This window comes from Eptesicus fuscus, chromosome 10 (genome assembly GCF_027574615.1).
Source record: "Eptesicus fuscus isolate TK198812 chromosome 10, DD_ASM_mEF_20220401, whole genome shotgun sequence".
Classification (NCBI taxonomy): Eukaryota; Metazoa; Chordata; class Mammalia; order Chiroptera; family Vespertilionidae; genus Eptesicus; species Eptesicus fuscus.
In genome coordinates, this window is record NC_072482.1 from 88,401,783 (window position 1) to 88,544,052 (window position 142,270).

The window sequence follows — 142,270 nt, forward strand, 5'->3', positions numbered from 1 at the left end:
TTATATTTTGGGTATTCTGTTTTGTTGAGCAATTGTTCCAACTTCGGCTAATGGGAACTTTTCCAGTTGGTTTCTGTGTCCCTTTGACCTATTCCCATTATTTTTTGTTATTTTAGAATTTCCTTACTTTCTGGCACTACAAGATGCTGCGAACTAACTTGTATTATTTCCAAACCCTCCAAGTAGCCCTAGTTCCTTTTATTGGAAAATGGTATTAGAAACCAAATCTGGGGTCTGAGTGTGCTCATTGCTACTCGGGTATCATTGCTTGTATGACCTCTCTGGCAGAGAATTTTAAATTTAAGTTCATTCCATACTATGTGTAGGGGTAAAAACTGTTTGGGTTTGTTATCGCTATTATTTTAGAGTCTAGTATCAAGTACAGTTTAGCTTCATGCATCTATGGCCTGCACAAAAATTGTTTTGACAGTGAATTCATTTCTGGTGGCTTTGTTAAGCTAGACAGCTACTGTCCCCCTAAGTTGTCATGACACTTTGGAATTGAACATTAGTTTATTTTTAATTAATTAAAAAATTTTATGTGATCAGCTAGATTCTAGTCTTTCTCCTTTTTCACCATGCCCATCTCTCCATGGCTTCTTCCCTCTATGTAGAAAAAACCTTCAGACTTTACAGCAGCAGGTAATACAGGTAAAAGCACCTCTATTTTAGTGAAATGTTGAAAATTATTTTGATGCTAAGATGACTGCAGTCCTGGATGTAGCTGCTAGTTGTTCTACATTGCCACTAAATTATTAGTCATGGTTTAGAATGATGCCAATGAAATAGTTTAAACAGTTGCATGTCATAGTTTGGAGCTCCCTAGGGTTCAGATCTATAAAATAAGAACACTGCTATTGCTTCAGACCATCTAATTTATTGAGCGAGATAGCACACCGAAACCATAAGCTTAAATGATACAAACTATGTTAACAGTGAACTTATACACTTCTTGGACAAGATTCTAGAATGGATAATCCATTCTTGTATTTCCACAGTACTATGAAACAGAAGTATAATTCACCAAGGACAAGGAGTGTTTCAATTATGCCAATTTTTGATAGGATAGCTATAGCAGAGATGTTTTCTCAAAATAGTCTTGTGAACAAGAGAAATGGGGCAGAATGTCAACAAATTAGGTTGGTTTATAAATATTTCAATGACTGTAACCAAATACCAGTGATTCATGTGTCACCGATGATTGAGAGGACTCTAGGAGTGGGCTGAAGCACTTCAGTCCATTTAACCTATTTCCTAACTAATGGGATGAGAGTACAGAAAGCATGCTGGATAATTCTGAAAATAATTTGTTTCTCAAGAAAAGATTCCGATGGGATTGTTAATTCTTTCCTATATTGAAATAAAATTTTTCTTCTTAGGACACAAAGAATGGACCCATAGCAAGAATCAAAACCACCTGCATTAACTCAATATGGGAAGTATGGCTTAAGCATATCACATGTAAAAACTTAAGGGTTTAAGTTCGATAGTCAGCAGTCTAATTGAACCAATGTCAGAATTATTCAAATAAACTCACACAGCATTACAAAAGAGTACTGTGCCCAAAATCAGGATAAGATTTCTATCATATTCTCAAATGAGGCCGACACTCCCTGGACAAGTATTCATTTTAGAAGTCTCACTTTAAAGCTGGCCTTTGGAAAATGGGAGTATTTTTTTAAAAAGGAAAACAAGATTAGGATTTAGTTCAGTTTGCACTGAGGCACTGCTTACTATGGGCCAGACATGGTATTAAATATTGTCACTATAACACCCAAACATGGGCTCTGCTCGTAAGCTTGTGGTCCGGTAGAGGGAGAAAGCTGCTTAGCACACTGCTCTAAGCACAATGGGCTTTAGAAATAGAGTACAATTCAGCCCACATTGTCAGAGGTCAGCGAAGGCTTTCTTGAGAAAATGACACCTAAATGGAGTCCAGAAGAGTACGCAGGGTCTAGCCAACTAGGGCAAGAAAGGCTGGGAAGGGAACCTTGCCCTCAAGAAACCAATGAAGGGATAGATTAAGAAGTTTCACCCTAAAGTAGCTATAATATGTAGCTACTTGAATATGAGAATTAAAATTTTTTTGTGGCTCCTGAGGAAAGATGACAAATGGAAGCCTATTTCAATTCAGTATATGAAAAAATCATTTATTTAATGAAACCTTATGGTAAAGTACCCCAACATAATGCAAATTCAATAAATGGATTGTTGATGGGCTTTGTCTCATAGCAGGTTCACACGATCATTTTATTAACCCACAATAACATTATTCTACCGTTTTTTTATAGGACCGTTTTGAGTCCCACTCACATGCTAAAACCCTGCCATCATGGCTGGATCAAATAGAGCTGTCCAAATGGTGAGAGGCTGCACAGAGTATTTTCAGATATATGGATGAGAATTTGTTGGGAATGCTGTGGAAGGGATGATTAGATGTAGACTGGAGATGCCCTAAAGGGCCTCCCACCTCTGAGACCCTGCAGTCCTCAAAAAACCATTTCATAGTTTCATACTAGTAAAAGGCAGTAAATGACAAAGAGGAAATTCATATATTAGTGTTTAATTTATACTACATAAAACTTGTTTCTTATTAATGTAACACTATTCAAATGTGCTTTCTTTTCATATGGTTATAAATACCCTTAAATCAAAGCAAAGCTTGAAACTTAAAAATGTTTCCAGTCCAAGCAAAGCAAAGCTTGAAACTTAAAACTGTTTCCAGTTCCAGCTAATATTTTAAGCCTAGACGTCTGGCTCCTTCCCTCTACCATCATTCACCACAATGACCCAGGGAAATTGTATACATTGCTGCTGGAAACTGGAGAGTGCTAACATGTATGAAACCTTCAGACTTTACAGCAGCAGGTAATACAGGTAAAAGCAGAGGCACAACAAGTGTACCATTTACTGTGCATGGAAAATGTGCCACCAGAGAACTAGCTAGGGTCTTCGACTCAGAGCAAGGTTAGCCTGCTGCCCTAGCTGGTTTGGCTCAGTGGGTATAGTGTCGGCCTGCGGACTGAAGGATCCCGGGTTCAATTCTGGTCAAGGGCACATACTCAGGTTGCAAGCTTGATCTCCAGTAGGGGGCGTGCAGGAAGCAGCCGATCGATGATTCTCTCTTATCATTGATATTTCTATCTTTTTCTCCCTCTCCCTCTCTGAAATCAATAAAATATATATATGTGTATATATATATATATATATATATATATACACTATATATATATATATATATATACACTATATATATATATATATATATATACACTATATATATATATATATACACACACACATATATATATATTTTTTAAGAGGTTAGCCTACTAACGGTAAAGGGAGGGTGCTTGTACTGGATAAAGAGGGACACTGTAGCTTAGGCTGCAGCACAACATTCATACAAATGGAAATAAAAAGTCAAAGGAAAATTCATAGCTATGTTTATATGATTGAACCCATGTGTTTACTGGTAGGGAATGTGCATCTATAAATATGTATTTCATTTTCACAAAACAAATTATATACATTGATGAATAAAAGGAATATAAAAGACTATTAATTGAGGTTATAAGTAGTTAAAATTTGTTTTTCTGTAATGAATTACTTTTGTAATAACAAATTTTTAAAAATTAATCCCAGCAATAACATTATAAACAGATTAAAAATTCTTATCAGCAACATTTTCTTTCCTAATTCTTTAGAATTCAGTCACTAATTACTTTAATGAAACATTTTTGAGCCAAATATATATAAAAAAGCAGATTCATATACATATTCCATTTTTAAATACTGACAAAGAAACAAAAACAAAAAACCCTGAGATAAGGTAGCATAAAATTTTTTGAAAATATTAAGGGAAAGCAAAACTTTACCATAATTACTATTATTGGAATTATAAAGTACATGAACACACTTCATTAATGCATTTAATCTAACACATTATGGAAAGACAATGTCATACTACTGTCTTAAAATACTACGAAGGTCATCATTAACATTTCAAATAAGGATAAAGACAGCAAAATTCTTTACTCTTACCATACAATCACACTAATCTCATACATGCTACCTACCAAATTTTAGTTTCAAAGTCGGCTCACTTATCAATGTCAAATTCTATTTTAATGCATAATGTCCAGTTTGGCAAATTTCAACTACACTGTAAAACTAAACAAAAGCAAAAATCCTTAGGGAAAATGCATTTTCTTTTTTTTTCAAGAAAAATAAAGTTGGGTATAAGCAGTTGATAGAGTTCTGTTCAAACATACTCTATTAAAGGAACCTGTCCAAACATTTTCCCCTTTAAAAAAAATTTGTCAGTTTTTTGTTCTACTCAATTGTTTCTGGAAAAGTTTATTAAAATTATTAAAGACATAAAATGTGAAAGGATTGAAGAAAATATCTGCAATAAAAAGAATTGTTAACACTGGCAAATGCCACATACTGTTGGTAAAAAGGATAGGAACCCGCTGGTGATTTGACAGCTCTCATCAGAAATGAAGAGCAGCTTCCATGAGCTGTCCAGAGGGGGTTTGAAGGCAGTGTATCCATCAACACGAGGATCCCTCTGACATTCTTCCACAAGTTCCCGTTCTGGTGCCATCAGTCACCTAACAGATTCTGCAACTGTTAGAAGAATAGCCAACTAACAAAATCCAAACCTGGGCATTGCCATTAATGACAGTTTACTACAAATTTCACATATTTCAATAATACAAGTTTGCATAGAAGTTGGAATTTGAAAGGTTATTTGTATGTTTTTACCTGATATCTTATAATTATAGTATTTTCATGAAAAAAGTTGTCTAGTAACATAAATTGCTTCTGAATCAGTTCCACAAACAAGACAAGGACCTAAAACATCCAAACTGTTCACAGACAAAGTCCTGTTGGGAAGCAAGCTTGTGATCTCAATCCGGTCTCTCGCAGTTTCAGTGCTGAGCCAGGAGCTTATAAGAGACTGGTGAACATTAGCCTGGTTACTAATGCTATGAGACAAAAACGTACTATTTCTTCCTCCTGGGAGAAAAAAAAAAAAGGGGGAGGGGGGTTAGGGAAATCTTTCAAGACTAATTTTACTAGTATATTAGTGAACATCCAAAATGCTAGTGATATTTTTTAAAGGCGATGACTTAAACTTGTTTAATTCTCAGAATAACAGGTTGATTATTCATGATTACACATCACCATTTTTTACCAAAGGCCTATTCCATGACATTAAAACTCAAATTTCCATGGGATAATATGGACATCAAACTTTAGGCAAAGCAGATTTATGTGGACCCTGTCTTTCTGTTCATTCTTTAATGGAAAGTGTCAGAAATGTAGCAAAATGGCCAGAAGAAACGTAGAATAAGGAAAAAAATAAAATATAGTCAACTTGCTTGAGTTTTTTATTACCCTTTATTTTAAAAGCAGAATTTTAGAACACTACCAGATTATTAACTTTTATCTCTAACAGTGCTCTGTATTTAATATAGAAGTGAAGCAGTATATTTCAGTTTAATCCATTATTTGAAATTTTCTTTCCTCTCAACTTTTTGCCAAATCAAATAAAGACAGATTTCATTTATTCAAAATGTGGCCAAGTAACTATTATGTGCCAGGCTCTATGCTTAAGTGTGGAGAATACAAGGCGAAGTCCCTGATGTCTTCAAGCTTAATGACTAGTAAGGTTTAAATATTGCTGATTCTTTTTAAAAATTATTTTAAAAAAATATTTTTATTGATTTCAGAGGATGGGAGAGGGAGAAAGGGATAGAAACATCAATGAGAGAGAATCATTGATCGGCTGCCTCCTGCACACACCAACCTGGGGATAAAGCCTGCAGCCTGGGCATGTGCCCTGACCAGGAATCAAACCTGTGGCTTCCTGACACACAACCACTAACCACCGGCCAGCAAAATCTTGCTGATTCTTGAAAGCCCAGTCAACTTCCTTCTCTAAGCTTTTGAAGGCAACACTAGTTCATGCTTCTCTCTTCCTTCCAGGAACCCTCAGCACTGTATGTACACCACCAATTAACTGGTTACAATATTTCTTATGATTTAACTTTCCATGCTTCTTTCTCTATAACTATTTTTAATAGGTTGCACAGATTATATTTGTTTTACCCTTTCGCAGTGTCTAATACTGTGCCCTGCAATACTAGACACAGAATATAGTAAATTATTTTATTTCTAGCCTAACAAAGGTTCTTCAAACAGTGAAATTTCAAATGTTAGATAGTGGGGGCAGAGGAGGAAGTAAGTAAAAACCAAATGCTTAGTTAATCCTTAAAGTTACCTTTCTCCATAAATAAAGTTGCACAAACATGCTACATGTTGGGAGGAGGGCAGAGGGGTTGATGTGGGGGAGAGGGGACATCTGTAATACTTTCAATAATAAAGATAAATTTAAAACAAACAAACAAAAAACCAACACTACATGATCTTCAGTCCATACTTCTCCACATTTTTTTCTGGAGAAGTTTTAGATTTCCCCTTGGTTTTTTGTCTTTTACTGCTCCTATATTTTACATCACACTCGAATACTGTGAAATTAACATTATTAGAATCACTGTGATAAATCTCCTACCTGATCTCCCTGCCTCCACTTTTACCATCCCTCTCCCCATAGTCCATTTTCCATACAATAGCCACAGTGACCCTGGCTGGTGTGGCTCAATTGTTTGGAGCATCTTCCCATACACCGAGAGGTCACAGGTTCCATCCCAGGACTAGGTGGAGGCAACCAATACATATTTCTCTTTCACATCAATGTTTCTTTCTCCCCGCCCCCCCCCCCCCCCCCCCCCGCCGCCCTCTTTCTCCTTCCCTCCCTTCCTCCTTCCCTCCCTCTAGACCTGTCTCCCTAAAACCAATAAAACACGCCCTGGCTTGTGTTACTCATTGATTAGAGCATTGCCCCCCTCCCCCCGCGGCCCCCCCCCCCCGCCCCGCTCCCCTTCCCCTCATTCCTGGTCAAGGGCACGCACCTGGGTTTCAGGGTTCGATCCCTGGTCCCAGTCAGGGTGAGTGTGGGAGGCAACCAATTGATATGTCTCTTTCACAGTGATGTTTCTCTCCCCTCCCCTCTGCCCCCTACTTCTACTCTCTCTAAAAATCAATGGAAAAAAATATCCTTGAGGATAAACAAACAAACAAAAACAACAAAAACGTTTTACCCTGGTGAAAGAGTGATGATTTTTCAGGTACATCTGTGGAGGCATCCCAATGCCACAGGGATCCATCTTCAGAACAGGTAAATAGATGATCTGGGTTGGATGGGTGAAAGTGAACTTCCCACACTAAAAGATAAGAACCAAGAAGCTTATGTTGTGCAGATTAAACATTAAAGCCCTATCTATAGGCATCATCTTCCATTAATCTCCATCACACATCTTCGAACCCCAAGTCTGTGAAAAAAATCAAAGGCTTCAGAATTAAGCCATACTATAACTCTTCATACTATAGATAGGATAAAGAAGCCAAGTAAACCTACATGTGTATTGGGCCAGCAAAATAATAAAAATATGTGCTAATCATTTGACTTATTACCTTTTGTTTAAATGTTAAAGTATGGCAATGGAATAATTCTGAAAAAATGTTTCTAAAAATTAGTTTAGTTTAGGTTCTCTTATTTTCAGTTCCTGTGTCATTAACGTATGCAGGTTATATTACTAGAAAGACTGAGAGAGAAGACCATAAAAGTAATATACAAATGAAATTCAAAGAGGCAGAGTCCAATCTGGTGCATGCCAGGACTCTGAACACTTTTCTTCTGTATCACAGAAATAGCTACTAGCTCCCAGCAAACCAAACCTGGGAATGCTTTAGGAATCTGGGGTCCAGTTTCAGATGCAAGGCTTTTAAGAAGCCAATTTGGGACTGAGGACTCCTCAAGCTCTAAACTTTATGAGAACATTGTGTGCCCACAGACATCTGGGACCCAATGTCTGGCCAGGGTGCCTTATGAAGGTCTCTGCAGCATGCAGATACAACAGGTAGTCTGTGGACAACGGTTTTGTGATTCTGGGTCAGGAGACCTTAAAAAGGCAGCATATAAACAAAATTTTAAAAAGACGAAAAGAAAAAAGGGGGGGGGGGGGGGTAGCATAGAAAGTGCCTGAGGTGTGACATAAAAAGTGCAAGGCACATGTTTGCAAGCTGGTAATTTTCATTCCGACATTACCACAATTAAACATCATGTCACAAACCATAAAAAGGTCACCTTCCTTAGCAGGAAAGGAATGTGTTCTGGGTGACTCCCTGTATAAAGTGCATTACTACTGCTTAACTAAAACAAAGTGAAACAAAACAACCCACAGAGCCACAAACAAATGCCCAAATACAGATTCTTTAGTTTTAAAAAAATATGGAACGCTTCACAAATTTTCGTGTCCTCCTCGCGCAGGGGCCATGCTAATCTTCTCTGTATCGTTCCAATTTTAGTATATGTGCTGCTGAAGTGAGCACCAAATATAGATTATTTATTTATTTTCAAATTAGAAAACAAAGCTCCACAAAACATCTACTTCATTTCTAGCCAAGAGTCAGGATAAATTTGAGGTAATACATTACAATACACTACACTTGCATGTTTACTGCCTAACAATATAGTTAAAAAGGGGCTAAGTTATAAGGGCTTGGTAAGTTAAATAACAGTTAAAACGGGACTGGAAAGAAGAGATCTGAAAATTTGTAATTCTACTACTACTGTGTTAGCCAACATCAGACTCTATGAGAGCATACCCTATTCCTTTTTATTCATTTATTTTCCTGGGCACAACTATAAATGGAAGAGACAAAAACTTTTCTATCCTTTTATTTGCTTTATCTTAAATATAATCTTAAAAGCCATTTATCTTTCCAAGGTAATAAGGTGAAACTTATTAAACAGAAATTGCAATACTAGTATAACGTTTGTCCTTTTGTACTTTTATTCGAGTTGAATACAGTTGACTGGAGCACAGTCCATACACCAAAAAGGTTGGCAGGTTTGATTCCCAGTCAGGGTGCACAAGGGAGGCAACTGATTGATGGTTCCCTCTCATATTGAGGTTTCTCTCTCTCCCTCCCTCCCTTCCTCTCTCTAAAATCAAAAAACATATCCTTGGGTAAGGATTAAAAACAAGATTTCTGTTCAGCCTAAAAAATCCCCCATCAATTTTCATTCTGACAGTTACCACAATTAAACATTATGTCTCTCCTCCTCCCTTTCACTCTGTCTAAAAGTCAATGGGAAAAATATCCTTGCGTGAGGATTAACAAAAAATTAAAATCAATAAAAACATACTTTTAAAAAATTACCATAAAAAAATAAGTACATAAAGATGAACAAAAGCAGGCTAATTACTGTGGTTTTGGATACAATGAAACATATTAAAGAACTAAATGTCAAATAAAAAGAGATAAGTTCATTATTACATATTTATACAATTCAGCAAAAGCTATGATGCAAGACAATCCATATGTACCATTACGGAGAGCTGTTTACAGTGTATCATATAACTCACCCAACAAAAACGTACGTATCTCCGTAACACTTACTTTCAGCTTCGTGAGCCTTCAGCAGAGACACAGGCATAGTACCTTGTCTAACATCCCAAATACTCAACATTCCATCCTGGCCACCAGTAGCTACAACATGCTGCTGGTTGGGATGCCTATCAACACAGTGGAGTGGCACTCGGTCACCAGTCCTTTTATGGGAGATACAATAAAATCAAATGTTGTAAAGGATACTTACTTTGTATAACCCAAGAAACATGTTTCATTCTAGTAACTAAATGATAATTTGTGGCTAGAGCTGCTGGCTGAATTTAAACCATGTCCAAAAACCGACTACATTAAAATATACTTCTGCCCTAGCTGGTGTGGCTCAGTAGATAGAGGGTCGGCCTGCCAACCAAAGGATTCTGGGTTCGATTCCAGTCAAGGGCACGTACCTTGGTTGCAGGCTTTTCCCTGGCCCAGACCCTGGTCGGGACATGTGCAGGAGGCAACCAATTGATGTTTCTCTGTCTTTCCCCCTCTCTTCCACTCTCTAAAAAAATCAATGGAAAAATATCCTCGGGTGAGGATTAACCAAAAAAATAAATGAATGAATAATACACACACACACACACACACACACACACACACACTATTAGAAATTGGGGGAGGGGATGTTTAAAGGCCAAAGTTATTCATTCTCTCTTCAATTTGAAAGGCATAGGGAGCAAGATAATCTGATGGAATGATGTGCAAAACACATTTCCATTTCTTGGCTTTTAAAAACATTAGAGCATAAGCCTGTGTGGTGCAGTTGGTTGAAGTCATCTTGTACACCAAACAGTCTCAGGTTTGATTCCCAGTCAGGGCACAATTGTGGGCTCAATCCCTGGGTCAGGGTGAGTATGGGAGGCAACTGATCAATGTTTTTCTCTCACATTGATGTTCATTTCTCTCTCTCTTCTCTCTTCCCCTCTCTCCAAAATCAATAAAATACATATCCTCAGGTGAAGATTAAAAGAAAAAAACAAAAACCTGGGATTTTATTTTTCTCCCAATCATAGCTAGAGTATTATACTCACTATTTAAAAAAAATATTTTATTGATTTTTTTTTTTTTTTTACAGAGAGGAAGGGAGAAGGATAGTTAGAAACAGATGAGAGAGAAACATCTATCAGCTGCCTCCTGCACACTTCCTAGTGGGGAAGTGCCCGCAACCAAGGTACATGCCCTTGACAGGAATCGAACCTGGGACCCTTCAGTCCGCAGGCCGATGCTCTATCCACTGAGCCAAACCGGTTAGGGCAGTGGTCGGCAAACTCATTAGTCAACAGAGCCAAATATCAACAGTACAATGATTGAAATTTCTTTTGAGAGCCAAATTTTTTAAACTTAAACTTCTTCTAACGCCACTTCTTCAAAATAGACTCGCCCAGGCCGTGGTATTTTGTGGAAAAGCCACACTCAAGGGGCCAAAGAGCCGCAGTTTGCCGACCATGGGGTTAGGGCTATACTCACTATTAATAGAATTATTTGATGAGCAAAAATAAATTCCCCATTAAATAATATAAACTTCAAGGAGATAAAGACTCTGAATCATATACCAAATACTTACTAAATGCAGCATGGCAGTATCAAACCCATCAAATTATACTTGTTTTATCAAATTTAAATAGGGGTTATTCTCTTAAAATGCAATATGGTTTAAAGTCAATTACTATAAATGATTGAACAAATTAATTTTGCATTACACTACTGAAATTACAAATCAAAACTTACAGTGATAATATTTGAGAGGGCTCATTTCCTTGTTGTCTGAAATCCCATATTTTTAATTGTCCAATTGAATTTACTGTAAGAATCTCAGGAGTTCGAAGGAAGGTTACAGCATGCAGTGTACTGCTATCTGCATTTTCTACAAATTAAGAAAACAGCAGTGTAGGTTAATGGGTCCCCCTGTGCCATGAAAATCTTAAATCATGTTCTTTTTTAAAATTATTATTTTTCTATTTTTTAAATGGCATTCTTTTTATGGAAATATTACATAGGTCTAGTGAAATTTTAAATAGGTCAGTTTAATTTCTATAAAAATGTACAGTCTTATTCTGCTGACTCAAATTCATCTTTCCTCACCAACTAATTCTCATCTCTGTGAAGTCCTTCCTGATGGTTATATGGTCCTTTCCTTCCTCCTACAGTACTTAAGCTTAAGCCATATAATACAGCAAACTTTGTCACACTCCTCCAAACTGCCACCAGGCAATGGTTCTTAAACAAGTGGTGCTTCTCAGAACTAAAATTGATCATAAACCAGGTCAAACGCTGATTCATGAGCACAATCCATAGAGGTTCTGATTCAGGTCTAGGTTGGTGGGCTATTAAAAATCTCCTCAGGCAAGTCTTTGTGAAACATAGAGAACTACTACACTAGAATAATCCTTCTAAATGACAATAGGGAGTATATTACCAGCTTACTCAAACATTTTCACCAGCTCCTTAGTTGTCCACCCAACAGAATGTAATCTCAATGGCTATGCATTAGACTCTTCACAACCTGGCCACAATTTCCCTTCCTTGCTTTCTCTCACCTCTCCTATATAAATATATAGTCAAAACACTCTTTCTGTCATTCTCTAATTGGCCCTATCAAGCCTCCACACTATTCCCCTTGTCTGGTATGCCATCTTTTAGTTATTTATGTCTAGAACCTTGATTAAATTAACTGCCACTTGCCCCTCAATTCTTTATCCAATAACCCACTCCAGCCAAATATCCTCATAAAGGGATTCTGCTTTGTACATTTCTATATCCCTGAGACGCCTAGCACTGTACCTATTTAGCACAAGATGGGTGCTCAATTTTTCTTACCTATAGTTCTCACGGCTTCCTTATGATCAACTCTGAAGAGATTTATTCGACCATCTTCTCCAACTGTGACAATCTCTGGGCTGTTGCACACAACACCTGTGCATGGTGCACTGCTACAGGAAGGACTGCCTGGACCCGTGTGGTAGTGAGCTGTTGTCCATTGCTGGCTGACTGACAGAGTCTAGGAGTCAGAAATGAAGATATAATCCATCAAAGCAAAATTCTAAAAAACTAGCACTTTTCCCCAACTAAAAAAGTGTTTTAAAAGTTTCTAACACTCTTCTAGGAAATAATTCTCTCCTTTTTCCTTTGTATTTCCAAATACGAAAGTTTAGAACCTACTTCCATCAAAGCTCAATATACAATGGATTAGATTCTAAAGGAACACTGTCCAAAAATATCCCAAACTTATTTCAAACTAAAGAAATGGTTTTTAGGTATCTGGTAGTAGTGTGTTCAAAAGCAACTTTAAATTCTTTTTTAAATTATTTTTATTGATTTCAGAGAGGAAGTGAGAAATAGAAACATCAATTATGAGAATCACTGATCAGCTGCATCCTGCATGCCCCCTGCTAGGGATGAGCCCACAACCTGGGCAGGTGACCTGACCAGGAATGGAACTGTGACCTTCTGGTTCAAAAGTCAAAGCTCAACCACTGAGCCACACCTGCTAAGCAAAGCAACTTTAAATTCTTTAGGGCATTGGCCTAAGTAATAAATCTCTATAGAGCTTTCTAAATTGTTCCATCAGGAAAAACAGTAAGAGCTTGGTCTTATACTTACTAGGCATGCTTATAAGGAAGGTGACCTTTATTAATTCCAAAATCTAAATAAGCACTCTCTTCCAGGAACTTAAAACTGTTACTACAAGTGAGGCCATTGTGAAGGATGGCCCTCACCACTATGCAGTGAAGATCAGCATTCTTGGGCTTTAGTACACAAGACAGACATCAATAAAATGTCAGTGGTGATGGAAGGAGACTTGGCTTGGGGTGATGAACACACAATACAATGTACAAATGATGTACTGTAGAACTATACAACTGAAACCCGTACAAATTTTTTAACCAATGTCACCCCAATGAATTCAATTTTTAAAAAGGGGAAAAAAATAAAAAAATGTTAAGTCTTCATACAGTGTATCCCCTCTTCTAATTAAAATCGAGATTCTAGCCACAGAAGCAAAGTAGCTGTTCCTATTCTAATTCATGATATCTGAGCTAGAAGGTTCTCTTTCTTCCAAGTCCAGAGTAAGAACTTAAAAAGAGAATTACAGAAAAGTGACTTGCCAGATACTATATTGTTAGATCCAAATGAACAGAATTTAAGACTATCCAATTTCAATAAAAGTTCACGCAAACATAGCTCTAGAGTTAATCTACTAAAAGATGGGTAAGGTGACAATTTTTCTCCTGCATGTTTTGAGATTATAAAATCTTATTATTTGTGTCATTATTAAGTACAGTCTTCTTTAAGCATTCCTAAACATAATTAAAATACAAATTCAGTTTCAAACAGCATTTCTTTACCTGGTTGTTGGGATGGTGAAGGAAAACTGTTACACATCCTGTTGATGAAGCAGCTACGATTCTTTCCTGGTCGAAAAACTAAGTAGAAAATTCCTGATTGTTAACAGACTCGGAAATATCAATAGGGAGAAAGCTCATTTGCTTATCTTAATTAGCAGTGATAACAACTTTAAAATGCAAAGAGCCTATAAATGCTAAGCAAATAAAATGTGATGATAAATCTGAAAGTCAAAACTCCTATTCAAATAAAAGTATTTTTGTGAAGAAAAAGTAAACTATTTCCTCCCCCTAAACTAATTAATCTATAATTGATTTAATTAATTTTGGACCACTACCATAAAGCTTTAGAAAAGGACCATTCCCACGGTTAGGCAACCTTCTATAGAAGAAAATGCAGGGACTTAAAGTCAGGCAGACCTAGGATTTGAACACTTAATTCCATCCCACCGATTAATAATTGCCTCGAGACCTTGGCCAAGTTAAACTTTCTAAGCTCAGGTACACCTTTACAAGGGGAGAACTAATCCCTACTAAGGAGGTTGTGAAAATTCAAAGAGCAAAATCAAGTAAATTCCCTTTCAGAGCATTCCTCATATAGTATGTGTTCAAAAGATCTTCGCGTCAGTTTTCTCATTGATAAAACAGATAACAATACTTGATTCACAAGCAAGCAATGAGAATTAACTTATGTGAAATTCCCAAAACAGAGCTTGGCACACAGAAGATAGTCAATTTTTTAAAGCTAAGATTAAATCCACATCCCTTGCCCTGGTCCTGATTCTGTCATCGATTAGGCTATATGGTCGCACATCATAACCTACAGAGAATTCAGTTTCCTGTGAACCCGGGTGAGGCTAGGCACACGTTAAGGCCCTTTGCATCTCTAAATGTATTCCTCTCCTTATTTTTTTAATATATTTTTTATTGACTTTTTTACAGAGAGGAAGAGAGAGGGATAGAGAGTTAGAAACATCGATCAGCTGCCTCCTGCACCACCACCCGCCCCCCCCACCCCCGCACTGGGGATGTGCCCGCAACCAAGGTACATGCCCTTGACTGGAATCGAACCTGGGACCCTTGAGTCCGCAGGCCGACGCTCTATCCACTGAGCCAAACCGGTTTCGGCTCCTCTCCGTTTTTAAACACTTAGCTTTTGGATACCACACAGACTTACTTGCAAATCCATAACGTCACCGTAGTGCCTGGTACCGCACAATAACTGATGGTCTCCTTCAAAGCCTCCATCAGAGCCCAAGTTCCCCAAGTCTCCAACAGACCACAACAAAACACGATTTTCCTGTAAAGCAGAAAAGTTTTATCTGGAGAGGTCTACGTTAGACTCCCGAAAATTAAAACCTGCATTGCCTTCCAGCAATCTTGCTTTCAAAGCAGCTCAGATTAACGAGGGGAGTTTTGAGCACACCGTCGATGGTTCGGAGGCACGGGGCAACCGAGCCCGAGACGGGGACGCGGGGGACGGAGAAAGGCGACGGGATCCAGGAGGCGAGAGAATTCGCGGCGGGGGCCAGCAGCTAGGGAGGGAGACGGCAGGGGCTCCAGGGCCCGGGGTGGGTGGTGGTGGGGATGCGCTACCTCGTTGTCCCAAGAGCCCGTAGCGAAGGTCTCCGCGGTCTGCAAACTCCCCGAAGGTACCGGTCGCCAGCGGGTTTTGCTGATTTTCTGAGACACAAACTTAGCATAAATTCCCTCCATGCCGAAATGCCCCGCAATACAGCAAGCTGCACGGCGCGCGCCACTCAATTCCGCCTCTTCCCGCGGAGCCCTGATTGGGCGGGCCTTACGGTGGCCGCGGAGGGCCAATTCTCTCCCGCCGCAGGGCGGACACCACCAGCCCTCCCTCTCCTAAGAGTTTAGGAGCAGGTCCTCGTACTGTACGATCTGCTCCTAAATCTGCAAAATCGGGTAGGAACACTGACTCAACGCATTTGTGCAAAAACTGTGCAATGTAAAACAAATTTAAGAGCAAAAACAAAGCAAAATCAAGTAAGAGAAACCACCTGGTAGCTACGTCTGAGCATTGTTTTACATTTCACCGTGCATAGACTTAAATTCTCACGGAAGTACATCCCATCAACATACCAACTTCCTATTCTAAACTACTCCCTCTTTGTTTCCCAAATAAATCCTTTGCTTTAAAGTTAACACACACTGTCAGTGTCTACAGTTGGAATTCTGAAGACTCCAGTTCTAATTTTGAGGACCATTGCCTAGTTATGTAACCTTCTTCAATTCATTTATGTGTATAATTAAGAATGAGTTTTGATACGTAGCGTTGATGACCAGAAATCCGTGCTGTAGGTTCCTTCTATACTTTTGATTACACCTTTAATACCCTTTTATTCCTCTCTTCTTAGAATCCTACCCATCTTTCCAGGACCTGTTCCTTCCCATATCTTTTCCTGATTAGCCCATGATCTATCTAAATAAAAGAGAACTTTATATTTAGGCCACTAATAGCACTTAAATTTTTCCCTCTGTTGCTAGTTTTCTTTTGATGCAGATCCCCAATTGGAATGTAAATCCTATTGCATACAAGAGGTATGACTTACTCAACTTTAAAAAAAATCTCCTTTATACAATATTCATAATGGTGTGTTGGTTGTCAGCTTTAGAGAGATACCAGGACTTACTGAAGATTGCTTTTGTTTTGTTTTAAATGGAAGACCATCAGGAAATAACAGAAATGAAATGGATAACTATTAGTCCCAAACTGACGATTTTATTCCTATTTTGAAGTAAAGAACACCGTTTTGAGTGTGGTTTCATTTATGGTAATAGAATCCCAGAAAACAGGTAATGTATATTTCGGATTGGAAGTAGGCTGAGTATCACCTATGACAAAACCTCGTGAGAATTAGAATTTGAAAATTGTTGACACAATAGCATAAATGTCTTGACATAGCTTTTTCTTCCTTAAAAATTTGTTGGGCTAAACGATGATTGGATTCTGTCACCTTCAGTTCTGATTAGGAGTCAGCAAGTTCCCTTTAGGGTTCTCGCTCATTGTCTTGCACAGCTGACAGCTATAAAGCTGGTGTCTAGTCTAACGGCATAATTTGTGAGGCTTTATTTGCTGAAAACGCACACTTGTGTTGGGAGAAGAACACATTCCACAGAGGATACTGTGGTATTTTTAACCATTTACATTGCTCTAACAAGTAAAGCATTCCCCACGCGCCCCCCTATCCCACCCCCTCACCCCCCACACACCCATATGTCACGGTATTCTTCCACTTTCTCTGAATCTGTGCTTTAGGATCTCAAAAGTCTCTGCTAACCAAACACTGATGCACTTGTCACAAAGCCAGAGGCCGGAGAACTCGGGTTAAAGGGAGCCTTTGCTCTCCGGTGCTTCTATGAAGATTATTCAGGCTCCACCGCAGGGAACTCGGACTCGAATCAACCTAAATATCAGTCCACAGGGTTGGGTGAGGCAGGATGGAGAAAGCCCACCATCCAACAATCTGAACAGCTATAGGAGCAGCCCCGCGGCTCGCAACAGCTGACCCATCGGCGACCGCAGAGCCACCAGCAGCGGAGGAACCAGACCGGCCCCGCCATCCCGCCACCGCGCGCGGGGTGAGCGGAGCCGCAGCCAGGCACGCGCCGGGGCCCACCCTGCCTGGCCGCGGGGCACACCCCGCAGGGAGGCGGCCTGCAGCCCGAGGCCCCATCCAGGGACGCACCGCAGCGGCGGCCGCGCTGACACTGCCTCGCCCAGCCTCGGCTCCCCGGGAGCCGCCGCAGCCCGACCGGCGCGGGCCGCGCAGCTCCAGGCCACCCCCGCCCGCGGCCCCACCCAGCCGCACCCTAGACCGCGCTGCATCACAGAGCGCATGCGTGTCGCGGGGCATGCCGGGAGCGCGCAGTGGCGGCAGCGGCGGCGACGGCACTCACAGCGGCGGCAACAGCGGGGACGCGAGCGGGGCGGTGACCGTGTGGGAGGTGGTCTCACTCTTGGGGAAGCTGCTGGGCACCGTCGCCGCGCTGAAGGTGGTCCTGTACCTGCTCCGGGTGTGCCTAGCGATGGCCTGGAAATCCGGCGGCGCCAGCCACTCGGAGCTAATCCACAACCTTCGCAGTAAGTGCCACCCCCGCCGGGTGTGGGGCCGCTGGGGCAGGCCAGGCCTCGACCCGGTTCCCCGGGGCCGTCGGGAAGGTGTCCCCCGCCTTGCCCGCTGGAGGGCTTCCGCGCAGGGTGGCACCAGTCGTCCCCGAACGGCGTGCGCTTGCGATCGCGTCCCCCGGGACCTGTCACTCATCGGCGACGTGGACGGGAAGGAGAGGGAGAGAGAGAGAGAGAGAGCTCCCAGCCGCTGCCGGCGGGGCCAGGGCCGGCGTCTCCCCGGAAGCCTGGGGGAGGGGGCGCGGTGCAGGTGGTGGGGCTGTCACTCGAGTCCACCCGCTGCTTGTTGGGGTTTGGCGGGCGAGGGGCGTGCACTTAGGGTGGGGGGGTGTTAGCTGGGCCTCCCAGAGACGGAGGGAACCCCACCCTGGCCCCTCGCGTCTTCTCGTCTTCCTCCTCCATGACCGACCTCGCTGCGAGCTCTCTCCTACCCTTCCTCCCCCGCCCTCCGTTTTTTCCTCTGGAGGGAGATGCCGCGGTCTGATACCGGCCCGGGGAGGGAGGGGAGGAGGAGAGAGGACTGTCATTGCGGGTGCTGGGAGAAATTCCCGGGGCGGCTGTCCAGTGGACAGCTTCGTGGGGGGCCGAGGAGGAACGAATCAGGGGATGATGTTCCCGAGAGACCGGTATTTCAGGAGCCTTTAGAGATCCTGAGGTTTCTGGAGACCATTGTGTGGGGGGGATGTTCTAACTTCTTTCAGGACTGCCATATGCTTTGAAAGCCTTGTGTGGAAGTTTTCTTTATGTCATTCTCTTTAGTTACTGTATTCCTTCCTCTGATGGTAATTTTAAGGTGGGACGGGCGCTGTGTCACTTTCTTTTTTTAAATATAGCGTTGCCTTGGCTCAGTGGTTGAGCGTGGACCTATGAACCTGGAGGTCAGGGATCGATTCCGTTCGCAGCACCTGCCGGGGTTGTGGGCTTGATCCCCAGTCTGGGGCGTGCAGGAAGCAGCCCATCATGATTCTCTCTCTTCCTCTTTCTTCCTCTCTGAAATAAATAAAAGTATTTTTTTTAAAGAGAGAAGTAAAAAGTTAATGTTAAACAACAACAACAACAAATACAGTGTCGCCGTCTGGTGGGGAGATCTGGATGGAGGACTCTCACTCTAGTTAGAATTTATTTCACTCTCTTTGCCACTAACTTTGCAAGTAATCATATCCTGATTTGTGGTATTTTTAATTGCCATAGGTTATTTAGCTTATTATGTATTTGTCACGTTTCCCAATTCAATTTGTAACCTCTGGGACTTTTAATAATATATATCTGAATCCACTCAAAGAACTTAAAAATATATATCTGAATCTACTCAAAGAACTTAATACTCATTTCTTTTTTTCAAAAATTCCAATTAAATGTACATTATATGCTTGGTTTTGTGCTGGGAATACCGGGATGAGTGAGAGAAATAACACTATCTGGCACACGGTTAGTACTTAATATTAGCCATTTGACGTTTAAAAAAAATGTTTTTATTGATTCCTAGAGAGAGAGGGAGGGAGAGGGAGAGATAGAAACATCAGTGGGAGAGAAACGTGGATTGGCTGCCTCCTGCACATCTCCTACTGGGGATGGAGCCTGCAACCCTGACATGTGCCCTGACGGGGAATTGAAACAGTGACCTCCTGGTTTATGGGTGAGCCCTCAACCACCGGGCCACACCGGCTGGTTAGTCATTTGACTTTTAAAAAAAGAGTATTTAAAACTTGGAAATTGTGGCCTTCGTGTTTAGTAATGGAGAATGTTTAGATTTTAAAACTCTGCCAAGCATTGTCAGTATTCACTTTATGGAAGAATATTTGATAGAAAGTGGACATTTACATGCTGAGGCAGTATTAAGTGGGATTTAAGTTCCCCATGCACATAAGTTCAATATATTGTAAATGTTTTTGTAAAATTTCTTAAAATGATCTGCTTGCTCTTGCAATGTATACACCTGAAATCTTCTATATACAAATTGTGTTTAAGTAATTTTCCACTGGTTAGTTATCTTAGTAGACACTTGGCTGTGGCAGAAATTTGTAATCAATCAGGCTTTTAATGTCTCTCTTTTTTGGGCCACATTTGCAGTAAGCCAAGACTAGATCTTTTCCCAGTGGTTTTATAATCACTTTAATGTATTGCCTTGCTATTCTTAGTTGAAATTTCTGAAGATGTTTTTCTATCAGCAAATTTGGTAAGAAATATTTAATATACAAATTAAATGTTGCAAAGATTTAGTTTTATATTAGGTCTATGGTAAGAGAAAATTAGAGTACTGTAATAGCTTAGACTTTTTGTAACACTTGTGTAACTTTAGTTTCAGCTTTTTGCTGAAGTAATTCTAGCTAATGGATTTTCTTTTTTCATATTAGTTTGTTATAAAAGTAATAGTTGCTCATGCAAAAATTTCAAATCGCATAAAATTTGAAAATGTCTCCCTTTTTCCTGGTTATTCCACTGTTGTGTATTCTAATTAAATTTTTAGAAAAAGACTAAAATGTGATTATATTAATAGGAAGTGAAAAGGGATCGGCAAACTGGAAGAGGAAGCAAAGTACAGTGTTGATTTTTTTAAAGAAATGAAGTTCATGATTGGTTTTGTCTTAATATGATAATTGAAAATGCTGAGTTTTTCTTTCATAAGATGTACCAGAAACATGATTGTGTATGAGTTCATAGTTGACATACCACTTATAGGTTTAGACTGTAATGGCATATCTCATCATTACTGTTGTAATGGCAGCTGCTCTGAAGTAACTTAGAACAGGGGTCTAGAACCTAAGCATGCTTCTCAGTCTCCTGGGTCACCGGAGAGCTCATTCAAAACCAATGAAGGCACATTGCTGAGGCTCCCAAGAATTTGTACAGTTGACCCTTGAACAACACGGGTTAGAACTGAATTGGGTCGACTTATAAATGGATTTTTTCCCCCAGCAAATATACAAGCAGTCCTTCGTATCCCTGATTGAAAGCAGTATCTCCCATCCGTGGTTGTGAATCCGAGGATGCGGAGGGCTGACTGTGTGCATTATTTTCCGTCATTTTATATAAGGCACTCAATTAAGCAAAACATCCGCGGATTTGGGTATCTGAAGGGGTTTCTGGAATTAATACCCTGACGATACTGAGGGACAATTGTACTTTCGTTTTGGGGGGATCAAAAGTTATATCCAGATTTTCAGCCAGGGGTGGGGGTGGGGTAGGGGGCGGTATCAGTGCGCCTAACCGCCGCGCTGCTGTAGGGTCAACTGTATTTGTAACGAGTTCCTAAGCAATGCTGCTGCTGGTCGGGGACTGACCACATTTTGAGACTCTCTGGCGTGGAGAATTTGTGTGTAGAGAACTGAAAGTTACAAGGTTAAACTCGGCCAGTGTTTCAGTTGAATCAAAGTTGTATACATGAATAAAATAAAATTTTAAAAAACGTCTATAGCAGTCCTGCCCAATTGTTCTCTGTCATGACAGTTTCTCTTCTGTTTAGTACTGTAGCCACTAGCTACATGTGGCATTGAGTGTTTGAAATGCGGTCAGTACAACTGAAGAACTGGATTTTTGTGTTATTTCAATTAACAAGTAGTCACATGTTAATGGTTACCATACTAGACAGTGCAAGTCTGTAGAAATGAAAAATATAGTTATTTTATAATTATGGGCTAAAAATGTGCTCATGAAACAAATCGATGTAAAACAGCTGTAAGCGTGTTTAATCTAGAGAATGTGACAATTTAATGTTGGTTTGTTTTCTATTTTTATGGGGATAATTTCAAGCTTTGGTAAAAATGAGGAAAAGAGAAGGGGCAGGACTGGATGAGGTTGAGAGAGAGGGGTGGTCTCCTAAAGCAGGTCTCCAAGCCAGAATGGTTGTGGGAGGTTAACTCTTTTTTGCCCCCCTGGGCTGACATGTAGAGCAGTGAATCACTGGGGCAGAGACTTTTCAGCGTCCCCACTGAAGACCCAGGGTATCCTCTGTTAGGGATTATATTAATGAAGGTATATGTGGGGAGTAGGATAACCCAAGAGAAAGTGCTGGAACCGCAGCTAGGCACAGGTGACTCCAGCCAGGTGTTACTAAGCCCTTACAGCTGAGCGATTGTGCCTGCAGAGGACCCAGGGGAATAACCCCCTGCCCTCTCCTTTGAACCCTGGCAACTGCCTGCCAATCATGTTGTTTGTAGACATACTTACGATTTTTATCACACTCATCATCTCCATCTCACCCCAAGCTTCTTAAGCCCCCAACATCTAACTTCCATAGAGCCTAGCATTCTCCAAGGGTTTGGGAACATTTTACCCAAGTTTGCTTTAGTGTCTCATTTTGAACAGTGTTAAGTCCAACACACCTGCATAACGGTTACCAGCTTGCAAGAGCTAGAGGTTGGTGCTTTAGTTTTACATCCAAATTAGTATGTCCGACAAATAAATGCTCTAGAGCGGTGGTCGGCAAACTGTGGCTCGAGAGCCACATGCAGCTCTTTGGCCCCTTGAGTGTGGCTCTTCCACAAAATACCATGTGTGGGCGCGCACGTACAGTGCGATTGAAACTTCGTGGCCCATGTGCAGAAGTCGGTTTTCGGCTCTCAAAAGAAATTTCAATCGTTGTACTGTTGATATTTGGCTCTGTTGACTAATGAGTTTGCCGACCACTGCTCTAGGGGTGAACTTGAAGTTGTCACACCCGCTCTTAACCACAGTCCCATTAAGGTCTGATTATTAAACCCAGGCTTCTCAGAACAGTCACAGCCCCACTTGTTTTGCATTTCTGTTTTGTAAACCACATCACTTTGTACAAAGACAACATTTCTAGGGTCCTTTTTATTTCCCATAACTCCCTTCACATCATTGCTTCTTGATAGATTGCATTTGCGTTGCTGAGTCATCCATTGGAGCATCTACCATGTGCCAGGAATACACTCCAGACAAAAATCAGGGGAGTATCAGAAGTGTTTGCAAGGGCTAGAAGGTTGCAATTTAAAATAAGGTAGTCAGGGTAGGTGATGTTTGTCAAGAAATTGTTGACACTTGAGCACTTCAGTAGTTTTGGACACATATTCCAGGTAGAGAACCGTTGTCATAGAGGCCCTGGGGCAGGAACAACTAGGGTAGAATTTCCTGGAGCACCAAGGTAACCTTGCAGGAGAAAAGCAAGTAGAGAGGGTACAGCTGAGGGTAGAGGGAAAGTATAGATGGAGTCTGAGAATCCCTGAGACTTATCAAAGGCCCAGGTAGGCCATTTCAGGAACTTTAAGCTTTTACTTTGAGTCTTGGGAGTTCCTGTAGGTTTTAAGCTGAGAACAGTGAGAGCTGATTTTCAACCTAAAAACACATACTCTGGCTGCAATCTGGAAAACAGACTAAAATGCAGGTGGTGGTCAGGGGCCAGGAGTACAAGCCAAGAGATCAAATTGGACACACCTGCAATCCATAACCCAGAACTTGCTTCTGTAGAAGTAATAGCCAAGGAGAGACAAAGAATGATTAACTTGGATACGTGTTGAAAAATAGAGCCAACTGAATTTCCCGTTAGATTAGAAAGTCAAGGGTCACTCAGACGTTTTAAGCCCAAACTAGAAAACAGTTAAGTACTTTACATATTCTCATTTACCCTTTCTCCCAACTCTGAGTGAAAGACAGTAACACTCCCCCCCGACACACACACACACACACACACACACACACACACACACACACACATACACCCAAAGGTGAGGCTCATAGTAGCACACCTCAGAGTCCTTGTTTTTCCCCTGTAAGCCCCCAAAGCTTCAGCAAAGACCAGCCTGGAGCAGTCTACCCTTCCTTCTCCCTGCAGCTCTGCAGCCCTTGCCTTCCAGCTCCCAGAAAAATTCGGATGGGAAGGTTAACTCGTAACTAACAGACTTCAAATGCTGTACTAGCCACTGAAAACAATGCTAACAATTGTTCTTTTACGTAAAAAAATTTCAATCCACTGCTCTAACACATCAGTTATTTCTACTTTATTTCATTTACACCCTGATTGTGTCACTTTGTGCATATACTGTAATGTATTAGATTCTGTCATTCAGCCAACTGTTTGACTGTCTTACTGTATGTCAGGCACTAGGGATGCAACAATTAACAAATCAAACATCAATTCTCTCTCGTAGCTTACTTCTAATGGAGCAGACAAGTAAAATATATGTCACATGGTAAGTGATAAAGGGAAGGAGAATAGGGAGTGTGGCATATTAGGCTTGCAGTTGTAGGGGAGGAGGCCTCACTACAGTGTCATTTGAGCAAAGATTTGGTGGAGGGGAAGAAATTCAAGCCATGCACATAGAGCTGGGAACTGGGCATTCCAGGCAGAGAAAATAGCAAGTGCTAGATTTGGATTTGGGGTGTGGGAGAAATATTGGAGTCAAGGATATGACACCAGGGTTTCAGGCCTGGGCAACTTAGAGTGATTAGCCATTTTCTGAGTTGGAAATAATAAATAAGTGGGCAGCAGGGAGAGAGAGAGTGTGTGTGTGTGTCTGTCTATGTGGGGGGGCGGGGTGGTGCAAGAAAGTGTGGGAAAGCAGTTTATTTTGGGGAATGTTCCATTTGAGATACTTGTAAGACATTTAAGTGGATACCTTTAGTAGGTATTTGAATATGTAAGAATTATGATAATTTGTGTCTATTTCTGAAAATAAAATAAATTGTAATTTAAAATTCTAGTTAGAGTATCATGTACTAGCTACTAGTAGCATAACTATGGAAAAGAGAATATTCTGTTAGTTTTATCATGTGCATCCAAGGGCCAACTGTAGCCAGCTAATAAAATTCTAAGGGACTGTTTTCAGAAATTGGGGCCTCATTTAGACCTCATTTTAACTTAAAAAAAATATCCTCGCCTGAGGATATGTTTCATTGATTTTTAGAGAGAGGGTAAAGGAGAGAGAGGGAAACAATGATCGGTTGACTCCCGTACATGCCCCAACTGAGCATCAAAACCACAACCTAGGTGTGTGCCCTGATTGAGAATCGAACTGGTGACCCTTTGGTACATGGGATGATGCCCAACCAACTGAGCCACATCAGCCAGGGCTGAACTATACATATATTTAAGAAAGATTAATAAAAACAAGATCTCCCTGGCTGAGTAGCTCAGTTGGTTAGAGCATCATCTCAATATGCCAAGGTTATGAGTTCAATCCCCACCAGGGCACTTACAAGAGTCAACCAATGAATGCATAAATAAGTGGAACAACAAATCGATGTTTCATTTTTTTCTCCCCCCCCCACCCCACACACTGCCTCTCTCTCTCTCTCTCTCTCTCTCCTCTCTCTAAAAATCAATAAAAACTTTATAACAGTAGCTTGAACAAAATTAATTTCTGTCTCCTGTAACAATCCAAGTGTAAGCAGTTCAGGGCTAATCTGGTGGTTCCATGGTGTTGAGGACCTGGGCGCCTTCTGTCTTGTTGCACTTCCTAAAGTCTTTCCCTCAACTGCAAGGTTGAAGATGGTTTACCTCTATCATTTCCATGTTCCAGCTGGTGGGGAGAAAAATGAGAAAATTCCCCATTTCTTTGAAGGGCATGATATGGAAGTCGTATACATAACTTCTGCATATGGTCCCTTGGCAAGAACTTAATTAATTATAAGGCAACACATAAGTAGATAATGCACCCAATTAAAGTTCTACTGTGAAAGAAAAGTCCCTGCCACACCTACATTTTGCTAAATGGAGAACACACACACACATGCGCATACGCACCCTGTAATACATTTATATAACTACATACTATCTGTGATAAGATTAGGAGAATTTAAAAGACCTTTAGTTAAGTAATATGGTTAAAAGACAATACAGAAGGGCTTATGATGAATAATAATGGTTACATGCTGTGTTCGTTTCCACCCCCCTGACTCATTGTCTAGAGTGAACCATTTTTAACTGTGTTTTTGGTTCTTATAATTATCTTCATGTCTCAAAATCATATGCTTAATCTGCTGTCTTTGTTTTATCAACTTTAGACATCATTTTACTGACCTCCTGCTAAGATGATGAGTTGTTTTTTTTTTTTTTAATTTTTTTACAGAGTGGAAGAGAGAGGGATAGAGAGCCAGAAACATCGATGAGAGAGAAACATCGATCAGCTGCCTCTTGCACTCCCCCTACTGGGGATGTGCCCGCAACCAAGGTACATGCCTTGACCGGAATCGAACCCGGGACCCTTGAGTCCGCAGGCCGACGCTCTATCCACTGAGCCAAACCGGTTTTGGCGATGATGGGTATTTTTACCGTATCAGCCTATTCCTTCCTCATATAGTTAACATCATAATTTTTTTGTCCTCTTTTTGTGGTTACCTTTGTAACTTTGAGTAATATACTTTAACCTCGGTTTCTTGTTGCGTAATTTATAAACTGACACTGCTTCTTAACCCTTCCACTTTGTAGAAAGGATATTAGGGATCGCTCATCTCATTTTCCAACTAATTAGCAGCTTTAACATGGTCAAAGTTAACATGTACATTTTGTTCTGAGCAGTAAATCTTTTGTACTTTGTTGATTTTTAAATGTTGAAAATCAATAACCATAATTTTTTATATGACTATGTTAACACTTTGTTGAGCTATATAATGTGCTATGCGTTTATTCCCTGCTATTGTCCAATATCACAGATTCATTTACTGTTGAAGAGGAATAGTCAAATTTTTCCCCCTTTTTTACACTTCTTCAGTTGCTTGAAATTGTGCCATTTTTAATTTTCTTCATATCTAAATTATGACTCTTGTGTAGTGTTTTTGTTTTTTCTTGGAATTAATCTTCTTCTGTACCCTTCCTCGCCCCTCAAGTAAGAGAAACAGATACCTTCTTAATGTGGCTCTAATTTTTTTAGGATTTTTACTAGAGGCCCTGTGTATGAAATTAGTTGCACTGGGGTGGGGGGAGTTGTCCCCTCAGCCTGGCCTGCACCCTCTCGCAGTCTGAGACCCCTCACTCCTTACCGCCCGCACACTTGCTGCTCCTTACTGCTCGGCTTGCTGCTCCTTAGCGCTGCTGCACTCACCACCAGCCATGAACCTGACTTCTGGCTGAGTGGTGCTCCTGTGTTAAGCGTCTGCCCCTTGGTGGTCAGTGCACATAGCAACCAGTTGTTCTGCTGTTTGGTTGATTTGCATATTAAGATTTTATTATATAGGATTATATGGCTTATAGCTTGCATTCAATTGCATTCTCCTTTTGAATCTTACTAACTTCTCATCTGGATCAATCACATATTTGGGCCAACAGTAGCCGTTGTTACAATTATTTAATTAGAGTCCTTGGTCTCTGGGTGCAGGAAGATTGGGTATGTATGGTTCTAAAGCTGTTCACTGTTTCAGAAAGCCTAATAGTAATTGCACGTTTCCTCATAATTAAGGCTATACATGCAGAGTGAAACATTAAATTACTTTGCTGTTTGCCAGAAATATTTCAGGGTATTGGCAGTTGTATATGTCAGATTACCAAAAATGGGAAAATTATTTAATAACTTAGTAAATATAGCTTGGTGTAGGCATCTTTCAAAATATGGAATTGTGGGCAAAAATAAATAATAAGAACACTGTGGTGAAATTTTTGGAAAACACCTGATAATGGCCTACTGAAGCTTATTCTGAGCCATAATGTGTTCAAACTTTTTCATAAATGACTTGTGACATGCGTTTAAAAACCATTTAGGGTTTTTAGTAAATTCTATATTCCTCTATAGATTAAGGAAGCAGCCAAAGAAACTCACATGAGTTTGGTAGAAATATATTAACTAGCTTAAGGGAATTAATATATTTAATTTACTTTTATTTTTAGAATATGTGTGGAGCAATATGTTTGATTTTAGATGTCACACTTCAAGTACCCATCTAGAGAAGATTGAATAAGTGAATATAATGATAGTTTTAAAAACTGATGGATAATTGGAATTATTGAGTGAGGCTGCTTAACATGAAAAAGACAAGGCTTAAAGTGATCCTGCTATGTCTTTAGATGTGTAAAAAACATTGGCTGGATAGAAAATTCAATATATTCTTTGTGACTTCAGAAAGAGAGAGTAGCACTAGGTTCATGAAAGTGAGTTATAAAGAGGGAGATTTCATCTTAATGCAGGAAAGTGTTCTGATAATTAGAGTGGTCTGAAGGGCTGTATCACATCAGTGGAACTCTTCAAGTAGAGATCCTGGTATTGATTTATGAAGTTAGACTTGATGGCTTCTAAAGGCCTCTATGACCTGGAAAGTCTATGAATCACCTCTCTGGAATTTGAATTGCATTCAGGGCTAATGAGCCACTCAAGAATTATTTTGGGAAATGAATTAGTAGAAGTCACTAAGCTATTTGAATATGTCAGTAGCAGAACAGTGAAGTGGTCAGTAAGAACCTAATATCTCATTTTGAATGGCCATGCCCCTTATTTGCTCTGTTATTTTGAACAACTTAGTTTCTTTTTTGTGTGTGTCATATTTGTATTGTTTTCAGAGAGGGAGAGAGAGATAGAAACATCAGTGATGAGAGAGAACCATTGATTGGCTGCCTTCTGCATGCCCCTCACTGGGGGTCAAGCCTGCAACCTGGGCATGTGCCCTTGACAGGAATCAAACCCGGTACCTTTCAGTCCACAGGCTGACGCTCTATTCACAGAGCCAAACCGGTTAGGGCTCACTGTTTTTGTTTGTTTGTTTGTTTTAAATATATTTCGTTTTATAACTCAATCAGTGTAGTACTCTTTTAAAAATATATATATTTTTTTATTGATTTCAGAGAGGGAGGGAGAGAGAGATAGAAACATCAATGATAAGAGAGAATCATTGATCGGCTACCTCCTACAGGCCCCCTACTGGGGACTGAGCCTGCAACCCGGGCATGTGCCCTTGACTGGAATCGAACCTAGGACCGTTCAGTCTGCAGGCTGATGCTCTATCCACCCAGCCAAACCAGCTAGGGCTCACTGTTTTGTTTTGTTTTATTTTATTTTATTATTTAATATATATTTTTATTGATTTCAGAGAGGAAGGGAGAGGAAGAGAGAGATTGAAACATCAATGATGAGAGGGAATCATTGATTGGCTGCCTCCTGCACGTTGGACCGAGCCCGCAACCCAGGCATGTGCCCTTGATCAGAATCGAACCTGGGACCCTGCAGTCCGCAGACCAACGCTCTTATCCACTGAGCCAAACCAGTCAGGGCTCACTGTTTTATTTTAGTAACCTTTCAGGTAGCTTGCTCATTAGTGTAGAAATATTTTCTATTTGAATTACTTTATCCAAAACTTATAGTATTTTAAAATGAAGAGATGATATGTTTGTCTGTTTACAATGTTTCTCTATTTGGTGTGCCTACATTATTTATAAATTTTTAAAAATCTCTTATTTGGAGGCCTTGTATTTATACCTTTTATAGTATCTCTTTAACCTCCTTTTTCTTGTTTACCATCTGGTCAATCAATAGTAAATGGCAACCTTTGATTCCTTCCATTACCTATATGACAGTGATCTAATTCTACTTTTGCCCTTTTTTCTCCTTCCATTGTTGATTGTTTTTTTAATCCTTACCTGAGGATGTTTTTTCCATTGATTTCTAGAGAGAGAACAAAACATTAACGGGAGAGAGACACATCGATTGGTTGCCTCCCACACCCATCCCCACTAGGCCTGGGGAACCTGCAATCCAAACCTGAAAGTGAACCCACCACTCTGTGGTCTGCGGGCCGACACTCTAACCACTGAGAAAACTGGCCAGGGCCTCCCATTGTTTTTCATTGCATTCTTTCTACTTCATCTGAACATGTAACTTTTAAGTATTATTATTTTACCCAGGTCTCCCCCTTATTTTAGTTTTTACTGTACAGTTGCATATGTGTCCTTTGCTCCTCTATCTCTGGTTATCTATTGATTAGATGGCACACATCTTCTAGAATATTCCCTAGAAAAGGCTTGTGTGTATAGCATTCCCTGAGTTCTTGCACATGCAAAATGTTTTTCTTTGTATAACCTTGATATTTGAAGGACAGCTTGGCTGGGTATGAAATCCTTGGCTTACATTATTTAAAAATCAGCTTTATTGAGGTAGAATTTATATGAAAATTCGCCACATTTTAAGGTTACAATATTAAAAATTTGACGAATAAATATAGTCTTAACTACCACCCTAATGGTTATAGGACAAAGGGTCAGCAAACTACAACCCACAAGCCAAATTGCCTGCTGTCTCTTTTTGGAATTAAAGATTATTTTAACACAGCCATGTCCTTTCATTAGTCTGTGCTGTTCTTACAGTACTGTGGCAGAGTTGAGTAATTGCAGTGAAGACTATCTGGCCTGCAAAGCCTAAAATATTTACCATTTGGACCTTTACAGACATTTGCTGATATTTAATATAGAAGATTTCTTTCACTCACCAAGTTCCCTCATGCCCCTTTGCAGATAATCTCTTTTCGCCCCCGATACCTAGCAACCACAGGTTGGCCTTCTGCCCCTCGAGTTTTGACTTTTATAGAATTTGATATAATTGGAATCAAATAATGTATAGTCTTATCTGGCTTCTTTCACTGAGATTAGTGCTCTTGAGTTTCATCCATGTTGTTGGATGTATCAGTCATTTGCTCCTTTTTATTGTGGACTTGCACTTTCCTTAAATTTCTTGAAAATGCAGCTTCATTCTTGTTTTTCTTTGTATGTTGGTGGTTGAAACCTTAAGAAACCTGACTGCCTAAATTTTTTCTTTTACCCCTATTAGGTATTTAATCTTTTGCTTTGAAGTTCTGAAGATATTTTTTTCTTGCCTTTAAAGTCTGATAGTTTTATTGGTGGATGTCTTGGTGTTGTTTCTGGTAATACTTTTACTCTCTGCTAAGTTTTCTTAGAACATAGTTTTAAATATTAGATTCTGTTAAATCAGCTGAAATGTTTTTATTTGCCTTTTGTTTCCCATAGATTTGAATGGAGTTTTTTCTTTTTCCTATTTTTACAATTCAAGAGCAACTTTTGTTAGTATGGTGACTTGCAGTTTCTTTAATGACTGATGGATGATATTGAAAGTAGTAGTGGGAAAAGGGAAGGAGTTGGTGGATCTTGCTCTTTTGTTTCTGCGGGATCCTTAATTTTCTTGTTTCTTTCATTTCATTACCACTTCAAGTGGCACCATCCTTTCCCTGCTTACCAGATTGTCCCCCAGAAATAATGTTTCTCCTGGTTGCCACCTTTAGTCCCACTAATTTTTTTTAAACAACTTTTCTAAAGTATAATTTCATAACCATATCATTCACCCATTAAAATTTTTTAATTTAGTGGTTTTCAGCAAAACCTGTTTTGGTTAAAAAAATTATTTCTGGATTATTAAAATCAAGATTACAGATTTTAGATCTGTGAGTACAGGAATGATGCTATGTTATTTATTCTTACTAGAGGCCCAGTGCACAAAATTCGTGCACGGGGAGGGGGTTCCTCAGCCTCACCTGCACCCTCTGGCAATCTGGGACCTCTGGCTCCTAACCGCTTGCCTGCCTGATTGCCCCTAACTGCTCTCCCCTGCCGGCCTGATCGCCCCTAACCACCTCTGCCTTGGCCCCTACCACCATAGCTTTGTCCAGAAGGATGTCCAGAAGACATCCGGTCTAATTAGCATATTACCATTTTATTAGTATAGATAATCCTAAGCATGTCTGTGTCTGGTGTGTACCAGATAGTCAATAAACATATTGAGCTAATAAGGGCTTTATTGAAAAGTTAACTATGTGCATGCTACCATGAGGGTTATTGAAGTTTAACATACTATATATTTAACCTTAAAGAATTGATAAGTGGGGAGACAAATATATATTATTAACCTTGCTTTACTTTCTGAAAATTTTGTTTCTCTTGGATTCTGTAGTTTATCTGCTTGATTTTCATCCACCTCTGTGGTTGCTCCTTGTCATAATTTTTGAAGGCTCCACTTCTTTGCATTTCTCTTAAATGTTTACATTCGTTTTTCTTCTCTGTGTGATCTCTTCTGGCCACTTTAGTTCACTTCCATTGCTTCAGTTGCCGTCTATATAATTAGAAATCTATATGTCTCCTAGATCTCCTTCCTGAGCCACAGATATCCATGTGTTCAGCTGACTATTGAATATCTCCATTTGTGTGGTCCATGGCCCCTAACTGTATAAATCAGTTATCCTTTTCTTCCTTAACTCTGGTCCTTCTCCCAGATTTCTCAAATCAATATATGACAGCATCTAAACCATTTCCCCCTCCCCCTTTTCCAAATCTAGTCAGTCAGTTGTGTGTGTGTGTGTGTGTGTGTGTGTGTGTGTGTGTGTGTGTATGGTGGGGTAAAAGAAGGTTTACAGTTGTGAGTACAGGAAACAGTTTATTCTTATATTATTATTTCTTGATTATTTTCCATATAACAATTGGAAACCTACCTTTGCCCACCCTATTACCTTCCAAATATGATTCAAATCCTTCTACAATTTTACTGTTGTCATTGAAGACCAGGTTGTGATTACTGGACCATTGCAATAACTTCCAATCTTGTTCTCTTCCAATTCAGCCTCTTCAGTACAGCCAAAATAATTATTCTAAAATACATCTGATCAGCCGAGACCGGTTTGGCTCAGTGGATAGAGCGTCAGCCTTTGGACCGAAGGGTCCCAGGTTCGATTCCGGTCGGAGGCATGTACCTTGGTTGCGGGCACATCCCCAGTGTGGGGTGTGCAGGAGGCGGCTGATCGATGTTTCTCTCTCATCGATGTTTCTGACTCTCTATCCCTCTCCCTTCCTCTCTGTAAAAAAATCAATAAAATATATTAAAAAAATAAAATAAAATAAAATACATCTGATCATCTTTTTTTTAAAATATATTTTTATTGATTTCAGAGAGGAAGGGAGAGGGAGAGAGCAATAGAAACATCAATGATGAGAGAGAATCATTGGTAACCTTTCTCCTGCACACTCAGTGCAACCTGGGCATATGCCTTGACCTAGAATTGAACCGTGACTTCCTGTTCATAGGTCGACGCTCAACCACTGATCCACACCAGCTGGGCACATCTGATTATCTTATTTCCAGCTTTAAATATTTGCCTCATTCATTTCAGAAAATGGAATCATCAAGACAGATAAAGTATTTGAAGTAATGCTGGCTACGGACCGTGCCCACTATGCAAAATGTAACCCTTATATGGATTCTCCACAATCAATAGGTAAGCTTTGAATTTCTGAAAATGTCAGTTTTTACTCATTTACTCTTTAATTTTTCTAAGTAAAAATAGACTAGGACACAGGTATTTATTATTGCCTTGCTGGTTTGAATTTTATGCCTTTATAATAAAGTATTATATGTTTATGAAGCATCTCTTCTATTTTCTCAAATACTATATAATATATGTAGAGAATTTTAAAAACAATTTTTCTGAAAATATACTTTTAATTAAAATTTATGCAATTAAGCTGAGTGCTGAGTTGTCTTTAGGGACCTTAATGTTGACTAAGGTTGTTTTTCCCATTAGCATCAATTTTAAAAATTAATACTAAAGATAAGTGTACTTAAGTTATCATTGACTTCTCTGCTTCACTTTCCCTGCATTTTTTGACTTGTGCTTGATTTTAGAAAGTTCCATATTTAATTCCTTCTCCTGAAGCAGGTTTTTTGCTGAACTGCTGAGCCTTGGCAGTGGGCGCCTTTGAGGCTTAGAAGTGCCTCAGGATTCTGTCGGCCAGCTGCCATGCTTTCTTCTTTTGAAGCACTATGACAGTCAGCAGCAGAGAAGATCCTGGGGGCTTCTGAACCCGAAGGCACCTGCTACCACCGCTCAGTGAAAATTGCTTCAGAGGCAGAAGCAGGTAAATACATTTTGAGAACGCAGTCCCGGAAGAAACAAATTGAAAGCTGAAAACTAAGAAAAGATTGTGTGAATTTACATCAGGTGATGGTATAAGAGTAAATTGAAATAGTTTCTTAGTCTCTTAAGCCACTTTGCTGGTGGCTCTAGTTTATTTTTAAGTTGCCAGAAATATGAAGCAGTTTAATTTTGCAAAGATTTTGCGTACCTATTATATATAGAAGCTTATTTTATTTTTATAAGTCTGAAGAGAAAACAAGTTATAAACTTACCGACTCAACTTACTGCAATTCTTCCTTTCTTAGCCAGGAGAAGAAATCTTTAAAAATAGTGGGCCTGTTGTACTAGCATTTGGCATGATTGGATTTCCTAATTTTAACTGCTGCGTGACAAAGTACAAAATAAAAGTTTTGTTTTCTTGTGATCATAAAAATGAAAATTATTCTGAAAAGTAACTTATGGATGTTAGAAAAGGAATTACATGGAGTATTTGGTATGATTGTACAGCCGAACGTATCAGTAGTTCTCTTTTTTTGCAGGTTTCCAAGCAACAATCAGTGCTCCACACATGGTAAGTTAACTTGGTTCCTTTTGACTAACCAAGTCATTTCATTCTCTAATCAAGCAAAAGAGCAGAGTGAAGCCACTGGTTGACAGTTATATACCAGATTTCCTAAGAGTTTACCAAATAACACTAAATAGAAGTAAAAGATCAATTAATTGTTACTTTTATCTTTATAAATGACTATGAAGTACCTTAAATATTAACAGCAACAAGTCATTGTGCTATAATGGTTGACTTTTTCTTAATGTAAACAGTATACATTTCATTTGTAAATCCTTTAGAATTTATAAAGTACTTTTTTAATGCATCATGACTTTTTTTTTTTTTTTTTTAATGCATCATGACTTTTATTCACAATGATACTTCTGTGGAGAAGGAAGGATAGGAACAACTGTTTTTCTCTCCATATTAATGATATGAAAACTGAGGAACAATGAGCTAAAAATAATTTACAATGTCATGGGGCTAATAAATTCAGAACCAGTAGAATCCAGTACTTATGGCATTTAATCTAGAACTCTTTCATAGTACTGGTTGTTTTCACTCTTTTTTTAAAATATATTTTTATTGATTTTAGAGAGGAAGGAAGAGGGGGAGAGAGAGATAGAAACATCAATGATGAGAATCATTGATCAGTTGTCTCCTGCACACCCCCCACTGGGGATCGAGCCTGCAACCCGAGCATGTGCCCTTGACTGGAATCGAACCTGGGACCGCAGGCCAATGTTCTATCCACCGAGCTAAACTGGCTAGAGCTGTTTTCACTCTTTAGACAAGAATCTTTGCAAAAGAATCTATATGATTTCTTTTTGCTGAGCCATTTTAAACATAATATTTCACCCCTAGATACTTTAGTGTGAATATGAAAAACTTTAAAAGCACAGCTACAATTCCACATCATACCCAACAATATTTCTTTATATTATCTTAACTGGTAATATTGGTTGTCTTTAGGGAGTGAAACTGGTTGGGGATGGGGATGGTTGGAACAGGGCTGTGATAGAGATTTCACTATCAGTCATTTTGTAACTTTTGACTTTGAAGTAATTACATTTTAAAATTCACACACTGGAGATAAAAAGTTACTGAAACATTTTAAATAAATGGAAGAATTTAATCAAACAGTGAGAATTTTCTTAAGTAATTCCTGTGTAGATATAAGTACTATATGTTTTCGTTGTCTTGATAGATGACATAGTAGTAACATTGGTATGAAGTTGGCAACTTTATTCATATGCCATGGTATATATACTTTATATTCTTCTTTATATTCAAATTAGATATATATACATATATCTAAATTGGCATCACCAGTGGGATGTAAGGAACTATTTTTTTTAAAGCTTAGAAATATTTAATGAGATATTTTCTATATTTGGCGTATTTATGGTTTCAGAGGAAAGCTTATTTTTTTAAATCATTAAATTTTTGTGTTTCCTTTTTAACAATGATAGTAATTTAAGTTAATGATTTTTGCACATTTAGGACGTGCTAATATATATATATATTATTGATCTCAGAGAGGAAGGGAGAGAGAGAGAGAGAGAGAGAGAGAGAGAGAGAGAGAGAGAGAGAGAGAAACATCAGTGATGAGAGAGAATTATTGATCAGCTGTCTCCTGCATGCCCCCAGTGGGGATCAAGCCCACAACCTGGGCATGTGTCCTTGACTGGAATCAATACTGAGACCCTTCAATCCCAGCCTACGATCTATCCACTGAGCCAAACCAGCTAGGGCATATGCTTTATATTCTTGAAAAAAGGTGAATATTGCTTTGTTTTCTTTTGGCAGCATGCATATGCACTAGAACTTTTATTTGATCAACTGCATGAAGGAGCTAAAGCTCTTGATGTAGGATCTGGAAGTGGAATCCTTTCTGCATGTTTTGCACGTATGGTAAGACCTTTTTATTTTTCCTTCTGGCCCCAACAGAAGCATAGTTCTACATGTCCTACTTATGATTTTACTGTATATTTTTTTCATTACCAGTTTCTGAAGGTTTTTTTAAAAGAAATTCTACCAAGAAAGCAGTTGGACTATATATCACTAGGATTGTTTTATTGTTGCAAGAGACAGAACAGTATCTAAATTGGCAGAGCTAAAAGGGAATTTATTTGGTTTATATCATGGCTTCTTGTGTGGCTGGATTCAGATCAGATATTGTTGTTGACAGTGATTTTCTCTGTGGTTCTTGGTTTGGCTTTCCTTTTCTCCACATGTTGGCTTCATTATCAGACCAGCTCTTCTCTTGTGGTCAAAATGGTATGGTAACCAGTAGTTCCCAGACTACATTCTTCCAAGTTTTCATCTGGCAGAAAATAAACACTCCTACAGGTTTATTAGGAATGAGGGTAGAGATTCCTTTATAGTAAGAAAAGTCCTCTTAGAAAAATGCCTTGTTTATTAGACTTCATTATTCACCAGAGGCTTATCTGGTAAATGACCACCAGAGTGTAAGTCTGGAGCACACACCTTGAGGAAGGGTTCATCTGCACTCAGATAATCAAATCAAGTTAATTATGGAAATCTTGTCCCTAGAGGCCAGATTGGAAGTTTCTGGTTTAGTTAAGTTGGGATTTATGGATCCATCTTGGACTAGAATCCATTTAACTTCCTGTAAATGTATAATCAGCAGCCCACTAGCATGTAAGTTCCAGGGAGCTGGGAGTTGTGTCTGATTTTTCTCCTTGGCATATCTTAAGCATCCAGAACAGTGTCTTGTACATAATAAGGATTCAGATAGTTCAGTATTTTTAAATTATTTTGTAGAAGTTAAGCATCACCAGTGGGATGTAAGGGACTATTTTTTTTTAAAGCTTAGAAATATTTAATGAGATATTTTCTATATTTGGCATATTTATGGTTTCAGAGGAAAATTTATTTTTTTAAATCATTAAATTTTTGTGTTTCCTTTTTAACAATGATAGTAATTTAAGTTAATGATTTTTGCACATTTAGGACATGCTAGTCAGTGTTCTAAATGCTTTTCTTGTATTCTCTTATTCAATCCTCACATCATTTATGAGGTATGTATCTTTTACTTCTCATTTTACAAAGTTGAGGAACCTGATTCATAGAATCACTTGTCAAGGTTATACACTTGTAAATAATGAAACTTAGATGTGAACCCAGGTAGTCCAACATCAGTCTTTATTATGTTAAAAATTTTTTATAATGTTTATATTGGGGCCTTTTTATAATTTTTTATGTATTTTATACTTTCCACAAAATGGCAGTAGAATCAGGTATAAAAATCCCTATTAAAATTACTTAAATCCCTATAAAATGTCATGTAACATTTATATATATTTTAATATGTATATACTTTAATCTTCACAGGAGGATATGTTTATTGATTTTAGAGAAAGGAAGAGAGAGAGAAACATCAATCAGTTGCCTCCCATACTCACCCTGACAGGGGATCGAACCCACTAACCTTTTCGGTATATGGGACGACTCTCCAACCAACTGAGCCACCTGGCCAGAGCTGTAATTTTAATATTTAAAGTCACACTTCTAGATTTATTACAAGTAAAAATGATTGCATTAACTACTATTTAATGCTGGCAGTTAAGTCCTCCATCATGGTGTAGGATTTAAAGATTACAAATTGAAGAATGATAGCATTTTTCTTAGTATTATAATTAAAATTTATTCTAGCTTTTTAATTACTGAAATATAATTATTCATTTGTGAGTTATAGTTGAGAAGGTTGTAATAGCTAAATAATTTATAATAAAGCGAATTATCTTCATTTCTCATTGCACAATATAACTTTACATTAGGAAGCAATTTAATGACATTTAGAACGACAAATTTAGACCAGTGAGCTATTGAATTATTCTCATTTCCAGGTTGGAGCTAGTGGAAAAGTCGTAGGAATTGACCACATTAAAGAGTTAGTAGACGACTCAATAAATAATGTCAGAAAGGACGATCCAACACTTTTGTCTTCAGGGAGAGTGCAACTGGTTGGTGAGTATCAGAAAACTTAAAAAATTTCCTCTCTGCAGAATGTTTATTTTCAGATGTTCCCAATGCAAACTAAATAACAGAGCTAATTAATGCATTTTTAAAACATTTACTTCAAAGTACTAAGTAAGAAAAACAGTTACTTGAAAATGTTATGCTAGTTCTACCTTGACCATGGGTCACATGACTGTTAACTGTTTCAGAAAGTGCCATGTTGAGTTCTTTCTTCATTGCTTTTTAAGAAGTAATGCCAAAGTAACAAATGCTCATTATAAAAAAATGTAAACAGTGCAGAGATGTGTAAGATAAAAAAGAAAACCCCTCCTTTTCCCTTTTAAGTTTTCTAGACATATAAATATATGTATGAGTAAATTGCATTGACCTATAGTTTGCTTTTTTCCATTCAGCAATATACAATGGACATATTTACATAGGAGCACATTTTGTATTGTGAAAAATAAAAAAACATTTAAAATGTATAAAGCATAAATGTGAAACTTAATAAATATTTGTTTAATCGCCACACTAATCAAGAAATGGAACATTATTCGTACCTTGGATATCCTCAACTTCCTTTTTTCCTCACTTATAACTCCCTTTCTTCTCCCTAGTGGTAACCAATATTATTATTTCCATGCATTTGCTACCTAATTGTATATCCAAAAAAAAGAAATGTTTCCTTTAATTTTGAACTTTATACAAATGGAATCATGCAGTATACATTCTATGATGAATGACTTCTTTCATTCAGTATTATGTATGTAAGATTCACCTATCTTTTTGCATACAGTTCATTTTTATTACTGTCCAGCATTACATTTTAACAACATCACCAAAATTTGTTAATTCTACTGTAGATGTGTATTTTAGTTATTTCTAACTTGGGGATATTCACAATGCTGCTGTGACCACATTTATACCTAAGTCCAGATTTTATATATATATATATATATATATACATATATGTATATATATGTATATATGTATATATATATGTATATATGTATATATATATACATATATACATATATACATACACACACACACACACACACACACACACGCACACTCATTATACAGCACTCATTTCTGTAGGAGTTTTATGGTATGTTTACAGGGTTCCCATAGATATTGCAAAACTGTATTTTAAAGTGATTGAACCAATTTACATTCCCACTAGCAATGTATCAGGTTTTCTATTGCTCTACCAACATTTGCCATTACTAGATTTTTTTTTTTTTTGCCTACTTAGTGAGTGTATAGCAGTATCTCTGTGATTTTAATTTTGTATTGTCCTATTAACCAGTGAGGTTGAACACTTTTTCATATGTTTGGCCATTTAGATTTTTGTTTTTGGGAACTGCCTATTCAGATATTGAGTTGTTTATATTTTTCTTTGAGTTGTAGGACCTCTAGAGACCAGCTCTTTGTCTATTTATGCATATTAGAAATCTCTTCTCCCACTATGTGGCATGCCTTTTCACTCTCGTATTGGTACTTTTTAGATAAATAGAAATCTTAATTTTAATGTAGCCAGACTTAACAATTTTTTCCAGTGCTTCTTGTGTCCTGCTTAAGGCTACTCTGAAATCATGAAGACATTCTTCTATATCATTTTTCAAAAGCTTTGTTATTTTAGCTTTTCACACTTAGGTATTGGATCTTCCTGACATTGATTTTTGTGTATGTATGAGGTGTAGGGGTACAAGTATATAGTTTTTCCATATGCATATTCATTTGTCCAGCATCATTTATTTAAAGAAACAAAAACCCAAAAACAAACAAAACTATCCTTTCCTGCTGTAAAATCTTCACACTAAGTTGTTCTATCTGAACAGGTATTGAAAGCATAATGTTTTTCTTTCAGTGGGGGATGGAAGAATGGGATATGCTGAAGAAGCCCCTTATGATGCTATTCACGTAGGCGCTGCAGCCCCCGTTGTGCCCCAGGCAGTAAGTTGTTTCTGTTTGTGTGCTTTATTCAACTAAAACTCTCAAAGATTTATAGATAAATGACTTGTAGACAGTGTTAAAAACATAGACTTTTATGTCATGCATTTTAGTTACAGTTAGTAGATAATACTTTTTCCATATGCAAATCCTATATAATAAAGAGGTAATATGCAAATTGACCATCATTCCAACACACAAGGTGGTTGCCCCCATGTGGTCAAAGATGGCCACCCCCATGTGGACACAAGATTGCTGCCACAAGATGGCCAGCAGGATAGGGCAGTTGTGGGCTATCAGGCCAGCAGGGAGGGCAGTTAGGGGTGACCGGGCCAGCAGGGGAGGTCAGTTGGGGCCACCAGGCCTGCAGGGGAGGACAGTTAGGGGCAACCAGGCCGGCAGGGGAGGGCAGTTATGGGTGACCAGGCCAGTAGGGGAGGGCAGTTAGGGGCAATTGGGCTGGCAGGGGAGCAATTAATTATCGATCAGGCTGGCAGGGGAGTGGTTAGGGGGTGATCAGGCTGGCAGGCAGAAGCAGTTAGGGGCAATCAGGCAGGCAGGCAGGCAAGTCCTGGATTGTAAGAGGGATGTCCGACTGTCCGTTTAGGCCCGATCCTAGTAGGATCGGGCCTAAACGGACAGTCGGACATCCCCCGAGGGGTCCCAGATTGGAGAAGGTGCAGGCTGGGCTGAGGGACAACGCCCCCACCCCCTGTGCACGAATTTTGTGCACTGGGCCTCTAGTAGTTGTATAAATGACATCAAGGCTACTAAACCCCAGCTCATGGCTGTCTTTTGAAGCAGTATTTGATCCAGCAAAGAATGAGTCTACCAGTGGAATTAGGAAAATATCTTTGGAGTTCATGACCTGATAATCACTTGGCATTTATTAAAAACCAGAATATGAAAGATTATTAGGTGCCTGGGAGAAACCAGGACTATTTGTCATACATTTTACCCTCAAAGAGCTTATACCCTAGAAGAGATGTGTCATACATGTAACAGGGAGATTCATGATATGATAGCATATCATTAGCATATGACATATATTGAATGAAAAATAAAATCCTACTGTAGGAGTTCAAGGTAGCAAAAAGAGTTTGCATAGAGTGGTCAAGGAGACTTCATACAGGAATGGAACTTAAACAGATCTTCAGAATGGGAGAATTTGCATTGCTGCAATGAGAGGGAAGGATATTGCAGTATTGTATATTACAGTATAGTCAAGGAAATATTTAAGTATAAAACTGACTTTTCATTTTCTAAGACTCTGATAAGCTTGTATCAGCCCTTAATAATCCTTGGTTAAGCTCACTGAAATCTTAGGTTTCTATTACATAGGAGTTTTATGTAGTTCTTTACTAGATGACTAGTTACATTGTTTTTTCTGCCCGGTCTCATCCACTCTCCAGCCGGGAAAGGGTTCTTTTTGTATGTTTAGATCAGTTATGAGAAGCTGAAAACTGGAGAATTTATTCTAATCATTGACCTCTACTTACTGGCTAAATGACTTGAGAAAAATCACTTATTCTCTCTGGCTCTGTCATCTGTTTTGTGTGTGTGTGTGTGTGTGTTTTTAAGACAAAACCAGTGGATTTTAAACACATTTTAATTGAAATAGTAACATGGTGTAGAAAAGTATACAAGTAAAAAAAAAACACTATACGTCATCAATGAATAGGTCAAAGAATTTTTATATATGAACACACATGATCAGTAGTTTTTTTAACTTAAAAAAGAATATCAGCTGCCTGGTAAAAACAATTAAAATCTCAAATAGAAATGTGTTTAAATGAAGGGGCTTGGGTACAGGACTCATGTTCTCTACTAAGACCCTGAGATGATCTCAGGACATTTCTAGCTTTATCGCAATATGATTTTAAACACAGTAGCACTTGTAAGTATTATAGGGATCTTTTATACATGCTGAAGGGGCTTTCCAGTTTTAAGATAATAGAGTAAAGATGTTTATGTTCCTTTTGGATGTCACCCCAAAACAACTAGAAAAACAAAAACAGGAACATAAATTCTATGTTCAACTATCTAGGAGAGTATAGTTGCAGTCCTGAACTCTGAAATGTGTGAAGATAGAAAAGAAATGGAGTAATAATTGACCCAGGAAGGCGGAGGAAGTGAAACCAAAGAGGCAGCAGAGGGCTGTCAATGCCAAAGTGGTTTGCTCTGAAGACCTCTGAAGAAACTTAGAAATTGGAGGCAGTGGTACCGGGGAAATCAGAGAGGAGGCCTGGGTCTGAAAAGAGGGGCTTGAATTTCTTATCAGAAACAATTAGCCCTAAGTCTTAAGTAAGAAAATTTCCAGGAACTAAAGGACATGATTCTATAGTTTAAAAAGAACTGAGGCCCTAGCCGGTTTGGCTCAGTGGATAGAGTGTCGGCCTGGGGACTGAAGGGTCCCAGATTCGATTCCGGTCAAGGGCATGTACCTTGGTTGCGGGCACATCCCCAGTGGGGGTTGTGTAGGAGGCAGCTGATCGATGCTTCTCTCTCATCGATGTTTCTGACTCTCTCTCCCTCTCCCTTCCTCTCTGTATATTAAAAAAAAAAAAAAAAAAAAAAAAAGAACTGAGTGTCCAGTACAATTAATTTTTTAAAAAAGAAAAAGGAAAAAAGAACCACAGTATCACTATGAAATTTCAGAATACTAAGTACAAAGAAAAGATTCTAAAAGTTTTCAAAAAAACAAAAAGGATAAATCTGTTAAGGATTGATAATCAGAAAGGCATCCGACTACAGAATAGCAGCATTAGAATCAACAGGACAAGGGAACAGACCATCACAGTTCTAAACAGAAAATTATTTCTAACCTTGATTTCTGTACGCACACATATTGCCAAATATGTAGACTAAAGATAGTTTTAGACTCGCAAATCTCAACCACTCTCTCTTAAATATTCCATGCACTATTTCACTGAATACTTCTGGAGGAGTTGCTTGAATTATATCAGAAAAAAGTGAGGAAGGAGAGAAATAGTAGCAGAAACCAAAACTAGGAAGCCAGAGGATCTAGGAAGCTGGGACATCGTTTTCAGGAAAGAGGTGATGAGTAAATGAGTAAGTGGGAATTGAGTGATAAGTTTAACAATCAAAGTATGTATGTATCCCATAAAGTACATTTGTACTTTCTGCCCAAGGACAGTGAAGGCTGTTTATAGAGATGAAAAAAATCTATAACTGCGTGTGTATGTGTTTTTTCTTTTTTTTTCTTTTAGCTAATAGACCAGTTAAAGCCTGGTGGAAGATTGATATTGCCGGTCGGTCCTGCGGGTGGAAATCAGATGTTGGAGCAGTACGACAAGCTGCAAGATGGCAGTGTCAAAATGAAACCTCTGATGGGAGTGATATACGTGCCTTTAACAGATAAAGAAAAGCAGTGGTCCAGGTGGAAGTGATTTTACCTTCTGCTCTTTCTTCTTCCACACATGCAAGGTGAAAGGGTGTGGATTTTCAGACATTAGCCTGCAAGAGCTGCTTTTTTGGTCATTACTTTTACGCTGCTCCATTTTAACATCAGAAATTCACTACATTAAAAATGTAGAAAAGTTTTGCATGGTCTGCCCTTTTTGTGGTTAAACTCACATCTTTGGGGAAGGGAGGGTGAGACTTGGTTGGCACACAGGTGTTTTAAACTGCAGTTTAGTGCTGTCTAAGGAGATTTCATCATCCGCCACTCGGTTTCTGTATTTTCACATCATTTGTATAGATGCTGTGTGGTCATGGAAGCAAAAGCTTCGCTTTAAAGGGAGGGGGCCATCATTTCCTGCCCCGTCCACTCTGCGGTGGCATCGTTGTAAAGAGAGAGAAGGGAAGAGACATTCTTGTCCCAGTTTTCCAGGGTGTCCGTTTCCCAGAGAGGACATTCATCCTCTCAGCTGGACTTCTCTTCGGTCAGGTTCCTAGCTGTCGGGCAGCCTGTGCCTGTTCCATATTCAGCTGTTGTTTCAGAGCCACTGTAACAAGTAAACTTACTGCCGTTCTAAGAACGGGCCAGCCAGTTTTTAACCTAATTTAAGTTCCTGGGGGAGGGAAGGGATTCTGCCAACTCCAAGTGAGTGCCCAGGTCTCACAACCCCCCCCAAAGGGCCAGCAGCATGCAGCAGTCTCCAGCACAGCATGGCTCATTACGACGCACATTTGGTTGTACCTCTCAGCGTAATTGGAATATTGTGTTTGAAGCCCAGATTTCTTCTTCTCCCCACTCCCTCCCATGGGGAGGAGTGCGGTCAGAAAGTAAAAGTGACATTAGCTAAGACCACTTGGAATTGAATGCCAAAATAAGAAAGGCTTTACAGTTTCCTCGTTTCAGAATCCATTTTTATTTGACAGAGATATTTATTTTAAGACCATTATTTTCTTAATAAGTAGCGTGGTGATTTAAGTATAATAGATATCTCAATTTTGTTTTTGAATGAATGTTTAATTGCAAAAATGGTAATGAATGTAAAAAGCTATCAGTCTTGTCAGTTATAATCAGATATAGTTTAACAATGAATTACAACCTTCCTTCACTTTTCCTTTAACATAATTATACCATTATATATTTGTAGGATTGTTGTTGTATAAAGGGGGCAAACGTACCATTGAAATTCGATATTAAATAAGAGTTCAGATTTTTATTTATGTTTAAAATTTTATAAACAATAAATATTAGTATTGAGCATTCTATCTATAATTTAATGAAGGAAAAGGGTATTTTGTTTTTATAATCAGAGGTGGTTTTTTTTATTTTATTGATTTCATAGAGGAAGGGAGAAAGAGAGAGAAACATCAATGATGAGAGAGAATCATTGATCGCCTGCCTCTTACCCGCCCCCACTGGGGATCAAGCCTGGAACCCGGGCATGTGCCCTGACCGGGAATTGAACAGTGATCTCCTGGATCTATGAGCCATACTTGGCAGGCCAGAGGTGGAATTTTTTTTTTTGTTAATCCTCACCTGAGGATATTTTTCCATTGGTTTTTAGAGAGAGTTGAAGGGAGGAGGAGAGACAAAGACTAACACCAAGAGTAATTTGTTGTGTTGTGAAACACATTTCAGTTTGAGGACCTTCTTAATATATTTATTCAATAAGTATATGTATGCCCACTATGCCAGGCACCGGACTAGTTCAGGAATATACAGCTGTGACTTTGAAACTGACCATTCATAGTCATATGGGAGATAAAAAAAAGACAAGACAAACAGGCAATTACTGGCATACCTTGTTTTATTGTGATTTGCTCTATTGCACTTTGCAGATACTGTTATTTTACAAATTAAAAGTTTGTTGGCAACCTTGGGTTGAGCAAGTCTGTCGGTGCCATTTTTCCAACAGCATTTACTCATTTGTGTCTCTGTGTTCCATTTCAGTAATTCTTAAAATATTTCAGACTTTTTTTTATTATTGCTATATTTGTGATGATCTGTGATTTTTTTTTTAATCTGTGGTTTTTGATGTTGCTATTGTAATTGTTTGGGTTGCCACAAGCCACACCCATATAAGAGCAGCAGTCCAGGGACCCAAGATTCCTGGGTTCAATTACCCATCAAGGGCACGTACCTTGGTTGCAGGCTCAATGCCCAGCCCAGGTCAGGGCATGTGTGGGAGGCAGCCAGTCAATGTGTCTCACATGGATGTTTCTCTCTCTCTCTCTCTCTCTCTCTCTCTCTCTCTCTCTCTCTCTCTTTTCTCTCTTTCTCTCTCTCTCTCACTCTCTCATTCTCCCCCCTCCCCCTCCCCTTCCCTCCCTCCCTCCCTCCCTCTCTTACACTCTCTCTAAACACACACACACACACACACACACAGTAGATTTTCAATGTATACTAAACAACTTTCCTTAGATTGAAAGAAGGTACCATCTAAGACTTTCATAGCTGGAGAGGAGAAATCAATGCCTGGCTTCAAAGCTTCAAAGGACAGGCTGATTCTCTTGTTAGGGGCTAAAGCAGCTGGTGACTAAGCTGAAGCCAATGCTCATTTACTATCCAGACAATCCTAGGGTCCTTAAGAATTATATAAAACGTGGATGACAGCACACCTGTTTGCAACATGGTTTACTGACTATTTTAAGCCCACTGTTGACCTGCTGCTCAGAAATAAAGATTCCTTTCAAAATATCACTGTTCATTGGCAATGCCTCCGGTCACTCAAGAGCTCTGATGAACAAGATTAATATAGTTTTCATGCCTATTAACCTGACATCCATTCTGCAGCAGCCCCTGGATTAAGTAGTAATTTTGACTTCCAAGTCTTATTATTTAAAAAATACATTGTGTAAGGCTATAGTTGACACAGATAGTGATTCCTCTGTTGGATCTGGGCAAAGTTAATTAAAAACCTGAAAAGGATTTATCATTCTAGATGCCATTAAGAACATTCATGATTCATGGGAAGAGCTCAAAATGTCCACATAAACAGGAATTTGGAAGAAGTTGATTCCAGCTCTTTTGAATGACTGGAGGGGTTCAAGGCTTCTGTAGAGGAAGTCGCTCCAGATGTGGTGGGAATAGCAAGAGCACTAGAACTAGAAGTGGAGCCTGAAGATGTGACTAAATTACTGCAATCTCGTAAAACTTTAAAGGGCTAGGAGTTACTGCTTGTGGATGAGCAAAGAAAGTAGTTTCTTGAGATGGAATCTCCTCCTGGTAAAGAGGCTGGGAAGGTTGATGTAATTACAACCAAAAGATTTAGAATATTACATAAACTTACTTGATGAAGTAGTACAGGGTAAAGAGGATTGACTCCAATTTTGAAAGAAGTTCTGTGGGTAAAATTCTATCAAATGGCATCACATGCTACAGAGAAATTGTTGGTGAAAGGAAGCACCAGTTGATTTGGCAAACTTCATTGTTCTTATTCTGAGAATTTGCCACAGACACCCCAGCCTTCAACAACCCACCACCATGACCAGTCAGCAGCCATCAACATTGAGGCAAGATGCTACCTGCAGAAAGGTCATGACTCACTGATGGCTCAGTGATGGTTACCATTTATAAACAATAAGATATTTTTTTCCGGGGGCGGGGGGGGGTGGGGGTGGGGGAGGAGAAGCAGAGCGGGGAAGGAAAGGCACTGGCGCGCTCCCTAGAGGGAGAGCACCAAGACATTTTAAATTAATTATGTACAGAGTGTTTTAGACATAATGCTATTATTGTACACCTAATAGACTACAATATAAACATAACTGTTATATGCACTGGGAAAACAAAAAATTTGTGTAACTCACTTTATTGTGATGTTCGCTTTATTGCAGTTGTCTGAACCTGAACCTGCCTTATCTCTGAGGTAGGTTCACACCTATAGAGCAGTGATTTTTAACCTTTTTTATCTTATGGCACACAGAAACTAATTACTGAAATTGTGCAGCACACCAAAATATATATGTTTTTGCCAATGTGACCAAAAAATAGGTATCATTTTGATTCATTCACACTGGATGGCTATTGTATGTTGGCTGTTGTCATTTTTTAATTTGACAATCTAAGGGAAAGGAGGCCAGTGCCCCTTGACTAGTCAAGTATTCCATGTTTTAAAATTTTGTGTGGCACCCTGGTTGAAAATCCTTGCTCTATAGTGGGTTTAGACTTTGCCATGAGGACAGTAGAGAGCAATTGAAGTACTGAAGCCAGGCTGGAGTCAGAATTACATTTCAGAAAGATAACTAACTGGCTGTGGTAGAGTAGGTTGGAAAAGGGCAAGACTAGAATCTGTAACGAGGTGGCTGTAGCAAGTTATGGTAAAATGATGGTGGCCTGAATTAAGGCATTAGTAGTAAGGATAGAATGTGATTAAAAGGTCCCTTACAATTTTCTAAGTGCCCATTCCGCATTTTTAAATCATTGTCTAAAAAGCTCCTTAGTTTTTTTTTCAAGGCTAGATGATGTTTGTTCCTTCAGATTTTCTTTAGGATTAATTTAGCAACTCATCCTAGCACTTTCTTATGAACCTTTTCTTGTTCCTCACCAGCTTTCATCCTTCTTTTATGGAGGAATCCAGAGCTGGTTGCAGTGCTCTGAGAGCATGAGATCTAGTATTTACTGAGGAGATGTGATAGAAATATTTAGAAAAAAAGGGAATTAGTGGGCACGTCAAATTCTACTGTCAGATATGCCCTGGCTGATGTGGCTCAGTTGGTTGGGCATGGTCCCATGCCCTGGAAGGTTGCCAGTTCAATTTCTGGTTGGGCACATGCCTGGGATGCAAGTTCGATCCCCAGCAGGGGGCATGCAAAAGGTAGCTGATCTATGTTCCGCTCTCACATTGATGTTTCTCTCTCTCTCTCTCTCTCTAAAAGGAAAAAATTAATAAAACATATTTTTAAAAAGGATAATATTAAATGTTAGGATATATAATACTAAATGTTAGTAGCTTGGAGTTAACCTAATAAATTATGTATAATTATATATCTTAAAACAAAGTAACAAATATATATAATTATTAACCTGATGAAATATTTAGCACATAGATAGCCATTTTTTAAGAGAGTCTCTAGAAATTTAGGACATGCTACTTTTTATTATAAATGAGCTATCTATGTAAGACAAAGAAAGATACGATGATGTAGAATTTTGAACATTAGAAAAAATTAATAACTTGAAAGTTATACAGATTTTGTAGTATTAGTTGTGACAAGGTTATACAATGATGGGCAAAAAATTTTTTGGTTTTTCTTGGTGCAAAAATGTTAAAAGTCAGGTCTATAAACTTAATTTATTTTTTTCACTTTAGTGCTATACATTTCCTTCTATTTGTTTTTAACAATACTGTTACTGACACCAAAGTAATGCATGGGCATCATAAAAAGAGAAAAAAGTACAAAGAATAAAGTAAAATCACCCATAATCCCAGAACCCAGAGATAACCACTATAAATATTTTGGTAATTTTTTTAACTCTATTATCCATAACTCTGTGTACATCTCTTTTGTATTCCTGAGTTCACCCAGCAGCATTATTTTGTAATCTTTTCATTTCATAAAATATCAACATTGTTGCCATCATTACAAATTGCTTTATGGTATTTTTCTGGTTTTATTGAGATATACTTGACCTATGGTGTGGTGTGAGTTTTAAGTGTACAAAATAATACTGTGATATATGTTTTATTCTAAAGTAATACCACAATATGGTTAGTTTTGTAGTTTCAGGTCCTATATCCAAGTCTTTAATCCATTTTGAGTTTAATTTTGTGTGTGCATGGTGTGAGATAGGGGTCCAGTTTCATTATTTTTTATGTGGCTGTCCAGTTTTCCCAGCATCATTTATTGAAGATACTATTGTTTTTCCACTGTGTATTTTTGGCTTTTTAATTAATTGACCATATATGTGTGGGTTTATTTCTGAGCTTTCTATTCTCTTCCATTGATCTATGTGTTTTTATGCTAATACCCTATTGTGATAACTATTGCTTTGTAATATAGTTTAAAGTCAGGATGTGTTATGTCTTCACCATGTTCTTCTTTCTAATATTATTGCTTTGGGGTTTTGGGGGTTTTATACAAAGTTTAGGAGTGTTTGTTTTATTTCTGTGAAAAATGCTGTTGGAATTATGATGGGGACTGCATTGAATCAGTAGATTGCTTTGGATAGTGTGGACATTTTAACCCAATTAATTCTTCCAATCTGTGAGCATAGAATATCTTTCCATTTATTTGTGTCTTCAGTGTCTTATTAATATCTTATAGTTTTTAGTGTATAGATCTTTTACCGCATTAGTTAAATTTATTCCTGGATATTTTATTCTTTTTGATGCAATTGTAAATGGGATTGTTTTCTTAATTTCTCTTTCTGATAGTTCATTATTAGTGTATAGAAATACAACTGATTTTTGTATATTGATTTTGTGCCTTGCAATTTATTGCATTAGAATATTCAAACACTTTTTTGGTGGAGGCTTTAGGGTTTTCTATATATAATATGTCATCTGTAAAAAGAGACAGTTTTATTTCTTCTTTTCCGATTTTGATGCCTTTTATTTCTTTTTCTTGCCTAATTGCTCTGGCTAGGATTTCCAGTACTATGTTGAATAAAAGTGGCAAGAGTGGGCATCCTTGTCTTGTTCCTGATCTTACAGGAAAAGCTTTCAGCTTTTCACCGTTGAGTATGATGTTAGCTGTGGGCTTGTCATATGTGGCCTTTATTATGTTGAGGTACGTTCCCTCTATACCCAGTTTGTTGAGAGTTTTTATCCTTTTTCTTTAAAAAAAATTTTTTTTCTAAATGGAGAGGATATTTGGAAATGTACTATGTTATTGGGCAATAAAGGTATTTATTTACAATATCCTTAATGCCTTGTAACAGGTGAATAAAATGTGGTTAATTATTTAAAAAACAACAGTGGAATCTTCAATTCATATATAAAAAGATCAAGTTAATTTAATTTATGAATTGAGCACTTTGCAAGTACTCATAATTTAATGCTTGCATAATATTAAGTAAAAGCTTTTCTATGAGAAATAAAGTACTTAAGTTATTTAGAAGAATATATTAAGTGGAACCAGAACTGATGATTTATTGTTTAAAAGATAACCCAATACTGTATGACAAAGGTAGCTTATGGGAGAAGTAATTTTTAAAGTATTTTCTTGTACAATTTACCAAATTCAAAAAATATTATCTGATAATTCCTTAATTCACCACTTATCTGGGAAATTTTAGCTCTTTTTTTACCTTCCTTTTAAATTTATTTTAATACTTAAAAAAAACCACAAAACCTTTCTATTACAGAACAGTTGTACAAATGGTGCAGAGAACTCCTTAATCTCTTCATCCAGAGTTACCAATTATTAACATTTTTCCACGTTTGCTTTCTCACTCCTTCCCTCCCTATATACCCATATATGTAATATTTTTTTTCTGAATCATTTGAGAGTATTGCAAACATCACATTTCTTTACTCCTGAAGTACTGTTTTGGTCACTTAGAATATCCTGAGAGATGAAGCTTTTAGACTTTTCAGGTAGCTTTATTTTTTCACTTTTAACAGCTTTATTGAGGTATAATTTACATACCGTACCATTTATTTTAGATTGCATTTTTGTTCCTTCCTTCCTCTCACTGGCAGTTGCTGGTACAGTGCTACACCTGGCTGAGCGAATGCTTTCTTTTGGAGCTGATAAAGCTGCCTTATGAAATCAGCTGACAGGTATATTATACCTACAGATGATGCTTCCCCCAAAAAAAGTTTGGGTTGATATTGACCCACTCAACAATTCCTAATAGATATTTTAAGAAAAAGCTAAATTTTTGTCCAATTCTGTGACTGTAACTAAAAATTTACTTGAACTCAAATACTCATCATCATTTTACAATCAACAGTATTAGCAAGATCCTAGACCTAAAACTAACTTCTCTGAATTTTTGGTCTTGAAAGAAGAAGGTTATCTTTAGAATTAAAAAGAAAAGAAATCAGGTACTTTAGGTTTCATACTTCATTCTTAATTTGCATGAGAGATGTTTGAAATGGCTGATTTCCATTTTTGCTTTGATGGGACCGTTTGCTCTTTTTATTTTAAATAATATATTGCTTGGGGATCAGTGTATTTTTACTGATTTAATTGTTGTATCTGAACTATTATGAAGCCAAGTTTTGCAGTATGTAACTCCTACTTACACATTTCTCTCTTTTTCCCCCCCAGGGACGAACTGTAAAAGCAACATCAGCTTGACCAGTATATAATATTAGAGTGGATTGCTCATCTCAGTCCTCAAAGCTTTTGAAAACCACAGTATCACAGCTTGTTTTGGACTTTGTTACACTCTTTTTTTCAGCATGAAAATGTGTGGTTTTGTAGGGTTTCTAATTCTTCAAAGAGGCACAAAAGCCAAATTGGTAGCGAAAGGATGCAAAGTATACATTTTACTTTTAAAATATTAAGCGAAGGCATTCTGCAAAATGGGAAAGTTAGTTTTTTAATTGATTTGGAAGAGTGGTTTTTCTTTTCTTAGACACTTAATTCTGTTCCAATATTTTTCAGATTGAGTTTGTGTATCAGATAACACCACCATTCATAAGTTAAAATTCTTTATTTTATTTTATTTTTTTGATGTCTGTGAGATGCTACTAAAAAAATAGAGATGAGCTTCCTTTTTAAAGCTTTTGATGTGGTGTCATAGAATAGCATGTTGTAGATACAATCAGCTGCTTTGGTACCTTAAAACTAAGCAATTGTAAATATTAAAATTTAAGAAGGTGGAAGGTGATATTCCTTAACACTCAGATTGGACATAACTGATATAGTTCATTTCCCTTTAAAATTATATTAGACTTGTAGCTTAGTATTATTTCTTCTGTTTCTAACTTGCTGCTGATAATGTATATGAATTTAACGTGCTGTGTAAGCTGTGTCTTAGTTACTGAGCAGTTTATGCAGTGCTGCTTTGCCAAATAAAGTTAAAAGTAAAGAGGCATTGGTGGTGTTTGAATGTAAAATAAAGAACAGCATTTCCACCAGATACAGAATGCTAAGATCACAGAAAAAAATTATTTCTCTGATGCTCCATCTTGTGAAATATGAGTGGCATTAATTCAGCTGTACATTTGCAGAATGAATGTGACTATGTTTCTTGAGAACAAGGACTACACCTCACTTATTTTTCTTTGCTTAACACAGGGTTTGTCCTCTTGTAGATGTACTATAATGCAGGATGAGTGAGCAGATGAATTGACTGAATGTCAGGGAAGAAAGAGCTGAATTTAGGATAAATTTACCGAAACCCATCTCTCAGCTATAAAGGCTTTAATATAATGACTATACATGAATTTCACAAAGTCAGTAGCACTTTGGAATCTTGTTTAATATTGTGGCTTTATACCTTTTATAGTGGGATCTTGGTTTTTCTCGGGGTTTCAGAGCTCAAAGCAATATGAGCACTAGAGCTAGCAGAACTAGCACTCTCAGCAAAGCCCTTCTGACTGCTGTGCATATGATTCTGACAAGTGGGTGCTGAGCGAGGTTGCAAGGCACCTCACCCCCACCTCTTAACGTCCTAAACATCTCTTCCTTAAAAATGGCTTTAAAAATTATGCATACATCTTTTCACTGTCTCTTTGGGGGAAAGATCTTAGACATAGGAAATTGGCATTAGTTGGTGGCCAAACCTTACGAGTTTCAGTTCTTTATTGGCTTCAGTTTGCTGTTTTGTTAGTATAGCTTCTGGACCTAGGCCATGACCCTCATTTGACTCAGTGTCATTTGAGTTAGTTTCAAAGGTGAAGTCACAGAGAAAGATGAAAAAATTCTGTTATTTCCTAGGGAGAACATCCTATATAATAAAAGGGTAATGTGCAAATAGGCCGAACAGCAGAATTGAACAACCAATCAAAGCATAATATGCTAATGATATGCTAAGGCTGCACAACCACTCGCTATAACATGCATTGACCACCAGGGAGCAGATGCTCCAACCAGTAGGGTTAGCTTGCTGCTGGGATACACCAATCAGGACTGAGCGAGATGGGCCACACGCCTCCCCGGCCTGATCGTGCACCAGTGGGGTCCCTCAGCCTGGCCTGCGCCCTCGCAATCTGCGACCCTTCCGGAAATGTTGGAGAGCCAGTTTCAGCCTGATCCCGTAGGCCACTCCCTTTGGGAGGGTGCCAGATACAGGGCTCATGGCTGGTGAGGTCTGCTGTGGCAGCGCCAGCCTCTCTCGATCTATCAGGACTGATTGGGCACCAGCCCACAGCAGGCACAGTGGGGCCAGGATGAGCGGGAACCGCAGGTGGGAGCTGCAGGCAGTGTTGGACTGCAGGTTTTGGCCCGATTCCTGCAGGCCACCCAGAAGAACCCCACCTGTGCACGAATTTGTGCACTGGGCCTCTAGTATTTGATATTTGGATGACTTGAAACGTTAAAATGCGTGTGGAAGGATGGAGGGGTAGCTGTAGTCTACTTGCACTGAAGATGGAGGGAAAGAATTTCACGTTTTCAGAAAGATTGTTTCAGTGGGCCTTTTCTCAGGAAAAGAGATGTGAAACACACGAACCTGTTTGAGAGGTAAATTGTGGACAACTTTCCCTTTAAAATTATTTTAAAACTGTCTTAGATGCAGAACTCTCAATCACATAATGAAAAGGTAAGTTGACTTTAAAAAGTCTTGTTCAGTCCATCAGGCAGTGTATTTTGAAGATCTTGATTCTGCTTCTCTAATCCTTAATTTCCCTCTTTGTAAAATAGGGTTGGTATGGTTCAATCCAGTCCGATAGTACAGCTCAGTAAATACTGGCAACTTATGATTATGTTAAAAAGTTGTTAAGGCTTAAGAATAAAGTATAATTTATTAACAGCCTATTGTACATGGGACATCTTTTCTCAAGTATTTCAACATCATAGCAATACTAAATTGTGTTTAATTTCTTCATGAATAAAAGATGTGCTGAAAGACATGCCTTGACAGTTTTATTTTATTGGGTATGGCTGTAGGTGACATCCTTCCTTAGAAAGCAAAGGGCACAGCATCCCGTAGAGAGTACAAACAACTTACGTTCATTCAGTTATTTCTCTAACCTGTCCTTGAGGAAAAAATAAATCTTTGCTCAGTTCTAAACTCAATAAAATGCTTGACTTTTTCAGGAAATAAAAACCAATTTCCGTTTTTGTTAATTCGTTAATGTATTCGGTTATATCTCCAACCCAAATTAAGCTCTTTGCTAAAGGAACAACCTGTCTCGGGTTCATTCTGAAAACATGTCCTAGAATTTGAAAAGATTGGCCACTTATGGTAAAAACAACAACAATACAAACACACATGTAAATAGGAACATCATGTGAGTATAGACAGGCATCACACTATGGAGTCTACTCTGAAGAATAATTTCTAGAAAATGTATAATTCTGGCATTAGGTGATGATGGGAATAATTTGCCTTTAAAATCCTACCCAAAACAAAACAAAAAGAAGAGGTGCTAAACTAGATGCCAGTTTTCTATAAAGATGAATTTGTGCAAAACTGCTTTATGCTCTGAGAATACATAGCCTGGCGTTAGCTGATTGCACATTAAAACATTAAATAATGGGAAAAACTGCTCATTCCAGTGGATGAAACAACCAGCTAATATGTAAAAGTGACATTTTTACCAAAGCAGCACCCAGAAATCCACTCATCATTCTGCTTTTCAATTTAAATGCACCTTTCTCTCCCATCAGTACAGGCTAATGTTGAGAAGTGGTGACGGTGAGAACGAGCTGCTGTGTGCGGGACCATTGAGCAGTGTGGAGGAGGCACAAGAAAGCACCAGTAGTCCTTGCTCACTTTGCCCTCAGCGAAGTTGGCTAAAATTTTTGACCTGCCAGGTTCTCTCCTTCCACCTTGATTTCCTGTATCGCTTCATGCCATGTTAGAGCTATTTGTAATTCAGTCTGATTTTTTTTTCCCCCCAAAGGTCAGCCTAATAAGGCAGCCACCTACCTACATGACATGATGTCAGAGGTGCTGGAATCATCTCACTTGAGATCCGTTCTCAGAAACAGGTTTTGCAAGGGAGAGAAGGGAGAGCTACGGAAGGGGAAAGTGAGCAATAGGAGGGCCACAGAACAAGGGAGCCGTGCACGAGGTGGCACAGGGTGGCCGGGGGCCCATGGCTGCTGAAAAATACGGAGTTAGTGACACTGCCGTTCTAAGGCCACCTCCTGGATACTTAATTTTCTGTTTGGGCTAACTACAAATTTCCATTTTCAGGAACAGTTGACGTAAATCAGAATTAGACTGTAAGCCTTTAACTGTATGGACTCCTCTAAATTTCAAAATATTTCACATACTTCCAAGGAAACTATTTCTACAATAAACAAGAACAAAGGTTTGGGGCTTGTAGAATCTTCTGTGTTTTCCATACCTTTCTTAGCCCAGTTAAAAAAAAAGGTTCTAAATATCCAAAACCCAGTATATGTATAAATTATAAGTGAAACGTCCTTGCCCCAGCTATTTAAGTTACACTTAGAGGTACATCCCATTGATGAGGTAGTCAGATTCCTCAGATGTAATGGGACGAGCTTTCTTCAGTTTCTGTTTGAGCAGGCGTAGTCGGCAAGCAACCATGAGAAGCAGCAACGCAGTGATGGCCAGGCCCAGGGTCAGCGGCAGCACAGCACCTGTAAACAGTGGAAGTAAAGAGGGTGGGCCAGTGTTTTTATTGATTTTTAGAGAGAGAGGAGAGAGAGAAACATCAATGAGAGAGAAACGGATCGGCTGCCTCCTGCACACTTCCTACTGGGGATCACGCCTGCAATGTGCCCTGGGCATGTGTCCTGATTGGGAATTGAACCAGTGACCTCTTGATGCATGGGACAATGCTCAAACCACTGAGCCACACTGGCCCGGCAGCCTGGCGGTGGGTCCGTGATTGGATAAGCACTTCGTATGCGCTATTTCATTTAATATGAACAATTCAAGTAGACAGATACCTGTATTACCAGCATTTTGCAGATTAACTGAGGTGCCAAGAGATTAATTGACCTAAGAGCACATAGCTTGTACATGGCAGGCTGAGGTCTCAAAGCCAGACATCTTTATACCCAAATTTTCTACCAGGTTCCTACAGAATTGGATGGCATCAGTGGGTACAACTGTTGCAGTCAGATCAGCCTCATGTCCACTGTAATAGACACCCTGTCAGCAGGCAAGTGTAGACACTGTGGCCATAGGAAACTTCATTGCAGTCAATAGGTGACATTTGTGGATTCACACATGATCATTCCCTCTGAAAATAAGTATAGATAACTGATTTCTGGTTAGAACTTTAAATTTGTATTTTATTTTTCTAAATCCAGGGAACCTGGTTTCAGCCAGTAGAACCATGGTTGAGAGTTAACTTCAAAATATGCTGCTGTAATTCTGGCTAAGTGGAGGGGAACAGGGTTTTCCTGTGGGGTTGTTCCTACACACCCAGACTACAAGCCGCCTTTTAGAGGCTTGCAGGAGTCTGGGAGGAACAGGGTGTGCCCTGGCTCAGTCTTTCTTTAAAAAAGAAAAAGACTGATAAATTTGATACGTTACGCTTGATAAATTTAAGGTATAGAGCCTGTTACTTGGATACATTTATATATTGTTTTTAAAAAATTATATTTTATTGATTTCAGAGAGGAAGGGCGTGGGGGAGAGAGTTGGAAACATCCATGATGAGAGAGAATCATTGATCGGCTGCCTCCTGCACGCCTCCTATTGGGGATCAAGCCCACAACCCAGGCATGTGCCCTGACTAGGAATTGAACCGGGACCTCCTGGTTCACAGGTCGATATTCAACCACTGAGCCATGCCAGCTGGATGATACACTTATATATTGTTATATAATTGCATTGAAGCAATATTTATCACATTACATCATTAAAGTACAATATTACTGTCTATATTAATTATATCGTGCATTAGCTCTCTATGGCTTATTTACTAAGTGAGATAAGACAGAGAAAGACCATTACTATATATCACATGTGGAATTTTAAAAAGTCAAACTTGTAATAAAGCAGATCAGTCTGGTCAAGCGCAGGAGGCCTTATTTTTAGTCTGACCTACTTCCTAGTCAGCCCAGTCTTACAGATGAGATGGTGGAGCTATTTTTAGCTGTAAGGATCTTGCCAACTGGTGGAGCTAGAGGAGCAAAATCTCCATGGCATAAGCCGGTTCTATAGCCTTTTCTTCCATTGATTCGTTCTTTCTGCATTAATAACAGCCAGGTGCCTAACACTGAGCTAAGTGCTGCTCATCAAAGATAATACGCTGATGCTGAAGAGTGCCAGCACTGCTCTCCGTGCTTTATCCATCCACTCATTTCATTCTCACAGCCACCACGTGAGTTGGTAGAATTCTTATCCCCATTTTACAAATCAGGGAACTAAGGCACCGAGAATTAAGTGACTCGTCTAAGTCTGTATGGTAAGTGGTGAAGCTAGGACACAGCCCCAGACAGTGCAGCTCCAGGACCACTGGGGTCCAGGACTGCTCCAAAGGGTAAAGAAGGCGTTTCAACTCCTGGTATATCTGTAGAATCCCACTGGAGAGGATTTTGTCTGGAAGCGCCTGGGCACAGGAGGAGGGGATGTGGACGTTGTGGTAGCGACTGTTGGGTACCAAACAAAGGCTGGTATTCCGTAGAGAATTGTGGAAGATAAATATCTGTGATAAACAACTGCCTGGCATTGACTCTAGAGCTGGCTCATACATTCCTCACACAGCAGCCCCTCCGCAGGACTCTGCAATCACGGCAGAATTTCCCCACGTGACAGTTGACCTTTGGCTGCTAGAATTTCCTAATAGCCACCCTGAAGAAGGCAGTTTTGAAATGGCCAGGGGGCCATGAAGGTATGGGTTCCCCCTCGTCTTCCAGTACCAGCCACATAGGTTAGAAATGGTACAAAGGAATGGAACAAAGGAGAGACTGAGATCAGCCTCTTGTTCAGGGCAGGAAAGTGATTCAAGGCTGCCCTTAGGAATGATCGCCAGTGTTGAGGCTACAGAGTACAGTAAAACAATCTAGGGGAATTTTCTATTGGCTAAGTCAGACAGGGGGCTGCTGAACTGTCACATCTGACTCCTGTTTACTGCTTTGATGACAAGGAAAATGAAATCTTCCAGAAAGTGCTTGCTAGAATACAGAAAACTCTTCTGGACTTTTAAGTACTTCTTCAATGATTTTAGTTTGGGTTCTTTGAGATTTAAAACTTTCTAACCCCTTTGAACCCACATCATGATATTTTTCTCAGAAACCAGCTAAGGGGGCGAATTGGGTATTCTGTTCATATGACCGGCAGTGGCTCTTTTTATTCATGTATCTTGGGTCAGGGTGAGTCAGCAGGACAGCAGACTGGGCAGCATCTGTGTGTTTGACATCGGGGATATTTTGGCCATCCATTGTTAAAAAATTATACTTTAATGTGGAGAGCGGCTACAGCGTTTGCACAGGTTCAAGCCTGGGACTAATGAGAGGGCACGATCCTCTCCTGGCAAAGCCACGTGCAAGTCCCAGCACAACTACAGCCAGCTTGACTTTATGGTCCAAACCTGTGGCCCCTCGTGGCTGAGTGATATGGGCTGCGGGAGCTGCAGCAAGTAAACAAAGCTTGATCAGGTGCACGTAACTGAGTAGATTCAAAACCCGCGAGAATGTTGTAAGCACGCCCTTTGCCTCGTGGGAACTGGCTATAAAATAAAGACTCAGCTTGCAGGCCGGGCGCTGCCTATCAGAGAGGGCAGCATCCCAGCCAGACCCAGCTTTTTTCTCTTGTCTGTCTTTTCTAAATCCTTCACCGCCCCCCCTCAGCTTCACCCATGGGCGTGCTAGCTCGGCACACTTTTATGTTGTCCAAATATTACAAAAGATACTATAAGGTAAAAAAGTTTTCTCAACTTAGATCTATAACTTAAGAATCCTCTTTTGGCCCTAGCCGGTTTGGCTCAGTGGATAGAGTGTCGGCCTGAGGACTGAAGGGTCGATTCTGGCTAAGGGCACATGCTGGGGTTTTGGGCTCAATCAAGGAGGGGGGTGTGCAGGAGGCAGCCAATCAATGATTCTCATCATTGATGTTTCTATCTCTCTTCCTCTCTGAATTTAACAAAGATATATATTTTTAGCCCTAACCGGTTTGGCTCAGTGGATAGAGCGTCCGCCTGCGGACTGAAAGGCCCCAGGTTTGATTCCGGTCAAGGGCATGTACCTTGGTTGCGGGCGCATCCCCAGTAGGGAGTGTGCAGGAGGCAGCTGATGGATGTTTCTCTCATCGATGTTTCTAACTCTTTATTCCTCTCCCTTCCTCTCTGTAAAAAATCAAAATATTTTAAAAAAAAAAAAAAGAAAAGAATCACCTTTTTTCCCTAAATTTTCACTAATTAGTTTGAGGATTTAGGACTAAAGCCCGAGTTCCTACAGGACTATGTGGAAAGTGTTTTCTTTCTAGTTAAAAACAACCAAAATTATGGAATGATGAGACTTGTCTTCCATTTACTAAATATTCCCTCTACTTCCTACAGTTTCCTGTTCCTATTGGCTTCTGTCTTTGTCACCAGAACACTTGGAGAACCAGGTACTCTTAAGACCTTTACTCTCGTATCGCAAATAACTCAGTAATAATAACCATCATTGTATGAGCCAAGCACTGTGCTAAGTGCTGTGTGTTTACTGTCCAATGTATTCTCCCCAACACCTCCGGGCACGTACAGTTATCAGCTCCATCTTACACATGAGGAAACTGAGATCCAGAAAGAAAGAAAACCTGCCCAAGGTCATACAGTTCAGTGGAGGAGAAAGATCGGAACCTGGCATGTTGTTCTTAACCACTACGCCACGAATATTACTCTTTTCACAGAAGGTTACACCTGGTAGGGACTGGGGTGATTATCTAGTCCAATCAACTTATAAAAGAAGAAGCTGAGGTTCAAAGATGTGAGGTGACTGTGTAAGTGCCCGAAGGGTGAAGCTTGATATAGGAGATGATGAGAAATCAGTTCTGATCCACAGACCACTGCTCTTGTCATGAGCTGTTTAAAAGTTTTTTCTGGTATCCTCAACTAGAGGGTATGTGATTCTGCAAATCTTTATAATCTGCGTCCTAGCCGGTTTGGCTCAGTGGATAGAGCATCGGCTTGCAGGGTGAAAGGTCCTGGGTTCGATTCCAGTCAAGGGCATATGCTTGGGTTGTGGGCTCAATCACCAGCAGGGACAGGCAGGAGGCAGCCGATCAATGATTCTCTCTCATCGATGTTTCTATCTCTCCCTCTCCCTTCCTCTCTGAAATCAATAAAAATAATAAATAAAAAACTTAGTGAAGCCCTAGCTGATTTGGCTCAGTAGATAGAGCGTCGGCCTGCGGGCATTGCGGGCTCGATCCCCAGTGGGGGATGTGCAGGAGGCAGTTGATCAGTGATTCTCTCTCATCATTGAGAGTTTCTCTCTCTCTCCCTACCTCTTTAAAATCAATAAAAATATATTTTAAAAAAAACTTAGTGAAGAATTTAAAAAAACCTTTATACTCTGCAATGAATTTTCAAGGTATATATTTACCTATTTCTGGGGCTGGGTGTTCCCCTCCTCCTCGATTGCTCTTCGACTCAAAAACATAATTTTCTTCTTTTTTGTTCTTCCCTGAGGAATCACTCTCTGTAGAAAATAAGTAGAACACCTATTGAGGGTACATCAGAAACTTTAGAAAAAAGACATGACTATACAGCATTTATTTCTCTAATAAGCATAGGCCTATGCTTATCACCAGCACATTAGATAAGTAATGTGACCCATTTAATACAGCAGAATGTGTGGCTAGAACAAATCCACTGGCCAGAGGGAGGGAAACGAGCATATTGTGCCAGGACTCCACCTCCACCTCGGAGAAGGAAGGAAGGGACTCGGCCAGAGGAGTCAAGGGTAATCTCTGAACTTCATACAATGGAAAGCAGCAGCAGTCCCGAAAGGCTTTTTTTCATAAAAAAATGAACAGAACATACAAAAGGCACAAGGACATGCTAGTTCACTTTCTCACCCGACCCTAAGCATACTACTAAGAGGAGATATTAAGAAAGATAAAATCTTAGAATTTTTATCCCAGGTTCTTCTAATGAGCAATGGCCGGTCCCTTCTATCATTTCCTCTCTAGTAATTTATAGCATTTGTGTGCTTGTTACATTGACAATATAATAATTACTGAGTTAGTAACGTTACCCTCACGCTGCGGTGTGATTTCAAGGGCGGTTTTTGGGAAATATAAGGCTTAATGTCTATGAATTAGAAATGATCAGCTAACATGAGACATGTTACGGGGAAACAAACATTTTAAAGCTTCCTTACTCATATGGCATCAGCAGAAATGTTCAGGACACCTGCAACTGAAACAAGACTATTTAAAGGGACTATATGCATTTATTTGGTAATTTGTATTAAGAAATATACATGAATTTACTAAGGATGATAAGTCATCTGGCTAGTGGAAAATTGTAAAGTTAATTCCACCAAAAGTGCATGAGACTTGCTTCTCTGTACGCGTGTAAGCATTATGACACTTTTCCACCTCTGCCAATGTGACAGGTGAAAGACTGCCACTCCTACTTTCTGTACTGCAATTACTAGCATTAATCTTGGTATCGCTTCCGTATGTGTAAAACGAGTTAATTTGTTTTATCCTCAAAACGTGTGTGGGGGAAGAAGGCAGCAGAACATTTGTTCATATTTCTTGTACTGGCTGTTGGATTCTTGTAAAACAGGCATGGGTCATGAACAACAATGTGTTTTTAAATCTATTTATGTTATGCTGAATAGAACATCATTTCAACTCACATAAAATTGGAAGCTGGGGAGAGGGCTGCTGTCTAAACAACGCCACGTGCTGTGAGGGCCCTCTGACACTTTGAGTTCCACTCTTCCCATTCCTTTGACCCTGGGTTTTCAAACGTTGTGTTTTTGATGGATAGTAACATAAAAATGCTCATAAGTAAGAAAAGTAAGTTTTGTAAAAATAATATCCTAATTTTGTTAAAAGTAAATAAATGTGTGTGCATATGTGTATAAATAAAAGTAACCAGCCCTGACCGGTTTGGCTCACTGAAGGGTCCCAGGTTCGATTCTGGTCAAAGGCATGTACCTAGGTTGCGGGCACATTCCCAGTGGGGGGTGTGCAGGAGGCAGCTGATCGATGTCTCTCTCTCATCGATGTTTCTAACTCTCTATCCCTCTCCCTTCCTCTCTGTAAAAAATCAATAAAATATATATTTTAAAAAGTAACCAGAAGAAAATGTAACAATGTTAACAGTGAGCTTTGCTAGATGATTTACATTTTTTTCTGTATTCTCCAAATTTTCTACTATACACACATATCACTCTAATAATTAGGAAAAAATATATACATATATTATAACTGAATATCTCTCTTCATCTCTGAAACTTCATTCCTTACATCTTCATAGCCCAAATTAAAGGCTTCGTATCTGAAACAGAGATTGCAGATATATCTCAAACTGGGTGGCAGCTCCTGCCTGCTGGTGGTGGCAGCCCGGAGCATTATTTTCAAAATGATTCTGAGGCTGAGTCCTCACTCCCCAGAGGGCGGCGCTGGGAACAGAGTAAGAAGCGAGGAGATTCCTTGGCAGGTGAAATGAGGGGAACTGAGACAAGTAGTTAAACAAGGCCAAGCAATTAACAGCCTGCTAATAAATCTCGAGATCTTATCTTCCCTAACCAAGAGCAATTAGGAGCAGATGGTTTACACCTCTCCTTCCCAACCAGAAAGCAGGTGGCTTAAATCACCTGGCCCGGGAGATAGGTAACAGAGGCCCAAGGGGTGCCATTAGTGCCAGCCAAACCTCAGAACGGATGCAGTCAAGGGAACAAATAACCAAAAAAGGAGAGCCAGACAAACCCGAGATAAAAGTAAAGAAAGCGGCCGAAACCGGTTTGGCTCAGTGGATAGAGCGTCGGTCTGCGGACTGGAAGGTCCCGGGTTTGATTCCGGTCAAGGGCATGTACATTGGTTGCGGGCACATCCCCCGTTGGGGGGTGTGCAGGAGGCAGCTGGTCGATATCTCTCTCTCATCGATGTTTCTAGCTCTCTATCCCTCTCCCTTCCTCTCTGTGAAAAATCAATAAAATATATTTAAAAAAAAAAAAAAGTAAAGAAAGCAGTGAAGCTGACCAGGGATTGACCCCCAACTCCCCCATACACTCATTTGGATGCATTAGCATATTAAAGGACATAGTTGGAAAAATGTTGAATATTCTTTTGAGACCCTCCCCTGAGACCTATCCTAAAACTCCTGCCTTTATTTTTTTTACTACTGTTTTTTTTAAAAATAGGTTTTATTGATTTTAGAGAGAGGAAGGGAGAGGGAGGAGAGAGATAGAAACATCAATGATGAGAAAGGTTCATTGATTGCCGCCTCCTACATGCCTCCTACTGGGGATTGGGCCTGAAATCCAGGCATGTGCCCTGACCAGGAATTGAACCGTGACCTGCTGGTTCATGGGTTGATGCTCACTCAACCACTGAGTCACACCCGCCAGGCTAAAACTCCCACCTTTAGACAACAGATGAAAAACCCTAAGACCAAGGACCCGGAGTGTGCTCCCTCTTGAGCACGCCATGCCACCCTTTCCTCAGGCAGTACTTCTGCTTTCTTTCTCCTGAGCTCTAAGGGCCCCCAGGGACAGGATCACCGAGCAATATCTAGCACAGATCAGGGCCTAAGAAGTGCTGTATGAAGGTCAGGCTACTTAACATCCCTGAAACAGGCTCTCCGTGCTGGAGGGGCCTTGGGCATCTGATTGAAATCCCTTATTAACTGACGAGGAACTGCTTTCACGTGGGCCTCTCTAACACAGGAACGTAGCAAGAGTTCCTCTGCCTTGGTCTCTGAAAACTCATTTCTCTCGTCAGCTCTTCATGCCTCCTGCCCAAAACACCTGGCTTCCCTTGACTGTTTCTTAGGTGGCTGGCTGTCTTCTCCAAGTAGAGAAAACAACTAAAATTCCAAGGCAGGGCTGAAGTGACTGATTTGCCCATTAGGTGGCAGTATCAACAAGGAATTGACCAAAGCAGGCATCTGAAGGGCAGATAGCTAAACTGTCAAAGCAAAATGCCCTCCAGCATGGCTCAGTGGTTGAGTGTAGATCTATGACCCAGGAGGTCACGGTTCAATTCCCCATCAGAGCACATACCCAAATCAATGATTCTCTGTCATCACTGATGTGTCTATCTCTCTCTCCTTATCCCTTCCTCCTCTGAAATCAATAAAAATGTATTTAAAAAGAAAAAGAAAGGCCCTCTATGGAATTTTTGCAAACGTATTTGTATGGAAGCACTTAAAATCCACAAAGTAGATAAACAAAATATTGGAAGCAAATATACCAAAACATTAAAATTTGTTTTCAATAAAGGCTGATATTTAGCTGAGGCCGGTTTGGCTCAGTGGATAGAGCATCGGCCTGCGGACTCAGGGGTCCCAGGTTCAATTCCGGTCAAGGGCATGTGCCTTGGTTGCGGGCACATCCCCAGTGGGGGGTGTGCAAGAGGCAGCTGATCGATGTTTCTCTCTCATCGATGTTTCTAGCTCTCTGTCCCTTTCTCTTCCTCTCTGTAAAAAGATAAATAAATAAATAAAAAGAGCTGCTAATTAAAAAAAAAAAAAAGGCTGATATTTAAAGTCATTTCCTTTTTTCTTAGTGTCAGGATGGCTGAGTGGTCTAAAGTCATTTCCTTTTTTCTTATTTGCATCTTCTGTACCTTCCACAATGAACAAAAAATTGTCACAAAGAAGTTATTGAACTAGTGGTAGATTATTTCAGTTTAACGTATGCAGAGTTTGAGTATGAAAAAGATATTCACAAAAGCATAAATGTGATGGTCTATATTCCTTATATCATACAATGGTACACACATAAATGAGTAAAAATTAACTTAAAATGATAAAATCCTATAATGCTTCAACAGTGTGGATGCATTTAAAAATCTTATTAGCCTTATTTTAAAAATTAAAAGTTACAGATTTAGTTAGATTGGAGGCATAACACTGAATCACCAGCACATGCAACCATTTCAAAATGACATATTACTTCCTTCCCTTTCACTTGCTTAGTGTGAAGAGGATTTACATGAACATATAGGGATTCTTCTGCTTCATCTCAAAATAATCTAAAATTTAACACTTAGGGCATTAGCTGCCTGAATATAGGTGTTTCTATCTCTAACTTATTTCCAAATAAATGTATTGATTATTGATACCCCTGGAGTGTGTATCCAGGCATGAATGTATGCTTGTATTTAGTAGGTGTTTCTTACTATCTTCTACCTAATAGAAGTGTAACATGCTAATTGAACATACCTTCGCTACACCCACCAGCCAATCAGGAGTCTGCAAATTAACACAACAAAGATGGTGGGTTAACTTGCATATGCAGGCCCTGAGCAGTCGTTCCGCACCACCCTGCAGGCGTTCCACACCACCCCAGCCGCTCGGCCTCTGAGCAGCGTGGGAAGGTGGAAAGGGGCTCCGGGCCGGAGCAGAAAGGTGGCTCTGGGCTGGAGCGAAGGGGGTGTCGGCAGCCAAGAGAAGGAAGGCCCATTCTTTTCTTTCTTTTATTTTTAAAATATATTTTATTTATTTTTTACAGAGAAGAAGGGAGAGGGATAGAGAGTTAGAAACATCAATGAGAGAATCATCAATCAGCTGCCTCCTGCACACTCCCTACTAGGTATGTGCCCGCAACCAAGGTACATGCCCTTGACCGGAATCGAACCTGGGACCCTTCAGTCCGCAGGCCGACGCTCTATCCCCTGAGCCAAACCAGTTAGGGCAGGAAGATTCGTGCATTGGGCCTCTAGTAAAAAATAATCAGTGCAAATGGGAGGTTTTGTTTTTTCTTTTGGCCAAATTCTTCATTGTAATGCTTCTTTCTTTTAAGATAGTTCCTTATCACTCTCCAAATATAACCTTAATTTTGAGCCAAGTGTCCTTATGGAAAGCAAAGCTCTTTGTGGAGAACCTGTCTCCAGCCCTTACCTGGCATCACAGGGCCAGTTGGAATCTTTGGTCCCCAGGAGGCGGAATGATTCCTCTCCGTGTCTGGGAACGCAGGTGGCCGGCGTGGGGCAGCGGCTTTCTGAGACTTCTCCAGGAAGTGTCCTGCTGCATCTTTGCTCGTTGCTATGGTTCTAGGCTGGGAAGTCGCTGTGTGAGTCTCTGTCTTCCGGTCAAGGCTCACTGAAGCATGCAAGAGCTAGTTAGTTGTTTATTGGGCTTCTTTTCTGAGCTTTAACTAAAACCCCTAAATCTGCAGTAGATTTGAAGTCATGGGTATTTGGGAATAATAACGTATCCAGTTAAGACATGTTAGAGTCTCATAAAAAACCTCTCTCTCTTTTTCAAATGAGTGATCTCTCTTCAAGTAATTAACTTTCTGTCACATATAAATTGAGGAAAACTTTGAAATCTTGTGAGATTCCTCAAACCAACACTTCATTAATTTTCTGCAGCTTTTCTTCTTTCCTATGGTTCATGTGTATGCATACGACATGAGACTGCTTTGCAGATGACTTAGCCACACCACAGTCTGTCATGCATTTTCTAAAAAATTTATCCAAACAAAATGTTAACTCACTTCCGTTTTTTAAAAAGCATCTAGTACAGAGCATTTTTCTGATGGTGAAGAATCTTTTGGAAAAGTGCAAACAATTTCTGAAAAATGTAAGCAATATAGACTATTTGACCTTTGTAACTAGCATTAGAGACTCAATAAACGCTGCTTCATTTACGGCAAAGCCTGTTCATCAAGTTATACCCGAAACCGGGCGGAAAAAGAGCTGTATTGACTAGCATATTATCATGAGGATACAGGCATCCCTTCTGCCCCAACAGGCCACGCAGCCGACTCACAATTTTGACAGAAAGCTTCATCAGATCCGTCAGGACACTGCTCGGCTCCATCACAAGCCAGTGTGATGTCAATGCAACAGCCGTCGTCACAAAAGAAGTGGTGGCGTGAGCAAACCTTGGAGCATCCTGTTCACAGACAAGACTCCGGTCACAGGGCTGCAGGAGAGCGGCTTCCCCCTCGGGATGAACTGAGACTCATCGTGCGATGAAATGCACGTGGGCGAAGAGACACAGATAAGGAAGCACCTAACCCTCAGAGCTGGATCCATAGGCCCCTGACTTAGTTCTCAGGAATCACCGGGCTTCACCTTAGGGCCGTTCTCCACGCCGACATTGCCACGGGGTGGGACGAGAGAGGAAGCAGCTCTGGTCCTCCCCACCCTGCTGGGCTCCTCACTCGGGCCTCACTCTGCGTTAGTTCCTTCATCCCATCACCTTCTGGGTCAGATGCACCCCCGCACGGCACGTGGGTGGCCGACCATTGTATTCCATACACCATTTACACAGGCTATGTCTTACGTTCTCGCTTCCTAAGCAATGACTTTTACTGAGATGAACTTGTTACTACTGGACCCTCTTTGTTGACTACCATACCTCCTTGGTACTGTAAAGAATAAACAGAATCTTAAGATACTGGCGGGTATGAATTTTTCTTCTCTAAATAATGAAATTGTCTCCTTTTTGGAGCTCTTGGGAGTTTTTAATCTGCTGTCCATTTCATAGGAGCTACAATGTATTTTCCTAAAAGGCATTTCCCCACTCCAGAGTAAGCCCACTCTACTAGACTCAGCTGCATAACAACTGGGGGGCTTCCTGACACTGGGAATGCAGACGAAAGATTTCAGGCCAGAAGCCTGCAATCAAAGGATGTGCCCTTGACCAAAATCGAACCCAGGACCCTTCAGTCGGAGGACTGATGCTCTATCCACTGAGCCAAACCGGCTAGGGCTGATTTGTCTCCAATGTACTCCTTGCTGCACTCATGACCGTACATATCAGACAGACCACACACCTTTACACTAGATCCTCTCCTGGAAAAGCCTGATGATTGTCTTTTATGAAATCCGGTAAAGAATGATGGAGCCGGGAGAGAAACCAAGATGGCGGCATAGGTGAAACACCTAACCTGCAGCCGGGCACAACAATTTCAAAGGCACAACTAGAGGTCAGAACGGACATCGTCCAGAACCACAGGAGAGCTGGCGGACTGAAATGCCCACAGCTGGGGGGAAGGAGAAGGCCACGGGGACAATCGGGGGAGCCGTAAAAGCCTGAGGTATGGAGAAACTGGCGGAGACACGAGCACGCGCGCCTGCGGGGAGGATGGAGCCGGAGAGGAAGGGGCGGCTGACGGCCTGGCCGGCGTTCACTGGCAGGAAGGAGATAAAGGCTCCGGAGTGCGCTAAGCGCCGGCTCCGACTGCACTGAGCGCCAGTTCCGGGCGAAACCCTGGGAAGCCAGGCGCAGGCTGGGGGAATGAATCTGGGCTGTGGGGCGCAGGCACAGAGGAGCGGGGGAAGGCAGAGCTCCAGAGGCGCGCACGGGAAGGGGCGCAAAGGACGGACTGTTGCCTGCGCCACTGAACTGCCCTAGCGGGAAGGAGACATAAGCTCAGGACCGTGCTGAACCCCAGTTCCGACTGCACTGAACCCCAGTTCCGGGCGAAACCCTGGGAAGCCAGGCGCACGCTGGGGGAATGAATTTGGGCTGTGGTGGCGGAGGCACAGAGAAGCGGCGGCTCCAGACGCGCGCACTGGAAGGCGCGCAGAGGACGGACTTTTGCCTGCGCCACTGGGTGGCCCTGCTGGGAAGGAGACAGGGACGCCAGACTGCGCTGAGACCCAGTTCCAACTACACTGAAACCCAGTTCCAGGCGAGAATCTGGGAGTCCAGATTCATTAGGGGAGGGACTGGACTGTTTGGCAGTGGGCGAAACTCCAGGGCGCGTTTCTCTCAGAGGTGTTTGCAAGGAATACAGAGGGACACAGACACAGGAGCCTCATAGGGCGGGGCTGACAGGAAGCCAAGGTTGTAGGCTCCACCCTGTAGCTCCGCCCCAGCCAAGCTGAGCAGAAGCTTTTTCCTGCTGAGTGCCTCAGGTAGTGGCTGACCCACACTACATTGGAGACCCAGAAACGAAGGCATCTAGTGGTTGGTGGGAGATGACACCAGATTTCAATCACTTGCATAAGGGAGGCATTCTAGAGGCAGACTCAGTGAGCGCCAAGGCATTGCTGCATCAAGACCCGGCCCACAAACATGTCTCCTGCACAGCAACTCTTCCTATATAGACAAAGAGGGTCCTCACGGCCAATTGGCCTGGAGGACAATTCCTCCCAGTGACACCAACAACAATCAAGACTTAACTGTACAAAGGAGGACCAAGATGGAGACATAGGGCGGCAGCCTGATCGTTGCCTACCACAACAATATTGAGACTACGACGGGAGAGCAGAGCAGACACCAGCCAGAAAGACCGGGGGGCTGGCTGAGCAGATGCTCTACAACTAGAATAAAAGAGAGGGGTACGCAGGATGATGCTGATGCCGGTGACCCAAAGTCCACACTTTAAGAACTATGGCTCAGGCGACACAATGGTGGCCTGGAACGTGCTCGGCGCAGTTCCCCCGGCGGTCTCCGGCTGAGGGGACGGCTCCACTCGCTGCCGAGCACGGACAGACGAGCCCCTGGGAGACATGGGGTGGGAGACTCCGTGCTTGCTGACCTCCGAGTCCTTCAAGAATCTCAATGCCCCGAAGTGGCCAGGTGCGCACGCTCAGCGACTGGCCACCGTTGCAGACCCAAGGGCCGACGCAGCGACACCGGACCAGCCCACCGCCGGGCACCGGGCACACCGAAGCCTTGCCGAGCCCGCCGCCCAACGAGTTCTGTGGCAGCCGCCCTGGAGCTCTGAGAAAATGACCGAAGGAATTGCTGAGAGGGAATTGACCAACAGGAATTGGGATCAAGAAGACGAAACCCCGCTGAGACCCGAGTCCAGGCGAGCCTGCGAGCCTCTGGGCTCAGATGTGGTCACACGCCTCTGGGTCTAGGTGAGGCCTCACGCCCCTGGGTTTGGGTGAGGCCACGCGCCCCTGGGTTCAGGTGAAGCTGGATTCTGGGTTCGGGTGAGGCCATGTGCCCCTGGGTCCGGGCGAATCTGAACCCTGGGTCCGGGTGAGGCCGTGGGCCCCTGGATCCGGGTAAGGCTGGGTCCCGAGTACGGGTGAGGCCGTGAGCCCCTGGATCCAGGTGAGACCACGCGACCAGGGGTCTGAGAGAGGTAACGCGCCCCTGGGTCCGGGTGGCTTCGTGCACCTAGGTCCAGGTGAGGCCACGTGCCCCTGGGTCTGAGAGAGGCCACGCACCCCTAGGTCCGGGCGAGACCATGTGTCCCTGGATCCGGGTGGGGCCTCGTGAACCTAGGCCCGGGTGGGGCCGCGTGCCCCTGGGTCTGGGGGAGGCCAGGCGTCCCTGGGTCCGGGTGAGACCGGGTGTCCCTGGATCCGGGTGAGGCCTCGTGCGCCTAGGCCCGGGTGAGGCCACGTGCCCCTGGGTCTGGGGGAGGCCAGGCGTCCCTGGGTCCGGGTGAGACCGTGTGTCCCTGGATCCGGGTGAGGCCTCGTGCGCCTAGGCCCGGGTGAGGCCACGTGCCCCTGGGTCTGGGAGAGGCCAGGCGTCCCTGGGTCCGGGTGAGACCGTGTGTCCCTGGATCCGGGTGAGACCTCGTGCACCTAGGCATGGGTGAGGTCACGTGCCCCGGGGTCTGAGAGGCCAAGCGTCCCTGGGTCCGGGTGAGACCATGTGTCCCTGGATCCGGGTGAGGCCGCGTGCACCTAGACCCGGGTGAGCCCAAGTGGCCCTGGGTCTGGGAGAGGCCAAGCGTCCCTGGGTCCGGGTGCGACCATGTGTCCCTGGAGCCGGATGAGGCCTCGTGCACCTAGGCCCGGGTGAGGCCACGTGCCCCTGGGTCTGGGAGAGGCCAAGCGTCCCTGGGTCCGGGTGAGACCATGTGTCCCTGGATCCGGGTGAGGCCTCGTGCACCTAGGCCCGGGTGAGCCCAAGTGGCCCTGGGTCTGGGAGAGGCCAAGCGTCCCTCGGTCCGGGTGAGACCATGTGTCCCTGGATCCGGGTGAGGCCTCGTGCACCTAGGCCCGGGTGAGCCCAAGTGGCCCTGGGTCTGGGAGAGGCCTCGTGCACCTAGGCCCGGGTGAGGCCACGTGCCCCTGGGTCTGGGAGAGGCCAAGCGTCCCTGGGTCCGGGTGAGACCATGCGTCCCTGGATCCGGATGAGGCCTCGTGCACCTAGGCCCGGGTGAGCCCAAGTGGCCCTGGGTCTGGGAGAGGCCAAGCGTCCCTGGGTCCGGGTGAGACCATGTGTCCCTGGATCCGGGTGAGGCCTCGTACACCTAGTCCCGGGTGAGCCCAAGTGGCCCTGGGTCTGGGAGAGGCCAAGCGTCCCTGGGTCCGGGTGCGACCATGTGTCCCTGGATCCGGATGAGGCCTCGTGCACCTAGGCCCGGGTGAGGCCACGTGCCCCTGGGTCTGGGAGAGGCTAAGCGTCCCTGGGTCCGGGTGAGACCATGCGTCCCTGGATCCGGATGAGGCCCGTGCACCTAGGCCCGGGTGAGCCCAAGTGGCCCTGGGTCTGGGAGAGGCCAAGCGTCCCTGGGTCCGGGAGAGACCATGTGTCCCTGGAACCAGGTGAGGCCTTGTGCAACTAAGCCCGGGTGAGGCCACGTGCCCCTGGGTCTGGGAGAGGCCAAGCGTCCCTGGGTACGGGTGAAGCCAGATCCTGGGTCCGGGTGAGGCCGTGCGCCCCTGGATCCATCCGGGTGAGGCTGGGTCCCAGGCCCGGGTGAGACTACGCACCCCTTGGGTATGGGTGAGGCCACGTGCCCCTTAGTCCGGGTGACGCCGTGCCCCTGGGTTCGGCCGAGACCAAACCAGAGGGAGTCGGACCTCCATTACCACCATTTGTCCACCATCCAGAGCTGAGGGGTCAGTGCTGACATGTACACATAAGGAACTACTGGACATTGAAATTGGGTCTCAAAAGAACTGTTGGTCCAGGGGGAAGCTCGCTACAGATTGATTCATTTGCCTGTCAGCATAACTATTATTGCTTGTCTCACATTCAGTTCTTATTAGTATATATCTAGTGACATAAGATCTCGCTCATCTAGGGGAAATGATGAACAACATAGACTGAGGAACAAGAACAGAACCAGAAGCAAGGAGGCATCGATCCGACTATCGGGCCTCAGAGGGAGGATAGGGGAGGGTAGGGGGAGGGTGGGGGGAGGGGGAGAGTTCAACCAAAGGACCTGTATGCATGCATATAAGCCTATCCAACGGTTAAGTTCAACAGGGGATTGGGGCATGCGTGGGGAGAGGGGTGGGATGGGAATGGGGGGATGAGGACAAATATGTGACACCTTAATCAATAAAGAAATTTTAAAAAAATAAATAAATAAAAATAAAGAAACTTAAAAAAAAAAAAAAAAAAAAAAAAAAAAAAAGAATGATGGAGCCGGTCTGGGTCCCACCTCAGTCCAGCGGTGTTGCCGGCCCGGAGCATAAAGGGGCTACTTTGTGATCACATTTTTAGTAGAGACTCTCTCGGCCAACAACACCCAAAGGTAAAACGGAAGAGCCCGCGGCATGCGTAGCTAGAATATAAAATGCCACTCTGGTCCCACCCTCTGTACGTGGTCTGGTTCCTGTTGGCCTCTGAATTCCGGGGAAAACTTCCTCCTCACCTCGCGTGGAGAAGGCCGGCGGCAGCACGGTCACCGAGACGTTGTCGGCGCTCCTCTGCCCCGCGGTGTCCGTCACGGTGAGCTGAAAGGTGTACCTTCCTTCCTGTAGGTGGGACAGCTTCAGCGTCCCTGACTGAGGCACCTGCCACCCAAACAGGAAGCATCACATCTGGTTAGGAGATGGGAGGCGGAGTCCCGCGTCATCCTGAACCGGAAAGCAGTGCCCTCCTCATAGCAGCCCCATGACCTGCCTCTCCAGTCCCCGTCCAAGGCTGCGGACTACTGTCATACCCCATTCTGGCACGTCGCCCCTACTTTGAATTCCCAATTCCCAGTGCTATCTGGACTGACAATACCCTTGATGAACAACCCTTCACTTCTCCTCAACAGCCACTGTTCCAAACCTGCACCTCCTCCCGGCTCCACACCCAGCAGCCAGTCCCTCCTTCTCAGCAGGAGACCCCCTCTACTTCCAGAGAAAATTAGGACCCTAAGTATGGTTAGAGTCATGGCTCCTCCACTCACTGCCACGGTACCGAGCCTGTACCATCATCTCCTCCTCTCCTCCGTCATTAGGTGACCTGTCTCCGTCTCACACTCCACCCTCCATCTAGTCCCTGACCCCTTTCCTCCTAAGACCTCACTGCTATTACGAGGCTCAAGTTTCTGTTGACCTAACAAATAACAAGAAATAAAAACTCCCCAGACCTTCTCTAGCCACAGTGTTATTTCCTTTTCACTTCAACTCAACTTTTTTGAAAGAGCTGTCCATGCTGCTGTTTCATTTGCTCATTTTCCATTGATTGTTTGTCCTACCATCTGGCTTCTTTGTCCACCATTCCCCAGGCACTGTGCTGGTCACACTCGCTAACTGACCTTGGAAGGGGCACCTAGCGTCGAGGTCAACAATACTTATTCCTCGTCTTTTTTTTTTCTTCAAAACATAAAACTGGCCCCCTTACTGTACTTAACAATGTTGGCCACTCCCGTCTTCTGAACGGCCTACTTCCCTGGCTTCTGTCTCTGTGTCCGAGTTCCCCTAACCACTCCCCGCTGATCACTCTCGTGGGCGTCTGTTCACGGTGATCCCCAGGCTGGGCCAGAGCTCTCTCTGGAGGTGAGGGAGTTGCTGGGCTTCTGGGGTCAACTCTCAGCACACCAGCGTCATTCTAAAACTGTGGGCCTGCGGTGTGCGGGAAGCCCTATCCAACTCAGGGTGGAGGACAGAGCATGCCCTGTCCCTGGGCTTCGATGCCTTCCCAGGCCCCTCCTCTCCAAAGCGGGAAACGCCAGGCCTGGATCCAGACCTGGGTAATGGCCTTCAGCATCCTGGGTGCACTGGAACTTAGCAGGTGCCCTGACTGGGAATGGAACCGTGACCTTCTGGTTCATAGTTTGACACTCAACCACTGAGCCACACCAGCTAGGCTATTTCTATTGAGATGTAAAAAGGGTAAATATTAGGTCCTGCACTCAGGTCTAATCAGTCAATTACACAAACAAGATGGGGAGGCCACCAGGGCAGCTGTTCATGTAAAAGATGAGGCAGGTTTCAGGTAATCCTGCCAATGGAAAACTCCACATGCCCGTGATGCAGCTACTAAAACAGTTTATGTAAATTAAGGTTCATTAATAGAAGTAGAGACAAAGTCTGGATCACAGAAGCTGACATCTGTGTCAGGAAGATACACACACCTTCAGTCAACATATGGGGTTCAAATAGGGGTGTCAGGTTTTAAGAAGCGTGTGGATGCCGAAACCGGTTTGGCTCAGTGGATAGAGCCGTCGGCCTGCGGACTGAGGGGTCCCAGGTTCGATTCCGGTCAAGGGCATGTACCTTGGTTGCGGGCACATCCCCGGTGGGGGGTGTGCAGGAGGCAGCTGTTCGATGTTTCTTTCTCATCGATGTTTCTGGCTCTCTATCCCTCTCCCTTCCTCTCTGTAAAAAATCAATAAAATATATTGGGGGGAAAAAAAGAGCGTGTGGATGAGTCTGAGAAAATACAGAAGAGTCTGGGTGGTGGATTGTCTGGAAATCAATTCATCTGAGAGAAGGGGGAGTATTGCGTTCTGAGGAAAGCATTCCAAGTGGTGACATTCATTTTTTTTCAGAGAGTTACAGGGACTCTTAGGAATAAAGGAAGATGTGTCCAATGCTTTTCTAACGAGAACACCCAGCACCAACACACAGAAGTAACAGGGAGGCATATCCTGTGTGCCCAATAATTACAGCAGATTGAAGATGCCAGAGGACCTGAGGTGAAGCAGTGAGCGTGCATGTCTGGAAATATCTAGGCAGATAGTGGGAGATCTCTGGACGGTATGTCACAGAAGGGGCTCTGCTATGGATGGGAGGCTGGGTACCATGTGGAACAAGGGCCCAGCCCAATTCTAAGAGTGCATAACCACTGAGAAAACCAGTGTACGTAAATCAGTCTGGAGAGACCAGGTGATTGTTTTTGTTTCAATCTCAATAAAATACAAATCAGTGGCTCCCCACAGAGGGGACACCACACGCAGACACAGGAAGGGAAACACAGCCAACTCTAAGCCAAGAAGAAACTATAGGCCTTAGGAGAAACCCACCCTATTGGAACCTTGACCTTGGACTCCTCCCCTCCAGAACTGTGAGGACATAAACATAGGTTGTTTAACCCAAGCAGTCTGGGTTAATTTGCTGTGGCAGCCCTAGCAAACCAATACAGATTTCCCCCCCCCCACCCCCCCCGCCCCACTTCCTCTAACTGAAGTGGTTTGGAGGAAGTTGATCTGCCCAAGCCAGGAAATACTGTGTACTGGCCTGCAGCCGCTGACAAGGAGCTCAATCCCACCTGTAGCAACTGCAGCTGGGCCCAGACCAGCCTGGTGAAAATCTGGGTGGGGCACCTGACTTAGTCACTCGTCTCCCACTCATGGTCACTCACTGTCTCAAACGGGCCCAAACTGCTAGGTAAAATGTTTGCTTTCTGGATCATGTGAAGATGGGCTCGTTCTGCTGTCATTTTCCTCTTTATACTCCTTTTTTAATTTTCAAATTCTCTACCTGGATCTTGAACTAAGAAAAGAAGAAATAAAAAAATTTTAAGCAGTAATCTGAGTCATTAAAACAAAGCAGAAGTCTCTTTTCCTCGAAGGTTTTTGTGATTCTGGTGAAGCCAGCAAAAAAGCAGCAAGAACAAAGCAAGCTTCAAAACAGAGGATCAGAGCACTGTTTGCTCAGTAGAAAGGTGAATTTATAGACCGAACCAGTTTTTGGACTGTCACTTTTATACGTTCTCCATTGTACACCTGTTCTGCTAGCTAAAAGACATTTTGGGAGCATTAAGTGGGAGGACATTCCCAAAGACCACTTCCCTGAAACATCCGTTTTCATGACAACGATGACATGAATTACCTTCATGTCCACTGACGGGTCACCCTGCAGCAGTGTCCACTCATACTGGACGATGGCGTGGTCGTCTGTGCTCTCGCGGCCATCCAAAACCAGCCCGTCTGTGGGCAGACGCACAACCACATCCTCCCCGGCCTTGCTAAGTGGAGGCTCGTCTTTTTCTGTGAAAGAAAAGAATTCACAGGAGAGATGGTGCCCTCGTTTTTATAGTTTTAATTAAGAGGCATCTCGTTTGCTACAAGAGATTTAGTCCAGCAAAGGACTGCTAAGAAAATATATAGCGACTGAAAGTTATGTTTTAACGATTTTCATTGCATCCCCTTTACATAATAAATAAAACAGCAACCAGTTATGAATCTGGGATTTGGCTGTAAGATAAGCAGAACAGTGAACTAGGCCTTCCAATGTATAAATCGGTAGTTTTATTCTCTAGACTGAAATTTTCACTTCATTTATAAACTGCCTATGTTCAAAGTTGTTAAATGAATTAATCTGAAACATTCTCGAAGTAAACCTTAAATAAACACAAATCCACCTCTGATATAGAAGTTCTTATTTGCAAATTTTTAAAACAGGAGTGACAAAGTGTTCAATGGATGCAAAATAAATTTGGAAAGTTAAGGCACGTTCTTGGATCCATATAAAATAAAGCCCACATAGGATGTTACAGAGTCTAATTTTTCACCTAGGAAATTCACAGCTTCTGATAACTAATTTTTTTACAACAGGAGCCAGCACACTGAGTTTCTGAGTTGTTTCCTAATAGCAAAACAAGTATGTATTTACCTGCAATCTAGAATGGAACTAAATAATTTAAGGCTACTTACAGAGGGTGTCCCCCCAAAAATGTATACACACACTTGGGATAATTATGAAGCCAGTGCTATGGAAATACATTTCATTTTCAAAACTGAGCTATCAGCTATTAAAGTGTGTATACATTTTTGGGGAACATCGTTACTCGCTTAAATAGTAATCCTTAACTGAGGGTGGCTTCAGTGAAGACTGATGGGAGAAGCTGCATTTCTAAGAGCAGAGTTGTGAATATATTAATTGATTTAAGCTTCTTTTAAAAATATATATATATTTCAGAGAGGAAGAGAGAGAGAGAGAGAGAGAAACATCAATGATGAGAGAGAATCATTGATCAGCTGCCTCCTGCCCATTCCCTACTGGGGATGGAGCGCACAACCAGACATGTGCCCTTGACCAGAATTGAACCAGTGACCCTTCAGTCTGCAGGCCGAGGCTCTATCCACTGAGCCAAACCAGCTAGGGCCGTGGTCGGGAAATTGCGGCTCGCGAGCCACATGCGGCTCTTTGGCCCCTTGAGTGTGGCTCTTCCACAAAATACCATGGCCTGGGCGAGTCTATTTTGAAGAAGTGGCGTTAGAAGAAGTTTAAGTTTAAAAAGTTTGGCTCTCAAAAGAAATTTCAATCGTTGTCCTGTTGATATTTGGCTCTGTTGACTAATGAGTTTGCCGACCACTGAGCTAGGGTGATTTAAGCTTCTTATTAGTAAGCTGACCCAAAGGCATCTACTGTTTGCTCTGTCCTCCAGTGCCAAAGCTCTGATCCAAATGCCGCCCTGGACTTGTTCCTCCTTAACTTCCTCTGAATGATTGTGGAAGGTACCGTCTTTCGTCCTCCGCAGCCAAAGTTGTCTCCTAAGCAAACTTCCGAGGGTCCTAGAGGTTCCCGCGCCTGAGGTGTGAGGATGGCTGCAGTCCTAGTCCTTTCCCAAGAGGCAACCATGGCTAGTCACTCAATACATGGCAGCTAGAAAGATTCTTCTGGAATGCTAATCAGAAAAGCTCCCAACAAGTTGCCATTCCCTCCGGGATGTTCATAGACCCACCTTCTCATCTAGTGATCCTCTCAAGGCCCAGAAACACGGGGCTTATGGGAGGGACCGCAGCTCTCTGAGCTCTGACTTTTCTGAATGGGAATGCTGCTGCCAGCCGCAAGGGAGAGGCCTTTTTAATGAGCATGTTACAAGGAACACCCACACTTGTTATTGCCAAAGGGCACATATGTCTACTGAGAACATAATGAGTCCCATTTTTATAGTCACTTAAAACAACGAGGACTTGTAGCTCAGATGCACGCCTGATGTCTTTATTCTGCTCCTCCCAGGTAAGGAGACAGGTGACAACTGCATTGCCAATGGGCCCTTTCCGGGAGATTTATAGAGAACTCTTCTTTGGTTCTGGAAGGTTCACTGCTTTCCACACAACAGTTTACCACGTTACGATTCTGGAAAGCATCATATCGTGCAGCAGTAAGACGTTAGGGTTAGCAGCCAAATGCATTGAAATTTATCTTAAAATACTATTTTTAGGTAGACAAACTGAAACATAACTATATGCCATAAATAGCAATGGCTGCTAATGATATACAGATGTTAAACCCTCAAAGACTTAACCCCAAAGATATCAGATGGAAGAATCAGGGTAGTGCTGAAATATCCCACATATTATAAAACTAATTAATCATGCCTTCCTGGAAGGAAAATAAAGTCATTTTTTGATCATTTAGGTGAGCTGTGAGATGTGAAATCCTCATAGCCTCTAAATTGATCACTGTTACATTTGAAATAACAGAGACATTGCCCCCTCAGTTCAAGTCCAGGCAAATCACATTGTACAGTGTATTTTAAAATGAGCCAGAGCTTATCTACCCAGAAACAGGCCTTAAAATAAACAAGTGATAAGAAGGGGAAAGGTTCATGCTACTTAAAAATATTTGACTTGCGGAGAAAGAACAAGATAAATGTAATTTTGAATTTGCATCATAAAAAAATGTAATAAACCCATGTTAAGTACCATGGTAACATTGATTTCTTTTGAAAACTAAACATACTGGGTAAAACCTACAGAGGTAAGACACACCAATTCTGATGGAGCATAGCAAGGTGGCATTTTACATAAAGAACAATAATACTGTCCACTCATCTGATTTATAACACTGCTGTAAACAGAGCCTTAACGACAAGAGGTTCTGGAATATGAACCAATACTGTGTGGGTGGGTGCACAGGATATAGCTGAGGCTGAGAAATTAGCAGGGCCTCCTACTCAAGATTCAAAAGCGGTGCCAGACTAAAAAAGAGGTTTAGATATTATGGGTAATTTTTTTTTTTCTTCTGAGCTTTTCTCCTTTAAATTGCATTTCCATGAATCCTCTCCCAGAGCAGCCTCGATCCGGAAGCCTGAAAAAAATTACGGAAGCCGCCCACCGCGCCTGCTTCTGCTCAATCTGCTGGGGATTTTAACGAAACCATCCCTAAAGCTGAGAAATGAAAGCCACTCTTCCGGATGCGTGCACCTAGGCTAACTTGGAACAAGGTGTTTCCTGGTTGAGGAGTGCCCAGAGGTCCTGCCAAGCGGGTCTGCCAGAGGCCGCCACCCAACAGGTGCAAGGACAGCAGGGCCCCAGCGGTCTGGCCCGGGCCTCCCCCAGTGGCCTGCTTACCCAGCCGCGGCGAGGCCCGGGCGGTGGCCGGGAAGCCTGCTCCCAGGTCTCGCTGCCCTTCCGGCGCGCGGCCGAGGCTGTAGCTGCTGTAGCCGCGGTGCAGCGCGAACCGGCACACGTTGCGGCCGCGCGCCGTGCAGTTGAAGAGGTAGCAGCCGAGCGCGGCGGCCGGGGGCGCGGGCCGGCGGGGCAGCTCCACCACGGCCACGGAGCAGCGCGGCTCGGAGCAGCAGGCCGCCACGCACTGCCGCCAGTCCCGCACGGCCGCCGGCGCGCTCAGGAAGCTGGCGCCCGCCGCGATGGAGTCCTTGGTGCGGATGATGGCGTCGGGCATGGCGCTGTAGCCTCCGCCGCCCGGGCCGGGGCAGCCGGGCGGAGGGCCGCCGCCCGCGCGCAGCTCCAGCTCCAGCTCCTCCTGCGGCCGCTCCTGCTGCAGCTGCCGGCGGAACTCCCCGAGCAGCTGCTCCACGCCCGAGAGGGGCGCGGGGAGCGGGCCGGCGGCGCGACCGCTCGGCAGCCACAGGCAGAGCAGCAGCAGCGCGCGCAGCCCCGGAGGCGGCGGCCGCCTACGCCCCGAGCCCGCGCTCTTCCGGGCGGCGCTGGCCATGGTGGCCGGCGGGGGAGGAAGCGAGCCGAAGCGGGGCCGCAGAGCGCAAGGGCGGGCGATCCCGGGCCCTGTGCCCTCCTGCGCGGCCGCGGCGGAAGGAGGCCTCCGAGCCTCAAAGCTCGGCCTCCACGGGGCCCGGATGCGCCCCCAAGGCCGGGGGCGCTCGGTCGCCGGAAGAAAGCGCAGCAGCGGGGGGCATCGCCGGCCCGGCCTGGCACTGCAGCTAGTCCTTTCCAGGCTTTCCTCGCGCTCCCGCGACCCTCTGTTCCGACCCCGGGTGCGCTCGGCGCCACAAGATGCCTCCCGCGGATCAGCACCGGGGACAGGAACAGCGACAGCGGTGGCTCCGCCCTCCGCTCCGGCTCCTGGCTCCGCCCCGCCTCCGCCCCGCCTCCGCCCCGCCTCCGCCCCGGCTCCCGCCCCGCCCACCTCTCCGCGCGGAAAGGAAGCTGCGGGTGAGTAGACTGGGCGCGCCGCGCCTCACCTCGCAGAGTGTGCTTGTCCAGAGCAAGGGGCCGTCCCGTACAGTCACTCACGCGTGTGCGTCTTTCCAAGACGCCAGGTTGACCAGGGGAGACCTCCCCGGTAAGCCAATGGAATCACACGCAGGAGCCTTCCGTAGAAGCGATCGTGGGGCGCAGACTCCCAGCCACTGGAGGGTCCGCAGGTGGAGAGCGAAGCGGGCGGGGGTCGCACCGCAGGCGGCCGCTCCCGTCTGGGGGGGGAAGTCCGGTAGGGCTCCGAGCATTGGGAGGTCGGACCCCGAGTCCTTATTGCCCACCAGGAGCGGAGGTCCCACTCATATCGGTGTCCAGATGGAGTCCTTATGCAAGTGTCCGGACTTGTGGTTTTGTGTGGCGCGTTACACGTCATTCCCTTGGTCTTGACACTGTACCTGACATGCCTGTCCTGGCGCACAGTGACTCCGCATTAGATGGTCAGAAGTGCCCCCGCCCCCCCCCCCCCCCAAAAAAAAAGCCCACTCCGCTCTTGTTCTAACAGTGGTTCTTGGCCAGCCACGCTTGAGTCAGGGCAACTGACTCAATACAACTTATTCTATTTCTATAGTTCAGTCTTTATAAATTAATAAGGGGAATGACGACTATCAACCTACCAGGGTTTCGCAATTTCACTCCCTCATACTCCTCACCTCAACACAACAGATGCTCCACTGCTCTCGTCTGGGGAATAAACCACTGCAGACATTTTTAACATTATGACATCTAAAACTGCGTAGGTCCGCACCGGCTTTTCATGTATTCATCTCGGCAGTTCCACTAACCAGAGGCATGCTGACTCTCACTGCACTTCCACAGGCGGCGTGCAGGAGTCTCGCCTGTTCATTTGCAGCATCAGCATTCTAGGATCCAAAAGGAGAAAACAAGGTTTGAGGGAAAATAAAGTTTGTATCAATCCAGAAACGAAAGGATAATAGAGAACTCTGGAACTCTTAGTGTCTTCACAATATTATACTGAAGTCTCCAATTAGCCACTGCCTGGCACAGTCAATAAAGCCAACCTATTTTTTTTTTACTAACCAACTGGACCTGCTGAGGGCATCAGTTCAAAGGGGCATGAGCTCTTGGGGAGAAGGGGCTCTCCACAAATTCTTGTGACTCCCGGGACTGCTCCAGATGCATGGACTAGCTCCACTAGGGAACCAACAGGCACCATCCTTCAGCTCCAGCGTCCCTGATTGTTTCCACATTAGGTTCCTGAGATGCTGTACTTGGGTAACACAGTGCTGTTGAAAAATATGAAAATCAGTAGTCACATTTACTCAGGTTTCCACAAACAAAACTAGAAATATGAACACAGCCCAATATGGGGACCTGATAAATTATCTCTACACCTTGTGGAGTGGCCTTCAATATATATATGTAGCTTAAGTGACCGTTCCACGGGTGCTATGAGGCACACTTATCACCAGGGGGCAAATGCTCCAACCGGTAGGTTAGCTTGCTGCTGGGGGTCCAGCCAATCAGGACTGGGTGAGACGCCTGTACATGTCCTGGAGCCCTCCAGCGCTCCCTCCCCAGCCCCCATCGTGCAACAGTGGGGTCCTTCAGCCTGGCCTGCGCCTTCTTGCAATCTGGGACCCCTCGGAGGATATCCGCAGGCCAGGCTGAGGGACCCCACCAGTGCACGAATCCATGCATCGGGCTTCTAGTTAGAGTATGTGACATCAAGAGGAGATGTGTTTTACTGACGTAATAAGGCGTCTGAAAATGCCACCCAGAGGAGGCTACACTGGAGAGTCCTAGCTGCCTATGAGCAGCTTCTGAGTCTTGTTTATTTCTGAGTCAGCGTTTACTGATTCATATTTTTTCTTGATTGTGGATCACATTTTCTTGCTTTTTAGCATGTCTGCAAAGTTTTTGATTGCACGCTTGAATGTTCTGAGTTGTACACTGTTAAAGGTAACTTTAGAAAGACAAAAATAAGTAATTGGATAGAAAAATGGCAGCCTCTACCCTCCTGTTTTATTTTCAGAGTTGACATTTAGGAACCTACAGATTTCAGATCCAGAACAGAGGTGGAGGAAGAACTAGAAGGTCAAAATTTCAGAAAGGGGGAAAAATTAGCCCAATGTTTCTGGTCATTCAATGAAAAGGAGAAATTTTTTAAAAATGTAGGGTCTGTATCTGAGTGACTTTGAGGCTGGAAAAAAGTGGCCTCTTAGCCCTAAAGGCTACCACCATACCACGGGCTGCAGGTTCCTTCACCTCTGAGGTATTTACCCTAACCGCAGTAGTCACTGTGAGATGCCCTTGAAGCAACATAAGGATTTCTTTTTGCCTTAGGCCTCAGAGAGCTTAAGGAGGCTGGTTATAAGGGGGAACTTTCACTTGTGAAAAGAATGGCTCCTGAAGGTATCATCAGACTTTTAAAATACTAGTTATAATAACTATGCATGTTAAAAATAAACACGATAATATGATATAAGGCTAACTAACAATTAGGTATGATTTTAAAATTTGCCACTTTCGTAGGAAAAGCATTTTATTTATTGTTATTAAATCTTTATTGTTGAAAGTGTTACATATGTCCCCCTCTACCCCCACTGACCCCTTACACTTTATAGACATGATTTCCAATGGCTACCGTGGAGTGTGGGGGCTCAGCACTAAGGAAGTGCATCACTTCTATGTAGAGATGGGCCAGGGGACAGGGGCTTGGGGAGACCATGGCTCACCTCTCCCAAGTCCTTAACAGACTTTGTCCTGCCCAAGAGCCAGAGGCCAGCCTGCTTCTCACCTTCCATGATGCCTAATTTCCAAAGGACCAGTATGCCAAGGCTGATGCAGAAGAAGACTGAAATGATCAATATGATGATCTTTGTATTTGACAGGATGGCTGAGGACTATAATGGTGGTACTAAAACAAAGAAAAAAAACACACACAACAAAACCCTGTCAAATAAAAAAGACACCTCCCTCAGCACCTACTTTCCCCAGGCAGTATATGTTGCCCCCATATTTACTGACTCATTATGTGACAGTCACTATCAGGTACAGGGGTGGAAAGATTGAGAGGGGTTGTGCTATGTCCTGATGGAGCTCATATTGTACTGAGAGAGACGGCAAGTGTACTGAGGGAGACAGCAAATGTCTGGTTACCATTCAGTTAGACATGTTGACAAGGTAGACCTTTTTAAGGATGACAGAATTGGGGGTGCTTAATTCAGTCTGAGGAAAGAGGTGAAGGCTTCATAAGAAGTGACCTTTGCAGGGAGACAACCAGAGGACTTATATGCAAGCATATAGGCCTAACCCATGGACACAGACAACAGGGGGATGAGGGCATGACTGGGGAGATGGGGGTAATGTGAGGATAAGGACACATATGTAATAAGTCAATAAAGAAATTTTTTAAAAAGAAGTGGCCTTTGACCTGGTTAAAGGTTAACTAAAGCACAGGAAGATGAGAAGGCCTGGAATGCTTTCAGATGCATAGACATTTGGAAACCATCTAAGAGACCAAGAAGTCTGAATCATTGCTTAGCTTGGGTGGGGACTCCTGCTCTGAGGGAGGTGAGATGGGAAAGAAGGATGGTGGAATATCTGATGCAGCCATTGTCTCTACAGACAGGAAATCCACTAAGAAATTAACCCATCAATCCATCCATTCTTTAATTATAAACATACACCCACACGGGGAAGGCATTAAACCTTTATAATCTTTTTTTAAAAAATATTTTTATTGATTTTTTACAGAGAGGAAGGGAGAGGGAATAGAGAGCTAGAAACATCGATGAGAGAGAAACATCGACCAGCTGCCTCCTGCACACCCCCCACCGGGATCGTGCCCGCAACCAATGCACATGCCCTTGACCGGAATCGAACCTGGGACCCCTCAGTCTGCAGACCGACGCTCTATCCACTGAGCCAAACCGGCTTCGGCTATAATCTTTAATTATAAACATACACCCACACGGAGAAGGCATTAAATCTTTAATGAGCTACCACGTCCTCACACCCTAATCAGTTACCTGTGGGCTCTGCACTTTCTCCCAATGTTCTAAGAATTCCCTCAGCCCTCCAGCCCCCTTCCTCCACCTCATTCCCCTGGCCACCTATCCCTTTCTCTTCCTTTCCTGATTTCACAGTCATTCCTTCTTTTCCTAAAAGACTCGAGCTTTTCATTTCTAGGAGCACTTCCGTCTTAATGAAAGGGGCAGAAGACATTTTTAGCTGTCCTGTCATCAATGATGTTTTTCTAGCCATTTCTAACCCAGTAGAGCCCAAAGCCTTTTTTTAAAAAAAATATTTTTCTTGCTTTCAGAGAGGAAGGGAGAGGGAGAGAGAGATAAAAAACATTAATGATGAGAAGGAATCAGTGATTGACTGCCTCCTGCACACCCACTGCTGAGGATCCAGCCCGAAACCCTGGCATGTGCCCTTGACAAGAATCGAACCTGGGACCCTTCACTCTGCAGGCTGATGCTCTATCCACTGAGATAAACTAGCTAGGGCCCAAGGCATTTTGTTAACAAAAATAATTCCTCTATGGAATAAATTTTATTTTTATTATTATTTTTTAAAAAGGTCTCACACATTTACCACTGAACCAACCTATTTCTGCAGAAAAAAAAATCAACAGAGCAGAATCAAGAGTCCAGTAATTTTCCAATTTAAGTGCCTCAACTGTTCAGATAGTAGCGATCTTTTCAATCATTTAAAGGTGTAGATGACTATAAGATGACTCACATACTTATGCTGGATACAGCATAAGTATGTGAGTCATCCCATAGACCCAGGTTGGTGCCTCTCCAATGTCTCCTCTTCGAGTTGTACCTGATGTTATTACCAGTTTTCATCAGATTCCATTGGGGAATGGGCCGGTTCTGCTTTTGCTTCTTGGCCAGGAACCTCTTGATCCTGAAACTCTTGTGGGAAGACATGGTGAAGGAGAAGCTAACGCATGCACCTGATGTCGGAGAAAGAGGTGGAATATGTTTTATTTTTATTTATTTAAAAATATATGTATTTTATTAATTTTTTTACAGAGAGGACAGGAGAGGGATAGAGAGTTAGAAACATCGATCAGCTGCCTCCTGCACACCCACTACTGGGGATGTGCCTGCAACCAAGGTACATGCCCTTGACCGGAATTGAACCTGGGACCCTTCAGTTGGCAGGCTGACGCTCTAACCATTGAGCTAAACCGGTTAGGGCTGGAATACATTTTAGATACTGACTCAGGATTTACATTTCCAAGCTTGTTCTGCAGACAAGAATGGGAAGACCTACAGTGCCACCTGGAGGCCTCTGATAGGGGTCAGTCAGGGCACTTAAGGCTTTCAGTTCTGCAAATGGTTTTAGCCTCTTTGTCCTTTCCATCCTCACACTGGTCTCATTCATTCAACCATCCACACAGCACCAACCAGCATTGAAGTAATGTGGGAGTACTCTGGGGATAATCATCCTAAACCGGAGTAAAACCATGGCCTCTTGAGTCTGAGAAGCTCCCGACTCTTGGTCAGAGGGTCCTGTGAGTGGTTTTATATCCTCACATTCAAAGGCAGCTCAAGTGACAGAGGAAGTGCCATGGACTGCAGTGCGTGGCCCATGTCTCTCATCCATAGAGACCCTGGCCCCCAGCCTCCGGGAGGGCAGCACCAGGCTACTTGCATGACCTCCTCATTTAATCTTGACATTCCCTCAGGCAGCGTTTCCTATATCACAAATGTGAAACGGGAGCATGGAAAGATGAAGAAACTAGCACGGGCACGTCAGCCAGAAATTCATCCAGATACCTGATTCCCGTGTGTGTGGACATGTGGGCTATAGTCCCCATCCACTAGTATAGCTTCAGGAGCCAATTCCACCAGCTCCTGGAGTCTGGTGTGAGACTGGGGGCCAGGAACAAGCATTGGGGTGAACCAGGACATGCAGGTGTCCAGAGAGGTCCATCCTTCTCCCACCTGGCCTTCTTGCCAGGTCTTTCATGCCAGCCTCCTTCCTCCCTCCTGTTCTCCCCGTCACTGACCTCCTTAACCCAGCCTTGTGGGGTGAGCCTCCCAGGCCCTTCCTGGTTGCCTCCTCCCAGGGATTAAATCCAGGCTTCTGTCCCCCAGCCCTATGCGTGGAGTCTCTTGTTACACACAGTTCTCCGGGATCCACCCAGATCTAACCCCAACCGAGCCTGTGTCCTGCCCACCCCACAGGTCTCTTGTCTTCCAAAGCACACAGCACAGGCCCCTTGTGCATAATGGCTCTAGGGAATCAGTCCAGAACCTTCTAAATCTTTTATATCTGCTAGTTCAGAGTTTGCTGCTATTCTATGTCCCTCAGTTCAAGTAGAGAGAGGCCTGGCATAGGCTTCCTCCACCTGCCTTCAGCCTCAGGACAATTGAACTTACTGTCACCTGGAGCTCATTGTCTTCACTAGAGGGAATTCTTCAGCAGACTGTCTTCAGAATTCATGGGCACCACTGGCTCTCCTGGGATCCAGTATGCTGGCCTACACTGCAGGTTTTGGATGTGACACTCACCATAATCACACTCTTTATAATAAATAAATACTTTATAATAAATCTGTATATCTAGTATCTATTTATATCTATCATCTGTCTGTCTATCTATTTATCTATCTATCTATCTATCTATCTATCTATCTATCCATCCATCCTTTAGTCTATGTTGCTTTTTTTTAAAATATATTTTATTGATTTTTCACAGAAAGACAGAGGGATAGAGAGTTAGAAACATCGACGAGAGAAAAACATCGATCAGCTGCCTCCTGCACACCCCCCACTGGGGATGTGCCCGCAACCAATAAAAGTTGCCAGAGCTTCTCGAGAGTTCTGGACCTCCTGACCCCGCTGTTGTTTCTCTTGCTTTTATTTCTCTTATTCTTTTTATTTCTCAAATCCCACCTCCCTACCTCAGCCCGGTTCAATCGTCAGGCTGGACCTGACATATGTGGACAGATTTAGACTTATGTGGCTAATGTTATTGTATGTCAACCAGTAGTCCTCAAGTTGGTGAACTGTGAGTTAAGGGGATTGTCCTCCACATGTATATGAAAAGTTGAAGATCATTTCATTAGACATTTTGGTGATTTCATTTTCTTTGCGAGTTCAGATTCTTCTGCCTCCAGTAGAGAGAAATAGAAATCTTTAAACAATGTTGAAAAACACGTTCCACTTCAGTAGGGGTATCTTTTTGTTCATCCTTGGCTCTGACACATAACACTAGAGTAAACAACCACATACCTAGATGCTTTTGGTCCACATTTGCCAGCCTGGAACTAACACTGGCACTTCTGAGTAGCAGGAGAAACTCATCCACTGTCGGGATGTGGTGACATATATGTGAAAGGAGTGGTTCAATTATTCTCCTACTAACAATGTAAGAGAATGGCTGGCATTCCATTTCCTGTCTCCCACTTTTTACAGAGATACTGAGATTTTTGTCAATGTCATGGGTGTGCAGGGTATCCCATTGTTTGTTTTATCTTGATGATCTGGGGCACGTTCAATCTTTTTATTTGTTATTATTTTTATTATTTTTTGTTAATCCTCACCTGAGGATATTTTCCCATTGATTTTTAGAGAGAGTGGAAGGGAGGCGGAGGGACAGAGACATTGATGTGAGAGAGACACATGGATTAGTTCCCTCCTACCCACCCTGACCAGGGCTGGGGCTGAAACTGAGGTACATGCCCTTGACCAGAATCAAACCCAGAATCCTTCATTCCCCAAGACTACCCTCTATCCACTCAGCCAAACTGGCTAGGGTTCTTTGTTTTCTTTTTAAATCCTCACCTGAGCCGAAACCGGTTTGGCTCAGTGGATAGAGCGTCGGCCTGCGGACTGAAAGGTCCCGGGTTCGATTCAGGTCAAGGGCATGTACCTTGGTTGTGGGCACATCCCCAATGGGGGGCGTGCAGGAGGCAGCTGATCGATGTTTCTCTCTCATCGATGTTTCTAACTCTCTATCTCTCTCCCTTCCTCTCTGTAAAAAAAAAAAAAAAAAAAAAAGTAAATCCTCACCTGAGGACATGCTGTTCTTAGAGAGAGAGGAAGAGAGAGCAAAAGAGAGAAACATTGGGGTGAGAGATTGGTTGCCTCCCCCATGCACTGAATACACTGCTCAACCCCACAGCTGCCCCCATCTGGAGTGAACCCCCAACCCAGGCATGGGCCCTGACCTCTCCATCCATCAGACAATGCCCAACCATCTGGGACCCACTGGCCTGGCACGTTCAATCCTTTTATGGGCTTATTCACCATCTGTGAATGGCTCAAAGCATTTGCCCAAATTTAGGAGAATTAGACTGATCCTTATTATTTGTAGGAGTTTATTACATATCCTGAATACTGACCCATTGTCTGTGGGGAAATACAACCACTTTGAGAAGTAGGGATGTTTCTGCCATGAAGGCTTACTTCTCGCTGAAGGGGGTGAGTGGGGGGAGGGATCACAGGAAAGTCGCTGTGTTGGGTGGGGGATTTGGAGAAATCCTGATCTTCTCATTGGTTAAGTCCCAGAACATTTGTTGGCGTCCAGAGCATCAGGGTAATGTTTGAGACCAATACAAGAAGCCTGCTAACTGAAGAGTGACCCTCATTCTCTCTTTCCACAAGAAGTTCTAGGAGATTCACTGGTAATGTTTACCCCTAACATGGAGGAACAGTGAGATGCTGTGAATTCTCTGCTGGGTCATAAAATACATCCCCATATCTCAAACAATTAAAAGTGGAACTGCCGCCGAAACCGGTGTGGCTCAGTGGATAGAGCGTCAGCCTGCGGACTGACAGGTCCCAGGTTCGATTCCGGTCAAGGGCATGTACCTTGGTTTCGGGCACATCCCCAGTGGGGCGTGTGCAGGAGGCAGCTGATCAATGTTTCTCTCATCGATGTTTCTAGCTCTCTATCCCTCTCCCTTCATCTCTGTAAAAAATCAATAAAATATATCTTAAAAGTGGAACTGCCTTATAAGCCAATGGTTCCACTTCTGGGAATATATCCGAGGAAACCTAAAACACTGGTTGGAAAGCATGTATGCACCCCTATGTTCACTGCAGAGCTACTTACAATAGCCGAGATTTGGAAGCAGCCGAAGTGCCCATCAGCACAGGAGTGGGTAAAACATGTGGTGCATTTACACAATGGAACACTGCTTGGCCATAAAAAGAAGGCAATCTTGCCCTGGCCTGTGTGCCTCAGTGGTAGAGCATTGGCCTGAGCACGGAAGGGTCACAGGTTGAATTCCTAGGTTGCAGGTTTGCTCCCTGGCTCTGGTGGGAGTGCATGCATGAGGCAACGAATTGATTGTTTCTCTCACATCAATGTCTCTCTCTCTTCCCCCCTCCCTTCCACACTCGCTAAAAATCAATAGAAAAAATATCCTCTGGTGAGGAATAACCAAAAAGAAGAAAGAGGCGGAGGAGGTGGAAGAGGAGGAGGAGCAGGAGGAGAAGATGGAGGAGGAAGGAGTAGGGAGGAGGAGGAAAGGAAAAAAGGGAAAAGGAGGAAGAGAAGGAGAAGAAAATCTTATCTTTTAAGACAGCATGGATGGACCTGGAGAGCATTATCCTAAGTGAAAAAAGTCAGTCAGAGGAAGACAAGTAGCACATATTTTCACTTATATGTAGAATCTGATGAACAAAATAAATTAACAAAGTAAAGACAGACTCATGAATACAGAGAACAGACTGACAGCTGTCAGAAGGGAAGTGATTCAGTACAGGGTGAAAAAGAAGGGATTAAGCAAAAGATAAACACAAACAAAAATCTGATTGAAAAAGACTCCTTGTTGTTCTCAGGATTTGAGATCTTGCTGTTGGTATTTGTCATGTTTGGCTCAGATAAACTAAAAAATTCTCTAATAAAAGAATAACACAAAACTCCAAATTAATTAAGTTTTTAAGAACATAAACATGTTTATTTAAATATGGTACTGTTATAAGCTACTAATGAAACAATTGTAAATATGATTTTGTTCTTTTAAAATACATAATTACTTTTGTGGACAGATAGTCGTCCTCAGATTTGGCACTTTTTGAAAAGTCATGATGCAGAGATGTGTCTGATCTTCCACAAAAAAGGCTGAAAATGTTCTCTGTGTTCAGATTTCTTATTAAAGCTGTTAATGTTTACTTGTAGGAATTCAATCTCTTAGCACCACAGAAAGTGACCTGAGATGTTTAAAAAGCCCTGAGGAGGATAATCAGTAAATGCAATAATGGACATGAGATGCTGCCTCTACTATCTCATCCTGATCTGACCCTGGTCTCTGGAAGGAGGGTTTGAACTCATGTTCTGAAAATGAGCAGCAGGTGATCCGGAGTCAGCCAAGGGAAAGGCAGAGTCGCTGAGCTTGTCCACACCACCAGGGCCTCCTTGGTCGCATCGCTTCAGCAGCCTGCGGAAAAGGGCGAGTGTTGGTCCCAGTGGCTGAGGAAATCCGGGGTCAGTTCTCCTGGGGCTACAGCACCCCAGTGACTCCCCATCTCCAGCCCTGCCCCCACCAGAGTCATGTCTTTCCCTGAACCTGCCAGCCCTGCCCTGGGACCAGCAGCCTGTACCAAGCTCTGCCCACCCTCTGCAGAGTCACCGCAGCCCTGGTACAGAGGTTTTGGGTTAATGACTAATCTGTTCCCTTCACTCAGGTCTGATTCTCCTGGGGGAGGGGGGGGAGGGGAGGGTCTAAGGACCTGGTGGGAGCTCTGATGGACAGGAAGGCCCATCCTGACACCTGACAGCTTGGGGAGGGTTGCAGACAAACTTCCTTCTTTTCCCTTCTCTCCCAGCCTCTTACCTGGCAACACACAGAGCTCTCAGTATGACAGTCCCAGCCTGCCCTACTCATAGGGGCCCCTCGGTGGCTCAGGATCTGGAGTGTGGAGGAGGCTGGCTGTCAGGTGATTACACCAGGGCTCAGCCAGCAATCCCAGGCCTCCTTCTACCATTAAGGTTTGCCTTCTTAAATTGTCCTTACTGTTCACCTCCCCCCTTACTGGGCCTTTCAAAGTCACTTTTGGGGAACTCCAGCCCTTTGAGTTGGGTCTGCAAGGCCTTCCACCCCTTCCTGGGATTAGACCCAGGCCCTCTCCTCTCAGCCCCCTGGATACTCCCTTCCCCTGGACACATCTCATGGAGCCACCATGCTGCTCTCACCTGAATGCGAGTACTGCCCATGCCCTGTGTGCTTCTGTCCCCACACCACCCACACTGGCCCCCAAAACTCTCCCAAACAGAGAATTGGAGTCAGAACTGCAATCCCTAAACCCCTTCAGCATCTAGAGGCCTTAGGCCATGGTGTGGGCCTCTCCCTTACCCACTGGCATCCACAGTGAGGAGACAGCAGCACTCAGGGCTGAGCTGGTGCAACTTATTGCTATTAAGTGGCAACATGTGTTAATCTCATGGTCTAATTTCCAGGAGGAGAAGTTTAAGGAGGGTGGGGTCAGAGGTCAGGCTGGGATTCATCTTTCCCTGTCCTCACCCCAGGCCATCTGTCCCTCATTTCCTACATAATTATGCCCTCAGTACCTGTTCAGGCCCCAGCTTAAAATGCAAATGATGAATAAACAGATGATGATGGAGAGGATTAAAACGATGGGCATGTTGGCCTTGGGCGGAACTGTGGCTGTGGCAGTGGGTGATGCAGCTGTAATGGAACACAAGAGTGATATCCATGCAGAACCCCATTCTACGGAGATGCCTCCTCAGCCCATGCTTTCCCAGGTAATCCTATGATGCAGACAGTTTCTACCCTCTACATGTGGCAGCCACAGTGACAGATCCATGGGTTGGAGCAGAGAGGAGATGGGCTTACACAGCTAATGCGGGAAGCAAAGGCTACAGTAATAACTCCTGCTTTGACAGAAGAGGAGGTGACACATGAGGAAGGTGGGACAGAGAATCCTTGCAGGAGCTGATTTGAGGTGGTGGTAAAGGATTTCCAGAAATAGACCAGGTGAGTTGAAGAAGACAAGTGATGCTGAGAAGAGGGAACAGTGCCAGGAGCCAGTTCCAGCATGTCATAATTACAAGAGTTTTATCTAAAGGTTGATGAAACTTGGGGGCTCAAGAAGGGCTGAGTCACATATGTAATTACCTGTTTGAGTGGCAAGAGGGCACTTCCCCCAAACCTGAATAGGATGATTGTCTGCTGCCAGAGAGCTCAGGGCATCTCAATCTACATGTTATTGCCTCCTGTTGGCCAAACACCTGAACAGCTGTAGGCTATTCCCCAATCTGACAATGCTTCTGTACCCTACCCTTTGAAGTGTATTATCTCCACCTTGCCTTAGGACAAATTGTGTTAATAAAAAGCAAGGGGTCCTGAGACAAGGAGAAAATCTTTAGCGCCTTCAGCTGAAGCTCCTCTGACCCCCAATGCCATTCAAAATTATCTTTCGTCTTTGGACTCCTTCTTAATCTACGCAGAGCCTTTCTCTAGATTGCTGAACCCTTTGTAATACTGGGACAAGAACGCTGACAAAACAGGACAAGGAAAAGGTCTGAAACAGAACAATGACCTCATGTTTGCAGTAGGCCAGAAATGCACAGTGAGGGGCCCAAGGTTATATGCAGATGAGAGGAAGTGAGAAACCAAAGGAGGGATCGCAGAACATATCTATGGCCCTTATTCTCCAAAACCCCCTCACCATGGTGGATGGGTCACTTTCTCAAACCACACACCACACCACACACAGTGTGAATGTCATTTCAAGGGACCTACAACTTCATTTCCTCCATAGAATTACCTGTTGTGTTCAGAATTTCATCCTGGAGACACAAAACTTGTTCAAGCCACTTCTTACAGTCTCCAGCTGAGGTCTTAACAAGGAGATGGGTCATATCTCTGTCACTCGAAAATGTTTTATGTAACAGTCTGCCTTCACCATGCAACACTGTCCAGTTTTCTTTCTTTGAGTCTAAGTAGAGAGATATCTGTCCATCCGATCCAAACTCTATGGATGCGCTGGTAGGTCCACTGGATTCCTCCTTACACATCATGCTGCCCTGTAGGGAGAGAGGATCTGTCCCCACCCCCATGGGAAAGAGGTCAGCCTTAGGTCTTGACAGAGCCTTTGTCCCCACCTGGTGTCCAGCCTTTTGTTCCCCCCTTATTTCCTGGTCCCACTCTGTCCTCTGTGTCCACCCTGGCTCTGGAGTCTCCTGGGTGGGACCAACTTCCAATATTTACATAAACACCATTGATCCCTAATCTTAAAACCCTGTTCCACCTCTACCCTGGGTTTTGTAAACTCACGGCTGGTTGCAGGAATCTTTGGTTTATTGTTCAGCAGGGTTTTCCTGAGCTCGTCCATCACGTATTGCAGAGTGTCTCTCTGCTGATTCCAGGCCTGTGTGGCATTCATCTCCGGAACACTGATGAGAGTGACCTTGTTACTACCACAGGTATAATGAAGAAATGTGTTTCCATTGGCCTGGCCTTGAATTTCACACCATGCTTGTTCATTAGGAGTGAGTGTGAATTTATAGACCAGAGAGCGAGCACCTGTGAGGAGAAAACAGACACAGGTTGGTTGGGGCATCTTGGAGCCAATCAGCCCTATCCATGGCCACCGGTGCTGCTGCCAGGACAGCGGAGTGGGCCTGTCAGAGTGAGATGGGGCTCAGGCCCCTTTAAGGCCAGGGGAGCCCTCCCAGGCCCCCTAGCGGGAAGCCTGAGATAAGAGTGGGGAAGGGACGCCCTATCCCAGGAGCCCTGTCAGCAATGCCCCCACCACCCAGGCAGCAGGGACCAGCAGGCATGGGGTGAGGCTAAGTGGGACTTCAGCTTTGTCAGGAGGCCGGGAAAGCATGTGGGGGTGAAGGGGTGCAGGGAACCGAGACCAAAGGAAAACTGCTCCCCATGGGCCCCCAGGGCCCGGCTGGAGTGCTGTGCAGTGTGGGGCGCAGGCGGCGGTGGTGGCGGGGGAGGGGGGGCAGTGGACGGAGCTGCCCCGTCCCAGGGGGAAGCAGGTGGCCGGTCGCTGCTCCTCCTCGGAGGACTCCTGCGAGGTGCCCTCTTCTCCCTCCCTCTCCGTGGTCTGGGTCTGCCCCTGGCTCTCCTCCCCGGAGTCGCGGCGGTGTCCCGGGTGCCGGCGGCGCCCAGTGTTTGCTCCCCTCCGGTCTGCCCGGTCTCCGGTGCCGGCACTTGGCTGGCTCCTGCGGAGGCTGCTTTCTCGGCCGCCCCGCCTCGCTCCCCCGGGCCGTCCTTCCCGGCTCGCAGGCCGAGAGCTGGTGGATTCGAACTCGACTCACTCATCTCCCCTCTCTGCGGAGCAGGTGGGGAGCGACGGCGGGGATGCGCGAGCTCGGCCGCCGCCGGGTGCGCGCCCCGGGCTGCAGGGAGCGACCTGCTGGGCGCCGAGGACCGGCCTGGCTCCGCTTCCGCCGCCGCCGCCGCCGTGGAATGTTGACGCCTTGGAGCCGCGCCAGCGCCAGGAGTGTCCGGGCTCGGAGTCCCCGTGAGAGGGCTATCTCCCGCCTTGAAGAAGCCTTTAGTGAGGCGGGCGGATGGGCCGTGCGTCGCAGCTCGGGCGGGGGCGGGGAAGGGGCTCATCAGACTTCCCCGCAGGGTCCCCCTCGGTCCCCTCCCTGCGCCCAGGACTATTTGTGACAAGTCCCAGGCTCAGCCCGTCCCTCTGCCTGGAAAGAGGCGGCAGCTAAGCGGACACCCAGGGGCTGAAAAGAGCCCAAAGAGATGACCGCCGAGGGTCGGCGGGTCTGCGCCCCACCCGACAGGAAAGTTACCGAACCCCACCGTGGGCACCCTCCCCATTCCATCCCTGAGGTTCCCGTCTGAGCGCCGGTGCCCCGCCCCAGATCCCTTCCCCAACTCACAGCGGGAAGCAGCCGGTTCCCACAGCAGAAGCCAGAGCAGGAAGACGGGGCTGAGCCCCACCGACCGCTCCATCTCGACCCAAAGCCGGAGTGCGCACTCCCAGGACAGAGGGCTACCAGCACTCGCGGCGAGCCTGGCGGTAGGTGTGGCGACCGTAGGTGTGGCGACCGGAGCCTGCGCCCGCCTCGGCCACCCAGCGCCCCGCCCGCGCCGCGGCGAGCCTGGCGGTAGGTGTGGCGACCGGAGCCTGCGCCCGCCTCGGCCACCCAGCGCCCCGCCCGCGCAATTGGGCCCTGTCCCGGGCTGCGGGGAGTGAGTCAGGCGGGAGGAAGTCTGTCCGGTCCGCCCGCGCGGGAGGGAGTCAGTCGGGGGTCCCGAGCGCGGGAGGGAGTCAGTCGGGGTCCTGAGCGCGGGAGGGAGTCAGTCGGGGTCCCGAGCGCGGGAGGGAGTCAGTCGGGGGTCCCGAGCGCGGGAGGGAGTCAGTCGGGGTCCCGAGCGCGGGAGGGAGTCCGTCGGGGTCCTGGGAGTCCGGTTCGGGCGCCGGGCCTCTAGTATCTCAATAAAAATAGAAAAAGGAAGAAAACAAATGCAGGGGAATTGATCCTGACACCAGAAGTGTGGCACCAGCAGGACTCAGCTCACACCTCTAGCTTCACGGGGTGTCCCCGGTGGCCTCCTTGGGGCAAAGCATCCAGTCTGCAGCAAGGAGGGGAGCGTGGCCCTCCCTGCGGGTCCCACCTCCGCCGGTGACAATAAGGTTGGCTTGTCAAGGAAATCCCCAGGAGTTTCCTGTGGACAAGAGGGCGCAGTTCTTTACAACAGAGAGCAGAGAACATGCTTACCAGGCAAACTGAGCGGGTGAACACATGTTTGCAGACAGGGCACATCAGGGAAGTTAGAGAAGGGGCAGTGTTCACTCGTTCGCTCTCCTGCTGGTAGGAAGCACGTTTACCGAGTGATCCATTTCACCACAGCCAGCCGTCACTTCAGATCTCACAGAAGCTTGTCACAAAAATAAAGCATCATTTTCACATCCATTAGCCACTCTAGTATTTTCTCTTCAAGGCTGCTTCATTCCCTGCTCTCCAGCCAGGACTGGAGGCAGTCACGTGACCGCCCATCGCATGATGTGGGGGTGGGGTGGGGGGGTGGTCCAGGGGACTTGGGCCTTGGGTCATTAGCGTTTTGTGTGTGTGTGTGTGTTTGTGTGTGTGCGTCTGTGTGTGTGTGTGTGTTTTAAAATTTCAGCTTGAAAACTCCTTTCAGTAGTTCCTGCAAAGAAAGTGTAGTGATGCACTCCCTCAGCTTTTGTCTCCATAGGAAAGTCTTTATTTCTCCTTCACATTGACAGACAGGTATTCTGAAGGGTGACATTGACAGACTGGGTGTTGTGGCTGGGAAAGTGTTTGTTTCTAACACTTCAACAACACATTTCACGTTGCTGGCCTTGCTGGTTTCTGCTGGAAAACCGCTGATAACCTAGTGCGGCCTGTTTTCAGATGCACACTTTGTGTCTACTGAGCTCTCCCACACCACACACAGACACTCACACAGCTGCAGAGTGTGTGCATGTGTGTGTGTGTGTGTGTGTGTGTGTGCGTGTGCGGTGTTAGCAGTTGTGCTTTTGGGGTGCTCACAGACCTGGTAGGGAGATCCTCCATGGGTGTGGTACTCCCTGCTGGTGGCAAAGTGCAGTCACCAGGAGCTACATCTCTTATGTACCTCTCTCCCATACTCCACCTTCCCTCCTGTCATAGAGATGCCCATGCAGAACTCTGGGTGTCACTGGAGAGAAACAGATTTCTCCAGCATCATCCCACACCACTGAGACAGCCGGGGGACTCAGTCCCCACTGCTGTCCACCTCGGAGGGGTCCCTGCCCCCACAGAGATCAGCAGTGTGCAGTGGGGGAGGGAAGCTCTGGGAAGGTTTCTCTCACCTCTGCTTGGCTGTGGCCAGAGTCCTACTTTTTTCCTCCGGTGGTGTGCTGGGATCCCTCCCAGGGAAGGCTGGCCTTCTGCAACTCTCCCCTCCGTGGTATCCACACAGCTCAGCCCTCGCCAGGCTTTCTTCTTCCACTGCAGAGGGAGGGGTCTTGGCAGTTTCCTCACCCTGAACAGAGTTCTGGTGCTTATCACCAGACTCATAGTTGAGTGAGACTTGTCCTGGTCCCTCAGCGTATGGTGCTAGATCTCACAGCACCCACAAAGCTACTTTTCCCCCCACAGATAGTATCTAATTTATTGTTCATTCCTCACAATATTTTGCCATAACTCTATCTCCATCTCCATCTCCATTTCTCATATCTCTATCTCCACCTCTACCTCTACTTCTACCTCTACCTCTTCCTATCTCTATCTGTAGTCTAGCTCAGTGGTTGGCAAACCGCGGCTAGCGAGCCATATGCGGCTCTTTGGCCCCTTGAGTGTGGCTCTTCCACAAAATACCACGTGCAGGCGCGCACGTACAGTGCGATTGAAACTTCGTAGCCCATGCGCAGAAGTCAATTTTTAGCCTGGGGGAGTCTATTTTGTAGAAGTGGCGTTAGAACACTCAAGGGGCCAAAGAGCTGCATGTGGCTCGAGAGCCGCGGTTTGCTGACCACTGGCCTAGCTCTGTATCTCCTATTGATTCTGGTTCTCAGGAGAACCCTGACTTATACCTATTCAGCTGAGTTAATTTCCAGGATTAGATGGCCAGGCAATGGGGCAGGATTTGGCTGGGAATTCACCTTTGCCATCCTCATGCCAGTGGATCTGCTTTTTGACTCTCAATGCTGCCCACAGTACCTATTACCCTATATCACTCTACCAAGGAGGATTGAATAAATTAGGGAGTTATAGGGGATCGAGGAACTGAAGTGGTGGACTTGGCCTTGGATTGAGCTGTGCCTGGGCTGTGATTGGCGGTGCTGAAATGAAAACACAAGCGTGAAAGCCTTTGTCCAGGCACTGAATCTGAGGAGATGTCTCCTCCCTTTCTGCTGCACCAGGTCATCCTAAAATACAGACAGTTTCTACCCCTCTACTTTGGGGCAGCTGCTGAGCCAGGCCTTGGGGTGGAAAGGAGGTGGGGCTGGACCCTGTTTTCATGGAGCCTATACAGCTAATGGGGGGAGCAAGGGTTAATATAGCCAGTCAAAGGCCTGCACTGTGGTTAGTTTGTTATATTCCTGCTCAAGGAGGTCCAATTTTCCAAGTTGGCTCTGAACATGTGTTTGATCATGTTGTCGTTCTCTTTCTAGGGAAACCTGTTTCTCCAAGACAGATGTCCTTTCCATTTCTGCATGCTTTATCATATCACCCATGTATTCCAATTGTTTTTCTAAAAGGTTGCATTTACTTTCTGCAGCTAACAACTGAGATGTCAGTTCTTGATTGTGCTTTGATTCTTCTTTTTTTTTCACTATGTAAAATTTATTTTATTTTATTTTTATAAAAAAATGTATAACACCGGTACCTACTCTTAAATCAGTTAATTTATGAAACCATTCTTTTTTATAGAATACTTATGGCCATCGAAACATTTTAAAGAAATGTAATGGCTATCTACAAAAAATTAGTTTTGATCTGTTGTATCCCACCCCCCTACTTTAAGTCTCCACAGATAAAAGAAAATTTAAAATTTCAAGCATTTTATATTATGCAATTTAAAAAAGTACAGTTTTCCTGCTATGGTCTTTAAAGGACTTCAAGTTTCAAGTAAAGATAAAATGGTACTAGAATAACTCTGCTGTATCTTTTAACAGCTTTTTATATAGAACAATTTGAATCGGCATGCAAGCAACTTCTCTTGTTGTTACATACCCGTATTTAGGGAAAATCACACACATTTTACAGAAAAATCCCAATACATATACTGCAATAAGCTCAGGGCCAAGTTAAAAAGACCAGTGTGAATGGCACACAAAACTGCTTCTTTATCCATTATTAACTGGAATTTCTGATCATAAATCCTGATCATGAAGTAGGCACAGGGAGATCCAGTTCTTAGGCCTTGCTCTCTGGAATAACACCTTTAAGTAGTTTTTAAAAACGTTAGCATCAGGCTGCTAAAGAGCTTGACAAAACTCTTGAATTATCTCTGGAGCTACTTGCAAGGAAGGTAGATAGTCTTGTTGAAGATACTGAACACATTCCGGGCCCCACTTGAGATGAATTGTTTTCAGTGTCACTGCACACTCAGATAAAGCCAGTACTGTTTGTGCATCTGCCAGGTCAAAGCTTTGTTTTAAAGGTGCTAAGAAACACGCATGGACCATGTGCTTATAAACAAAATCAGCAAATCCCACTGGTCCATCTTTACCACCCCAGAGTTCTACCAACTTGGAGAGGATGATAAAGCATGTTTTCTGTGCAATTGGATCTGGATATTCGACTGCTCCTTGAATCACAGTAACTAGAATTCGTTTTACATTCTCTGCACCTTGATTTGCTATGACTTCACTCATTCCACTGCCTGTGACTGTTTGCAGGAAAGCAAAGTAACTCCTCCACAACATTTGCTTCTCTAAAGCAGCAGACTGGTCATTTTCTTCTGCTGGTCGAAGCAACACTTCAAAAATTGCATGAAGTAGAGGCATGAACATTTGTTGTAAAAATGGAGATGGCTGTATCTTAAATTTGGCTGTAATCTGGTTGATAAGAGGAATGAACTCCTGAAGGTCTTTTGCTTCACAATCTTTCAAGCATATGTTCTGAAGCATCCTCAGATGCTTCTAATGCCACTTCTTCAAAATAGACTCGCCCAGGCTAAAAACTGACTTCTGCGCATGGGCCACGAAGATTCAATCGCACTGTACGTGTGCGCCTGCACCTGGTATTTTGTGGAGGAGCCACACTCAAGGGGCCAAAGCGCCACATGTGGCTCGCTAGCTGCGGTTTGCCGACCACTGAGCTAGACTACAGATAGAGATAGGTAGAGGTAGAGGTAGAGGTAGAGGTAGAGGTAGAGGTAGAGGTAGAGGTAGAGGTAGAGATATGAGAAATGGAGATAGAGTTATGGAAAAATATTGTGAGGAATGAACAATAAATTAGATACTATCTGTTGGGGGAAGTAACTTTGTGGGTGCTGTGAGATCTAGCACCATATGCTGAGGGACCAGGACAAGTCTCACTTCTTCCTCTAGGCAAATTATCAGGCGATGAAGGAAAGTGCAAACTCCACTTCTGAGAATATCCTTTTGTAAGGGACAACTCAGAGCTGGCAAGAATGTCTGTAAACAGTCCAGATAAACTTCGGAACAGCCACATTGTTTCACAGTCTGCTTGCTACTGAAAGCTTTGCTGGTCCGACTGGCAAATCCAACAGCATGGTTGAGACAGTCTGCTAGAGATGCCTACCTTTCTTTATCTTGCGCCAGCATCAATTTTTCTAACATAATTTTAAACTTTTCCATTAGTGGAGTCAACAGATTCCTCATTAATGCTTGCTTCCGTTCTGTGGGGTATTCACTATTATCAATCAGCACTCCAGCAGTCTCATAAATAAATAGTTGATCATCGCTGCTCAACAAAGACTGGTAACCATTCTCAGGTGGAGAAAGCTCTAATAAATCTTGTATTCTATTCAGAATAACCTCAATAAAAGGATTCACTTGTTTATTGAGAGACTTGACAAATCTAGAAAACAGGTAAGCTGTTCTGCTCCGCACTTTTGCACTAGAATGCCGTAGCCCCTTGTGATCTAAGAAAGCCATTAGTACACATGGAATGTTTTGAGGTTCAACTGTGAAAAACTTTTCATATCTAACAACAGTTTCGAAGAACTCCAATGTCACAGATGTATGCTGATAGGAACTAACGCTTGATGTTACCAAAGTTCGCATCATATCCTGCAAAGCCCTAGCTTTTGAAACATCATCTGAGAAGTGAGCACAATGAGATACTGGAAGAGCTTCTGCCAACATATACAGCAATCTTATTGCTACTTCAACTTCCATAAATCATGTAGTCCGCCAATTCTGCAGTGTAGAACTAAAAACTCTACGAACAGAAGCCAGTAGTCATTCTGCTGAAACTTGAGAGCAAGCCTGTCCAACAACTTCAGTTGTTTCTCTAGACAAGGTTTTCACACTTTCTTCTGCCTGAATCCTTTCAAGTTCTAAGTGTTAAGTCTTTTTCTTGAAGATTCTTCAGAGCAGAAAATATGGCTCTGCTGTTGCTTACTGGATAGGCAAGTGTAGGCTTATTTGGGGAGCATTGTAGATCACTATTAAGGAAAGGCTTATCTGGTGGATACACCCCATATGAAGATGAGGAATGGGGGAACATACCTCCATTAGACCTTGATGGTTCAGCTAAGATTGACAACTGAGACCCAGAAGTCGTACAGACCAATGCTGCCGCCATCTTCCTGCCTGCCCAGTGGATCCCCGCAGCTCTGGTTGGGTTCTTGTGCTGTCCTTCCAGGGCCACCCGCCATGGCAACCCTAAGCCAAGCCCCAGATGGAAGGGGCTTCCTTGCTTGAGGTGGCTCAGGAAGCCTCTGCCTGCCAGGAAACCACACATCCTCAGATATGTCATCTTTGTCCATGAGGCCAATACTCAGCATCCGTCAGTCTATGACCAACACTGGGACATGCCAGGGCAGCGAGGGGAAGAAAAGGTCTAGATGCCAGAGGATTGGCAGAAACATGCCAGGGTTTTGTAGGGAGAAGGTAGAGTGTGTAGGGTCTGATCCTGAGAAAGCCGAGGAAGAGAGAACCCAATGTTGGAGAAGGGAGAGTTAATAATGATGGGTCATGGAATTTAGGTAAGAGGCTGGGAGAGAAGGGAAAAGAAGGAAGTTTGTCTGCAACTCTCCCCAAGCTGTCAGGTGTCAGAATGAGCCTTCCTGTCCATCAGCGCTCCCACCAGGTCCTAATGGAGCTAATCTTCTGGTAGGATGGGTCTTTGGAGTTTGAAGACAGGGGTTGAGCACACCATGGAATAGAAAATCCAGAACTTATGAGACAGGTTGGACCAGGTGTGTGATTGACATCATCCCTGGGCATTGAAAGCCTCATCATGGCTGCCCTATTGTTGAAGTGGTGCATGGGGACAAGGGCAGGCAATGAATATAAATCTGTCCAGATCCTTCTCATAGAGGCATCACTGCATTCACAGATCCAACAATGATCATTTTACATTCCCCATATTTGTACCAAGAATGGAGAAATCTTTGTAGTTAGTGAATTTTCTATGGGGTGAGGGCTTACCACAGTGGGGACGTACAAGTACTTCCTTCTCTTTTTTTTTTTTTAAAAACAGCATATGATTATATTTAATACACAAGTTTGATACAACCAAAAAGTAAAACATCAGAGTAAAATAGTAACAAAAACACGGTATTTCATTTGCAATGCATGAGAAATGGTTAACATCTTTAGTCAAAAACAAGCTCTTAAAAACCAGTGACACTAATAATGCAAGGAAACTGGGAAAATGAAATGAAAAGGTGCAGGTGATGAGGAAGCAGTGAGCATGTGATTTTGCTGAGCAGTGCTGGAGAAGAGCTTCTCTGCAGTCAGTGAGCAGAATAAAGACACTGACACCTAACAGTCTACAGCTCTGAACAGTGTTGTGCAGTTTGAACTCTCAAACAGCGGAAGGCAGATTAATGAGAAGGACCTAGAGTGAGGGGAAAGCTAACTTGAGTCTATATATAAATTGAGTATTTTTAGCCAGAGAAATTCCAATTCATTGGAATTTTTTCAACAAGTTAGTTGAATAAATTCAAAAGGAATGATATAAAAGCGTGTTTAATGCAGAGAAAATGCGTGGTCAGTGTAAGCGCATAAAGTACTAATTGCCTACAATGTCTGAATACCACTACAAGGGTGTGCACTAACTCTATTAGTAGATAATAGCGTAGGGAGTACAGTCATTCATACTGCGATCCGTATATATGGGTCCTGGTGGGTATCAGAAACATTGAGGGGACACGTTACTTTTCAGTATACCTGAAATTAATACAAAATAATATTGAATGCAATCTAATTGAAAAATAAAAAGACATTATATGACTGACATGGGGGGAGGGTAAAAATTAAAAGGAAAATAAAGGTACATAAAGTAATAACTACATACTTAACAAATTTCTATGTCGCCTAAAATCTAAAAAAAAAAAAAAGACTATTTTTAATGAATACATTGTAAATCTATGCTATAGTAAGTAAAATAAAAATATATGGGAACCCTGGAGGAGGCCTCGCAACGGCACGTCCAGGGCTTCGGTATTAAGATCTCCAGCTTCCCATCTCCTGGTTCCAGTGCCACAGCAACAAGGACAACAGTCATTCCTTCTCATTTTGTCGTCCCTCTTTCCCAAGGAGAATGTTAAAGCATTATTGTATCCTGCACGAAATGACAGAAATTAGTAGCAGCCTTTACCTAAAAGGATGCCGGTGCAAGATCCCTACCACACCTCCCATTGATAGCAGCCTGGTCTGAGACTTCTGTGAATGCGTGTCTATTACATATTCCAGGCCTAAGTCTGTTGCAACTACTCAGCTCTGCTGTTGCACCAAAGCAGCCATACATTTTTGGGACACCCAGGATATTCTGAATCCTTTGTGAAGATATAAAAAAATATTTGAGAAGTAGGGATGCTTCTGCTGTGAAGACTTACTTCTAGCTGAAGGAGGTGAGTGGGGAGGTGGGGGGAGAGATCACAGGGAAGTCGCTGTGTTGGGTGGGGGATTTGGAGAAATCATGATCTTCTCATTGGCTAAGTCCCAGAACATTTGTTGGCGTCCAGAGCATCAGGGTAATGTTTGAGACCAATACAAGATGCCTGCTAACTGAAGAGTGACCCTCATTCTCTCTTTCCACAAGAAGTTCTAGGAGATTCACTGGTAATGTTTACCCCTAACATGGAGGAACAGTGAGATGCTGTGAATTCTCTGCTGGGTTATAAAACAAATCTCCATATCTCAAACAATTAAAAGTAGAACTGCCATATGATCCAGCAATTCCACTTCTGGAAATATATCCAAAGAAACCTGAAACATTGATTGGAAAGAATATATTCACTCCCTAGGTTCATTGCAGCATTATTTACAACAGCCAAGATTTGAAAGAGACCCAAGTGCCCATCAATAGATGAGTGGATAAAACAGCTCTGATACACTTAAACAATGGAATACTACTTGGCTGTAAAAAAGGTAGGGAATCTTACCTTTTGGGACAGCATAGATGGACCTGGAGAATATTATGCTAAGTGAAATAAACCAGAGAAAGACAAATACCATATGATCCCACTTATAGGTGGAATCTAAAGAATAAAATAAGTTAAAAAAATAGAAACAGACTCATAGATACAGAGGACAGACTGACAGCTGTTAGAGGGGAGGGGAGCTGGGTGAAAATAGTCAAGGATTAAGCAAAAACCCCACAAACTCATAGACACAGACAACAATATGGTGATGATCAGAGGTAAAGGGGCTGGGGGAGGTAGATGAGGGTGAAGGAGAGATAAATAGTGATGGAAGGAGACTTGACTTGGGGTGGTGAACATACAATACAGTGCACAGATGATGTATTATAGAATTGAAACCTATATAATTTTATTAACCTGCCACGCCAATAAATTAAAAAATTAAAAATAAAGTTCTTTTTTCATATTTTTATTAAGGTATTATATGGGTACATATCTTACCATTGCCCCCCACACCACTCCCATAGATTTCCTTACCCCCCAGTGTTTTGCGTCCATTGGTTATGCTTATATGCATGCATACAAGTCCTTTGGTTGATCTCTTATCTCCCCCACCTCTCCCTAACCTTCCCACTGTAATTTGACAGTCTGTTTGATGCCTTACTGTCTCTGTATCTATCTTTTTGTTCATCAGTTTATAATGTTCTTTATTATCCATAAATGAGTGAGATCATGTGGTATTTTTAAAATTTATTTTATTTTTTAAAATACATTTTATTTATTTTTTACAGAGAGGAAGGGAGAGGGATAGAGAGTTAGAAACATCGATGAGAGGGACACATCGATCAGCTGCCCCCTGCACACCTCCTACTGGGGATGTGCCCGCAACCAAGGTACATGCCCTTGACCGGAATCGAACCTGAGACCTTTCAGTCCGCAGGCTGATGCTCTATCCACTGAGCCAAACCGGTTAGGGCTCATGTGCTATTTTTATAAATTAAAAATTTAAAAATAAAGTTTTTAATAAAATAAAATAAAATAAATAGTATATGTAATACTTGCAACAATAAAGATTAAAAAAAATAAAGATAAATTATTTTTTAAAAAACAGAATAGCATATCATCCAGAGGCACCCAAGCAAAAGGCAGAGCCGCTGAGATAGTCCACACCTCCAGGGCCTCCTTGGTCACATCGGCAGCCTGCGGAAAAGGGCGAGTGTTGGTCCCAGGGGCTGAGAATATCCTGGTTCAGTTCTCCTGGGGCTACAGCACCCCAGTCACTCCCTATTGTCAGCCCTGCCCCCACCAGAGTCATGTCTTTCCCTGAACCTGCCAGCCCTGGGAGGAAGTTTGTCTGCAGCCCTCCCCAAGCTGTCCGGTGTCAGGATGGGCCTTCCTGTCCATCAGAGCTCCCACCAGGTCCTTTAGAGCCTCCCACACCGAGGAGAATCAGACCTGAGTGAAGGGAGCAGATAAGTCATTAACCCAAAACCTCTGTAGCAGGGCTGCGGTGACTCTGCAGAGGGTGGGCAGAGCTTGGTACACAGCACACAGAACTCTCAGTATGAAGGTCCCCGCCCTGCCCCATCCATTCGTGGTCAGTTCCACCTATGTCCTGAGTCACCTCTGCCCTGGGCCGCTCAGTGGCTCAGGATCTGGAGTGAGGAGGAGGCTGGCTGCCAGGTGACCAGGGCTCAGCCAGGAATCCTAGGGGTTCACTGAGAACTGGCCTCCTTCTAACCTTACTGTTGCCCCCCTACACAGTCCTTCCTGTTTGCCTCCCTCCTTACTGGACCGTTCAAAACCACTTTCTGTGAACTTCAGCTTTTTGAGTTGGGTTTGCAAGGCCTTCCACCCCTCTTCCTGGGATTAGATTCAGCCCCCTGGCTATTCCCCTTCCCTGGACATATCGCATGGAACCAGCATACTACTCTCACCTGAGTGTGAGTACTGCCCATGTCCTCTGTGCCTGCTGTCTCCACTCCACCCACACTGGGCCCCCAAACTCTCTCCCAAACAGAGAATTTGAGCCAAAACTGCAATCCCTAAGTCCCCTCAGCCCCTAGAGGCCTTCAGCCTTGGTGTGGACCCCTTCTTTTCCCACGGGCACCAACAGTGAGGAGACAGCAGCACTCAGGACTGAGCTTGTGCCACTTATTGCCGTTATACCATGTGCCAGTCTCCTGGTCTGATTTCCAGGATGAGAAGTTTCAGTGAGGCGGGATCAGGGGCCGGGCTGGGAATTCACCTCCCTCACCCCTGGCCATCTCCCTTTCACTTCCCACTCAATCCTGCCCTCAGTACCTGTTACTCTAAGGCCTCAGCCGAGGACACCGACTATGATCAAGCTGATGAGGATCACAGGAAGGATGGAAGTGATGGGCATGGTTGTGGCGCTGGATGGAACTGTGGCTGTGGTTGATGGAGCTGTAATGGAAACACAAGAGTGACATCCTGTGCAGAACCCAAATCTGAGGTGCTGTCCCAGGCAATCCTACAATGCAAACAGTTTCTACCCCTCTACTTGTGGCAGCCAATGTGACAGATCCTGGGGTTGGAACAAAGAGAGGAGATGGGCCCTGTCCCCTTGAAGCTCATACAGCTAATGGGGGAAGCAAGGGTTACAATATACCCAGTCACTCCTGCTGCGACAGAAGGCGATTGAGGAAGGTGATTGAGAAGTCCTCTCAGGAGCTGATTTGAGATGGTTTTGAAGGATTTCCAGAAGGAGACGAGTTGAGATGAAGAAGGAAAGTGATGCTACAAAGAGGAAACAGTACAAGGAAAAGTTCTAGAGCCCAATGATGCCCTTGGGGTCAGCAAGAAATCCACAGGGAGAGGTCTAGGATTATGTGCAGTGAGGAATAGGAGGAGACAAGGGCAAGGAGGTATTGCAGAACATACCAATGACTGTTAGACTAAAAAAAAAACAACACCAGAAAACAAAAACCTCCTCGGTGGTTGGATCACTTTTTCAAATCACACACAACACATAGACACACACACAATGTCAATGTAAATTCAAGAGACCTACGACTTCATCCCCTCTACACAGTTACCTTTTGTGCTCAGAACTTCACCCTGGGCTCTGGAAACTTGTAGAAGCCAGTCTCTACAGTCTTTAGACATACTAACAAGGTCACCAATCATAGCTCTGTCACTCTCCAATGACTCCTTTAACAGTTCCCCTTCAGGTCGCAACACTGTGAAGCTTTTGTTCTCCGTGTCAAAGAGGAGAGATTTATGTCCATCAAAGCCAAACTCCCAGGAAACGCTGATGTGTCCATTGGATTCCTGCTTACACATTATGGTGCCCTGCAGGGAGAAAGAATCTATCCCCACCCCCCCATGGGAAAGAGGTCAGCCTTGGGTCTTGATAGATCCTTTGCTACCACCTTGTGTCCAGCCCTCTCTCCCCTCCTATCTCCTAGTCTTGCTCTGTCTTCTGTGTCCTATCCTGGCTGCTGGGCCTCTTAGGTGGAACCAACTTCCAATCTCTCTATATAAAAGTCTAAGCAACTAGTACAACCAAATGACCGGAACGACTGGTTGACCAGTCGGTATGACGTGCACTGACCACCAAGGGGCAGACACTCAATGCAGGAGCTGCCCCCTAGTGGTCAGTGTGACCCCACAGCCAACCTCCCATGGCCAGCTGACCTCCCACAGTCCCTCCTCCTGTTCCTCCCTGCATCTGGCAGGCCCCAGCCAGCCCAGCTCTGATCAGAACTGGGCGAGAAGGCCCCAATAGGCCCAGATCACCAGCCAGGCCAAGGGACCCCACCTGTGCACGAATTTTGTGTACCAGGCCTCTAGTATTTACATACTGTAAATGCAATTGTTCCTTAACCCTACAACAGGCCTCTAGTATTTAAATACATGCAATTGTTCCCTAATCCTACAACAGTATTCTACTTCTACCATGGGCCTTTCAAACTTACCAATGACTTTAATAATTTTTGTTTTAATGGCAAGCAGTTTCATTTTGAACTCTTCCAGCAGGCCTTTTAGAGTTGTAGTCTGTCTCTCCCAGGCCTCTTTGGCATTCTTCTGGCTATTACAGTTATAATCAAGAAATGCATTTCCATTGATCTGGCCTTGAATCTTACACCATGGTTGTCCATGAGGAGTAATGGTGAAATTAAAGCTAAGAGAGATAGCACCTGTGAGGGAAAAATGCAAGTGAAAGTTGGGGTTGGAAGAAAAGTGCCCATAAGCACCTCTCCCCCATCTCTTGACAGCAAGTGAATCCCTCTGATGGGCTGGCCTGGGCTGGCAGAGCAAGAACTGACTCTGCCAGGCCCCTCTAATCACCACTAGCCCTCTTTTGCTTGAGGAGGCCCTGGAGGCCACTGCCTGGCAGGAGACCGCACAATCCCCGTTATGTCCCCTCTATCCTCCAGGCCAGTAACCAGCATCAGTCAGTCTATAACAAGTCCAGGGATGTACCAGGCTTCATAGGGGAGAAAATGGTCTTGATGCCAGAGGACTGTCAAAAACCAGCCCAGTGCCCATAGGGGACTGCTCCTGAGGAAACTGGATGATAGTGGGGTCAGAGTGAGATGGGAACCCAATGTTGACGAGGGGGAGTTGACAACTGTAGGTCACAGGATTTAGCACAGCCCTGGGAGAGGGTGCTTACCTGCTATTAGGATGGGTATTAGGAGTTTGAGGAAATGGATGGCTACACTGTATAGAAGAGAATATTAGGAGGTTCCAACACAGAGAGTAGAGGGAGGGATTAAAAGACTCAGAGAGAAATGCATACACTCAGAATGGACATAGTATGAAAAGTCAGAACAACCAGAAAATGTCCATCAAATATGCTCAAGGGAAGGCATGAAGGATTCTTTATCGAACTTATTATGAATGCTTGATGATGATAGGGTTCAAGTGTGTCACTATGGCATACTGATAATTTTGAATTAAAGTTATTTAAGAAACAGCTGGTGCAAGGATACTCTGACCTTCCTTTGTCCTGCTGAAAGCAGGCAATAAATTTCCTATGTGAAATGCACTTTCCCTACACCAGGCGGTAGAGAGACATTCTTAGCACCAGAGATAGGGAATTTAGGGCCAAGAAGGCTGTATAACGTAACCTTCTTGCTTCATTGCTAATTTACTACTCCAAGCCAAAATGCCTTTGTTAATTCTTCACAAGTTTATGATTTCTTTGTTTAAAAGTATAAAATCTGCTTACTGTGGTTCCTTCAGAGAGTTTCCTATTTCTATGATCTCCTGTACATACCATATTAAAATTTGCTTTTTACCTGTTAATATGTCTCATGTTAATTTAAGTGTTAAACAAGTCAGAAGAACCTCGATGGGTGGAGGAAAAATTCTTCCTCCCCAACAGTAAGAAGGGCAACACTATATTGTCAGGAATCTCAGTGCTGGCTGTCTCTGATGTCAAGAATTACCAAGTGGCCGAAACCAGTTTGGCTCAGTGGATAGAGTGTCGGCCTGCGGACTGAAGGGTCCCAGGTTCGATTCCGGTCAAGGGCATGTACCTTGGTTGCGGGCACATGCCCAGTAGGGGGTGTGCAAGAGGCAGCTGATCGATGTTTCTCTCTCATCGATGTTTCTAACTCTCTATCCCTCTCTCTTCCTCTCTGTAATAAAATCAATAAAATATATTTAAAAAAAAAAAAGAATTACCAAGTGGAGGTAGTATTTCAGAAATGGGCTTCCAGTAGTAATGAAAAATCCTGATAAGATAAAACAGTGTCTTATCCTGGACAAAATGATGGGATTAGATATAGGCGCTCAACTGTCACAAGCAAGCAGAGTGCCATTATTGAAATGATCAGAAAGGTTCCTTTGGCTCATGGAACACAGTGATCCTAGAGACAAAATACATAAACATCCAACTCAGAGAGTGCTGGATGTAAGTAATAAAATCAAAGGCAAAACACAAGGATAAATACTTGGGAGGCTAAAAGCAGCCTCCCTAGACAGAGGCTATGTCTTTTGCCAGTTTTGAGAACTGAGCCACTTCTTCTTCTTCTTTTTTTTTTAAAAATTACAACAAAAATATATTTTACTGATTTTTCACAGAGAGGAAGGGAGAAGGATAGAGTTAGAAACATCGATGAGAAAGAAACATCCATCAGCTGCCTCCTGCACACCCCCTACTGGGGATGTGCCCGCAACCAAGGTACATGCCCTTTGACCGGAATCAAACCTGGGACCCTTCAGTCCGCAGGCCGAAGCTCTATCCACTGAGCCAAACCAGTCAGGGCCTGAGCCACTTCTGAGACCTGTAACCCATTACTAGAAGGAGAGGCCCGGTTCCAATGAGGAGGGACCCTTTAAGTTGACAGCAAGTGCCAAATGGTCCTTGACTTGGCTAAGTGTACACCGGGAAACAGAAACCACCCAGACATTCACATTGGAACTAGTGTGTGAGACATTATTGGCCCTGTTACTAAAGGGGTACCTGGTGTGGGGGCCCCGGTAATGAACAGACACCTGCCCCAGGTCCTGCTCACAGTGCTATCACTTAATCCAGCCACCCACATAGGGGTCATTCCGCATTCCCCAGATTTGTAACAAGAATAGAAAATCATTGTAGTTAGTGAATTACTTGTAGGTTGAGTGCCACACAGTAGGGGAATTCAAGTGCAACCTTCTGAAACTGTCATTTCTTTTCCCCGATAGATTGGTAAAACAGTATTTTATCCTGGACAAAATGATAGAGAAGAGCACCAATCTTAAAACCTCTCTAAGACTGCAGGGGTATGATCACTTTTCCCTCCTATTTAATTGCCATCCTGGTCCAAAAAAACTTTCAATAAATGAGTATCTAGTAAGTATTTCAGGCGTTGCAGATGATAGATCTCAGTTGCAATTACTCAGCACTGCTGTGGTTACATGAAAGAAGTCATAGACAATATATGAATGGATGAATGTGAATGGACCTTGTTCTTGAGCCATAAGACCCAGCAGACGTAGGATACTAGACATATGTGGACTAGCACAAGGTGCTATAGGGCCTTCATGGCATCCCTACTGGAGAATCACAACTCAGATCCCGAGAAGCAAGGCCATGTCACTTGCAGCTGGGACATCCACATCACTTAAAGAGGCTGTGGTGAAGCACCAGGGGCTGGTAGAGATGAGGCCTCTGGCTCTGGACTGTTAGAGCTTCCCATCATGAGTGTCATTAAGTCAAATAAACTTAGTGGTCATAAGATGGAAATGATTCTTCAGGCACTGAGAAGAGCAGGGTCACAGGGAATGAATGAAATGCTGATCTTGATACCAGAAATGTTGCACCAGCAGAGCCCTCAGCTCACACCTATGGTGGCTTCATGCAGTGTCTCTCACAGTCCCCTTGGATCAAGGAATCCAGTCTACAGAAAGGAGGGGAGTAAAGGCCCCTACCTGTGGGACCCACATCCTCTCACATTCACTTCACCCAGAAGCCACAGGCAAAATAGGGCATGTTTCTGGCTCTTGAACACACATTGCAGGAACCCTAGGAGATGATTTTCTAACAGACATGACACACATATGTGGGGCACCCTAAATGTGGGGTCAGGAAACTATGACAGTATCCAAATCTGGTTTCCCATCCACTTGCATGTTGTCTTTGGCTATTTGCCTCTGCAAACATATGCCTTAGTGTATACAGAGACAGAGAGTAAGTGGCCTGACATTCATTATTGCTCTTTGTAGAAAAAGTTTGCAGGAAGGCAGATCTAAGATGGTGGCAAAGTAGGTGGAAGTTACACTCACCTCCTCCCAGGACCAAACTAGAATTACAACCAAAATATAGAACAATTAATCTGAATAACCAACAGAAGACTAGCTGATCAGTAGTAGCCTTATATCAAGAATTTTCAGAAGAAGACACATTGAAACTGGTAGGGAGGGTGGAGAAGTGAAATGTGCTGGGTACTTGAAATACCCAGAGGGGACACTTTGTAAAGTACGAGTTGCCTAATCACTAAGCCGTACACCTAGAACTAATCCTATCTAATAATAGAGTAATATGCAAATAACCATCACTCCGCTACGCCCACGATTGGGCGGCGGGAGGCTGGGGGGCAGGACTCAGGGTGGCCTAACCAACCATTGAGAGGCTCAGGGGGCGGGACTTCACGAGTCCCGCCCCCTGCGCCTCTTAATGGCTGGATGGGTCACCGCTGAGGGGAGACCCCTCAGTGTTTGTGGGTCAGAGCGGCTGCAGCGGTGCCCAAACCCACCTCCATGCTCCTGCACTGGGGGAGGGCCTGGTCAGCAGCCGCTGAGGCTGCTTCAAGGGCCAAAGAGGGAGGCAGGGCCAGACCCCAGCGGCAGCAGCTGCTGTGGGGCCCGGGGAGCCAGGCAGGGCTGGACAGGCAACCTCAGGGTGGGCCTGGGGGTGGGTCCAGCGGCGCAGCTTGACAGCAGGGCCTGCTTGACGGTAGCTGCTGGCGACCCACAATAGGCAAGTGGGCCTGCAGGCAGCACCCAGCAGGGCCTGCTTGGCTGTTGCCGCGGCGACCCGGGAGCAGACAAGCACAGTCGCAGGCAGCACCCAGCAGGGCTTGCTTGCCCATCCTATGGTGTGGAGCAGGCAAGCCCTGCACAGAGCAGAGAACCACAGGGAGCGGGCCTAAGCCGTCAGCAGGACATGCCCTGAGGGCTCTCGGATTGGAGAGGGTACAGGTCAGGCTGAGGGACCCCCCCCGTGCATGAATTTCATGCACCAGGCCTCTAGTACTAAATAATATGGAACGTAAGTGGTAATTGAATAAAAAACAAACAACATTAGTTATAATGAATGGCAGTAAAACTCAAAATAAATGGAAGATCTTTAAAATATATATAGAGAGCCTAGCTTGCATGGTTCAGTGGTTGAGCCTCTACCTATGAATGGGGAGGTCATAGTTCAATTCCTGGTCAGGGCCCATGCCTGGGTTATGGGCTTGATCCCCAGGGTGGGGCGTGCAGGAGGCAGCTAATCAATGACTCTCTCTCATCATTGATGTATCTCTCCCGCTCTGAAATCAATAAAATATATATATTAATAAAATTAAAAATATTAAAAGAAACAAAAAGGTTTGCAGACACCTGTCTCCGTGTATGACCTTTATATGTTGCTACCTCCCAAGTTGCTAGAAAATATGGCTTTGGGACCATAGGCTAGTGTGAGATTCCCCACCCCACCCCCCTTATTTTTTACCACAATTCCCAGGAATATACTTGGCAAAAAGTATAGAAAACCCAAAAAGCAGAACTGGAATTGTGTTCTCTTGCAGTTCTGAAGGCTAGAATTAGAGATCAAGGTTTGGGCAGAGCCATCTCTCTCTCCTAGCTATCGGTGCTTCCCCCCCCCCCCCCCCCCCCCTCCGGGTTCTGGGGGCCAGGGGCAGAGGCTTCTGCTGCGGGTGTCCTCAGGTAAGGGAGGTAAGTGACACTGGTGGAGGGAGGGTCACTTCAGAATGGGAAGGTGTCGAAGGCACTGGTGTGAGCTGGTGCGAGCAGCAAACGTGACTCATTGGGGAAGTGCGGTGTGGGACTCAGGTGGAAGCTGTGTTCGCTGGTGGAGGGAGCTGAGAAGTTCAAGGGTGGAGAAGTTTGAAGTCATGTGAGCAGAAAAGCGGCCTGCAGCCGTCCTTGGGGCGCTACCGTGAGAGAGGCCCCCGGGTCCTGTCCACGCCCCACACGCCAGGGCCTGGGGCTCCCACTTCTCAAGAAGCCCCAGTGATGCAGGTGCGGGGCATGGGGGAGGGGGGGAGGGAAGACAGGGCGGGGATGGGGGGAGGGGGTGGGGGGGGTTGGGGAAGGGGGTGGGGGGGAGAGGAGGGAAGACAGGGCGGGATGGGGGGAGGGGGTGGGGGTGGGGGGGGAGGGGAGGGAGGACAGGGCGGGGATGGGCGGGGGGCGCGCTACGCGAGGCCCACGGTCGGGGAGGAGGCCTTTATCAGTGAGGAGGGGGCCCAGTCCCCCGCTATTCCCCGCCCTCTTCTTGCCGGGAAGGGGACTGGCTCCCAGCTCTGCAGACCCGGCAGCCGCGGAGACGACTGAGGCGGGGTCGGCTGGGTCGCGGCGCCCCCCTCCCCCCTCCCGGCGACAGGGCTCCCGAACCCCTCCCGGGCGTCCCCTCGGGTCCCGCACTCGGCTTCGCAGGTTAACGCTGTCCCTGTCCCGCAGATTCCATCCCCGAACTCACCGAAGTCGCCGAGAGGCGCAGCCCAGGCGCAGTAGCATTGCAGAACCCAGAGCAGAAACCCGAGCAGGAAGACGGGGCTGGACTTGGGTCCCACAGAGCCCACCATCGCGACTAGAAGCCCAGGTGGCGACCTACGGGCGGTTCGGTCCGGCTCGGTCCGAGGTTGAGCTGAAGAATGAATGAGGCAAGTTTGTGACCAGGATTCAGTCTGGTGGCTCCTCCCACCAAGGGCCGTAATGCTTGTAATATTCCTGCCTTCCCCCCAACCAGGCCCTCCTCAGCCTAACTTTTGCTGGTTCCATTCCCAATTCCAGAATTACTACTCTTGTGCTTAAAAGGCACAAACTTCCAGATAGAAACTGAACAAGTCATGGGGATGCAATACAGAGCAGGGTGACCGTAATTAATAACACTATCTGCTGTACTGAAGGCAGAGTAAAAGAAGACTAGATCTAACACTTCTCATCACTAGAAAAACATTGTAACTGTGTAGTGGTAGATGTTAACTAGACTAACTGTGGAGATATTTTCACAATGTATACAAATATCAAATTATTATGTTGTACATCTGAAACTAATATAATGTTATATGTTATGTCTCAATAAAAATAAAAAACAGCTCTAACAGATTTGGCTCAGTGGATAGAGCGTCAGCCTGTGGACTGAAGGGTCCCAGGTTGGATTCCGGTCAAGGGCATGTACCTTGGTTGCGGGCGCATCCCCAGTAGGGGGTGTGCAGGAGGCAGCTGATGGATGTTTCTCTCTCATCGATGTGTCTAGCTCTCTATCCTTCTCCCTTCCTCCCTGTAAAAAAAAATTTTTTTTTAAATCAATAAAATATATTTAAAAAATAGAAAAACAAAACTGGAATGTGTTCTCTTGCAGTTTGAAGGCTAGAAGTAGAGAGCAAGGTGTCAGCAGAGCCGTCGCTCTCCTGGCTTCTGGTTGTTCCTGGCGGAGCTTGGCTGGCAGCTGCTGAGGCCGATGTCTGCCTCTGTTGTCACAGGGCCTTCTGCTGTCTGTGTTTGCCCAGGCGGTGTCCCTGTTCGCCACTGTGTCTGTTCCTACAAAGACAGCGGCCATATTGAATTACCGTTCACTTGGTACAACCACTATGGAGAACAGTGTGGAGTTTCCTCAAAATATTAAAAATGGAGCTGCCATTTGACCCAGTGATTCCACTGCTAGGCATATATCCTAAGAAGCCTGAAACACCAATCAGAAACAATATATGCACCCCTATGTTCACAGCAGCCCAATTTACAATAGCTAAGATCTGGAAACAGCCCAAGTACCCATTAGAAGTTGAATGGATTAAAAAGCTGTGGTACAGGTACACAATGGAATAGTATAATCTCTCACCATTTGAGACAGCATGGAGGGACCTGGAGAGTATTATGCTGAATGAAATAAGTCAGTCAGAGAAAGACAAGTATCATATGATCTCACTTATATGTGGAATCTAATGAACAACACAAAGTGATGAACAAAATATATCCAGAGACATTGATCATGCAACAGAGTGACATACTTCAGAGGAGGAAGGCAGGAAGAGATTAACCGAAGAACTTATATGCATATATGCATAGCCCATGGACAGATAATAGTATAGGGAAGGCCTGGGGAGGGGGTAGGAGCGGGGTGGAGGTGGTCAATGGGGGGAAAAGGGGACGTCTGTAATACTTTCAACAATGAGGATAAATTAAGAAAAACATTAAGTCCATGAAGATAGTGAAAAAAAAAAGAATTTTTCTTCACTCTGATGACTTTATTTTAACTTGATTACATCTGTAAAGATCTTGTTTCTAGATATGGTGACATTCACAAGTACCAGGAGTTAGGACTTTAACATTTCTTTTTTGGGGGACACAATTCAACCCATAATAGAAGGCATGTAAACTGTCATTTTCTGCCTCTCAAAAGAATAATTTCTTCTTTTTATTTTTCCTTTCTGAAAATCACTTTTCCTGAGATATAATATATTTGTTTCTTGTGTATAAGATTTCATATTTGTGTACATTCATCCCATAACATTTATTTTATAATTCAAAGTTTGTACCTTTTGACCACAAGAAGAAATTATTTTATTAAGATTTATTTTCCAATGAGAGTGACAGGCAATGTCATCTTAGTTTCCGGTGTACAGCGTAGCGATTAGACATTAGTATACAGAAAGAAGTGGTCCATTTCTTCCTGTGAGTGGCAAAGGCCATTCAAATGTTTACTTTGTTTGGAGCACTTTCTCCAACTCCTTGTACTTTTCTCTGAACAAGGGCCATGGGCTAGACATGTAACAGGTACTTCCCCTTCCCACCCTTCTCTTCCCTGTGCCACTCTCAGCAGGACTGAGAGGGAATGGAAGTTGGAACCCTGGCAGATTCTCTTCCAGATTCCCTGCGAGGTGGGGTGGTGGCCTAGGAAAGAAATTCGATGAGTCACCCCTAGCTGGGGGCGGCCGTGTCTGGGCTCCCTTCTGCCTTGGCAGCACTCCCGGGCTGGCTGCCCTGGCTGCCGCCAACAAGGGGAAAAAAGGATGAAAGGAAGGAAGGTCGGGAGGTTAAGGAGGCCTGTTGGCTGCATTCCCAGCAGGGACCGGTTTGGGGCTCAGTCCCCAGTGGGGTGTGCAGGAAGCAGTCAATCAGTGATTCTCTCTCATCATTGATGTTTCTATCTCTCTCTCTCTCCCTCTCCCTTCCTCTCTGAAATCAATTAAAAATATGTTTAAAAAGCTGTAACTGGTTTGACTCAGTGGATAGAGCGTCACCCTGTGGACTGAAAGGTCCCAGGTTCGATTCTGGCCAAGGGCATGTACCTTGGTTGCGGGCACATCCCCTGTAGGAGGTGTGCAGGAGGCAGCTGATTGATGTTTCTCTCTCATCGATGTTTCTAACTCTCTGTCCCTCTCCCTTCTTCTCTGTAAAAAAATCAATACAATATTTTAAAAAATTAAAAAATATATGTTTAAAAAGTAATCCTGGCAAATGGGCGGGGGAGGGGATGGAGGGAGGGCTTGGCCAGAAATTCTGTTGAAGGACTGTCTATTGGCCTCGGCCCAGTCCACAGAGCGCTTCTCAGGACCTGGGAGCCCCGGAACCCCTGGCTTTAGGACAGGGGCGTCTCCCCAGACAACCGCCTGGCCGCACTCCACTCTCACAAACCTTCCATCACCCGTCACCATCCACCCTGCACCCACGGGAGTGCTGTGCCAGCTGCTCATCAGGAACCTGCAGCCCCAAGTGCTCACATCACGGGGCGCCTCTCAGCCACTTCCCCCAGGAGCCAGGGCTCCCTCCCCAGCTCAGCGGTTTTATTTCCCACATCTTCAGTCCCAAGCAGCCAGTGCCTGCAACACCTTCCCATCTGCGGAGTGGCCCTGACCCCTTCCTCCACCAAGTGGCACTTTACCCCTGTGGCCTGAGGACACTCCCAGCAAAGCCTCTGCACCTGGCCCCCTGAACTGGAGCAGGAGGGACAGGAAGCACATTTTCCCAACGTAGGACCCTGGGAATGAAGAGCTCTCTCTCTCTCTCCCCTTTGGTTCCAAATCCGTATTTTCCCCCTAATGAGGAGGCAGGAGCATGTAATGTCCTTAGCTACCCTGTAGCACTGATTACCCAGTAGCAAAGGACATAGAGTAAATGTAAGGATTGTTACAGGCCTCTTAGTATCTGTCTCTGTAAGCACTAGGCCCCTCCATGTTTGTGGTGCAAAAGCAGCCAAAGGCAACATGCAAATGAGTGGGAGACCGGATTTGCTCACTCTCCTAGTTTGCTGACCCCAGATTTAGGGTTTATAGGGTGTCCCAGATATGGGTGCCATCCCCTAGGGAAGCATCTCCCAGGGTGCCTCTGCTGTGGGTTGCAGAGCCAGAAATAGGTCCTAGTCTACCGGTGGCTTCTGGGTGGAGTGAACGTGAGAGGATGTGGGTCTCACAGGTGGGGGCCAGTGCTCCCCTCCTTTCTGAAGAGGGATTCCTTGGTCCAAGGGGGCCATGAGAGACACTGCCTGAAGCCATAGGTGTGACAACATTCCTGGTGTCAAGATCAGGGTTCCCTGGTCTGCAGCTTATTTGTTCCCTCTGACTCCGCTCATTTCAGTGGTAGCAATATCACTTCCATCTTATGACCGCTGGGACTATCTGACCTGCTGATGGTCGTGATGGCCAACTCTGATGCCCCATAGCCAGAGGCCTCATCTCTACCCGGTCCCAGGACTTTACCAGGAGCCTCTTTAAATGGTGTGGATTTCCATGCGGCAAGAGACATGTCTTGCTGCTGAACACTGGGGGTCTGTGCTGTGATCCTCTGGTAGGAAGTCCCCAGAGCACCTTGTCCTACTACAGACACCTCTAGCATCATAGGTCTGCTGGGCCTTCTTGTCACCGGATGGGTGTCAGGCCCAGAGTGGGTCGGCCTCGGGCTGGCTTGTATGCAGTGTGTGGGTTATTGATTTGAGCAGGAAAGAGTTCACCAGACAAGCCCAGCTGAGTCTGAGAGGCTGGTTATTAAAGCTGGGACAGTGAAACAAGGAAGGGCTTAGGGCAGAAAAAGCATCAGCCAGAGCCTAGCGCTGCTCTACTGTGGCTTCCTAGATGTGTCATAGGAAAGAAGGGAGCAAGGCCAGGCTGCACTTGGCTCACAAGGAAGTCTGAGCAAAAGGGGGCCTTGGACAGAGGTTCAGGGGGTAAGCCCAGGATGAGCTGCCACTGTCTGCTGCTCCCCTGGTTATGCCTTGTGGGCACCCTTACAGTTCAAGAGAAATAAACTAAAAAGTTCAGGAGGGACACGGTATGCTCCCGAGAGAGCCCTGAAATTCCAAAATTATGCTTTTCCTTTCAAAACACATGGGTATTTCCAGAAGATCTGGAAGCAGAAAGTATCCTTTCTTATTTTATTGGGGACTGGTACCCTTTGTCTTGAGGGTTTTGATCTCTCTTCTGTGGACAAGAATCTCAGGGGAGAGTTTCATCATAATATTTATCAGCATTGCAGGTGTGTTTTTAATATGCTAATGCATCAAAATGAACATATAGGGGAGTTTGGGGTTATTCTCTGCTCAGCTTCTCTGATCTACTTTTACCTTGGGTCTGTCTGGCTCTAATCAGTTTCTTTGTGATGTGTTTCCCTGACTTCATCTGTCCTTGATTTTTTTTTGCCCAAATGGCATTAATTGGGTCTTTGTTCTCTAACTCCTTGAACAGGATGATTTAAACTATTTATTCTCTGGACAGGGAGGAGAGGTCCTTGGTTAGGGAAGATAAGGTCTCATGATTCATTAGCTGGCTATAACTTGGTGAAATTGTTTGTTCTTGTTTAATTATCTTGTCTGTTTCCCCATTCCACCTGCCCAGGAGTTTTCCTAGCTTCTTACTATCCTGCCTCATTATGGCCCAAGATTTGAGGTCTGGACAACACTATCACTCTTGTGTTTCCATTGCAGCTGCGACAATCCTGGCCCCAGCCCCAGCCCCAGGCCCAGCCCCAGCCTCAGCCCCAGTCCTAGCCCCAGCCCCAGCCCCCTCCCCAGCCCCAGCCCCAGCCCCAGCCTCAGCCCCAGTCCTAGCCCCAGCCCCAGCCCCCTCCCCAGCCCCAGCCCCCTCCCCAGCCCCAGCCCCAGCCCCAGCCTCAGCCCCAGTCCTAGCCCCAGCCCCAGCCCCCTCCCCAGTCCCAGCCCCCTCCCCAGCCCCAGCCCCAGCCCCAGCTCAATCGAAGGCCACAAACATCATGCCCATTGCCTGTATCCTCACTGTTATCCTCACCTGCTCCATCATAGTTGGCATCCTAGGCTGGGTCCTTTGCAGTAACAGGTACTGAGGGCAGAATGGAATGGGAACTGAGGGCCTGATGGCCTGTGAGGACAGGGAAAGGTAAATTTCAAGCTCTACCTCTGCCCCCTTCTCTTTGTGGAAATTAGACCAGGAAAATAAGATGTAATATTGCTTGATAGCAATAACTCGGACAAGCTCAGCCCTTAGATCTGCTATTTTCTGTCAAACCAGTGGGAAACGGAGGGGCCTGCACTGAGGCTTACGGTCTGAGAAGCTTAAGGGCCTGAGTGAAATCAGTCCGATTCTCTGTTTGGAAAGGGTGTTTGGGCTCCTGTGTGGGTGGTGTGGGGACCGAGGCACACAGGGCATGGGCAGTACTCACATTCAGGTGAGAGCAGCATGCTGGCTCCATGTGATGTGTCCAGGGGAAGGGGAATGTCCAGGGGCTAAAAGGAGAGGAGCCTGGGTCTAATCCCAGGAAAGGGGTGGAAGGCCTTTCAGACCCAACTGAAAAGGCTGAAGTTCACAGTTGAGTTCTCATAGGAAGTAGCTTTGGGTATGTCAGATAAGGCAGCAGGCGAGCAGTAGGGAATGTGCAGGACAAGGTTAGAAGAAGGCCAAGTCACCTGATAGCCAGCTGCCTCCACACTCAGATCCTGAGTCAGTGAGTGCCTTTGCCTTGAACTGAAGTTACATCAGGGATAGGTATGGCTGAGCTGCTGGTGGAGTTGGATGCTGATGGGTAATTGCAGCAGGAATGGCATGGGCAGGGCAGGAATATTCACTCTCAGAGTGGTGAGCTGTTGCCAGGGTGAGGAGAGCAGGGGAGAGGAGGGCAAAGAAGGATTTTTGCCACAACCATCCCCAGTGCTAGAGGGACCAGGATGTAGGCCTCTCTCTTTGGACAAGGCTCCTCTGGGCTTTTTTAGAATAAAAATTCCTGGGTGTCCCCCAAGAACAGTGGCATCTAAATACAAACCTCTCCCCATTTTTAAAAAGTATACAAAGCACGGAAGGAGCAAATGAAACACCTATAGACCACAACTTGAGCATAACAAGGAGATGGGAACTACCTAAACCCATCAGGTCCTTTCTTTTGCTGGTGTCACTGGTGAGTAGAGGACATTGTTGGTGAAACTTGCTGGGGACTAAGGATGCGGTGGCTCTAGAGCAGTGGTTCTCAATGTGGGGCACACATCCCACAGGGGGGCAATTTGATGTTTAAAGGGGGAAATTCCAGAATGACTTATTGACAGTGAATTTTTTGCATTTCTTATGGTTCTAGAGGCCTGATATATAGTATATAATATATTGTAACATATTTATCTATTTCAGTTCTCTATTATGTTTTGAAACTTTATTTGCTATTTTCTTTTTTTTAAATAAATTTTTATTGATGTCAGAGAGGAAGGGAGAGGGAGAGAGAGATAGAAATATCAATGATGAGAGAGAATCATTGATTGGCCGCCTTCTACAAGCCCCCCACTGGGGATTGAGCCCACAACCCGGGCATGTACCCTTGACCGGAATCGAACCTGGGACCTTTCAGTTCACAGGCCGATGCTCTATCCACTGAGCCAAACCGGCTAGGGCTTTATTTGCTATTTTTCATATCACTTCATATTATTATTTTTTAAAACAGTTTCTTGGTCATTTCTTTCTCAGTACTTCAACTGTCCTTTCTTTCTTTTTTTTTTTTCTCTTTCAGGGATGCCATGCTCTTCGGAAGCTTGTTTGGAGCAAGTTAATGGCCTTTTGGGCTTCCTCCATGTGAACAGGAGTTCAGTTTTTGGGTAATAAGAATTATATGTCACAGGGGCATCAGGGTTTTAGAGGTGCTCAGGTGGGGCACGGCCACAGAAGGTGGGGAACCACTGCTCTAGTGCGTTGATGTGAAATCTACTTTGGTGGTTGTGCGGGGAAGATAAGAGGCCTGGAGTTTAGGAAATACACTCTGGAGAATGAGGCAGTGATGGGATATTCCCAGCTTACTGCCCAGTAGCTCAGGAGCAGACTTTCTGTTACTGCATTCAGAACGCTTTTTTAAAGATTTTTCTTGTAGAAATTCTGGAACAGGTTTTAAAAGTGAGAATTTAGGAAAAACTTAATTTTCAGAATATGCTCTATGAAGGGAGGTACCTCAATAAATGCAAGAGAGATGGGGAGAATTGTCTGCCCTGCCTCTGCCTCAGATCCTTCCCTTTGTATAAAGTCAGGTCCTCCTCCTTTATTTTCTACTGACCCTTCCGTGCTCCAATCTTCCTCAGCTTCTCCCTCCTCCACCTCCACAGCATGGTCAGCCCAGGCCTGGAGTGGGCGGTGCTCAAACTCACTGTATGCACCTGACCCCCTGACTGTGAGCCAGGAGCTCCCAAGTAGCCAAATCAGAGAGAAGGGCTTGCAAGGGTTCTGACCCTCCTCAGGCTAAATGGTCTCCTCCTGTGTGTCCTGACACCCGAGTCCACAGTAAGACTGCTGCACTTGGTGAGGGGTGTGTGTATGCTGTGTGCTCCCCACCTCACGTGCTCACTGGGAGTAGATTGTGCTCTTTTATCACGTCTATTCTACAAGGTGTAATACCTTCTGTTGCCCAATCAAATGTGATAAATGGAATTACCCTGGGAGCAGGAGATTAGGGGCGGTTCTTCTGAAGGTTGGGGATGGTTTGCCACGGGTGGTTATGTTTATAGTGAGACCCGCACATGAGGAGACCCTCCCTCAGCTCCTGTTCCTCAAGGTAATGCAATTGATCAGACAATGACTGAGCATCCGCCTGTATTGCTCCCTGTTTTCCAAAAGGGACCTGTTGTGGAGCAGATGCGAGTGAATGACCACTGGAGCCCAGACCAAATTAAAATTTAGGGAGCCTTTATTAGCCGGGTGGCCAGATGACCCGGCGACTGCTCTGCCATTCTCCACGCAGGGAGACCAGAGAGTAGCAGCGACCCTTTGTGTAGGACCGCTTTTAAGCCCATTAACCACATCCGGTTTTTGCAGAACAAGTAACCCAAGACAAAACAGTTTTTCTCAAGCAACGTCAGGATCATGCCAATGACGACCATGCTATTCACAGGGTCATCCTGTTCTTCCGAAAGCTGACAGTGTTCTGTGAAAGAAGGCCTACGTGCTGGGAAGGGGCCATGAGACCATATCTCAAGGCCTGGCCTAGTGTCAGCACTGACAACTCTATCTGGGGCATAGACCACGGTCTCTCTGGAATGCTCAAAAATTCCCACTCTCCAACAGGACCCATTGCATTTCCAGTGACCACAGGAAGTATGGAGCACAAAATGTAAAGGGTCCACCTGCAGGTCCGGTATTCTGACCATGGAGAGCAGACCGCTGGGGCTGTACCATTGTCCCTCCGGCCACATTAAGGGGCAGAGTACTGAGGCCGCCAGCTCAGCTGCCAATGCTTTGGCCACCACAGAGCGGGACGGGCCTGGAAGGTGCTGTGCCATGGGTGGGCAGGGAAGGGAGAGTCCCCAAGCCAGGGGAGGTGCCTGGGCAGCCTGGGTTCCCCAGCAGCAGGATGGGGGTGGTCCTGTGTGAAGGGGTCGTTTCTCCTCCCTGTCTCCTAGGCTGGGCGGAGAGAGGTTGGGTTGGGAGTTGGTGGGATGAGGGCCTGGTGGTGTGGGTTTTCAGCGCAGGGGGCGGGGCGGGGAGGGAGGGAGGGCTCCCTAGGGGCCAAGCTCCGGAGGGAGTTGCAGGGCTCTTCAGCGATCACCACCTTCAGGAAAGGGGTCGCCTGCAGGGGCGGTACCTTGGCCCCGAGCCTCCTTCAGGCGCAGTGTGTGTGTGTGTGTGTGTGGGGGGGGGGCCTCCGCCTCCACCTCAACTGCGGCCACCAAAGCTACCAGGTGAGGTCTGGAGGCTGGGCCCCCAGCCAGGGAAGGGACCAGGGCCACACCTAAGACCGTGGGGCGAGGCGCGGCCGGCCAGCCAGCCAGGGAAGGTGCCTGGCCGGCCTGGGTTCCCCAGCAGCAGGGTGGAGTGGTCCGCTGTGAAGGGGGCATTTCTAACCCTGTCTCCTAGGCTGGGCGGAGAGGTGGGTTGGGAGTCGGTGGGGGTGAGGGGCTGGTGTTGTGGGCTTTCAGCGCAAGGGGTGGGGTGGGGAAGGGCTCCCTGCGGGCAGAGCGTCTGCCCTGGAGCAGTAGGGCTCATCAGTGACCACATCCTAGACCTAGTGGAAGCGGTTGCCCGCAAAACTGTACTTTTCTGAGTGAGTCAGGCTCAGTGCGGGGGGGCACAACTTCCCTAGGCTGGAAGGGGCGGGGCCAGCCCACCAGCCTGGGAAGGTGCCTGGCGGCCTGGGTTCCCCAGCAGCAGGGTGGAGTGGTCCGGTGTCAGGGGTCCGTTCTCCTCCCTGTCTCCTAGGCTCGGCGGAGAGAAGGTGGGTTGGGAGCTGGTGGGGTGAGGGGCTGGTGGTGTGGGTTTTCAGCCCAGGGGGGAGGGGGGTGGGGAAGGGCTCCCTGGAGGTAGAGCTCCTGGCCTGGAAAGTAGGGCTCATCAGCGATCACATCCTAGTGGAAAGGGGTCGCCTGCAGGGGCGGTACCTTGGCTCTGGGAGCCTGAGTCAGGCTCAGTGCTGGAGCCGCCAGGGGCCCTAGACCAGCCTGGAAGGTCAAGTTGTGCAACAATGGGCGGGACGGGAAGGTCTCAGAGTCCAGAGCCAGGGGAGGTACGTGGGCGGCCTGGGTTCCCCAGCAGCCGGGCGGGGGTGTCAGGGGTTCATTTCTAACCCTGTCTCCTAGGCTCGGCGGAGAGAAGGGGGGTTGGGAGCTGGTGGGGGTGAGGGGCTGGTGTGGTGGGTTTTCAGTGCAGGGGGGCGCGGGGGGGGGGCAGGGAGTGAGGAAGGAAGGGCTCCCTCGGGCAGAGCTCCTGGCCTGGATAGTGGGGCTCATCAGAGATCACCACCTTCGGGAAACGGGCCGCCTGCAGGGGCGGTACCTTGCACAGGGAGCCTCACTCAGGCGCAGTGTGCGGGGGCTGTGGCTTCAGCTCAAAGGAGGCCCCGAGCTGGTTGTCCCTGAGCGGGTCTGGTCTCAGCGCGGCTGGGGGAGGGGCTAGGCTAGGCAGCCAGCGAGGGAAGGTGCCTCGCAGCCCTGAGTTGTTAGCAGCAGCGTGGCTGTGTTGGGGGTGGGGGTGGGGGGGGGGCATTTCTCTTCGCCCTCTGGTAGGCCTGTATGCGCTGAAGGTGTGTTGGGAGTTTGTGGGGGTGAGGGGCTGGTGTTGCGGTTGGCCTGAGTTTCAAGGGAAAGTCTGCCAAAGCTCCAGATGTGGCTAATCCTGGCTGACGGCTAGGCTGCCAAAGGAAGGACTAGAGGATCCTTCATTGGGTGCATACTGCCATTGCCTGTATTCGTGAGAGTAAACTAGATTTTGTGGGATTCCTCCCTTTGCCTTTTTCTAAGCTGGTGCCTGGAGATGGGGAGATGGGAGTTTGCTGGCTGGTGTTCTGGGTTGTCCGCGGGAAGCAGGAAAGGGCCTGGCTGGCACAGCTGCCTGCCCGGAGCGCTCAGTAGGGCTCAGGGCCAGGTGTGGCTCACAGTTGCTCTAGGAGGCTTGCTTCACTGGCTGCTGGGGTGAGGCAGGCACGGTGCGGGGGTGGGAGGTGGGGGTGGAGGGGGTTGGGGCCCTCCTGAGGGGCGATGTGGTGCTGCCCTCATTGGTTGCATTGGGCTGGAGTGGTCTGGGGTCTGGGGAACATCTCTCCTTTCTCCTGGTCTGGTGGATGCAAAAAGATGGGTTGAGAGTATTTGGGGGTAGAGTCCCTGTGTTGGGACTTGGCTGGCAGCTGCTGTGGCTTGTGGCTCAGAGTTGCTGGTTGACAAGCACTCAAGGGTTGGGGCTCACGGTGTGGCTCGTGGACCGGGGCACCAGGGCTCATAGTGGCTCACAGCGCGTTGTCAGAGCGCTCAGCCTGCTGGTGAAGCACCATGTTCAACCTGCTCCTGACACTTTTTCTGGGCACTCAGGTAGACACTCCTCCTGCCAGCGTAGTCAGCCTCCAGACTGCTGCTCACCATGGTGGTGGGGGGAGGGGGGATCGCTTGCTTCAAGTCCATTCTTTTTATTTTTTATTTTTATTGATTTTTTACAGAGAGGAAGGGAGAGGGATAGAGAGCTGGAAACATCGATGAGAGAGAAACATCCATCAGGTGCCTCCTGCACACCCCCTACTGGGGATGTGCCCGCAACCAATGTACATGCCCTTGACCGGAATCGAACCTGGGACCCCTCAGTCCGCAGGCCGACGCTCTATCCACTGAGCCAAACCGGTTTCGGCTTCAAGTCCATTCTTGTCCTTCTGCTTCTGCCTGTGCTGCCGGACCTTTCCTGGGTAGTCGACTGCCTCTGCATGGAAGGCGGTGAGTCTGGGATGTAACCATCAGTAGGGTGGGTGGGGAGGGGGAAAATGGAGGGAGATGGGGGTGGGGGCATTAAGTTCACAGATGGGGATGGAGTGCTCAAGGAAATTCCAGAACATTTCTGCCAGTTTGGGCCACTCCACAGCCTCACTTCCTCATTGGCATCTTTAGAGGCATTAAGAAGGGCCAGAAAGCACCAATGAACAAACTATCCAAATGGCTAAGGAGAAAAGTGATGTGAAATTAGTGCACCAGGGGAGAAAAGAGAAAGGAGAGTGGGTGTAGCAAGAAATTCTGCTGAAACACACATATTACATGTATATAGAAACCATCAGCAAACGTGAGCCTAAATCCATGGCCATCATATCTGTGCCTCCTCAGTAGGTGGAAAATATGGGTTTGGCACCCCAAAGAATTGGGCGGTAAAACCGGTTGAGCTGGGGAGAAGAGCAGTGACCAGTGAGGGCAGGTGTCTGAAATGAGGGTCTGGGGTTGCAGGTTCTGTCACCCCTGGAAGAGTTGGGTTTGACGTTCCAGGTGAAGAGAAATGGTTATGGTGGGGGGTTTGCTGTGTGTGGCCAAGTGTGGGAGCAGGGAAGGGGCGAGGGTTGTGTGTTGGTGCCTGTGGGTGGAGACCCTGCCCAGCACCCCCTGTCTTGATAGCACCTCTTGTTGCTGCTTCCCCACAGGTGGGCTGGTGGAGGGAAGGAGCGGTCCTGGGGTGGGAAAGTGTGCTGGGAGAGTGTGGGGAGGGCGTGGGGTGTGGGTGGTTTTGTGGGTGCCATCAGTCAGGCTCGGTATTAAGGAGGCATCTCCCTTCCCCCCTTCTTGCTTGCTGGAGGGCAGGGCGAAGATAGGAAATGGGCTGAGCGTGGGTGTCTGTGAGTCCAAACTGAGAGGCTGCTTTGCCTTGGAGTTGCCAGAGTGGCAGCGGGAGGGGTAAGGGGGTGGGCGGGGCCAGGCTGCGCAGCTCTGATTGGCGGGAGGAAAAGTGTTGCGGGCCGCCGATTGGTGGCGGGAAAGACAAGACCCAGAGATCAGGCTGGCTTTCCACCTGCGCTCATTCCCTGTCGGCACTTTTTCGCGGGGCGTCCCCTGTCCCCCTCTCCTTGTCAGGAAAGCGACAACCCCGGAAAAGGGCGGGGGTCGAACGGCCTCGGCCTGGGACACCCTTCCCGGCCCTCTGCGCGCACGCCGCCGCCGCCCGCAAGCTCGGAGCCGCCGGCCGCCCCACGCCGCACGGCCTCCCTTCCCCACCCGGCCGCCCGCCTGTCCGCCGCGCACACCCACCTCCAGGAGCCGCCCGCCCTCCTCCCGCTGCCGCCTGTCCCGAGCTGAGCGCACCGGCCGCTGCTGCTCGCCATGGCGAGGGCCCCGGGCTCCGAGTTCAGCCTCCTCCTCCTGCGGCTGCTCGCGGTGCTGCCTGTCGGTGTGTGGGCAGCGCCCATTGCCTGTGGGCGCGGAGGTGAGTCCCCAGTCATCTCAGCGGGGCACGGGGAGCGGGCGGGGAGGGAGCGGGGGTGGGGGGGACACGAGGAGGGGGCTGGGAGGGAGCGGGGGGCACGGGGAGCGGGCGGGGAGGGCGCGGATGGGGCGGCGCGGGGAGCGGGCGGGGAGGGAGCGGGGGGGGGACACGAGGAGGGGGCTGGGAGGGAGCGGGGGGCACGGGGAGCGGGCGGGGAGGGCGCGGACGGGGCGGCGCGGGGAGCGGGCGGGGAGGGCGCGGGGGGGGGGAACACGAGGAGGGGGCTGGGAGGGAGCGGGTGGGGCACGGGGAGGGGGCTGGGAGGGAGCGGGGGGCACGGGGAGGGAGCGGGGGTGGGGGGGCACGAGGAGGGGGCTGGGAGGGAGCGGGTGGGGCACGGGGAGGGGACTGGGAGGGAGCGGGGGGGGGGCAAGGGGAGAGAGCGGGGAGGGCGCGGATGGGGGGGCGCGGGGAGCGTGCGGGGAGGGAGCGGGGGGGCACGGGGAGGCCGCGGATGGGGGGGGACACGAGGAGGGGGCTGGGAGGGAGAGGAGGGCACGGGGAGCGGGCGGGGGGGGGCGCGGGGGGGGGCACTCAGGGAGGGAGGAAGCCGAGGCTTTACACATGCGGGCCGGGCCCATGGCAGGTCCAGAACCTTCCCTCCGCAGTGCCCTCCACGGGCTCACTCCCCCCTGGCGTCCCGCCAGCGGGTTGCCTTCCGGCCAGGCGGGGACCGACAGGGAGGCCGCGGGAAGGGGCTGCGGGGCGGCTCCCGGGAGCAGAGGAGGAAGGCGGCCTGCGGGTCCCAGTCCGCTCTCCCGCGCTCGAGTCCTGCTTCTGGGGAACCGGGACCCTGGCCCAGGACCCCGGCGTTTCTCAGAGTCACAGATAGGAGCCCACCCTTCTCCGGGCACTTTGACCCAAGCCCTGCATCTCCCCACCCTGTCCACCGCAGAACTTCCCATGTGCTCTGCCTGGGGTTCCAGGAGGGATTGTGACCTCACCAGCAAGGTTGAGGTCACTGGCCTCTTCTCTGGAGCCCTGCTCTGCAGGTTCTACCTCCCGCCCCTCTGCAGCAGCCAGCCTGTCCCACTCCTCTCCCCTCGGAGCCACTGCTCCCCTCCCCAGAGCACCCAGGTTCATTACCCAATTCTCAGGGGTCCCCCAAACCAGTGCTCCCAATACCTTTTTATCTGTGACCTGAGCCTAATCACTTCCTCCGCTAAGTGGCGCTTTATCCCTGTTGCCTGAGGACACACCAGCCAGAGCCTCAGCTCCTGGAGCAGGAGGGACAGCAGAGCATTTTCCCAAAGCATGACCCTGGGATGGTCCTAACACAGAGCACCTCTACCTGTGATTTATTATGTTGTCATTGTCCATCCCCATTATACTGGAAGCCATTTTGGGGACTATAGACTCCAACCACATTCCTGACCTTCAGCTAAAGTCATCAGTGAGCTTTTGGAGAATTCTGGTGCTCTTCTCATCCATACTTTCCTCATCAGCTTGGTAAACAAGAGTTTAGCTTTAGGCTTTCCCAGGGAGCAGGTTGATTGGACATTTTTCTGCCTTTTCGTATGATCTCCCACTGACATATTCATTCTGTGAGCCATCAGGTCCCTTCCTCCCCTATGTGCCTCAGAAGTTCTGGCTTTTCTGTTCCACCCATTGTAGCCCTGCCTTCTCCCAAGCTTGCAAGATCTATCCTAGCAGCAGGTTATGCAAAATCCCATGACACATAATTATAAATTCTCAGTCTCCAACCTTGGAATCTATCCACATCCCCCACCTGCCCCCCAGCTTCCCCAGCAGCAGCCCCTCCATGCTCTCCATGTCCCTGGAGGATACTGGGCTGGTTTCTGACAATCCTCGGGCATCGAGAGCTATCCTCCTGGCCACCTGGCATGTCCCTGCATTGGTTACGGGCTGATGATGAGTATTGGCCTGGTGGGTGCGGGGAGGAGGTATCTGGAGATGTGTGGTTTCCTGTCAGGCAGAGGCCTCCTGGCCCTCCTCAAGCAGGGAGGGGCCCCTACTTCCCCTGGTGAAGGGGGGCACTGGGCAGGGTCAGGCCTTGCTCTGCCAGCCCAGCCATCATGGGGATTGTCTTGCTGTCACAGAGATGGGGGTGTGGTGTTTTGGGTCTTTTTCTTCCAACCCCAGTCTCAGCAGCATTTTTCCTTCACAGATTCTCACTCTCCTCACTATGATTTCAACATTTCTTATCATAAAGATCGGTGCATGGTCCAAGGAAAGGTGGATGAAGAGCCATATTTTTTATATGACTGTGGCAGCAATAAGGTCATACCCATGAATCTCCTGAGAAATGCGGGAAAGGCCATGGATTCCTGTGAACAAGAGTTAGATACCCTGAGAGACATGGGAGACAAATTAAAATCATTACTGCCTGACATTAAACAGGAGAAATACTCAGGTGGAGGTAAGTTTGAAAAACCAAGGGCAGAAGTGAGCAGATTGTGGAGCTAGCTGTATGGATTGTATTCATTTAAAAAGAAAACTGGATGTTGGGCCTTCCTACGTAGCCCAGCAGAAAGGTGAGGGGGAGCAGGGCAGGGTTAGAAGTGTTCAGCAGAGGTGGACACCGGGTGGGGCACAGCATTTGTCAAGACCGGAGGCTGATGTCTTTCCCCTGGGGACTGCGGGGCAGCTCCTTTCACCCTGCAGGTCAGGATGACGTGCCAGGGCAAGGCCAATGGAAGCACCTGTGGATTCTTGGAGTTTTTCTTGGATGGACAGAGGTTCCTTACCTTTGACAATAAGACAGCAAAATATAGAGCGGATAATTCCGTAGGTGAACGGCTGAAAAAGAAGTGGGAGAATAATGAGGAATTGACCAACTTCTTCAATATTACCCTACGTGGAGACTGTAACTTATTGCATCAGTGCTGGGTGCATCGGAAGATAGAGCCGGAGACAACAGGTAACAGGGCAGACAGGGATGGTGCTGTTCTCTTGAGATAAGCTAGACCTACCCTTGTGTGAATGTGGTGTGTGAGTGTGTGCGTATGTGTGTCTCAGCGTGTAAGCATGTGTGTGAATGGGTGTGAGTGTGTTTGAAAGGTGACTAATCTGCAGTGAGTTCTTGGGAGAGTAATGGCCATGGGTGTGTTCTACCATCTCTCCTTTCCCTTCTCATCTCCTCAGGAGTCTGTTTTCAGACCTGTTCTTTACTGTTCCCTCTTCTGGACATCACTTTTCTTCTTCATCTCACCTGGCCTATTTCTGGAAATCCTTCAATATGACCTCACATCAGCTCCTGGGAAGACTTCTTTCCCACCTTCCTTGTGAGTGTCCTCCTCTTCGGTCACAGCAGGAGTGACTGGGTACATTGTAACCCTTGCTTCCCTCATTAGCTTTGTAGACCCAAGGGGGCAGGGCCTATCTCCTGTTGTTGCTCCCACTCCAGGATCTGTCACTATTGCTGTCACACGTAGAGAGTAGAAACTGTCTGCATAACAGGATTACCTGGGACTGCAAGGGCTGAGGAGGCGTCTTCTCAGAATAGAGTTCTGCACAGATGTCACTCTTGTGTTTCATTGCAGCTCCATCACCCACTGTCTCAGCCACAGTCCCTTCCAAGGCCACAACCAATACGCCCATCGCCTGGATCTACCATGTGATCCTCACCTGCACCATCATATTTGGCATTCTAGGTGGGTACTTGCAATTACAGTTACTAAGGGCAGGATTGAGTGGGAAGTGAGGGGCAGATGGCCTGCAATGAGGTTATGGAAAGGTGAATTCCCAGCCCGACCACTGCAACCTCAATTAAACTTTTCCTCCTGGAAATTAGCCCAAGAGACCAACACGTATTATCACTTCATAGCCATTACTTAGACACGCTCAGCCCTGAGTTGGGCATCTCCTCACTGTTAATGACGGTGGGACAGGGAAGGGCCCAGACCAAGCTTAAGGCCTGTGGATGCTGAAGGGGTTTAGCGAATTCAGTTCTGACTCAGATTCTCTGTTTGGAAAGGGTGTTTGGGCTCCTGTGTGGGTGGTCTGGGGACAGGGGCACACAGGGCATGAGCAGTACGCACTTTCAGGTGAGAGCAGCATGGTGGCTCCATGAGATGTGTCCAGGGGAAGGGGAATATCTAGGCGGCTGAGAGGAGAGGGGCCTGGGTCTAATCCCAGGAAAAGGGTGGAAGACCTTGCAAACCCATCTCAAAAGGCTGGAGTTCACATCCGCCTTCCCAGAAAATGGCTTCTAAAGAGCCAGAAAGGAGGGAGGCAAACAGTAAGCACTATGTAGGGAGACAGGAGTAAGGTTAGAAGGAGGCCATTCTCAGTGAATCCTTGGGTTTCCTGGCTGAGCCCTGGTGCAGTCACCTGGCAGCCAGCGTCCTCCTCACTCCAGATCCTGAGCCTCTGAGTGGCTCCTGCCTTGAGCTGGGGCTGACCATGAATGGATGGGGAAGGGCTGGGACCTTCATACTGAGAGTTCCGTGTGCTGCTAGGTAAGAGGCTGAGAGAGAAGCGAAAAGAAGGGTGTTTGACTGCAACACTCCCCAAACTGTCAGGTGTTAGGTGTGCCCTCCTATCCATCAGAGCTCCCACCAGGTCCTTAGATTCCCCCCTTCCCACCCCCCGCCAGGGGGCAAATCAGACCTGAGTGAAAGGAGGCTATTGAGTCATTACTCACTTTATTAATTAGCTCAAAACCTCTGTAGCAGAGCTGGGGTGACTCTGCAGAGGGTGGGCAGAGCTTGGTACAGGCTGCTGGTCCCAGGGCAGGGGTGGCAGGTTCAGGGAAGATGTGACTCTGGTGGGGGCAGGGCTGATGATAGGGAGTGACTGGGGTGCTGTAGCCCCAGGAGAAATGAACCAGGATATCCTCAGCCCCTGGGACCAACACTCGCCCTTTTCCACAGGCTGCTGATGCGACCAAGGAGGCTCTGGTGGTGTGGACTAGCTCAGCGACTCTGCCTTTTGCTTGGCTGCCTCTGGATGACCAGCCATTCTATTTTTAAAAAATTAAAAAAATGAAACTAGATCACCAACTTACACCATACAAAAAAATAAACTCAAAATAGATACAGGACTTAAACATAAGACGAGAAACCATAAAAATACTAGAGGAATCCACAGGCAGCAAAATCTCAGACATGTGCCGAAAGAACTTCTTCAATGATACTGCCCCTAGGGCAATGGAAGCTAAAGAGAAAATAAACAAATGGGACTACATCAAAATAAAAAGCTTTTTTACAGCAAAAGAAACTATCAGCAAAACAATAAGAAATCCCACTGAATGGGAGAACATATTTGCAAATGCTATCACTGATAAAGGTTTAATCTCCAACATCTACAGGCAGCTTATAAAACTTAACAAAAGGAAGATAAACGATGGAATAAAAAAATGGGCAACTGACCTAAATAGAATCTTTTCAAAAGAAGACAGAAGGAAGGCCAAGAGACACATGAAAATGTGCTCAAAGTCACTAATTATCAGAGAGATGCAAATCAAAACAACAATGCGGTACCATCTCACACCGGCCAGAATGGCTATCATCAACAAATCAACAAACGACAAGTGTTGGCGAGGAATGGCAGAGAAAAAGGAACACTCATGCACTGCTGGTGGGATTGCAGACTGGTGCAGCCACTGTGGAGAACAGTTTGGAGTTTCCTCAAAAAATTGAAAATGGAACTCCCATTTGACCCAGTAATCCCACTCCTAGGAATATATCCTAAGAAACTGGAAACACCAATAAGAAAGGATATATGCACCCCTATGTCCAAAGCAGCACAATTTACAATAGCTAAGATTTGGAAACAGCCTAGGTGCCCATCAACAGATGACTGGATCAGAAAACTGTGGTACATCTACACAATGGAATACTATGCTGCCATAAAAAAGAAGGAATTCTTACCATTTACAGCAACCTGGATGGAATTGGAGAACATTATGCTAAGTGAAATAAGCCAGTCAATGAAAGAAAAATACCACATGATCTCACTCATTTGTGGATAATAAAGAAAACTATAAACTGATAAACAAAAAGATAGATACAGAGACAGTAAAGCATCAAACAGACTGTCAAATTACAGTGGGAAGGTTAGGGAGAGGCGGGGGAGATAAGAGATCAACTGAAGGACTTGTATGCATACATATAAATATAACAAATGGAAAAAAAACTCTGGGGGGTGAGGGCAGGTTTGGGAGTGGGGTGGGAGGGGAAATGGTAAGATATGTACACATATAATACCTTAATAAAAAAATGAAATAAAAACAACAAAATTTATCTTTTTTTGTTTTTTTAATTTTTATTTTTTTCATATTAGTCTCTTCTTTTTTTTTATTTAATAAATCTTTATTGTTCAGATTATTACAATTGTTCCTCTTTTTCCCCCCCATAGCACCCCTCCGCCCAGTTCCCACCTCACCCTCTGCCCTTACCTCCCTGCCACTGTCATCATCCATAGGTGTACGATTTTTGTCCAGTCTCTTCCCGCACCCCCACACCCCTTTCCCCCCGAGAATTGTCAGTCCACTCCCTTTCTATGCCCCTGATTCTATATTCACCAGTTTATTCTGTTCATCAGATTTTTTATTCATTTGATTTTTAGATTCACTTATTGATAGACATGTATTTGTTGTTCATAATTTTTATCTTTACCTTTTTCTTCTTCTTCCTCTTCTTAAAGAATACCTTTCAGCATTTCATATAATATTGGTTTGGTGGTGATGAACTCTTTTAGTTTTTTCTTATCTGTGAAGCTCTTTATCTGACCTTCAATTCTGAATGATAGCTTTGCTGGGTAGAGTAATCCTATGAGACAAGACTTGCAAAATTGCAAAAGCCTCTGTGCTCAGCTTGGATGGGGCAGAGTCTCAGGGCGGAGCAGACAGCCTTGGCTTCCCGTCAGTCCTGCCCTATGAGGCCCCTGGGTCTCAGTGTCCCTCGGTAATTGCTGTATAAGCACCTCTGAGAGAAAGCCACCCTCGAGTTTCACCCGCTGTCAGACAGTCCAGTTTCTCCCCGAATGAGTCTGGGTTCTCAGAAACTTGCCCAGAACTGGAGTTCAGCGCAGTCGGGAGCTTCCATCTCCCTCCCGCTTTAGAAAGCCAGCTGCTCACTCAGCCGCCTGTGCACTCAGCAGTCAGTCCTCTCTGCACGCGGGCCTCTAGACCTCTGCCTCCGCAGCTCCCCTGAGTCTCAGTGTGCTTTCTCTTTTCCTGACAATCCAGTTTCTCCCCGAATGAATCTGGGTTCCCAGAAACTCTCCCAGAACTGGAGTTCAGCGCAGATAGGAGCTTCCATCTCCCTCCCACTTTAGAAAGTCAGCTGAGTACTCAGCCACCTGTGTACTCAGCTGCCTGTGTACTCAGCTGCCCATCCTCTCCGCACACTTTTGCGGCTCCGTACCTCAGCCTTTTGCAGCTCCCCTGATTCCCAATGCACTTTCCTCTTTCCTTCTGGTTGTAGAATTTCCACTCAGCCAGCTTTCCTGTGGTTCTGGATGGTGTCTGTTTTGTCTTTTAGTTGTAGTTTTGATATTGTTGTGCGAGGCAGCAGTTTAGGTGTTTACCTATGCCGCCATCTTGGTTTCTCCCTATCTTTATTTTTTAATCTTTATTGTTGCAAGTATTACATATGCTATTCATTTTATTTTATTATATTTAGAAACTTTATATTTTATTTTTTAATTTATTGGGGTGGCAGGTTAATAAAATTATATAGGTTTCAATTTTATAATATATAATCTGTGCACTGTATTGCATGTTCACCACCCCAAATCAAGTCTCCTTCCATCACCATTTATCTCCTTCACCCTCGTCTACCTCCCCCAGCCCCTTTACCTCTGATCATCACCATATTGTTGTCTGTGTCTATGAGTTTGTGGGGTTTTTGCTTAATCCTTGACTATTTTCACCCAGCTCCCCTCCCCTCTAACAGCTGTCAGTCTGTCCTCTGTATCTATGAGTCTTTTCTAATTTTTTTGTTAGTTTATTTTATTCTTTAGATTCCACATATAAGTGGTATTTGTCTTTTTCTGACTAGTTTATTTCACTTAGTATAATATTATCCATGTTCATCCATGCTGTCACAAAAGGTAAGATTTTCTACCTTATTTTTACAGCTGAGTAATATTCCATTGTTTAAAATGTATCAGAGCTGTTTTATCCACTCATCTATTGATGGGCACTTGGGTCTCTTTCAAATCTTGGCTGTTGTAAATAATGCTACAATGAATGTAGGGGTGCATATATTCTTTCCAATCAGTGTTTTGGGTTTCTTTGGATATATTTCCAGAAGTGGGGTGGCTGGGTCATATGGCAGTTCCATTTTTAATTTGAGATATGGAGATTTGTTTTATAACCCAGCAGAGAATTCACAGCATCTCACTGTTCCTCCATGTTATGAGGTAAATATTACCAGTGAATCTTCTAGAACTTCTTGCGGAAAGAGAGAATGTGAGGGTCACTCTTCAGTTAGCAGGCTTCTTGTATTGGTCTCAAACATTACCCTGATGCTCTGGACGCCAACAAATGTTCTGGGACTTAACCAATGAGAATCTTATGATTTCTCCAAATCCCCCACCCAACACAGCGACTTTCCTGTGATCCCTCCCCCGACTCACCCCCTTCAGTGAGAAGTAAGCCTTCATGGCAGAAACATCTGTACTTCTCAGAGTTGTATAATTCCCTTATAACAAAGGATCAGTATCCAGAATATATAAAGAGCTCTTCCAAATAAATTACAACCTGTCAGATTCCTCCAAGTGCAGGACAAAAGATGTGAGTTTATAGATGGAAAATACACTTTGAAATGATTGAAAATCTCACAAATAATCAATATAATGAGAATTAAAAGTACAAGGGATGCCCTTACCCACCCATGACATTGTCAAATATTTCAAACTATATTAACCGTAATCGCTGGACAAAAAGAAAACAACAGGAATTCTGTGCATGGTTGTTAAGTCTATGAATTGAATCAACCCTGTGAAATATAATGTAATAGCATCTAGTACCATGGACTATATGCTTTTCCTACAACATGGCAATCTGAGTGCTAGTTCCAGTCTATAAACTTGGACCAGAAAGTATGTGGATGGGCAGAGCTTGGTACAGGCTGCTGGTCCCAGGGCAAGGGTGGCAGGTTCAGGGAAAGACATGACTAGTGTAGGCAGGGGTGATGATGGGGAATGACTATCTGGTTTTTTATTATAGCATTGTTTTTCATAGCAAAAAATTAGCAACAGGTTAAATATCCAGAAAAGGAAAATCTATTGAAAATGTTGGCAAAATAGTTTTATTTCTCTCTACCTGACAGACTAAACAATCTGAGTTCTGGGGAGGTCTTAGTCTATTGTGAGGACTGGGGGAGCCCCTGAACCCCACTCTGTCTTCATCTACTGAGCTCTGTCTTCACTTACATGAGAGAAACAGACGAAACCTCCTATTCTACACATTCAAAATGTCGGAAGTGTTTTATTTGCCCCTTCTTTGTCCAGACCTGACCCACCTCTCAAATCTGCCATCTATTGCTAGAAAGGGAAGCCAAGATCCAATTAGAACTCACATCAAATCAACAAGTGCAAAGGTTCTTCTGGCCTTTCCCAAAGAGGCTCATGGCCATTGACTGGGGTATGTGGGCACTGGAAACAGATAATACCCTGACATCATTCATATTGGTGTGTTCTGTTTACACTCTCTTTTTCTTACACACACACACACACACACACACACACACACACACACACACACACACACATCTTCACCTGAGGATGTTTATTGATGAGAGAGAGAGAGATCATTTGCTTCCCATTCGTACCCCAACTGGGGATTGAACCCACAATTTTTTGATGTAAGGGACAATGCTCCAATCAACTGAGCGATCCAGCATTTAATGAACTTCCCTCCACGTGGCTTCAAGCTACCTGGACAGAGGCCCCCTCCACACCATTCATCTACTCAGCCCTCCTGTTGAAGGACTTGGCCTACACCTCGACAGGCTGATGGGGAGCTTCCCCTTCACCGGAACATTGTGGGAGCTGGTCGCACCACACCCGTGATAGGGCAGCTCCAGACTTGTTTTGGGCTCATCGACTAAGGCCACAGTTTATCAAGGTCGGTAGTTGGGCAGAAGCTCTGGCTCCTCTTTAAGTGGCAATGACTCATTGTACTTCTTCCACGTGACCTGGGTGATGTTTTTGGTAATTAATGATTCATGCCACCAGCATTTTCTCAGCCTCCCGGGGGCTTCTGGGGTTTGCTGAGGCCACTGCCCTGGCCCTCCCTGGTCCTCCCTGGCCCAGGCTCACAGGACCCTGACGTTGCTGGGTCTTCCTCAGCCTGGATGGCCTGTCAGCAGCTGAGATGAAAGCCACCGTGCACCTTTTATTTTGTGTGCTCAACCCGTTTACATTTACTACATTTATTTATTTATTTTTTATTTATTTTTTTAAATATATTTTATTGATTTTTTACAGAGAGGAAGGGATAGGGATAGAGAGTTAGAAACATTACTGAGAGAGAAACATCAATCAGCTGCCTCCTGCACATCCCCCACTGGGGATATGCCCGCAACCAAGGTACATGCCCTTGACCGGAATCGAACCCGGGACCCTTCAGTCCGCAGGCCGACGCTCTATCCACTGAGCCAAACCGGTTTCGGCTACTACATTTATTGATGTGTATCTTTTAAATTGTTTTCTGGTTGTTTCCTTTCTCTGTTTCTTTTCCTTTGTTTCTCCCTGCCTTTGTAAATTGGGGCTTTCCAGTGCTGGAATGCTCTGGGTCCCCTATCTTTATCTTTAGTGCCTCTACTCTGGGTTTTACTCTGTGGTTACCATGAAGTTTACATGAGACAGTTCATTGATGAAACAGTCCATTTTAAGTGATAGCAACTTGACTTTGTCTACAAAAGCTTCTCTCTTTTATTCTCCATTGATTTTTGATGTTCCTTGTGGTTTTGAGTTGCTGCTTTTGCACAGGAAGTGTTAGACACGTCCTGAAATCTTTGCTAGTTACCTTCAGATGGGGTGTTCTGTTAGATGGTGGTGCTATTATTGGAGGTTTTCTGTGTTTTTATATGGTACACTGCTTCATTCCTCTTGTTCTTTTAATGGCAGAATTCGTAAGCATTTTTTTATTTGTTTTTTTACATCTCATCAGCCTGGCTAATAGAAACTCCTCTTTAGTTTTCCAGAAGATGGTGCTGTAATTCCAGTTTGTGGTTTCTCCCTTGCTCTTGCACCAAGGCATGCTTTCAGAGTGATTTCCTGATTCCTGGAGTTCTCACACACACAGAAGCTCACACAAGGAGCCAGCTGAAGAGTTGGGGAAGGTGTGGCTTTAGCACTTGCAGTGTTGGGGTGCTCACAGACCATGAAGGGATCCTGGGGTGTGGCACTTCCTGTTTGTGGTGAAGTACAGTCACCAGGAATTACCTTCTTGACCTCTTTCCCAGTCTCCTCCTGCCCCTCATTCATGCAGGTACCGCCTCTGAAGCCTGGCGTTGCTAGAGAGAAAGGGGTGTTCTCCGGCCACATCTCTCACAACTGAGGTAGCCAGGGCACTAACTTACACCACTATCCCCCGTCCCCCCAACTCTCCCCAGAAGTCCCGACCCACAATTATATCAGCCTTGGCAGTGATTCCTTTGGTGGGAGGGGGCAGCTGTGTGACCAAAGTCGTACATTTTTCCTCCAACGGCATGCTGGAATCTGCCCTAGAGAATCCTGGGCTTCTGCACCTTCTCTCATCTGTGGGCATCTGCTCAAAGTCAGCACACTAGGTTTCCCCCTGACTGCGAGAGAGAGGCCTTGGCAGGTTCCTCAGCCTGAGCTGGGGTCTGTCTCCCTATTACCAGGTGCTCAGCTGGATGAGGCTTCTTGGTCCCTTAGCATATGGTGCTAGATCCAACAACACCCACGAAGGTGCTTTTGTCACAGATAAACATCTAGTCCATTGTTAACAAAGAGGGATACAAAGGAAGAATGTCTTACACCACCATGATATCACTCTTTGTAAATGACTCAATTTTTTAACTTCCCAGTACACTGCATCTTAATCAAACTGTTTTACTGAGTCTCAAGAGATGTGGGGTGGAGAGGATGGTTGTGTTAGTGGGAATAGGATGTGCCAATCTCACAGAATAGATTTCTAGAGATTTCCAACCCTCAATGTCGTCCTTGATTTTTACGAGCAGAGTTCTTACTGACCCACACTGGACATACAACATGAGGAAGATATTAATGGCTGTTGAAAAATAATGTAAAAATGTAAATTGTGATCAAAATACATAAAATGTATCATCTTAACCATTTTTTGGTGTACAATCTAAAAAGTGTACAATCTAAAAACTACCTTGTTTAAGTGTTGCTGTGAAGGGCTTTGCAGACATAATTAAAGTTACTAATCATTGGCTTAAAAATAAAGAGATTATTTTAAAAAATAAAAACAAAATAAAGAGATTACCTGGGGTTTTCTGTGTGGGCCCAGTGTAATCACACAAACCCTCAAAAGAAAAGCACTTTATCAGCCCAGAAGCAAGACAGATGCTGTAGAAGAAGTCAGAGAGAGTTCACGCCCCATTGCTGGCTCTGAGATGTAGGAGACTATGTGCACAGACAGGAGAGAGGCCTCTAGGAGACAAGGAGAGCTCCAGCTGGCAGCCAGCAAGTCAGCGGGGACTTCATTCCTGAAACCCCCAAGGAACTGTATTCTACCAGCGCCCTGCATGAGCTTGCTAATAGATTTCTCTCAGGGCCTCTGGCTAAGAGCCAGGCTGGTCTACACTTTGATTTTGGCCTTGTGAGACCCAGAGCAGAGAAACCAACTGAGCCACCTCAGACTTCTGACCTTCAGAACCATGAGGTCATAAATAAGTGTTGATTCTGTGGATGAAAGGGGCCACATGCTGACCTGACAAGCTCAGGGGAGGCCTGCATGGCGGTCTTGCAAACTCAGAGACCTAAAGTCACCAAATTTATTACAGGTGTGACAAGTTCCTTGTTTTTCTTTTGTTCAGCACTACTGGTCTTCTCTCTCTCCACCTTGTGTAAAAATCAAGTGTATTGAGATATCATTTACATTCAATATTCTTTTTGAATCCAAGCACTTACAGTCACTCATCTTGGGGAGTCCATGAGAAACCCAGAGGCATTTGGCCAAATCCTAAGGCATGTTTCAGGCTGTGGAAGCCG

The 142,270-nt window shown here is 45.0% G+C and overlaps 6 protein-coding genes, 1 non-coding gene and 1 pseudogene across 15 annotated transcripts; 2 read left to right on the forward strand and 6 right to left on the reverse strand.

The window, feature by feature from the left end:
- Positions 1-3,333: 3,333 nt before the first annotated feature.
- Positions 3,334-17,752, reverse strand: NUP43 (nucleoporin 43). Of its 2 annotated transcripts, XM_054722398.1 has the most exons (9): positions 17,585-17,752; positions 15,471-15,557; positions 15,052-15,174; positions 13,878-13,955; positions 12,349-12,529; positions 11,260-11,395; positions 9,538-9,689; positions 7,173-7,295; positions 3,334-5,025 (listed from the first exon to the last, which is right to left on the reverse strand). In XM_054722398.1, exons 1-9 carry the CDS (start codon positions 17,750-17,752, stop codon positions 4,796-4,798), a joined length of 1,278 nt encoding a protein of 425 aa, XP_054578373.1. In that variant the 3' UTR covers positions 3,334-4,795. The 2 variants fall into 2 exon arrangements, with proteins under 2 accessions (XP_054578373.1, XP_008157640.1); XM_008159418.3 differs by lacking the exon at positions 17,585-17,752 and having other exon boundaries at positions 15,471-15,597.
- On the reverse strand, positions 8,357-8,463 carry LOC114228958 (U6 spliceosomal RNA). The gene has a single exon (XR_003615061.1). It is a non-coding gene; the product is annotated as a U6 spliceosomal RNA (small nuclear RNA).
- On the forward strand, positions 17,729-52,706 carry PCMT1 (protein-L-isoaspartate (D-aspartate) O-methyltransferase). 7 transcript variants are annotated; one of them, XR_008557280.1, is made up of 10 exons: positions 17,729-17,979; positions 33,070-33,174; positions 34,353-34,384; positions 36,170-36,274; positions 38,233-38,353; positions 40,218-40,303; positions 43,531-43,700; positions 50,303-50,446; positions 51,325-51,441; positions 51,935-52,706. XR_008557280.1 is itself a non-coding variant. In XM_054722399.1 (9 exons), exons 1-9 carry the CDS (start codon positions 17,751-17,753, stop codon positions 51,945-51,947), a joined length of 1,005 nt encoding a protein of 334 aa, XP_054578374.1. In that variant the 5' UTR covers positions 17,730-17,750; the 3' UTR covers positions 51,948-52,706. The 7 variants fall into 7 exon arrangements, 4 of the variants coding, with proteins under 4 accessions (XP_054578374.1, XP_008157635.1, XP_008157636.1 ...); XR_008557281.1 differs by having other exon boundaries at positions 17,730-17,979; positions 51,361-51,441; XM_054722399.1 differs by lacking the exon at positions 51,325-51,441 and having other exon boundaries at positions 17,730-17,979.
- Positions 52,707-54,684: 1,978 nt separating this feature from the next.
- On the reverse strand, positions 54,685-81,186 carry LRP11 (LDL receptor related protein 11). 2 transcript variants are annotated; one of them, XM_008159438.3, is made up of 7 exons: positions 80,267-81,186; positions 76,797-76,954; positions 73,403-73,544; positions 67,642-67,767; positions 66,769-66,969; positions 61,289-61,384; positions 54,685-56,386 (listed from the first exon to the last, which is right to left on the reverse strand). In XM_008159438.3, exons 1-7 carry the CDS (start codon positions 80,871-80,873, stop codon positions 56,232-56,234), a joined length of 1,485 nt encoding a protein of 494 aa, XP_008157660.2. In that variant the 5' UTR covers positions 80,874-81,186; the 3' UTR covers positions 54,685-56,231. The 2 variants fall into 2 exon arrangements, with proteins under 2 accessions (XP_008157660.2, XP_054578372.1); XM_054722397.1 differs by lacking the exon at positions 54,685-56,386 and adding an exon at positions 66,091-66,120 and having other exon boundaries at positions 61,326-61,384.
- An 11,733-nt stretch (positions 81,187-92,919) lies between these two features.
- On the reverse strand, positions 92,920-96,260 carry LOC129150645 (UL-16 binding protein 5-like; the record flags this gene model as incomplete). The annotated part of the gene is made up of 4 exons (XM_054722684.1): positions 96,188-96,260; positions 94,608-94,856; positions 94,099-94,374; positions 92,920-92,996 (listed from the first exon to the last, which is right to left on the reverse strand). Coding segments are annotated over exons 1-4 (675 nt in total), but the record flags the coding sequence as incomplete, so codon positions are not given.
- Positions 96,261-99,914: 3,654 nt separating this feature from the next.
- LOC129150646 (exportin-T-like) lies at positions 99,915-102,538 on the reverse strand (annotated as a pseudogene).
- Positions 102,539-107,646: 5,108 nt separating this feature from the next.
- Positions 107,647-115,642, reverse strand: LOC103302366 (UL16-binding protein 1-like). The gene is made up of 4 exons (XM_054722685.1): positions 115,489-115,642; positions 109,268-109,489; positions 108,386-108,658; positions 107,647-107,753 (listed from the first exon to the last, which is right to left on the reverse strand). Exons 1-4 carry the CDS (start codon positions 115,592-115,594, stop codon positions 107,647-107,649), a joined length of 708 nt encoding a protein of 235 aa, XP_054578660.1. The 5' UTR covers positions 115,595-115,642.
- A 15,690-nt stretch (positions 115,643-131,332) lies between these two features.
- ULBP3 (UL16 binding protein 3) lies at positions 131,333-132,716 on the forward strand (the record flags this gene model as incomplete). The annotated part of the gene is made up of 3 exons (XM_054722686.1): positions 131,333-131,531; positions 131,760-132,032; positions 132,655-132,716. Coding segments are annotated over exons 1-3 (534 nt in total), but the record flags the coding sequence as incomplete, so codon positions are not given.
- Between the last annotated feature and the right edge of the window lie 9,554 nt (positions 132,717-142,270).

What these genes read in the sequence shown, in the direction of transcription:
- PCMT1 (XM_054722399.1), top strand. Translation starts at nt 17,751, where the DNA reads ATGCCGGGAGCGCGCAGTGGCGGCAGCGGCGGCGACGGCACTCACAGC. An exon ending in CAATCAGTGCTCCACACATG is followed by an intron (nt 34,385 to 36,169) that starts GTAAGTTAACTT and finishes TTCTTTTGGCAG; the next exon opens with CATGCATATGCACTAGAACT. An exon ending in CTGCATGTTTTGCACGTATG is followed by an intron (nt 36,275 to 38,232) that starts GTAAGACCTTTT and finishes TCTCATTTCCAG; the next exon opens with GTTGGAGCTAGTGGAAAAGT.
- NUP43 (XM_054722398.1), bottom strand. Translation starts at nt 17,752, where the DNA reads ATGCCCCGCGACACGCATGCGCTCTGTGATGCAGCGCGGTCTAGGGTG. An exon ending in TTCACCATCCCAACAACCAG is followed by an intron (nt 12,530 to 13,877) that starts GTAAAGAAATGC and finishes TCTGACTCCTAG; the next exon opens with ACTCTGTCAGTCAGCCAGCA. An exon ending in GAAGGCTCACGAAGCTGAAA is followed by an intron (nt 7,296 to 9,537) that starts GTAAGTGTTACG and finishes CTTATCTTTTAG; the next exon opens with TGTGGGAAGTTCACTTTCAC.
- LRP11 (XM_008159438.3), bottom strand. Translation starts at nt 80,873, where the DNA reads ATGGCCAGCGCCGCCCGGAAGAGCGCGGGCTCGGGGCGTAGGCGGCCG. An exon ending in CCGGGCCTCGCCGCGGCTGG is followed by an intron (nt 76,955 to 80,266) that starts GTAAGCAGGCCA and finishes TTTCTTTCACAG; the next exon opens with AAAAAGACGAGCCTCCACTT. An exon ending in AACTGGCCCTGTGATGCCAG is followed by an intron (nt 61,385 to 66,768) that starts GTAAGGGCTGGA and finishes TATTTTCTACAG; the next exon opens with AGAGTGATTCCTCAGGGAAG.
- LOC103302366 (XM_054722685.1), bottom strand. Translation starts at nt 115,594, where the DNA reads ATGGTGGGCTCTGTGGGACCCAAGTCCAGCCCCGTCTTCCTGCTCGGG. An exon ending in AAAAATTATTAAAGTCATTG is followed by an intron (nt 108,659 to 109,267) that starts GTAAGTTTGAAA and finishes GGGTGGGGATAG; the next exon opens with ATTCTTTCTCCCTGCAGGGC. An exon ending in TGAAGTTCTGAGCACAAAAG is followed by an intron (nt 107,754 to 108,385) that starts GTAACTGTGTAG and finishes TTTCCATTACAG; the next exon opens with CTCCATCAACCACAGCCACA.